Raw genomic sequence first — 144,179 nt, 5'->3', positions numbered from 1 at the left:
TTCCCTTTTTCCTTTTTGTATATGAAAAGAAAGGGAATGCCCTTGGGGTACTCACCCTAAAACACAGGGACCACCTTCGACCCAAAGGGTATTATAGCCGGCAACGGTCCCTGTGGCATTGGGATACCCCCCTTGCCTTAAAGACCTTACTGCTATTGCTCTTTTAGTTAAAGCCACCAAGAATCATTATGGGATTCCCTTTAACCATTTTTGTACCTCATGCAGTAGAAACTCTCCTGAATTCTCATCACACTCAACATTTTTCAGTCAACCACGTCACCTCCTATGAAACCTTTTGTTAACTGCTCCTCACATAACTCTTTTACATTGTAATCACCTACTCTACTGCTCTTCTCTTCTCCATTACTGACAAAGTCCCTCATGACTGCTTAACACTGACAAATCACCTCCTGACTTCTAGTGATGATCTGCAGGAAACTCCTTTGGGTAACGCCAACTTCTCATGGTTCATAGATGGTTATTATTTAAAGAGTGACAATGGCAAATACTGTGCTGGGTATGCTATTGCAACTCCTTTTGATATCATTGAGGCAGCACGTTTGCCTATGGCTACTTCAGCCCAACAGGCTGAGTTATATGCTCTTACACAGGCTTGTACTTTAGCCAAAGGTAAAACTGCCAATATTTGTACTGGTAGTAGGTCAATATAAATGAGTAGCTCATGACTTTGGAATGTTCTGGAAGCAATATGGCTTCCTTACTTCCAGAGGAAATAAAATTAAAAATGGCCCCTATGTTCTGGAATTATTATACGCTATACTTTTACCTGCCACTGTAGCTATTATTAAGACCTTGGGGCATTCTAAACTTGACTCTCTGGAAGCTGAAGATAATCACCTTGCTCATATTTCCAAAAGGAATGCAGCCCTTAAAGGAACCAACAACAACCAAACCTCTGTCATTGTCCAGAGGGATATTTCCCCAAATAATAACTTAGAAAAACTGGCTAGATAAGCCCAACAATTGGCCTCAGAAAAGGAAAAACAAAAGTGGAAATTCAACAATTGGTTTGAAACTGAGAACAAAGAAGTTAAAATCTTCCCTAGAGAAAAACTTTGAGATAAGCTTTGTTAACTGCAGCTGTGCATATTCAGCGTAATCAACTGTTGTTTAAAACTAACCAGGTCTTTCTGTTCATCTTTAGTACATGAGTGAGCTGTCTTTCCCAGAAATTCAAGGTCTAGATGTCCAGATTCAGGCTTACAAGGCCAAACACAGGCTGAAGATGAAAACTAACTGGAGAAGCCCAGACAGTCAAGGGAAAAGAAATTCAGTCTTCAAGGCCAAACACAGGCTTCTGGGAAGGTGCCAACCAGCAAGGCCACATACTCCCCCTCCCCTACCTAAAACCCTAGGAAAAAAAACCTTAACTTTTTCCCTTTGAGGAGGTGGATCTGAGTTTTAACTCCCATCTCCTCATCTGGCCGCCTTTCAATAATAAACCTCTTTCCTTGCTGCAAGCCTGGTGTTCCAGTTATTGGCCCCCCTGTGTGGTGGGTAAATGAACCTGTGTTTATGTTTGGTAAGAGGTTTGATAAAAAGAGAAAGCTCTTGTTTGGACCAAATAATAACCCAGTCCTACCAGAAACGCTAAAATTCCCATTTTTAACCATTGTACGTGCATTAAACCATTGGTCTACTGACAAAATGATAGCATTCATGATTCAATATTGGTGGGAAAATAATGAGGCCAGAAACAGTGCCTATCTCATTTGTCCCATTTGTTCAAAATACAATCTAAGGAAGCCTGCTCATACCGCTCCCAGACATTTTAAACTACCTAATGGGCCATTCAAGTTTTGGCAAATTAATTTCATACAACTTTCCCAATCTCATGGATATAAATATGTTTAATCATGGTTTGTATGTATTCTCACTAGACTGAAGCCTTCCCTTGCAGACGGGCTACTGCCTCTTCTGTGGCTAAAGTCCTTTTGGAAAAGATTATCCCTACCTGGGGACTCCTCTCAAACTTCATAGTGATCAAGGAACCCATTTTACTGGTCAGGTACTTTGACAAGTCTGCACTGTTTGGCTGGTTTTACACTTTCACTGTGCTTACCACCCTCAACCCTCTGGTTCAGTCAGATGCACTAACAGCATTATTTAGACTCAATTGGCAAAATTTGTAGACCCTCCAAATACCTTGACCAAAAGCATTGCTATTGGTCTTTCTAAATCTCAGGTCCACCCCCTTTAGAACTCATAAACTCTCACCATTTGAGATAGTCACAGGATGCCCAATGCACTTGGCTTCTGCCTCTTTTGACCCACAGCTGATAAAAAGAGATATACTCCATTATTGCAAAGGCCTAATTGCTTCTAGTAAAAATAATCATGTTTTGGTAGGGAAATCTTTCACAGTGTGCTCCAGAGAGACAAAGACCTTAAGCAACCTGGAGATTTTGTCTACTGGAAAAAACACCTCCAGAGGGACTCCCTTGGATCTCGCTGGAAAAGCCCCTATCAGGTACTATTAACTAACACTTGTACCACCAAACTCTAGGGAATAGACTCTTGGGTTCACGTGACACACCTGAAAAAACCACCAAACCCTGACTGGACCTGCACACCATCTAGTGACCTGAAAGTAAAGATTTCCCAGAATTGAAGCAGGTGACATCTGATGAGACAGCTTTCTCAAGATGTCCAGACCAGGCCTGTTGGAAGTTTGTCTGCCAAACCTTTGATGATGACATATCGCCTCAGATGATCTCCAATGCCTATGATCTTGATAACTTATAGAATTTAGAAAAGAAAAGTGCCTGAGAGTGCTCCCTCCTACCCCTCCTTATTACTTGAATGTGACCTCAATAGGTTTCCAATCTGTGCACTTTCCCTCCAACTTGGGACATGACACTCAGGAAAGGTCCTTCCTGGCATCAAGGGACAAAAGATTGATAAAACCAGAAAAAACCTGACTCTTGATCAGCAATGCTTTCAGAGAAAGATCACGATCAAAAGTGGAAAATGTGAAAATTAATAAGCAGAAACCTCATTAAATTGGAGTTGGGAGGCCAAATGGGGGAGCTCTCACACCCTATGTGAATAGCAGAGCCCAACAAGAAGAAATAAGACTTCCTCTTCTTAACCAGCCAGAAGCTCGGCCAACAAGAGACTGTCACAATTCAGTCAATAAAAAGCCCTACACCTCAAACTCTTTGTTTATAACAGCCCTCTCAACTTCCTCTCTCCTTCTATACGAGTTTCTCTTCCATTTGCTTCAAGGGGACTTGCACTGTGGCTCACCATGGTTGCAGACCGCGAATTGCAATTCTTTGCTGATCTCAAATAAATCCATTTTTGCTGGAGAAATAACTGGCTGTCTATTTGTTTAAGGTCAACAAAATACAGAAACAAGTAATGCCCACACATTGCACTTGATTGCTCTGTCTTTTAGGTGTATTTTATTCTGTGGGTCCTCCACTCCCGTCTTTTCTTTCCTTGCAATTTATTTGTTGAAGAAAGTAGGTTTATTGGCCCATATGAATTCACACAGTCTGCATTTTACTGAGTCCATCTCCATGGTGTAGATTTTCATGTTCATCAGTCCTCTGTATTTTCTGAAAAAAAATAGTCATTGGATATATATACAAGTTGACCAAACTCTGGCTTTTTTTTCTTTTTGGAAAACTGCTTTATTGTGGAGTTGTGTATTTCCATCAGGAAGCACATAATGCCTGCTTCTCACTCTTTTTGTGATAACAGGCTGTGATATTGTGATTTATAATAAGAAATATATATTTGGTCTTTGTCCCTGTTTGATACAGAACTTCCAAATCCCTTGGAATTTCCTAAGTGATGATAGCTATAAAAAGTGTCTTTTGTAATGTGGATGATGTGAATTTTGGGCTACATCTGAGGATGGGAGCTGGTTGCCAGTGAAGCCAACCATGTGATTAGAGGGTTGAAACTTTCAGTCCCACCCCTGACTTCTGGGGAGGGGAGAGGAGCTTGAGATTAAGTTCAATCACCAATGGTCAATGACTGAATCAATCATGCCTACATAATGAAGCCTCCATAAAAAACTCAAAAGGACAGGGTTTGGAGAACTTCTGGGTTAGTGAACCCGTGGAGATTTGGGGAGACTGGTGCTCCTGGAGAGGGCATGAAAGCTCCACGCCCCTTCCCACATACCTTGCCCTATGCATCTCTTCATCTGGCTGTTGGTTAGTATCCTTTAATGTCCTTTGTAATTTACCGGTTAGTGAGTGAATGTGTTTTCTGAGTTTGTGAGCCACTCTAACAAGTTAACTGATCCCAAGAAGGGGGTCATGGGAACCTCTAATTTATAGCCAGTTGGTCAGAAGTATGGGTAACAATCTGGACTTGCGATTGGCATCTTGAGTTGGAGGGGGTCATTGGAACATCCAATTTGTAGCTGGTTAGTTGGAAGCACAGGTAACAACCTGGGCTTGTTATTGGCATCTGAAATGGAGGGCGGTCTTGTGGGACTGAGCTCCTTATCTGTGGCCTCTGATGCTATCTCCTGGTAGATAATGTCGGAATTGAGTGGAAACCCAACTGGTGTCCAAGTATTTCTTGGTAGTGTGGGGGGAACCCCCCTCCACATGTTGGAATTGTGTCCAGAACATAAATATAGGCATTGACAGATCTCTTTTAAAAAGTATTTTATTATGAAATGTATAATATAAACACAAAGTTTAAAACATACGATTTAAAGAATGAATTAAACATCCATATACCTATCACCCAGGTTAAAAAAGAAAAATAATTATGCACAACTTCCATCTCTTATTATTCTCCTTTCATTCTGTCTTCCCAGAGATAAACAACAGAACTTCTATAATAATCATTTTTTGTTTTTATCTTTTATTGAAATGCATCTAATGCCTATGTATGTATTCCTAAACAATACATTACTACTTTTTTGACTACATAAGAAATACAAGTTTCTCTGTGTAAAGAAAGGACAGTATTACCACTGTGAGATGATGGCTTCTAGAGAAAATAAGCTGAAGAGTCTCTGGGATATGGTTTCTCATCAACCATCTCACTGGTTTACAAGAACCCCTTTTGAAGAAATCAGAGGGCGAGGTTTTGAGTGGAAGCCTGGCAGACTTAGAGCTCAGTACAGTCAGGGCATCTGGAATGACTTCAATGTGATGAGCACTGGAGGCCTTGCCAGAACATGATTAATGAGCATGGATCACTCTGCATTTTCTGTTTCTCGACTCACCATGCCGTACCTCAATCTTTCAGGTGTCGGTTCAAGCAGACCACTTCTGTAAGTTGAAATGAGTGCCCTCAGCCAATCCAGGCTGCAGAGCATGGACCAAAGAGCAGCAGCTTCTTCAGAACAGGGTCAATATGAACAAAGGGCATATAAGAATCTGGGCCGGGCCCAAGTAGATGGTCTGTCTTCACATTAAAAAAAATACATACAATGGTAGTGAATATCTTGATGATGTTGCTGTTACCAAGTTGAATCTTGAGTTATTCTGATCTATCTATACTAGTTGCTCTCTGTGTTTGGTGCTTAGCTCTTATCCTGGGATCTTATTTCTCCATCATTCTGGAGACTTCCTTCACCTCTCTTATGATGGGCTCCTTTGTTTTCAGTATCCCATGTCTTCCTCTTTCTTGGTTTACTTCCTAATTTTGATGGAGCACATCTTCCAGTAGCTTTTTGAGAAAGATCATATGGAAGATAAATTTCCTTTATTGAATGTGTCTTTATTCTACCTTTATAACTACTTGATAGTTTCACTGTCATAGAGTTCTAGGTTGGAAATCACTTTCCTTTAAGATTTCAAAAGCATTACTCTGTTGTCATTTTGTTTCTGATGTTTGCTTCTGAAGCCATTTTGATTCCCAATCATTTGTATGAAACTTTTTCTTAATTCTCTAGGAGCTTCTCTTTGTCCCTTGTGTTTCACTGTGATGAAATACCATTGGGCTTGTAATTGGTGAGAACATTCAACCTGGTAACTCCATCTTCTGTTCTGGGACTTTTTTCTTAAATTATTTCAACCACTTTTTTCATTCTGTTTCTAGAATTGCATTATTTGGATGTTGAATCTGAACTGGTCCTCTAATTCTCCTTTTCTATTTTCCATTTCTTTGCTCTAGTTTCTAGGCCATTTCCTCGACTTTATTTTCAAAACCTCCTATGAAGGAATTTATTTTTGCTATCATATTTTTAATGTTCAAAATTTTCCAAATATTCTTTTATTAAGAAAACTTATTAGAGAAAGAACATCATATAGAAAAATGCAGAAGTCATCTGTATAGTTCAATGAATTTTTAAAAACTAAATACACTTGCCTAACTACGACCCAAGTGAAAAAATATTATGTTATCAAAACCAGAAAATTTTCCTCATATCTCCCCCCATAGTTATCCCCCCACAAAAGTAATCACTATTGTGCCCTTAATCACTATAGAGTAGTTTTGCCTGGTTTTGAACTTAATATAAATGGAATCATACAGTATACATTCCTTATGTCTGGCTTCTTTTGTTCAACATTTGTTGGTGAGATGCATGTAGAAATAGTTTCATAGTTCCTCCATTTTTATTGCTGTATAGTATTCCTATTTATTCATTCTATTCTTGGTAGACTTTTGGGTTATTTCCAGTTTAGAATCTTTAAATAATGCTGAAACATTCTTATACAAGCCTCTTGAGCACATGGGCACACATTTCTGTTGGATATATAGGAATGGAACTCTTGGGTCATAGGGAGTATGTATATGCTCTGCTATAGTAGATATTAACCCAGGTTTCCAAAGTGGCTGTACCAATTTACACTCCCACAATCAGTATATGAGAGTTTCAGTTGTGTCACATCATCATCAATCCTCAGCATTGTCTTTTTTTTCTTTTACTGTAGGCATTCTGGTAAATATGTAGTGCTAACTCATTGAGGCTTTAATTTGCATTTGCCTGCTGCCTGATGAAGCTGAGCAGTTCTTCACATCTTTAAAAGCTTTTTACCCATTTTTCAAATTGTGTGATCTATCTTTTTCTAACTGATTTGTAGGAATATTTTACATATTCAATGTATCTATCTTTTGTCATATATATACATATTACAAATATCTTCTCCTACTCCATGGCTTGACATTTTATTCTTTTATGTTTAGTGACTATTGAGTCCACTTAAGAAATGTTAGCCTTCTAAGGTCATGAAGATATGCCCCTATGCTACTTCTATATTTGTTTTAGCTTTCATATTTAGACGTACAATCCACTTGAAATTGGTTTTTGTGTATGGTGTAGGTAAGAGTCAAAGATCCTTTTTCCTTGTGGCTAGTCAAATAAATTGGAATTATTTATTGGAGAGACCATCCTTTCCCTACTGTACCCTAGTGGCAATTTTGCAATAAAATCAAGAGACTAAATTTGTATGAGTCTGCTTCTGGACTATTGATTCCATTGGTCTATTTGTCTACGTTGCATTTGTTCCGTATCTTATTATAAAGCACTAGTAGTTAAATAAATCCATCAACTTTGTTCTTCTTCACGATTGCCTGAGCTATTCTTGACCCTTTTCATTTCCATATGAATTTTATAATCAACTTATAAATTTCCACCAAAAAATAAAATCTGCTGATTTTTGCTGAGATTGCATTGAATCTACAGATCAATTTAAAAACAATTAGCATCCTTATAATGTTGTTTTCCAATTCATTCATATCTCTCAGTAATTTTGTGTAGTTCTCTATGTAGATCTCTTGCACAAAAAAATTTATTCCTAAATACTTCATTTTTTATGCTATTGAGAGTATTGTTTTTTGAAGTTTCATGTTCTAATTGTTGCTAATATATTGAAACTAAACTGATTCAGGTATATTTTTATTGCATTCAGCAGCCTTGCTAAGCCCATGTATTACTCCTAATTATTTATCTGTAGATTGCTTTAATTTTTCTATGTACCAAAACATATCATTTTATTTCTTCCTTTTTTTTCTTTCTTCCTCTCTTCCTTTCCAACCTTCTTTCCTTTTCTTCTCAATTTGCACTGGCTAGAACCACCAGTATAATGTTGAATAAATGTCGTGATAGCAGGCATCCTTCTTTCCTTCCCAATCACAGAGGGAAGACTTTTAATTAATAATAATTAGCAATAATTTAATAATGTGATATTTTTGTAGGGCTTTACAGACTCATTTTGTCAGATTAGGAAAGTTCTCTTGTATTCCTAGTATGCTACGAGTTTTTAAATTATGAATTTAACTCAATGCTACATTTTTTTTGCTGTGAGATAATAATTTGATTTTTTTCTGTTAACAAGAGTGACATCAATTGATTTCCAAATATCAAATTAAGCTTGAATTCCTGGAATCAACTCAATTTAATCATGATTACCTTTTTGATATATATTGCTGAGTTAGATTTGCTAATAATTTGAGATTTTTCATCAATATCCATGAGAGATATTGTCCTGTTATTTTCCCTTCTTATACTGTCCTTGTGAAGTTTCTGTATAGGGGTTATTCTGGCTTCATGAAACAAGTTTGAGTGTTTTCTCCATTTATTTTCTCTGAAAGAGTCTACGTAAGTTCAGTATATATCACCCTTAAATGTTTGGAAGATTTCAACAGTAAAGCCATCTCTCTTGGAGTTTTATTTATTGGATGGCTTTTAAGTTATAAATTCAATTTCTTTAATAGATATAGGAGGACTATTCAGATTTTCTATTTTTTCATGTGTCCATTTGGGTAGGTTGTGTTTTCCAAGGAATATATACAATTCATCTAAATTTCAAGCTTATTGGCATAAGTTGTTCATATATCCTTTTATGATCTTTCTAATGTATAAAAGACTTGTAATTATGCCCTCTTTTTCATTGCTGATAAATGGAAATTTGTGACTTTTTTCTTCTTGAGAAGTCTTGCTGAAGGTTTAATAATTTTATTAAATTTTTTCATAGAGCTAACATTTTACTGTATTGGTTTTATCTATTATATGCCTATTTTCTACCTAACTAATTTCTGATATTATCTTTTTTATTTCCTTCCTTTAGCTTTAATTTAATATTTTTTCTGACTTCATAAGAGAGATATTTAGATCACAAATGATCTTCTTTTATAATATATACATCTAGAGCTAGAAATTTCCCTCTAAAAACAGCTTTAGCTACCTCCCACAAATTTTATATGTCATATATTCACTGTAAGTCAGTGCATAATATTTTCCAATGTTCATTGTGATTTCTTCTTTAATCCAGGGGTTATTTAGAAGAATATTGCTTAATTTACATTAGAGATTTTCCTAATTATCTTTTGTTATTGATTTCTACCTTAATTCCACTGAAGTCAGAGAACATGCTCCCTATGTTTTTAATATTTTGAAGTAAAACTTGATTTATGACCTAGAATTTGGTCATTTTTGGTGAATGTTCCATACGAATACGTCTAAAAAATTATTCAATTTCCAGTTGCTGTTTGATATATTCTATATGTTATTTAGGTCAAGTTGGTTAATCATGTTGTCCAAATCTATAATTTTACTGATTTTTCTGCCTGTTTGTTCTATCAGTTACTGAGAGAAGTTTTCTAAAATTTATAAAGATGAATATGATTTCATATATTTTTTCTTTTCATTCTGTTGCTTATATATTTTAAAGCTGTGTTATTAACTGCATACAAATTTAGTATTGTCATGTCTTCCTGTTGGATTGAACATTTTGTCGTTATGAAATGTTCCCCTTTATCTCATAATTTCTCATTCTTAAAGTCTATTTTGTCTGATATTAATGTAGCTATACCAGGTCTCTTTTTGTTAGTGTTTGCATGGTGTATTTTCCCAGAGTTTTATTTTCAACAATTCTGTGTCCTATTAGTAAAACTGTGTCACATTTAAGTAGCATATCATTGAATTTTTAATGCAATATGACAGTCTTGATTTTTAATTAAGACATTAGCCTGTTCGTATTTAACATATACACTAATATATATGGGTTTAAATCTACCGTCTTACTATTTGTTTTCTATTTGTCCTATCAATTCTTTGTGCTTTTTCTCTTCTTTCTTGCCCTTTTTGGGATTAATCAAATATCTTTATTATTCCGTTTTTGCTCTCTGTTAGTAAGTTATACATTTTTTTATCATTCTTTTAGTGTCTGCCCTAGAGATTACAACTTGAACCTTGATTTATTAGATCTACTATAAATTAGTGCTGTTACCATTTCTTAGGCAGTTCAAAGATTTTAGAACACTTTACGTCCATTTATTCTCTCTGATTTTTTGTGCTACTATTAACTTTTATTTTTAATTAAGTATTTTAACACTATAAGACAATATTTTAGTTGTTCAATACAATCAATATTCATTTAAATCAGAGTTTCTCAATCTTGGCACTCAAATTTGATATTTTGGGTTGGTAATTCTTTGTTGTGGGGGGCTCACCAATGCATTATAAGATGCTTAGCAACATCCTTGGTCTGTACCTACTAGATGCCAGTAGCACTCCTCTCTGTTGTGAAAACCAAAAATGTTTCCACACAGCGCTAAATGTCCCCCAGAAGACAAAATTGCCTTCAGCTAAGAAGCACCAATTTACATTTCACATATATTTACCATTTCCAGTGCTCTTAATTTCTGTGTTTCTGTGCTTTTCTTTGGGATAATTTTTCTCTGCCTTCATTTTTTTTTTTTAAATATGATTCGTCTGGCAACAAATTATCTCCGTTTTTGCTTCCCTGAAAACATTACCTTTTCACATTCACTGTTAAGGATATTCTCACTGGGTACAAATTTGAGATAGGCAATTGTTTTCTTTTAGTGCTTTACCTTCAAAGGAGCAACAATTAAACTTATAGTTAATTTTTCAACAGAAACTGTGGAATGGTATTGTTAATGTATCTTCTCCCACCCTACTCCCGATCTACTTTCAAGATTTTCTCTTGGTTTTTAGTTTTCTTCAATTTTAGCATGATATCTGTAGGTATGGTTTCTTTGTATTCATTGTGCCTGACGTTCATAGGGCTTCTTAAATCTGTGGCCTGCTATCACTTATCAGCTTTGGAATATTCTCAGCCACAATCTCTTCAAATATTGCCTCTGCCCATCTTTCCCCCACTCCTCTGGGACTCCAAATCCACATGTTTAGAACTTTTTACTGTGTCCTATTTTGCATATTGCTTTATATGGGGCTTTTTGATTTTCAGCCTTACTTCTGGGTGATCGGGTGGGCTCTTTGTTTAGGATTTCTGCATTTATGTTCAAAACTTCAATATCCATATCTTTGAATATTTCCTTTGGGCCTGTTCAGATTTCCAGGAATGTAGTCTTCTAGTCTTCTATCTGGATGGAGAAGATTTGACTTATAGCTTTCTGGAAAGCTCCAAAAGAGGAGTGAGAATTTCAACATGTAGAACTTATAGGAATTTGATCAACAAATTCCTCTTTTCATTATGGTAATATTGTATTAATTGTACCTGGCATCCTCCAGCCCAGTGATCCCATTTTACACTCTCAAACAATGGCTTTATACTGAAGAAAATGAATTTAAAGTCTCCATCAAGTATAATGATTGCTGCAACTTTTGGTGTAAAATTTTTATCAACTCAAAGAAGTTCCCTTATGTTCCCAACTTGTTAAATTTATTATAAATAGGTGTCGAAACTTATCAAATGCTTTTTCTTCATTAATTAAGAAAACCCTATGATTTTCCCCTTCATTTTATTATTATAGTGAATGTACCATCCTTACTTTCCTAGGATAAATCCTACTTGATCCTGAAATATTTTAATTAACTATTGGATTCAGTTAACTGCTATTTTATTTAGGATTTCTGCATTTATGTTCATAAATGAAATGGACCTATGATCTTTCTTTGTACTGTCCTCCTTAAGTCTTAGAACCAAAATGATGCCATAAAAGGGATCAGGCAGGCTTTATTCTTTCCACTATTTTTCTGGAACACTTGTTTATACGAGAACTAGCTTCTCCTTGAAATTTTTTTCTTTTTTTTTTTTTTTGTGAGGAAGATCAGCCCTGAGCTAATATCCATGCCAATCCTCCTCTTTTTGCTGAGGAAGACTGGCCCTGAGCTAACATCTGTGCCTATCTTCCTCCACTTTATGTGGGATGCTGCCACAGCTTGGCCTGACAAGAGGTGCTTCGGTGCGCGCCCGGGATCTGAACCCGGGCCACCAGCAGCAGAGTGCACGCGCTTAACCACTACGCCACAGGGCCGGCCCCTGAAATTTTTTTTAAGAATTTGCTTTAACCATCTAGGCATGTGAGGTTTAGAAAAAAAGAGGTCTTTAACCATGATTTCAATTTATTTAATATTTATTGGTTATTCAAATTATTTCTTTTTATTTCTTTTTAAATTATTTCTATTCAAACAATTTTCTCTTAAAATTATTCAATTTGGGGATATTATACTTTGTCTAGGAATTTAACCATTTCAACATAGAATTTTAGGCCATTAAAATGATGAATTATTCATTAATGATGAATAATTAAAAATATTCTTCTACTTTATGTAAATTTCTGGTGTTTCTATAGTTGTTTGCATTTCATCATCATTTATTTGCAGAGGTCAGAGGTTGGCCTATCTTATCAACCTTTTCAAATAACTAGTTTTTAGTTTAAAACTCTTATGCATTTTTTTCTGTATTTCATGAATGTCTGCTATTTATTCCTTTCTTCTTTTGGACTTGTCCTGTTATGTTTTTTCCCCAAATTTTTTAGTTAAATATTTATTTATTATTAAACTTGCTGATTTCCTACTTAATGTATTTAAAAGCTTGAAAAACTCCTTGTAAGTGCCATGTTTAGCTATGAACCACAAATTTTGATAAGTAAGGTTTAATTATCATTCAATTCTAAATATTTTTTCATTTCTTTACTAATTTTTAACTCAAGGTTAATTAGCGATATGTTTTTAACATATAGACCTATCAGATTTTTTAGCTATCATCTGTTCTTCATTTCTAATTGATTCTATTATAGCAGAGAAAACAGCCATATACAGAAAATAAAAATGTTGGTTATTTGGAATGTATTGAGGTTTCCTTTATGACCTAATACATGGTTTGTTTTCAAAAATGTTCCATGTGCAATCAAGAAAAATCAATCTCTCTCTCTCTCTCTCTCTCTCTCTCTCTCTCTCTCTCACTCTCACTATAGAGCTCTATATATGTCTATGAACTCAAGCCGTACTGTACTGTTCAGATTTTTATATCTCTGCTTACTTTTGAACTACTCAGTCTAATAGTTTCTGAAAGGGCTGTATTGCAGCCCCAAAAACTACTGATAGTTTATCTAATTCTCTCTGCAGTTCTAGCAGTTGTTACTTGGTATATAAGGGCCATATGTAGTTAAGATGGATTTATATTTTTGTCTTATTATTCCTCTATAATTATATAACATTTTGTTTTGTTGTTAATGATATTTTGCCTTAAATTTTATTTTGTTGAATATTAAGATTGCTACATCAACTTTCTTTTTTTATTGAAGTATAATAGACATATAACCTTATATTAGTTTCAGATGTATAACATAATGATTCAATATTTGTATATATTATGAAATGATCATAATAAGTCTAGTTAGCATGTGTCATATACATAGTTACAGAACTTGTTTTTCTTGTGCTGAGAACTTTTAAGATTTACTCTCTTAGCAACTTTCAAATATGTAGTATAGTAGTATTAAGTATAGTTGCCATGCTGTACATTACATCCCCATGACTTATTTATTTTCACCAACTTTCTTTTGATTCACATTTTCCTGGTACAGCTTTTTCATCCTATTATTTTCTTTACCTTTCCATTTTAAGAGTGTCTTTTGTATATATCATTGGATTTTTAAACCAGTCTGAGGGTCTGTTTTTAAGTCACATAAATTTATTACAATTACTAATATATTAGAAGTTAGTCTATCTTTTTATTTTATATCTTCTAATTAGTGCTTTTTCTTTTCTTCTTTTTTTTTTCCTTTCTATCCAACAGATTAAATTTACTTCTGCTGATTTAAAATGAAATCTCTTCATTCTTTTTTATGGCTGCATATTATTCCATTGTGTGAATATGCTGTAATTTATTTAATTCATCCATTATTGATAGACATTCAAGTTGTTTCCAACTGTATTCCAGTTCTATTCTATTCTAAATAATGAAAAATCTTGTTCGTACTTCCCAATTGCAGCTTGTTTTTCAGGTTTACCTCTCCGAGTGCCTTTGGCTCCAAGAATTCATAGACCCTTTCATAGGTTCTGTCTTAGGCTTGGTTCTCCAGAAGCAGTCCCTAAGATGAGCATTCCTGTGAACATGGCTTATTAAGAACACAGCCCAGGAAAAACTGGTGGGAGAGTGGGGAAGGAGGACAGGGAAGGATGCCAGCCCAGGTACATATCAAGCAAACTACCTGAGAAGGTGACTTGGTTCAGTCCAACGGGGAGCTCTGGGGACAGTATAGGTCCCTCCTCAGCGTGTCCTGACCAGTGCAAGCATGCTCCTCCCATCTGACATCGTTACGGGCTGCCCCTAAGGAGACATAAATTCTAGCACCTCCACTGGCATCAGAGTAGAAGAGCCCTGAGGGCAGCCTGTGGACAAAAAGATACAAGCAATGGCTTTGGGGAGCTAGTGTGCACAAGACTGCCTGGGCAGACATGATGTCTGCCAGGGTGTCCTGGCCCTTGACTCAGTGCAGGCCAATGAAGAATCTGGAGGAGACACAAGGGAAGCACCCTAATCTCTGATTTTCAGCCTCAAAATAAACAATGGCCTTTAAAGCAAGGTGTGTCTAGGTTGACTCTTGTTTCCACCACTTATAGGTCATGTGACCTCAGGCAAGCCACCACTCAACCTTTTTAAGTCACATTTCCTCATCTGTAACTGTAAGAACTGACAGTTCTTACAACATAAAGCTTAGCACAGTGCCTGGTACAGAGTAAGTGGTGATCTGAGTTCCTGTCATTATTATTATTCAGCAGAACTTCTCTCAAACAATACCTGAGAGACTTTGAGCTGGTTAAACAACCACTAGAAAGCACCTTACAAAGCAAAGACGCCAGTTAATTTATTATTTATATAAAATACATAAATGGGAGGAAATCACATAAATCCTAAGTTGCTATTTTCCTTGGGGTCTATTATGTTATGAAAAACTGGATCATATTAAATTATTCAGGCCTTGGAAATTTGTAAACCTGTAAATTCCACATTGGAAATAACCATTTATATGTACTGTCACTTAAAGCACAAATTATGGTTTGTATAAAAGATTTTAATTCACCATAAATAACCCAGTAAAAACTGCATACCAGGAGAGTACTACTCAGGGCTTGCCACACGTATAAAGAGGCTACTGGAAGTTATCACAGTTGGTTAGAGTGATGAAGTATTGGAAATGGATGGTAAAAAGGGAAGGTTTTTTTTGTTGAGTTCCTCCAAAAGCAGACCCTGAGGCAAGGGCTTGGGTGTGGGCAGTTTATTTGGGAGGTGTATTAGTCAAGATTCTCCAGAGAAACAGAACCAATAGGAGATTATATGTATATAATAAGGAATTGGATCACAGGATTACAGAGGCTGAGAAGTCCCACGACTTGCTGCCTGCAAGCTAGAGATCCAGGAAGTCCGGTGGCATAATTCAGTCTTGAGTCCAAGGGCAGGAGAAGATGTGATGTCCCAGCTTAACAGCAAGGCAGGAAAAAAGGGGGCAAATTCCGTCTTCCTCCACCTTTTGTTTTGTTCAGGCCCTCAATGAGTTGGATGATGCCCACCCACATTGGGGAGGGCAATCCACTTTACTGAGTCCACCAATTCAAATGCTAATCCCATCAAAAACACCCTCACAAACACATCCAGAAATAATGTTTAGTCTGGGCACCCACCAGCCAGTCAACTTGACACGTAAAATTAAGCATCATAGGAGGTGAGCCCAGGAAACACAAGTGAGGGAGTCAAGAAGGGAGACAGGGAAGGGAGAAAAACCAATAAAGATAGCATTAACAAGCAGGTTACACTACAAACAAATGGTACTCCGTAGTGCTGGGGACCCTCTGTGAAACTGTGTGGAACGTACCCTCAGAATTGTCTATCCAAAAGATGGGGAAGCTGGGGTATTTCTCCACCACCTCCGCCTTTGGTTGAGACTTACCCCAGAGTTGTTGAATCCTTGACTCTTACAGGTTGCCCTACGAGTGGCTTGACCAAGCTTATGGGGGTGCTAAAGAAAGCATTTGGGAAGAAAAGCAGAGAGGTAAAGATGCTTGGGGGTGGGAAGTTGACAGTATATACAGGAACTGTCCACTGCAGCTGCAGGTGAACTAAGTGACCCAGGGAACACAGGGTGGGACATCCATAGCATTTGCTATAAATGTCTTGAAAATCTATCGTGACTCAGGACACAGTGAAACATATTATCATGTGAATCCATTTTAGAACCAAACTTTTATTACAGGAAGCAAAATGTCACTAAAATGTTATTGCTTCTAAAACTTCGTTCCATAAAAATGAACTCCAAAACTGTGCTCTTAGAGGGCTCTGGGAAATTATAAATAGTCATCTTTTCTCTTATAAAGAACTATTTCTTAATCCAATTCTCCTTAGCTGCATGAGAAAATCACTATATATATTTCAGTATATAATATACCCTGAGTCAATAGTCAAATGTATCATAAATTAATGCCAGCACCAGAAGAACATTTTGGTCACCGTATCTGTTACAGAAAAATCTAAATGTTAATACCATCCAATAATTCTGCCCTCAAGTTTTCCAGGCCATTTAATTATTAAATTTCTTTTTTGAAAGGGATCCCTATTGTAAGCAATTCAGCTTTTGGTGGATGGCAGGGTTTTTTTCCTGAGGTCACCAGAGCTTTTAACCACTGCCTAAAGTACATCCTGTGCTGATTACCATACCCCGGATTAACTAGATGTAGCATGCGGCAATCACACTCCATTCAGTAGGGCCCATCTCTGGTGAATCGTAGACATTAATGACAGTTGCAAGAGCTCAAATATTATATAATCACTAATTACATTCTGTGCAATTAGTGAAGCCTCATCAGTGTGAATCACTAATGGCTGATCACCCTGTTCTCTCTGGGAAGGAGTAGACAGCCTGCATAATTTTCTGATTGTATTAGCATAGACACAAATGCCATTAACAAAGTTGGGCGATCATGAAGAAGCTCAACGTCTGTGGTGGACAAAGGCAAGTGGCTCGGGCTGATGGGCATGGACCCTTCATTTTAAACCTCAAAGCCACGTGTGTGTGGTTTGTTGATGTGACTCATTCACTCTCCACTCCAAACGGAAAACAACATCCTGTCCAACCAATCACTAAAGACCTTGCATGCAAGGCCAGTTTTAAAAACACCCTGTGGATATTTCTTTTTCTTAAAATGGTTTTTGGAGAGCCAAGCTCTAAGGATTTGTGGAACATTAAAATATGAAGCAGGTGACAAAATAGAAGGCACACATCTGAAATGATGAAGAGCTTATCTGAATTTTTTTTTAACCCTCTATGTGCTGGGCCAGTGTTTTAGTCAGCTGAGGCTGCCAAAACAAAATACCACAGACTGGGGGGCTTAAACAACAGAAATTTATTTCCTCACACTTCTGGAGGCCGGAAGTCCGAGATCTAAAGAAGTATAAGAATGGTTTTCTGTTAAAAACAATTTTATTGTTTTAGTAGGGATACATTTCACATATTGAAAATTTAGTATCTCAATTGAGATATGCTATAAGTATGAAATATATACTGAAATTTGATACTTAGGATAGAAATATGTAAAATATATCATTAATAATTTTATATTGATTAGAATATTTTGAATATATTGGGTTAAATGAAATACATTATTAAAATTAATTTCACCTGTTTCTTTTTACTTTTATAATTTGGCTATAAGAAAATGTAAAATTACATGTCTGGCTTGCACTATATTTCTATTGGACAGCATTGAATTAGAACTTTAGTCCTCCAACATCTCTTTGCTCACCAAAGTTGAGTCAGTGGGTAAACTGAAAGATAAATTCCTTTTGCCAGAATGATTCAAGTTCCAGGTCCTTTTGTGTCCTCTGTACTCAGATTAAGATAACTGAAACCAACCATTCCTTCTTGGATACTAATATATTATTAAATGTCCCATTACTTGTCTCAATAATATTGTAAGTTTTCTCAATAATATTTTCAACACTAAAATCTTGTTAACACATGCCTATATTTAGGATTCTGGAATAATTTTTTTTCGTAATGAAAAGATTCTTATAAATTAATCCTGCTGTCCTGGTACCTCTGGCTTTTCCCCACAACACCCTGACTTCATTTGTCCTCCCATCCCTCTCTCTTTTTGTTCTGTCCTCCTGCCTCGGTTGCTAGGAAATCCTTGGGTAAGGAATCTGATATCCTTTCCGTATTTCTATTTAACACTTGCTGAAAACCCACTCTAACTTCTTCATCTGCAGTTGGGAAGAGCCATATTGTATAGTATTAAAAGTTAAAGAATTAAAAGTTAAAAATTCAAACAAAGCAATTATTTGATATTAGGTCAGAATAACTGGTTGGTTGTCTCTAACCCTCTTTAAGCAGTTTAATCCCCAAGTGTCAGAAAGAACAACTAACAAACAGCACACAGAACTTCTGAAAACCTGACCCCATGGTACAGTTTTCCTTAACCCACTCACCAGCCTGTCTTAGCCCCCAACAGGAGATGTTTAAAATTCCCTAAATGACCACAGAATTTGTCCAATATCACATCCTCATTCTAAAATACTGGATGGGGGGGGCAATAAAAGAGATGGGTTTTGCCTTATCTCTTTGTTCTTTCTGGCATCAATCAGCCTTTGGAAATAATGAAATCAATGCAAACATTTGTTGGAAGGATGCCCACTTTGAAGATCATTTGCTACCTGTCTTGGTCCTTTACACGGATCCCAGGGAGGATTTCAAAGAGTCTCTCACCCTTGTTACCCAGATAAAAGGAAGAATCAGGTGTTGAGTTTGGTTTTGTGTGTGTGTATGTGTGTGTGTGTGTGGTTTAATATTTGATGAGGCTTCCATTTCATACACACAAGGATTCCAATGTGAGTTTTATTTTTCTGTCGTTTAATGGAAGTGATGCAGATTGAATTAAAGATGAAAAATAAATTCAGATCTAAAATGGAAAGAATTTTTACAGCCATAAAAGTGACATATAAGTGTCTCTCTCATATACATAAAGCAAATGTTGTTTTTTCTGTGTATGCAGTAGCAGCAATACATGGCAGAGGGGCTTAAATTAGAAATAGGGAAAGAAAGATTGGTAAAGGTAACCAGCAGACAAATACAAAAGAACAACTTACCAAAACTAAGGGAGGGAAGAGAAGGAAAGCTCATACATGAACCAAATCCTCATGTAGAAGTTCAGTAGAAAATGGGAAAAGATCAAAAAAATCAAGAACTAGTTGGAGGCCATGTTATTATAGTTATGTAGACAACTACAGGAAGACAGAAAGTCAAAAAAAAAATCTTTGACCTCTTGGTTGGTTGTTCTGGAGTGTCTTGTTTAATTTCCACATATTTGTGAATTTTCCAGTTTTCCTCCTATTATTGATTTCTAGTTTCAATACCATTGTGATCAGAAAAGATACTTGGTATAATTTCAGTCTTTTTAAATTTGCTGAGACTTGTGTTGTGACCTAACATGATCTATCCTGGAGAACGCTCCATGTGCACTTGAGAAGAATGTGTATCCTGCTGCTGTTGAATGAAATGTTCTGTATGTGTCTGTTAGGTTCATTTGGTGTAAAGTATAGTTCAAGTCCAATGTTGCCTTACTGATTTTCTGTCTGGATGATCTATCCATTGTTGAAAGTGGGATGTTGAAGTCCCCTGCTATTATTGTATTGTTGTCTCTTTCTCCCCTCAGATCTGTTAGTATTTGTTTAATATATTTAGGTGTCCCAATGTTGGATGCATATATATTTACAATTGTTATATCCTCTTGATAAGTCAACCCCTTTGTCATTATATAATGACCTTCTTTGTCTCTTCTTACAGTTTTTGACTTAAAGCCTATTTTGTCTACACATAGCTACCCCTGCTTTCTTTTGGTTTCTCTTTGCATGGAATGTCTTTCTCTATCCCTTCACTTTGAGCCTATGTGTGTCCTTAAAGCTGAAGTGAATCTCTTGTAAGCAGCATATAGTTCGTTCTTGTTTTGTTTTTTTTTAATCCATTCAGCCACTCTATGCCTTTTGATTGGAGCATTTAATCCCTTTACACTTAAAGTAATTATTGATAAGTAAGGACTTACTATTGCCATCTTGTTCATTGTTTTTTGACTATTTTATAGTTTCTTTGTTCCTTTATTCCTCTCTTGCTGTCTTCCTTTCTGATTTGATGATTTTCCCTACTAGAATACTTTGGCTCTTTTCTCTTAATCTTGTGTGTATCTACTATAGGTTTTGGTTTTGCAGTTAGCCTGAGGCTTACTTGAAACATCTTATAGATATATCAGTCTATTTTAACCTGATGACAAATTAACTTTGTTCATACACAAAAACTCTACACTTTTATTGCCCCAAGGCACACATTTTATGTTTTTGATGTCACACTTTACATCTTTTTACATTGTGTATCCATTAACAAATCATCGTAATGGTAGCTATTTTTAATACTTTTGTCCTTCAACCTTTATACTAGAGTTAAGTGGTTAATACACCACCATGTTACAGTATTAGAGTATTCTGAAGCTTACTATATACTTGCCTTTATCAGCGTGTTGTTTATTTTCATATGTTTTCATGTTACTAAAAAAAAGTGGTCTTTCATTTCCACTTAAAGAATGCTTTTTAGCATTTATTGTAAGGCAGGTCCAACGGTGATAAACTCCCTCAACTTTTGCTTGCTTAGGAAAGTCTTTATCGAGACTTCATTTATGAAGGATAACTGCTAGGTACAGTATTCTTGGTTAGCAGTTCTTTCTTTCAGCATTTTGAATATATCATCTCGAGAAATCTGTATTTTAAAAAAATGAACCTTGACCCCTACCTTACACCATCCACAAAAATTAAGTCAAGATGGATCATAGAACTAAATGTGAAAGCTAAAATTATAAAGGACCTAAAAGAAAACATAGGAGACTATCATCATGAACTTGGGATAGGCAAAGATTCTTAAACAGGACACAAAAACTATAGACCACAGAAGAACAAAAGTGATAAATTGGACCTCATCAAATGTAAACCTATACTCATCAGGAGATATCATTAAGAAAGTGAAAAGGCAAGCCATACACTGGGAGGAAATATTCTCAACCTATATAACTGTCTTAGTCCATTTGGGCTGCTATAACAGACTGAGTAGCTTATAAACAACAGAAATTTATTTCTCACAGTTCTAGAGTCTGGGAAGTCCAAGTTCAAGGTGCTGGCATATTCACTGTCTGGTGAGGGCCCACTTTCTGGCTCATAGATGATGCTTTCTCACTGTGCCCTCACAAGGTAAAAGGGGGAGCTCTGTGGGACCTCTTTCACAAGGTCACTAATCTCAATCATGAGGGCCCCACCCTTGTCACCTACTAACCTCCCAAAGGCCCCACCTCCTAATATCATCAACTTGAGGTTAGGATTTCAACATATGAATTTGGGGGAGTGCAAACATTCAGAACATACCAATATCTAACAAAGGACTCATATACAGAATTTATAAATAACTCCTATAAATCAAGAAAAGAAAGTCAAATAACCCAATTTCTTAATGGACAAAATACTTGAACAGGCATTTTCAAAAGAATATATTCAAACAGAAAACAAGCATATAAATAGGAGCTCAATATAACTACTCACCAGGGAAATGTAACTGAGAACCACAATGATATACCTTGAGCCAGACTGCTCTATTCAGCTAAAGACAATTCCTAGTGAGGGACTCAGCTAAGAACTCCCAGCAACTGAGGACGGAGTGCCTCCATCTTGAAAGAGGGATCTGGGCAGTACAACACAGCATCCATTCTTAATCTTAAAATCTCAAAAACATTCTGTTGAGTAAAACAGCCAGATACAAAAGAATGAATTACTGTATGATTACATTTAGATGAAGTTCAAAAGTAGGCAAAACTAATCTATGGTAATAGAAGTTTGTAGTGGTTACCTCAGAGAAGGGGTATTGACTGGAAAGAGAGAACTTTCTGGGGTGGCAAAATGTTCTGTATATTGATTGGCAGTTACATGTACACACATATAAAATTCTATCAAGCTGCATACTTATGATTTGTGCATTTTACACTATGTAAATTATTTCTCCATTGAAATAAAAAGCAAAGCCTGTGAGATTGGATTATAAAATCCAGCTAGGGCAATTAGGCAAGAAAAAGAAACAAAAGGCATCCAGATTGGAAAGGAAGCAGTAAAACTATCTCCATTTGCAAACAACATGATGTTATATATAGAAAATCCTAAGGAATCCACAAAAACACTATTAGAACTAATAAACAAGTTCAGCAAGGTTGCAGAATGCAAGATCAATATATAAATGTCAGTTGTATTCTCTACATTAGCAGTGAAAATCCAAAAATGAAATTAAGAAAACAATTCCATTTACAACAGCATCAACAAAAATAAAATATTTAGTAATAAACTTAACAAAAGAAATATGACTTATACACTGAAAACTATAAGACAGTGTTGAAAGACATTAAGGAAGACCTAAATAAATGAAAAGACGTCCCATGTTTATGGATTGGAAGGCTTAATATTATTAAGATGGCAATACTCTTCAAACTGGTTTACAGATTCAACACTTTCCCTATCAAAATCCCAGCTGGCTTTTTTATGGAAAGTGACAGGTTGATTTTAAAGTTCATATGAAAATTCAAAGGACCAAAAATAGCCAAAACCACCTTGAGAAAGAAAAATAAATTTGAAAGACTCACACTTCCCAATTTCAAAACTTACTACAAAGCTAGAGATTACTCTAGACTGTGTGCTGCCAGCATAAGGATAGACATACAGATCAGTAGAACAGAATTTAGAGTCCAAAAATAAATCCCTACTTTTATGGTCAATTGATTTTTGAGAAGGGTGTAAGACCATTCAATGAGAGAAAGAATCATCTTTTGAATAAATGGTGATGGGGCGACTGGATAGCCACATGCAAAACAATGAATTTAGAGTCCTACCTCACACCATATACAAAAACTATCTCAAAATGGATCATAGGTCTAAATATAAGAATTAAAACTATAAAACTCTTAGAAAAAAACATTTGTGTAACATTGGATTGGGCAATGGTTTCTTAGCAATGACACCAAAAGCATGAACAATCAAATTAAAAACACATACATTGAACTTTATCAAAATTAAAAACTTCTGTGCTTCAAAGTACACTATCAGAAAAATAAAAAGATAACCCACAGAATGGGAGAAAATACTTGCAAATCATGTATCAGCTATGAGTCTAGTACCCAAAATATATAAAGACCTCCTACAACTCAACAAAAAAAGACAAGTAACCCAGATTTAAAAAATCTATATATACATATAGATATCTATATCTGGATTATTAAATAACATTGAATATATATACATTTTTAAACTGAATTCAAAATCTGAATTGAATTCAAAAATTGAATATACATATATATTCCTATAATAAGACACAATGCAAAGCAAACAACACAGGAAGTTTGCAAATAATGGGAATGAAAATATATATTATCTAAATGTAGTAAGGAAGGGAGGAGGGTTGGGTTGGGAGGGAGGAAAGAAAAGGACAGTAGAAATATTATTAGACCAAATATGATTAGAAAACTATATAAATAAAAAAACAAATAAGAAAAAGGTGTGTCCCATACCAATAACAGACAAAATCCATTCAGAAGACAATAGTTATAAACGTGTATATAACTCATAACAACTTCACAATACTTATAGGAAAACTCATAGAAACATAAGGAGATGGACTTAGCAGTTATTTTGACCAACTACCCTGAATAACATTCTGCTGCAAAGTAAGAATTCAGATAAACTTTCTAAAAACTTTTTCAAAGATGATGTATTAGTTTGCTAGGGCTGCCATAACAAAATACCACAGAGTAGTTGGCTTAAACAAAAGAAATTTATTTTCTCACACTTCTGGAGGCTGGCAGTCCGAGATCAGCATGTCGGTAGGTCTGGTTTCTCCTGTGGCCTCTCTCCTGGGCTTGCAGACGGCCACCTTCTCACTGCATCCTCACGTGGTCATTCCTCTGTGCACGTGCATCCCTGGTGTCTCTCCACGTGTCTAAGTTTCCCTTATAAGGATACTGGCCAGGTTGGATTAGGGCTGGATTAGCCCTACAGGCTTTATTTTACCTTATACCTCTTTAAAGGTCTGGTTTCTAAGTACAGTCACATCCTGAGGTACTTGGGGTTAGGGCTTCAACATATTGATTTGGGAGGGAAACAGTTCAGCCCATAACACACGAGTAAGAAAGCAACCAAAATCCTCAGGGGCCAAAACAAAGTGAAATCAGGAATCCAGAGTGATAAGTGAGCTTTGAAACCATCAGCTCACCTGAAGCCAGATGCCACCACCTGGTAGCACAAAGCTTTCATTTTGATAACTTGCCCACACAGACAGACAGCAGGGCCCACACGAGGTGGGGAATTAGAAATACCTCACATAAAACAGCATCTCCCAGGGGCTGGCCTGCCAAGTTCACACGTTCAGCTTCGGTGGCCAGGGGTTCGCAGGTTCGGATTCTGGGAGTGGACCAACGCACTGCTTGTCAAGCCATGCTGTGGTGGCATCCCACATAAAGCGGAGGAAGATGGGCACAGATGTTAGCCCGGCGCCAACCTTCCTCAACAAAAAGAAGAGTATTGGCAACGGATGCTGGCTCGGGGCTAATCTTCCTCACACAATACAAAAACAAAACAAAACAAAAAACAGCATGTCCCAAAAAGCCACACTTAGTAAAAGTAAATCAGAAAAGAAAATCTGCCCCATGTAAGTGGAAAGCAAAAAAATTACCTGTCTCAATATGGACAAAGGGCAGGAAAAAAAAAAAAACCTCCCCTGAAAATCCTTCCACAACCCAGCCTTAACCTAAATTTACACTTCTTTGAGAAGGGTTAATGTGTCCACAGCTGATCCCCGGAAGGTTGGCTTTCCAGAAGAGAGATTGCCTCCCAAACATTTTTAGGGCCCTTGGACTAACGTGACTTTGATACCCAAGGAACCAAAGCATCATTATGGAATCCCTATTAGATTGGAGCAGGTATAAGTAGAGTCCCGGCCAGGCTCTCAGTGGGTCCACTGCATCCATGGACTTATCTAATGGCATACAATGGATATATTTGGTAGTTAGCATAATCCCCACATTAGTTCCTCTGTCTATGGTGTAAGAGCTATCATATTGGGGAAAGCCAAGTCAAATGGCCCCTTCTGAAATAGCTCGCTCTGCTCTTAGTCAAGAGGTTACGTCAAAAACAATATCATATTCTAGGAGAATGACAAAAATTGTCGTCACTCTTAAAGATCTGAAGGAAGGAGGAGTTTTCTCCACTACGTCTTCATCTAATTCACCACTGTGGCCCTACAAAACCAAGACAGACACTGGAGGATGATTGTGAACTAAGTGCAAATGGAAGCAAGTCATAGCTGCAGTCACAGCTGGGCTGCATGTGGCATCTGCACAGCAGATCAACGTGCTTCAGGTGAGTGTCGTGCAGCCATTGCCTCGGAGGGTGTTTTCTTTCCCATGCTTATCAGGAATGAGGACCAGAAGCAGTTTCTATCTACCCACGATGGACAACGGCAGCCATCTGCAGTCTTGCCCCAAGGCTGTGTAAACTCTCCCTCCCTTAGACCCATGGACTAAGTACTCTATGGTCCATGGAGACTTTTACTGGTTGGATATCTAGCAGAACATCACATTGGTCCATGTGTATCCATGACATTAAGTTAATAGGACTAACTGAGCAAGAAATGGTAAAACAGAGAATGGGAGATGAACCCTATGAAGATTCAGGAAACTACCCATCATTGAAGTTTTTAGTGGGCTGAGGCATGACAGAACATCTTCTCCAAAGGAAAAAACAAATTATTGAATCTCAAGCAATGCCTGGTAAACTTATTCAGGTTCTGGTGGGAAATACTCGGGAATTCTTCTCCAACCCATCTACCAAGTGATGCAAAAGACTGCCAGCTTTGATGGGGCTCAGAGTAGCAAAGGGTTCTACAACAGGTCAGGCCTGCCTCTTGGGCCATACAATCTGACAGACCTTGTGGTATTAGAGGCATATGTGGTGGGAAGAGATGCCCAGTGGAGTTTATGTATCTCCCAGGAAAAGAATCACGATGTTAGACTCTAGAGTTCTAGAATAAGTCCATGACATCAGCAGTACAGAATTTTATACCATTCAAAAAAACACTTCCCCTCAAAATGTGATATACATATATAATAGAATATCATTCAGCCTTAAAAAGGAAGGAAATTCTGACATATACTGTAACATGAATGAACCTTGAGGACATTATGCTAAGTGAAATAAGCCAGATACAAAAGGACAAATACTATATGATTACACTTATATGAGGTACTTAGAGTAGTCAAATTCATAGAGACAGAAAGTAGAATTGTGGTTGCCAGGGACAGTGGGGAAGGGAGAATGGGAAAATCATTTAATGAGTACAGAATTTCGATTTTGCAGAATGAAAAGAGTTCTGGAGATGGATGGTGGGGATGGCTGCACAGCAATATAAATGTAGTTAATACCACTGAACTCACCACTTAAAAATGGTTAAGATGGTTAATTTTATGGTTTGCGTTTTTTATCAAAAAAAAAAAAAAGTAGGGTGGAAAAATTGCTCCTAATGGGAGCAATTTTTGGGCCCAGGCAAAAATTGCATACCCGACAGTGAAGCAGCAAGTGACTCTGCAGCCAGAATAGCCCATCATAAGCTGGATTCTGTCAGACCTGTAGAGTTTTAAGGAAGGGTGGACCCAATGGTAATCCCTTGTAAGATGGATGTGGTAGATCCAGGATGGAGCATGAGCAGGTTCACAAGGGGCAAGTAATTACATAACCAAGTGGCCAGACTTCCATGCGACCCACTACCAGTTTCTTTCCCTAAGGTAATATCTGAACCACACGGGTGGGTCCCTTGTGACCAGCTGACAGGGAAGGAAAAACACCAGTCTTTGTTCACAGATGGAGTGACTCAGTAGATGGGTGGAAGCAGAAAATGCACTACGGCCCCACTGAGGGGTAGCCCTAATAGTCAGAAAGTCCTCCCAATGAGCAGAGTTTTGGGGCAGTGCAAATGATCATCCACTTTGTGTAGAAAGAGAAGTGGCCCAAGGGAAGACTATATAAAAACTCACAGACAGAGGCAAATGACTTAGGTGGTTGATCAAAGGCCTGGAAGGAGCAAGATAAGAAGATGAAGATAGAGATAGAGGCACATGGATAGACATAATGAAGTTAGTATGAAGTATAAAGATCTTCATATCTCATGTTAATGCCCACCACAGAAAAGACACTAAAAAATCAAGTAAAGAAAATGACTCAGCCCTCCTCTATCATCAGCTATCTCAATGCTGGCAAAATAGGTGTATGTACTGAATGGGCATAATGGTAGGTATGGGGGTCATGCATAGGCCCAACAGCATGAGCTGTCACTCACCAGGGCTAATGCTGCTACTGAATGTCTAATATGCCAACCACAGAAACGAATGGTCCTATTACGGCACCATCCCTCAAGGAGACCAACCACTCACTTGATAGCAGGTTAATTACACTGGACCCCTTCCGCCCTGGAAGGAGTGGCCATTCCTCTTGACTGGAGTCAATATATATTCCAAGTATGAGTCTGCCTGTCCTGCCCTCAGGGTCTCAGACAGCACCACGCTTAAAGGGCTGACGGAGTATTTGATCCACCAACACAAGATCCCACATTATGTGACATTGGACTGAAGGGCGTACTTTATAGCAAACGTGGTCCACCAGTGGTCTCATGTCCATGGGGTGTACTAGTTCTGCTGCACTCAACACCACAAAGAAACTGCCAGCCTGGGCCTGCCCCGTGGCTTAGTGGTTAAGCGCGCGCGCTCCGCTGCCAGTGGCCTGGGTTCGGATCCCAGGCGCGCACCGATGCACCGCTTCTCCAGCCATGCTGAGGCCGCGTCCCACATACAGCAACTAGAAGGATGTGCAAATATGACATACAACTATCTACTGGGGCTTTGGGGGAAAAATAAATAAATAAAATTATAAAAAAAAAAAAAAAGAAACTGCCAGCCTGATAGAGTAAACAACCCATTCAAGGCACAGCCAATGTGCCAGCTAAGATATAATATCATGCAAAGATGGGCCTTTATCCTCCAGAATGTGGCGCACATTGTAAATCGATGACCATTACATGGTACTGAGTTCACAGTAGGTGAAATAAATAGGTCTGGGAACCAAGGAGTGAACATAGATGTGGCCCCACACACTATCATTTCCAGTGATTTATTGAAGAATCTGCACTTTCTATCTCTGCAGTTCTAGTTTCTGTGGTTCTAGACATCCTGGTTCCCAAGAAGGGGAAGACTTTCTCCAGGGGATGCAAGTGTCCCATTAAACTCTAAATTATAAAGGCCGGCTTTGGGCTTCTCCTGTCAAGAGACCAGCAAGCCAGGAGAGGAGTCACCATCCTGGCAGGGTAATTGACCCTGATCACTAGGAAGAGGTTGGGCTGCTGTTACACAATGGAGGCAGGGAGGAAAGTGTGTGGCACACAGGTGACCCATTAGCTGCCTCTTGGTCTTCCCCCGACCAGTTTGGATGGCAAATAGACAAGTGCAGCAGCCACAGTCTGCAAAGGGCAAGGAGACCAGAGGCTCAGACTCCTCAAGGATGACTCCCCCTGGGTCATCCCAACAGGTAAGCCACTTAGGCCAGGAGAGGTGCTGGCTGAGACTTAGGGAAGTGAAGAACAGATAGCAGGGGAGGGAGAAGATGAGTATCAACTGCAGTCCCAAGACAGCTGCAGCATCAGGTTCATCCCACTAACTTCCTCTTCTAATTATAGTTTCCCCAGGCAAAAACAAGGAGAATCCCAAAGGGGCGAATTGACATGCAGCAAGTGCACCTGAGAGACACAGGGACATTCTATGGTGGACGCTGTGAGACCACCCAGAGTCCCCCTTCAGGACAGAGGCACTCACTGCAGGTTGCATGGCAGGTTGCCTACTTAGGACTCACTGTTGAGTCCCTCCCCAGAAACAGTCCTTAGCTAAAGGGAGCTTCCTGGCCCAAGGTTCCACCCCTCCCTGGGGGCAGTCTACTTCCATTGACTGGTAACTGCAGGGGTACAACTTAAAAGATAGTTGGTCTTGAATCTAAGCATATTCCTTTGAGATAGCATCAATAAATTTAGATTTACAGAAGCAAATATTTATTAAGCATATACCGTGTATCTGAACTATTCCGGGAACTTGGTATACATCAGTGAACTAAACACACAAGCATTCCTGTCCTCACAGAGTTTACCTTCTAGTGGGAGGACACAGATCATAAACAACACACATGTTAAGGGAGTAAATTATATGGTATGCTATGAAAAAACAAGAGAGAGTAAGGTAAGAGAGATGAGTACAGGTGATACCGGCTCAATACAGGGTTGACATAAGGGAAGCCATATTGTAGAGGGGAAATCATATTGTGACTTGGAATGACCTCTGACTAACTCTGGACTTTATGGCCCCTCCCAGCTGCTATAAGTTGATAACTTTGTTCTTTTGAGATCCTTAGGAATGTGATGTGATGACCCCTGGGCAGAGAATCTATGCTGATAGCCATCATCAATGACAACAGAAAGATCAGGGCATAGGGTGTTGCTCCAGTCTCTGATGCATATCAAGTAAAACAGAAGACTGCCAGGAACTAAGACCGGATGGATGCCCCCACCCTGAGACCAGATGCCTCCACCCAGTAATCAGATGGATGCCCCCACCCTAGGACCAGATGACTCCCCTACTTGGAGACCAGCCCTCTATGTAACTGGCCTGTAGTCTTTGTTCTGTAAGATGGTTCTTTGAGACGTTAGTCGGCCATCTTCCCCCTTGCTAGCAAGCTGTAATAAACTGCCCTTTCTTTTCCACCATCTTGCCTCTTGACAATTGGCTTTTGTCTCTCGGCCAGCAGATCATGCCCTTTGTGCAGTAACACAGGGATGTGGAGAATAGTTGCAATTTTAAATAGCACCATCCAGTTAGACCTCCTTGAGAAGGTGACTCTGAGCAAACTTGAAGGAGGTGAGGGAGGGATCTATGCAATTATCTGGAGAAACGTACCCCAGACAGAGGGATCAACAGGCTCAGCCCTGGTGTGCTCAGGAGACAGCAAGGAGACCAGTGCAGCTGGAGGGAGTGAGTGACAGGGTGTGTAGGAGGAGATGAGGTCAAGTTGTAAACATGTGGGAGGCAGGGAACCAAGCATGGACTTGTGGGCCATTGTGTAAGGATCTTGACTTTTACTCTGAGGAAAATGGGAGAGCCATTAAAAGGTTTTGCTCAGAGGATTAACATGGTAACTTCCATTTTAAAAGGACTTTTCTTGTTGCTTTGCTGTGAAGAGACTGATGGGGGGAAGGTAGAAGGGTAGACACCTGGAGACAAACCAGGAAGCTCTGGCAGTAATTCAAGTGACACATGATGGTGGCTCAGGGGGGTAGCAGTGAGATGATGAGAATATTCTAGGTACATTTTAAAGGTAGAGCCAACCTATTCTCTAATGTATTGACAGGAATGTGACACGGAAAAAGAGGAGTCATGGATGACTCCAGTGTGTTTTGTGTAAGTCACGGGAAGGATGTACTTTGAGGATGGGAGTCGGGGGGAAGAGTGTCAGAAGTTTTGGACATGTTAAGTTTAAGATATGTACTAGACTCAGTAGCAGACTCTGCTGGTGATCCACTGCCAAGCTGGAAGCGCCTGGGAGTTTGTGTCCCCCAGAGAGCCACTCTTGGACAATGACTGATGAGTGCAGAAATATAATAGCCCAGCTCCAATTTCTTGCACTGGGACAAATTTCAAGGCATAACTCACACTCCAGAGCACCTTTTGTGGGGTCCAGTTGAAGCCACCCTCTGTGGAACTTTGCCTGATATTGCACTTTGCTTGATTTCCTCACCTTCTCTGTCTATCCTGCTTCCCCCAACTCCTTACTAGCATCTCCTAAGAGTAGCTCGTTATAGATTCTCTGTACACAAACCCTCATCTAAGGTCTGCTTCTGAGAAACCAGACCTAAAATGACATCCATGCAGAGATGTCAAGGAGGCAGATGGATATATGAATCTGGAGTTCATCAGAGGGGTTTTGCTTAGAAAAATAAACTTGGATGTCAACCAGATATAGATGGTACTTAAAGGTATGCAGCCGAATAAGGTCACCATGAGACTGAGCTGATGTTATTCTTTCATCATAGAGATGCTTTCATCTTGAAAGTAATTCAAGGGGGCAAAACGTTGGCCTATTTCTTTGTAAATATTATTAAATTGTAATTTAATTATAATTGCAATTACAATTAATAGATTGTAACTATAATGTAATTAGATATAAAATATATAATTTTATAAATAATTTAATTATAATGAAACGTCAGAAGTTGATACTTGTTAAAACTGGGCCATGGGTATATAGGGGATCATTATATCATTCTTTTTACTTGCATGCATGTTTGAAAATTTCTATAATAAAAATCACACAAGTAATATACAAATATGCTCTCCTTTAAAAAAGGAAATAACTGGGAGAATTGGAGGAAGGTGGTCAAAAGGTACAAGCTTCCAGTTATAAGATAAGGAAGTACTAGGGATATAATGCACTGTACGATGACTGTCGTTAACATTGCTGTATGATATACAGGAAAGTTGTTAAGAGAGCAAATCCTGAGAGTTCTCTTCACAAGGAAAAAAAATTTTTTCTTTTTCTGCTTTTTCTTTTTAATGTATCTATATGAGATGATGGATGCTAACTAAATTTTCTATGTAATCGCTTCACAATATATGTAAGTCAAACCATTATGCTATACCCCTTAAACTTACACAGTGATGTATGCAATTATATCTCAATAAAACTAGGGAAAAGAAGAAATCATTACATAGTAAAATACCTGAAATAATGCAATGTCCATCAACAATAGAATAGATATATAAATTGTGGTTTATTGACGGAGCACTGATTATGATGAACTACAACAATCTGTGATAATATCGATGAATCTTATAAGCATAATGTTGCAAGAAAGAATCCAGACACAAAAGAGTACGGATTGCATGATTCAATTTATGTAAAGTTCAAAAATAGGCAAAACTAACCCATGCTGCTAGCACGAGTGTGTTATCCTTGGGAGGGTATTGACTGAGGGAGACATCAATGAGATTTCTGTGACTCTGGTAACACTCTTTTTCTGGATCTGGTGCTAGTTACATGTATGAGTCCACTTTGTGAAAATTCATCAAACTGTCCTCTTAACGATACGTGTTCTTTTCAATACCTATGTTACATTTATGAGAACTGTGAAGGGGCTGAGAACTTAGCCTGCCATGATCTCACTGATGCTGGCAGAAAACAAGAGACTCCTGGATCAGAGACAAAGGACTTCATTATTCACAGGAATCATGAGCTTCACATTTGCATCAGTTCCCTTTGACTCTCAAGGACCATGGGGGTGACACGAAGGCGGGCCCAGGTGGATGCTACGCACACACTGGGTTTGCATCAGACATGAGGAACTCTGAGCTGAGGAAATCTCAGTCTTTAAAGGGCTGCAAGCAAATACTGCTCAAACTTGGTCCTTTAGGTGGACATTATCTTTATTATACTGGACAGCAACCAAACCCGCCCTTGCCTCAGAGGGAGACCCTCTCTCTGCCTTTGAAAGCTGTTGGCTGTGCAAACATCCTTGAACAGATATTCTGGAAGAAAAGCTGTCAGTGCCTCTGCTCACAAGACATGCAGTATAAATATGAGACCCATGGAGAATTGCCTCCCAACAATATTGCAATAAAAATGTACATTTAAAAAATCATTTAGATAAATCGTTATAGAGAAGGCCAAAGATAAAATTCTTTTGACCATTCCCCTGCTCTGAGTCCAGAGGTGATCATTATTTATTGTGTGCATTTCTTTCTAGATCATTAGCTATACAATTACAAGTATCTATATCTATCTATCTGTCTACATTTTTTTTTCAACCAAAAGATGAATACTGGCAAAAATCCTGAGAATGAGGATTGGACCAACTTGAATTAGGAACCTCTCTCTGAACAAATCCCCATGGCTGTCAGAACCTGGTGGATTGGTGGGACAAGCCCTGCTCAACTTCATGAATAAAATTTAGGGAAGATGCCAGAAGTATATACATACTTAACAAAAAGATGATTTTTGTTTAATCTGGAATTCTCTTTGCATATACATATACACAGAGAGAGACAGACAGACAGAGACAGAGAGAGAAAGAGTGATTTAGAGTACAGTGTGGAGTATGAGTTAAATATATGATATCACAGCCTACATGTCATCCTGCAGCTTATCGTTTTCACATAACAAGGTCTTGATATCTCTTCCCTTTCTTCTTTCCTTATCTCTACGTACACACAGATCTTCCTCATTCTTCTAATCTTCTGCATAATAAGCCATGGCATGGATGTACTATGGTTTAATTAAACATTCCTCTTTTGGATATTTTCAGTTTTTGTTGCTTTTGGATTTTTTCCTATTACAAGCAGTGCTTCAATTACCATCGTCAGACAGATCTTTTTATACATTTATGCAAATATTTCCCTACAGTGGATTCCAAGGAGAAGGATTGCTGCCAAATTGCCCTCCAAAAACACTGTCCCAGTAATCTCACTAGTAGTTTATGAGCGTGCTCATTTCCCCATGAACTTGCCAACATCGTACACTATTATTTATTTTAATTTTTGTCAGTTGGAAGGGAGAGAAAAAGGATATCCGTTTCGGGGTTTTAATTTGCATTTCCCTAATCTCTAGTAAGGCTGAGTATATTTTCATACCTCATTTTAGGTACCTTACCACATCTTAACATTTTCGTGCCAGAGACTGTAATGGGCACTTTACGTGAAACGCTTCATTTTATTCTCACAACCCTGGTATGGTAGTGAGGAAGGGGCCACTATTTTTTCCCATGTGAGAGATGAGTAAAGTGAGACTTAAAGAAGTTAGATAACTAGCTTGGATTCACACATCTAGTCAGTGTTTGTGGCAGCAAATTCTTCCTCCAATTAATTACACAATATCTGTTCTCTTCTTCCTTAGTAAGAGAACTCAGATTGTGGAGGCAGCAACAACATGTCAGCTTCAAATCTGCACTTCCCAGCCTTCTTTGCAAGTAGAAATAGCCATAGGAAAGTTCTTACCAATGAGCTGTAGACACAAGTTGAGGGGTAGAGCTGCCTCCTGCAAAGCTGCTTGGAAGGACAATGACTCACCTGGCTCTTTGCCTTGCCCTCCTCTTTTCCGCCTCCTTAAGATGAGACGACTGAAACTGCACAGCCATCATATGCCCATGAAGTGACCTGGAGATGAAATCGGTGTTCTAAAAAAGGTGGAATAGAAAAACAAATGGAACCTGGGACACTAAAAGCATCATGGGGCCTGTTTTCTTCCACCCTAGACTTCCTGAATTCCCATTACATGAGCGAGAAATGACCCACTCTCCTTTTCTGTTATTGCTGACACAGTGATAGAGCCAAGATTTGAACCAAAGCCAAGCCCAGGTTCTTGACCCTTAAATTATACTGAATCACTGCTTCTTATCCAGGCAACACTCTCCACACAATAAGGATGCTATTACTATAGTAGTCACCACCAGTGGCCATTAAAGAGTGGAAAAAATCTTGCTCTTGGCTATTCTTCCTCAGGACAATTGGAGTTGCACTTCCTGCTTCCAAGTCAGAACAATTTCAACCTCGTAACAGCAACAGAAGAGGTAGTACTTGTGAAGGATAAAAGTAGAAATAGCCTAATACTGCATAACTTTATCAAAAGTATCTACACAGGAGAATGTGGATTTATAGAAAAGAACACGATGGCAAATGTTTAAAACAGAAAGTTCTGATTCTGGCTTTACCACTGTATTTACTGTGTGACATCAGAAAAATCACATCATTTCTATCCCCTCCCATTTCTTACATGTTAATAAAATAGACTTTTGTGCCATAGGCTTGTGATGAGAGTCCAGTGAGGAAATACACATGAAAGCTTTTCAAAAAACTCAATACTGCACTGGACACAGAAGGAATCACTATATAAATACTGAATTCCTAGTGTACGTGTACATCATGCACAGACAGCCTGAGATTACCATTATTGCATTTTAGTGACCCCAATTTTCTCCCTCTTTTTTAGCCATTATGTCATGGGAGACCCCACGAGACACAGGAATAAAGTCAGAATGGAGCAACATTGTCACAGCGAGGGGTAGGTGTGCCTCTGTGTGTGTGTGTGTGTTTAAGATTTAACCTGTTTCTCACTGAGTTTCATTTATGTCATGCAAAAGATTGCTGAATATTCATTGACCTACCCAGTATCCACAAGTATCCACGCTATTAGAAATGCATTGCTTATCTATATTTTTGAAATGTTGAAATAATTCAGTGTTGATCCTCTGCAAGATAGGTTTGCTACCTTTAAACTGAAGTGACAATAACACCCCAGCCGTCTTCGGTTTCTCTCAAGTTGTGCTGATATCCTTGATGTCGCTAACAAACCAAAGACTGGCTGTGAGAATCCCGTATGTCGCCATTAAATTGAAAAAGGCCCAAAATATCGAAATCTCACTTCTGGTAGGGAAGAGAAGAGAGAAAAGAGCAAACTGAGGGTTATTCAGGAATCACTCCGGCCTGCCACGATAAATGCCACTGGCCTTGTTCTCCTCTTCTCCAGGCTTGTAATTTTCTTCCTGAAGGTGTTTCACCTGCACAGAAAGAACTGGGCTGGAGGGATGTCTAGTAAAAATGATTTTTAAAGCCTCTTAAAACACAAAAGGCTGTGTATGGGTTACGAGCCCTTCTTTTTGCATACGCAACACAACGTCCAATTAATCTCAGCAGACTGAAGAGAAGGGACTAAACCATTTATCGTGTTTGGTCTGGGGTTTTTTGACAACCCAGTAATGTTAAGAGAAAATGAAATAAATGCATGACGAAGAACTCTTTTAAAAGATTACAAGTGAATGGGTTCAGATTTGGGCTTCTATAGCAACATTAAACAGATTCACCATCCAAATATAGATTCTGCATGTAATGTAGGGAATATTCATGCCATTTCCACAGAAAAGGCCAGGATGGCATATTATTTGGAATGAAATACAGCAGTGCAAAAAGAACCAGGGAAAGCGTGGCTCCGGGGTGTTTTATTGTGGACTTCCGAATGTCCTTTCATTGTTTCAACAGGGAGTTGTCGTTGTCGCTGGCGCTGATGGGCAACGCTATGTGATGTGTTGGCAAACAATTTTACTGTTTCCCTCTCTCTCCTTATGAATGATCTTTATAGACTAAGAATTGCATTTGGTTCCGCTTGCCGAAACAGTTATCTTTCTGGGCGTGGATTAAATGTAGATCTGGGTGTTGAAAGACATTTACATAAGTGCTGTTTGTGAACAGGGAGGCCAGTTCTTCTATTATCGCCAGAACATTTAAATCTTAATGACTGGCATTGTTGTCTAAAAGACGATGTTTTTCCTGCTGAGAAACTGCATTAGATTCAAGAAACGGAGCTCATTTCCATTCTCTCAGCAGTCTCTCTAGAAATGACATGCAGTGCTTGAAACTGTTTATTTCCAAATTCAGGCCTCCCTCGCATCAGTCATCAGCTTCAATTACCAGTTTTCCGGAGCCGAGCCAACAGGCGGTCTGACACTGGGGTCCGGCCTAATTCCCACCTTCTCCAGAGTCAAGAGCATAATGTGCGGATGAAAAGGTGCAAAGTAGCCTGGACTTCATTAGCATGCAGGGCCTGGCTGTTCTTTTGCTGGCTGCGAGTGGAAGTTCTGACACTCGGAGCTGGCTGCAAAATGAGAAAAGTCCTCTTCAGGGGAGATGGGGTCCTCCGTGGTAAGGAAGGTCATCAAAAAGACAGCCACTGCCCTTGCTCCCTGCTCTCCAGGACTGCTTATTGATTCCAGGGACACCTCATTACACGCCGGATCAACATATTATTGCCATGTTCTGGGACTGAATTGTTTACAAGTGTCTTTATCACCGGCAAAGGCCTGCCCGGCAATGCATGACTACACTCATTTGGCTGTGACCCGCCAATTATGTGTTATCCGATATGTTGCTGGGTATCTTGATCTTTGCCCGGGTCTTCTCCCAGCATCAACACAGTCCCATTTACTACTTCTTTCTAACCACTCTTTGGGAAAGTAGCCATTAGCCTGTCAGTGTGTAAGTGTGTGTGTGTGTGTGTGTGTGTGTGTGTGTGTGTGTCCTCTGCTACAGGAAATCTGAGCATCGTTTCTCCATTGCTTGCTATGTATAAGGTTCATAATCAGTTGGGAGAATGAAATTCTCTATTTCTCTCTCTCTCTCTCTCTCTCTCTCTCTCACACACACACACACACACACACACACACACACAAACACCTTGTTTTTATTATGGCATCGAGGAGAACCCACACAATTTGCAATCAGTATGCACAGCCGAAAGCATAATGCGGCTTGTTACCGAGCTCCCTCTGCTGACATACAGGCCCTAGGAGAGAGCTGTCATATTTTATTTGGGCACAGCCATTGCAAACCACTGCACAGAACCGTTTTAATCTTGCATTACAGACACTTCTACGGCTCCATAAAAGAAAGAGTGGAATAGCAACTTGGTTAAAAACTCAGTAAAGGGATTGTGCAGCCTCTCCTCGCTCCCCAAAGAGTGGAGGTGAAGCCATAGTTGTCAACAGAGAGCATTCTGCAATGCAGACCTGATTCCCATTCCCCTCCAACGGTGACTACTGACATCAATTTAATGATGTTGCATATTCACAACTTCGGTTTATTTTTATGAATACTGCTTGGAGAAAGTTTAATGACAGCCAAACATTTGGGCCATCTCAACCAAATACTAAAAGGGGGTGCATTTCATTTACATCTCCAGTTGCCATCAGGAATGGCTCTTTAATGAGTTTTCCAATGGGAGATATAGCAAAGCAAATGCCAAGAAATTTGCCTTTACTTTTCCTGGAAGAATACATCCTTGACAATGGGCACCGACTATAATGAGTGAAATAAAACTCAAGAATCTGACTGCCTTCAGAAAGGTGACATCAGTAAGTACATTCATTTCCAGCAATTTCTCAGATATATCTGGTATTTATCTTTAAATTAATTTGCTCCAGGCAATTTTTTTCTTCTTTCCAATTTTTGGAGAGGAGTTTTGTAAAGTTATCAAGTTCTTTTTGTTCTTTCTGAAATCCCTGGGTCCTGGCTTCCTGACAAATAGCTAAATAAAGACCCCTTGTCAGGGTGCTTCAGCTCAATTAAAGAGTTAATGCAAAGATGTTTGCTCCACCAAGCGTTTGAGGACACTGCAAATTCTTGGTGTCATCAACCAACAAATAGCCTTTGGAAGAGAAGATGATGATGGGAAGGATTGTTCTTAATTTTTTTTTTTTTTTTGAGACATGATTGCATGTGGAGAAGTTTGGTCAAGGGATAAAGATAGAACAAGTGGGACTGTTTACCAAGGCTCCCATCTGAGGAGCAAGTCTCAATGTGTTTGGGATTCAGAGAATGCAGAAAAGGATGACTCTCAAGATCTAGGGGTCATCCAAAAGGACAAGGGTTTCTTTACACATTTGTAAGAGATTTTAATAACGAAGCAGTGGGAAAGCCCAGTCAACAGGCAATTAGGGGTTGAATGTTCTAGGCAGAAGGAAGAGTTCCATCCAGGGGCTTCTGCCAATTTTTATAACCGGGTCATCTGTCATTTCAACCATAAAAAAGAATTTGTTTCTGTGATGGCTCTAAAATTTCATCTTCTTTATGAATCCCCCAAATTTGTGCCAAAAGGTTCTCTTCAATTAACAGGATGGCCAGTGATCCTAGATCCTCTGGATTTCTTCCCTGTCTTTAGGAATCACATATGCCTATGTATCTTTTCTGATGGTAAATGGAAAATGCATACATACTCTGCAAGCACAGTAGTATGGTGAAATGATCAGATGGTAAGTAACAAAAAAGAACCTTGTTTTAAAAGTCACTTATTATATATAACTTTGTGCCATGGAACTTTCTAGAAACTTAGCATATATTTACTTATTTATTACTCACAACAACCCTGTGACTTAGGTATTACTATTCCCACTTTCCAGATGAGGAAATCTTTTGACACATCTAATAGAATTTTCAAATGTTCTCAAGGTCACAAGGCTAGTGACAGAGGCAGAATTTAAACACAGATGTGACCCATGGCAGAGTCTATGCTCTGTTCTGCCTCTCCTAGAGCCAGCGTCCATTACAAATTTCCAAGAATCCAGTAAAGCACATTTTCTGCATGCCAGTCAACATCAGTGCACAAAAAGTTGCCAGTCCTGATAATGTGTTGAAACCGTCATCTTTTACACATCGATATCCTTAGCCATGAGGTGGGCTGAAACAAGCCTTTTTTGATTGATATAATAAAGACAGTTTTGATCCAAAAGGGCAATTCAGGACATTTAATAAAAAAGCGGGATGGGAGTTGCATGCTCAGGGAGCTTTAGAAGTGCCCCCACGAGTCACTAGGAGCAACAGAGGAAGTCTTGTCAATCTTTAGCACTTAGACTCATCCCAGTTGTCTGCTGATCTTCCTTTGCTGGTTCTACTAAAACACAACAACGATACTTATTCCACTTCCTGTGGACACCATGGGCCAGTTTTCCCACAGGCTTACTCTCCCTGTGGAAACCTAGTGACTAAAGACACAGTCACAACATAGATTAGATCCCAGAGTTTGGAGGGATGTCCATCCTCTGACTGCAAACCCACACAAACCTGCTCATAAGTTCTGGAATCCTCCTTTGGCTCATGTTTCCACTTTTCTCTGCTGTCCATGAGAATGCTACCCACTTTCTAATGCCCGGGACAATGCATTGTTCAGAATGTCCCCTCCTGGACAACTGGCCCTTCTGACATGAAGGGAGATGACTTGTCCACAGGTATCCTTCCTCTTCAGTTCTCCTTCCTTTAGCATCAGTAATCTCTAATCTTCCAGCACATTCATGCTGCCCCAGTTTCTTCTATGAGAGAAAAATAAACACTGCTCTTATCAGTTAATTTTGCACTATCAAAGATTCAAATTTCCACATCCCTCCTCCACTTCCCATTCCCTCTCCAACGGGTAGTACTTGCATTTTCAAAGATAGTACTTGCATTTTCAAAGAGGGCAATGCTTGACACAAGGGAACAGTACATCATGGAGAAGTGGTGTCTAAGAAGGGGAATTCTTCCAGGCACCTTTCGGGTGATCCATTCCAGTCACAAACACCGCTATTCCTGCATGTAGAGGTGTGTGTCACCTAAGCCTCCTGTAGGCTGGGAGGATTTCAGACTTACTTGATTTTCAGAATAAGCAGTTGATGACTCTAGCTAAATCTACTAGAAATGAGGTTGACTGATCTAGATCTCAGCCCAAAGGCATATGCATGCTGGTCACTCCCTCCACCCAGCCCTTACTTCTGTGTCCTCCCTTTGTCTTTGCACAGACACACATCGAGAGTCCGCTGTGTGCTCCCACTGTACAAATGTTCTGAAGTCTAACCTGCATTTTCTGCCCTCAAAGAGTCAGCAATAAGCAGCAGCAAAAAGTGTCACAAGACAGTAAATGACTAAGGACAAAACAACAAGTGTGTATAATAAGAGGTGCCCTAGGATTGCAGACAGGGCTAGACCCCAAAGGACTAGCATAATAGGAAAGGCCTCTTATATGAGGTAGGATAGGAGTATGTCTTAGAGATTTGAATAAGTGGAAAAGAACGGGTAGGCAAGATATAGTATCCAAATACGGCCATCTCAGTTCTTCCATTCCTTTACCACATGCAGCTCCTCTCTTCAGAGGAGGAGCCCATTTTCCATCCCCACCTTGTGACTGGCTTTAACCAACAGAATGAGATGGGAATGACATTTTGAGACTTCCAGTGGCACAGGCCTTAAAAGGACTAGTAGCTTCCACTTCTTCCCTCTTGGACCCCAGCTGCCATGTTGTGGGGAAGTCCAGGCTGGGCTACTGAATGATGAGAGTCCATGTGAAGAGAGGCCCTGGAAGATGAGAAGCCATCTTGGTCATTCTACATGAATAAGCCCAACTGACACTCCATGGAGAAGAAGTACCCAGCAAGTCTTGCCCAAATTCCTGACTCATGGAATTGTGAAAAATAATGAACCGTTGTTGTTTTAAGCCACTAAGTTTTAGGGTGGTTAGTTAAACAGCAATAGATAACTGATTCAATGGGGATAAAGGGGAGTACACGAGCATTGAGATGCTTTCCACGTGAAAGGATGGCGTAAATAAAATGAGAACGCATGCACATGGTATTTGGGGAGCCCTAAATTAAGCAAACCTATCTGGCTAGAGCGGACATTTCAGATTAGCAACTAGAAGAATACAGATTCATAAACTGGGCCCAGAGAACTTTAATGTGGGAAGGAGATCTTCAAGACTATTCATCAATGCCCTCTGTAGCAGATGCAGTCAGTGTCCTGTCCGGAGACCCTTGCCCTTATACTTCAGTGCGTACCAGCTCAATATCCAACCACCAGTACCTGCTTCTCATTGTCTGGGTGCTTTTTTTGGCCCCTGCAGCCCACTCTACCTATGCAACAGGCCAGAAGTGCTGGGGAAATAATGCCCATGAAGAGGAACCCTCAGCCAGTGACTAATGGGAACTGGGGTAGAAATACTCCAGCTCAGGTGGACTTACTCTAAGGCAGGTGTTCTACACAGTTCCCCAGAGTTTTCTCAGTAGAATCAAATCCCAGTTGCCCACAATGGTAACTTGCTTTATAATGCACTTTAATGGCCACCTCCCTTTCCCTGTCTCTCAACCCCACTCTTTTACTGGCGTTTCCTGAGATCACCTCCCAATAAACTGCTTGCTTTTGGGGAAACCCAAACTAAGATACTCTCATTTTACAGTTAAGAAAAATAAAACCAAGATGCAGATTTGGGGTGAGTGCTGTAACAAAGTGAACAAAAATACGCAGTTTTTCAAACACAATAGAAATTTATTTCTCCCCATTAAGAGAGGGTGAGAGGGTAGACTCTGCTCCAGGAAGTCATCTTGCAAACCCAGGTCATTGGAGGAGCTTTGTCATCCTCAATTTGTGGCCTCCATTAGCATCATTCCCAGACAGCAAGAAAGAACAGGAAGGTGCAAGGATGAGATGACAATTACACCCACCATTTCTGCTTGCAATCCATTGGTGAGAACTTAGTCACATGGGCTAAATGTAGCTGCAAGGGAGGCTGGGAAATGTAGTCCAGCTGGGCAGCCATGTGCCCAGCAAAAAGAGAATAAATTGGTGAGAAGTAGCATACAGGAGTCTCTGACACAGGAAGATTAGGTGATTGCCCAAGAGCTTGCAGCTAGTTAGTGGGCAACTAGAACTATAAGCCTTCTGCCTACCATTTTTTTTCTTTCTACCCCCACTGTGGCAAGTCTCAAATGTCACGCTTAAGAGTCTGATATTCTGGGGCCAGCCCGGTGGCAGAGTTGTTAAGTTCATGTGCTCCGCTTCAGCAGCCAGGGATTCACAGGCCCGGATCCCGGGTACAGACCTAGGCACCACTTATTGAGCCATGCTTTGGCAGGCGTCCCACATATAAAATGGAGGAAGATGGGCAGAGATGTTAGCTCAAGGCCAATCTTCCTCAGCAAAAAAAGGGGAGGATTGGCAACAGATGTTAGCTCAAGGCTAATCTTCCTCACCAAAAAAAAAAAAAAAAGCATCTGATAGTCTGCAGGATTCATCTCCCCTTATAAGAGAGCCAGCAAAGCAGAATAAGCCCTTGGAAACCCTCTCAAGTTCAGTCTACACGAGGGTGCTAGATTGGACTTTCTGGCCAAAGCAAATGGCATAGTCACTACTGCCCATGATCTTCCCCTTTAAGCAGAGCCAACCAGCCTCACTTGTAGCCCATGTTGCCCCTTGGTGAGTATTTTTTAAAACATAATAATGGCCCTCCTCCTCAAGGAACTTTACTGCCATACACCAGAACAGTGTCTTAAAAACCATACAAATCTACAATAACAGCAATGTGAAGGGTGCCCCTGGAGTCAGGTGAAGCTCGATCTGTCAGTACTAATCACAACTCCTGGCCAGGGGAGGGAGAGACAAGAACCATCAGACTGGCTGACATCCATGATGATCAGAGACATTTTACAGTCATCGTTGAAGAATCTGGACTTACTCTGTGGCTTGCAATTATCCACAGGCTAATAAGTGCTGAAGCTCTTTTTTTTTTTTTTTTTGAACCCCATATCAGGAATGGAGATGCTCACCTGGCATCAGCACCCAGCAAAGCTTATTTAAATATTGAAGTAGAGGAAAATGAGAGCAGACAGGTTTATCTAAGTGAATCCTGCTTATCTCTTATATGCTGACCCATATTTTTCAAATTCAGTTTTTGACTAGATTTGGGTTTAAGCTGGTCATATATGTAGAACTTGTCTTTTTTTTTTTGAAGAGCAATGGAAGCAAATGAATTGAAAGAATTTCTTCATTGGAAAAATTTGTTTAGTAGCTCTGCCCTGTTTTCCTCTCTCAAATTAAAAAAATAAAATCCTTTAACCTCGATAGAGATAGCACTGAGTTTTTAAATCATTATTCTGCCCCTTGGCCATTCTTCAACTTTTCCCAAGATAGAAGGTATATTTCTTTCATAATTAGGTTGGAAATAACCAGGGTATGTGTTGCTTAAGTTATTGAACATCACCTTTGTAGAGATTTGAACTCTACAAAGTAAGGTGGTACTCTAGATTTTTTCCCCAACAATTTTCTGTTATGCACAGCAAACCTCCCTCCAAACGCAGACCTCAGTCTCATTTAAGAGACCATGTTGAAAATATGTGTCTAATCACCAAGAGGCCCACCATTTATCAGGATAATCTTTCCAAACTCATCAACTTTAATGGTATCCAGACGGCTTTTCTGGAGAGGGCTCATCAGTAAAAAAAAAATCTCAAAATTTCAGTGTTCTGTGGCTTTACTTACATAGTCAAAAACATAATCAGAGTTCCCTGCCTTCTTGCTTAATAGTCATTTTCTGCCCATATACTACCTTGAAAAATAGTCAAACAAATGTAAAGAAGATAAATATCAAGCATAAAAGAACCACAGCCCAAGGAGATGGGTTGTGTGCATAAAAATGAGTAACATCAGAGCTGCAGATTAAGAAATGGAATATGTTGGTGTTTAAAATTAGAATGGTTCCCAAAAGAATTGATAATGTTCCATTTAAGAAAAGAAATGTTTCCAAATCAGCCCACTGAATAGAGAAGTCTGAATCAAAGTCAGAAATTAATAAAAAAGATGCAGACAGAGACCCCCCATCATAAAGAACAGAGACGATTTGTGTGCTTATAAAAGCCTGCAAGGCCCGGCGGTGTCCATAGTTCTAAGGGAAAAAAATATAATGAAATGCAAGAAGAAAATGTTAAAAACAGAAATGAATGTACCTGGTAGAAAAGCTATTGTCCTATTCTTGTGACACAATGACTTGTTTTCTGGAAAAGTAATTCTTCAATTGAGCCCAGGCAAGCACTGCATTCAGTGTAAAGTCGTATATTTAGACCTGAAGTCTGAAGGGTGTGCCTGTATTTAAAGCTCACTGCTACCCCAGGCTCATTAGAGTACAAGGACAAGGCTCTATCATATTACTGCTTCGACACTATTCAGAACTATGGGGTAGTTTACAGTGGCTTCAAGTACTTAGATTGTCAGCAGCGTAGGAAATAGAAAGTAGAATATTGAATAGGTGAGGTGTATACATCAGACATGAAGGAATGTATAGACAAAGATAAGAATCCTAGTGGAACAACCTACTATAGTGAAGTCCTGGCAGAACAATTCCAGGGTAAAAACAGACTTCTAGTAAATAGAGCTGCATTGCACAGGTTGCAAAAATTAGAGCAATCTGAGTCTCATTCAAGATCAAATGGTTCCTTTCTAGACTTTATATGAGGAACAGGGCTCTGCTATGGGTGGCGGAAAGATAAAGGAAGATAATCAGAGCCATGAAATCTTTAGTGCAGAGACAGGGACAGCAAAGGAAAAGTGTCTAAATTCAAGTCTGTTTTGACAACAGGATAGCATCCTTCTGCAAGTGCTTCCTTGCAAATTCGGGCCAACCCAAGGTTTAGGCTGACATACCTGTGCTTTGTGGGAAGCTGCCAGGAGGCTGGGGGGCACTGGCTGGTGGGGGAAGGTAGGAAGGAGGAAGTGTGGTCAGGAGAAGGAATGGGGAGAAGTCGCTTAAGGACTATATCCAGCCAAAATAATCCACCCCTGTTTTCTGGTGAGAATTTGTTTTTTATGTATTCATTTTTGGAATAAATAATATCTGCGTGTAGGGAGAACAGCGAAAGGGACAGAAGCAATACAGCAAAGAGCTGGTCTCCCTCTCACCTACCTACCCGGTTCCCCTTCCAGTAGCAATCACCAAGACCCTTCCTTACCTTGTAAATATTTCCATTACACAAGTCCAGTCACTCAATTTCAATCCGTGATATCAAAGAAAAAAAGCTCCCCACCCCATCCAGTCGCTCCCCAACACCCACGTCTTTCCCTCCCCTTCAGGTTGTTCTTCGCTCAGTCCCCCTCTCCAGCAAGTCTGTTCATCTCACGGTCTTTAATAGACGACCTGCCGACACTGTGATGACCCAGGCGTTTTTATTTTTTTTTTAAAGGGCAGGGTTATTACTTAATGATAATGACTTATTTTCACATTGTCGACTGCTGATGTTTAAAAGATAAGAAGACATTTGTCTGGGCGGACGCCTGAGGCCCTCGGACACCGGGAGACCCTGCCAAAACGTTTCCAAACTGAATAGTCACTGGGCTGCCAGATAATTCAGAAACTATTTGTATGAGGTGTTTATCAAATTATTAACCGCACAGATGTTGTTTGGCTGAAGAGCAGCTGAATCCCCTCTCTGGCAGCCACCGAGACAAAGGTCTCCGGGAATAATTGGAGATGTGCATGGAATATTAAATTAATTTACTGCTCTTAATTCTTATGCAAATTCTGACCTCCGGTGGCGCCTATCAATTACTCCGCTCGCAGAGAAAGCGAAGGCGACAGTTTCTTTTCTTCTCTTTGCTTTTTTTTTTTTAACGACTCAAAAAAGGAAATATTTGCAATAAGCAGGCGGTAGGAGCATCACGTAACTGGAATTATTTAATTGAATCGCCAAGTTTTCGGGGACGTCCGTAGAGGATAAAACCCCAGGACGCAGGGGAGAGGGCGGGAGGGGTGCGGAGGGCGGAGGAATTTGTTGGTTTGACTGCACACCTGTGGGCAGCGGGAAAACACAGCCAAGACCAGGGCCCCGTGCTGGCAAATGAAACGCTGGCCTGCAGGCGGCCGTGGGCCTTAGCGATGCTGCGAGGTCGGCGTTAGCGCCCGGCCGCGCCGCCGCCACCGACTCCCTGTAAGCGCTCCACGCTTCCGCACCCCCGGGTCAGGCTTGGACGCACCACTGCGCTGCTTGCCTCCCCCGCTGCCTGCAAGGTCTCCATCTGAGCTCTGGCTGCCTTTCATTTATCTTTTAAGGGTGTTAACCCGACTTTACAACGCCCGACCGGAAAAAAAATAAAGATTTTATTCTTTGTTTGAAAAACCAAAGCACAACGCTGCGCACCCATGTTCAAGTCCCACCGATAGCCCGGGTGGGCCGAAACGCGATGTGTCTCCCGCGTGGAGAAGTGACACCCACTCTTTTCTCTGAATTGAGCAAACGCCCGGCTTTGCGCTTGTGGCTTAAACTCCGTGCGGTTTCTGCGCCCCGGTGGTGGGTAAACTAGGGTCTCTGAGTCTTTCATCATCTTTTTAATAAGGAAAACCAAATCGGGCGCTTAATGTCATCAGCCCCGGCTCGACCTCGCCGGGACCTCGGCAGCCCGATGCTGTCGCCAGCGGCCCCCGGCGCAGTCACAACGTGCCGCCTTTCAGCTCCTCGCGGCCCCCACAAAAGCCAGACAACAATATCAATTAATCATGCAGCCGGCAAACAAGATTTATCCCGCGACAAACAGCCCCACCGAGAGCCGCTGAATTGGCGTGATTAGCATGTGAAAAGGCGAGCAAAACTCCGCGCTTCAACAGCTAAAGAGCGATTTGATGGGGCTGGGATGGGGAAATTACTTGATTAGCGTCCGTCGGAGGAGAGCACGGTTACAGCCCCTCGGCCCGGAATCCGACGGGGGAACAAAACTCGCTGGTAAATGCGGCGACATGGAGGGAGAGCGGGCCAGGGAGGGTAGCGCGGGGCCGCACTGCGGAGACGTGACCCCGGTGGAGGCGGGAATAGAGAGCCAAGGGGATGACCTGCTGGCCACGGCCAAAGCCCGAGGCCGCAGCCCACAGGCGCCGCGACAACTGGTTCTCACTGCTCTCACCTGGGGCTCCCAGGCCGGGACAGGGCGGACACAAGACTCCCCCACCCAGTGCTGGAGGTCGGACTTGAAGCGCTGCCCGGCTCTGGTCCGAAAGAGAGAGGGAGGCGTGTGTGGTGGAAGAGGCCCACCCGCGCCGGCCCTGGAGTCCCCTGCGGCCCAGCCTCTGCCAGCTCTGGGGCTCCGACCCCGTGTCAGTCGCGATGCCCGCGGTGCAGCCGTTCCACGTCTGCGCGTCTGCAGTTCCACTCGCGCGGACAGAGAAGATTGAAGCCGGGCAAGACGTGTGTTCCGGCTCCTCCGAATTTAATCACCCTGTTCTGACTCCTCGAAAACTTGTCGTGTTTGGGCTTGGCGTTTGACCAAAAAATGGTTCCGTGGCTGCACCCGTGGGGAGGACTTGGGGAATTGGGAGGGAGCGCCCTGAGCTGGGGGGGGCGGGGGCGGGCTGGAGGCTCGCAGAGGCACTCGGGGCAGGAGCAGTGTGCCGCTCGGGGTGCGGGCGCGAGAGCCTTAGGGTAGGGACCTGGATGGAGCAGGCCCTGGGGCTCTCCCTGGGCTTGGGTGGGCAACCCCGGCCTGCCTCGGATCAGGATACACAGGGCCAGAGCTGGCGGCTTGCGAGGCTGCTCTTCCCGGCCTCCTCCCAGACTCGGAGGGCCGCTCTGAAGGCCCGCCGCCCAACCCGGCCCAGGGTTTGGTTTGGGTATACTCGGGCCTCGTAGATGGCGCTGTTACTTGGGGGAGAGAAGAATGGGCAAAACGCTAAGGGACAGCGTGGCTCAGGGTCCGCAGGGCAAGGCCAAGTGGAGGGTGCAGGCACGCTCAGGCCTCCATCACCCCATCTTGGGCAGAGGCCCACGCCTTCCCCGCAAACCCCCCCCACCCCCGACACTGCTCCTGAGCTAAAGTCTGCGCCGACCCCAGAGAGAGAAATTCAGTTGCCCGCTCTCGGCCCGCCTGTAACCTCCCCTCTGGGCGCCTCCCCACACCCCCCTGCTCCCTGGCTCCTCCCAGTGCGGGGGAAGGGGAAAGGCTCCCACCCTGTCCCCAAAGGCTCAGATGAACTCCCTCCGGGTCTCAGGACCCACTAAAAGGGTCCTTCCAGTTCACGCTTCAAATCGAGTGCACAGGTGAGTCTCCGGTAGGCGGACCTCAATTTACCTGGGGGAGAGAATCTAATTCGGCCTTCGTGAAGTACGTTAACACAAATGTAATAAAGACTTCAACAGACAGGTTCGCCAAGGCCCCGCTCGTCTTCAGTTACCCTGCTCCTTGGCACAAATGAACCAAGCACCAAGGAGTCAAATCTTCTTTTATATCAAAGGGGGGGGGAGTGGATCGTCCCCATCGAGCTGAACAATTGCCACCCAGTTGAACAGGGTGTCAATTAACAAACCGCTGCTCGTGGCCGACTTCAAAAAGGTTAATACTTTCTGAAACCTCTCTGGTGGCGAGTGTGCAGCGAACAGGAGTTCGCCCCTCTCCTCCCTTTCTCCTTCGCCCTCTCCCTCTGGACTCCGCGCTGAAGCCGCAATGAGGCTCCCTCCTCTTCCTGTCCCCAGTCAGACTCCGCGAGCCACGGCCCGGGCTAGGCGCCCGTGCAGAGGTCAGAGAGGGGCGCCGCGGCCGCAGGCCTGCAGGGCGCACCGGTAAGCAGGGCGCGGCAGCAGCGGAACGCTCTAGCTGGGAACCCAAGACCCGCCAACTTGGAGAGCGCACACGCCGGCCGCAGAGCCCCAGACCCGCGGCAGTCTCCAAACGCGCAAGCCCCGCAGGCAGCGCGGCGGGACACACGGAAATCTGCGCCTTGCACACCCGCCCATCTTTCTCCGTGGGACACTAACGCGCCGTGTGGCCGGAAGCGCTTTCTCCCGGTGGCTGGGGCTGTGCATTTTAATTCCCAAGCCCAGTGGTTGAGTCATCTCTAAATTGGCGAGCGAAGGGGGCGGTGGCAGGAAACCGGGTAGCTGAATGCCTTTGCCTGCGGGGTGGCAGAGCCCTTCCCACCAATAGCGACGGCTCAGGGCTGGCTTTGTAGTTATTTTTACAGGTTCTGCCCGGTGCCCAACATATTGCCCTGAAAAGCAAGAGGCTGCTGCAATTTATTCCAATGGGCGGGTTTTAAGAAGCTGGCAATTTGAACCGGCTGGGTGTTATTTAGTGCAACATGAAATCAAATGATCCTATTTCTCAAATAACAGTGTCTGTGAGGAGACGTGAATCCTCTGAAAGGGTAATTGTCTGCTGATGGTGTTTTCTATTATACCCGATCTTGGCCTAAATGATGCGCGGCAGCAGGGCTGAGAGCGAGGGGTGAGATCAGTGCGCGAACTCGCGCTCTGGAGGCAGGAAAAGGCAGCCCCGCTCGCGTCTTGGCAAGTCGAATGAACAATGCCACCCAAAGCGCCACCAATTTGACGTCATTTTGCAAGTGTCTGACATCATTAGACATGAGTGATCTTGTGCATAAGAGAATAAAACTAACTCTCCTTTCGAAACGTTGGGAATCGTTAGAGATTGGAGACTGCCATCACCCTCACTGTATCCTGGCGTCGTTCAGTCAGACAACAGATCGACGATAATCTGGAAAATAAAACCTACCTGGGCTCCCCTCTTGCCCCCATGTTAATATTGAGAATGCCAAGTCCTTCTGTCCAAGGACACACTTCTGTCTAGGATCTTTCCAGTCCTGTTTCTGGAACCCAAATTCAATTTCTGGGAAAGATATTGTATCCACGAGGCGCCTATTAGTTACGCGGCATGTGGCACCTTTTGGAGGAAAAAGTTGGCCCTGAGCTTTTAAATTGTCCTCCGTGGGCCCAGCCACTGTTTTGGGTGGAAACCAGATATAGGAGTTCAGCTTGTGTCTGAGAGAAGCACCGACGAGGAGCAAATTTAAGAAATGAGCTTAAGAACAGGGACAAAAGTGGCAGGCCGCGACCTGCGCGTCTGGCCTCGGGGCGTGTCGGTACCCGCGGTTCGAGCGCCAGCGCGCACACTACTGATATCTGGGGCTACCTGTCTGCAGAATTATTCCCGGTTGCAGAGATGGTCGCAGGCAACAGCCTTGCCCATAAACCCTTTTTACTTATTACTCAGGCACCTTGAGGGGAGTGACCTCCTCTTCACACTAGCCTTCCGGCCTGGACAGAAGCGGGTTCGGCCATTCCGGAGAAAGTCACCTCCAGGACCACACCCAGACCAAGGACAAGACAAGGCTCTGAGCATTTCCTCCATCCCCACCACCCCTGCCCTTCAAACTTTTTTCCTAAGGGGGATTTTGTATGTTCCGAATATCCTGGAATTGTAGGCACAGCCTACACCTTCCGCTAACTTGCAGCATTTCAGGCTGATCCTCCAAGAACGAATTAGTAGCTTGTTTCTGCTCTGGCTTGGCAAGTTTATTTTTATATTCTCTTTGGATATTTTGAGATTATATATGTATTTTTTCCCATACTGTGATCTCTGTTTACAAGTCCATTTGGTTGTTCATGATCTTTCCCCCTTCCTTGGCGCTACTTCCCAATATCTAGAGAAGCCGAGGAAGAAATGGTAATTCCCGCATATCCGAGGAACCCGGCCTAGGATCTTCTATCCCTTTCTCAGAGGGAGGTTCAGCCACCGCACCTGGAGCCCAGGCACCGGACACCAGGCACGCCGTTCCTGGAGCTCTCTCGGACCTCTCTAGCTTAAGGAAAGCGGGTAGCCTGGGTTCAGTTCGCGGCGTCCCCCCCAGGATGTCATTGCTCGGCTGAGCAGCTGTTCTCCTGCCAGGCCCGGGGCACCGCTGGACACCGGGCCTCCGGAGCCCGGGTGTGGCCCTCTCATTGTCACCCTCCCGCTCTGCATCTGAACAGCCCGGGCTGCAGTTTCCTAGGGTCTTCCGGGGACATCCTCGCCTCTCCTTGCTGAAAGTTAAGCCCTTCGATGCGATCATGAAGTAAGAGGTGACCCTCCCTCTGGCCCGCAAGTGGCCTCTCAGGGACCCCTCCGAGGCTGCCGCCCCCCGCGCAGACCGGGAGCTCTGCTTTTCTGCGTTGCAGCAAAAGCATCCACCTGCCTCTTTGGGACAGAACTGCGCCAAGGCGGCGGGGTACAGTGTGAGGGCAGCCGGCCCCTTTACCCACGAGGACCAGTGCGGGGCGCCACCTCCAAACCCGCACTCACACCTCTCCCAGAGGAAGGGGTGGACACGCCGGAGCCTGTCCTCGGCCCCTTAAGGAAAAGAGAGTGACAGCAAGGAGTCCCCCTAGTAACCCCAAAGGGGCTTAGATCGGCTCCCCGCGCCTCCTCCCCCATCAATCAAGCTGGGCACCCCGGAGACTCTGCGCCTCGAGTGTCGTTAGCGTCTCTCCGCCGTCCCGAGGCTCCAGGCTCTTGCGAGGCTTCATACTCCCTCCCCCCGCCTGGCGTGCCTGCCCCTGGGTTGGCATGGACCCCCCCCCCCCCCCGGACACGGGACAGGGCTGGGGTCCGTGGGCTGGGGAAGAGAAGGGGCTTGGGGTGGCTCGACCCGGCCGCCACATCCCCGCCTGCAGGGAAACCCTCTCCAAGTGCAGGCGCGAGGGGTTGGGGGCTGGGAGGAGACCCAGCGGGGCCAGGGCTCCCCTCCTCCCAGGGGTCTCGGGTCCCTGGAACTCTCTAAGCCCCTGTGGCGCAGAGACAGAGGATTCAAGGGAGAGCTCTTCCTTCGCCCGGGGCTGTTTCCCGGGCCCTACACCCCTTTGCAGGGGGAGGAGCCGGCCTCGCCCAGCTCTTCGGCTCAGACCCAAGCTGCCCGGTGCCCATACCTCCCCGCTCTGCTCTCCAAGCCACGCTTTCCTCCAACCCCCACCCCCGCCGCCCTGCCCTTCCGGGACCCACTGACCCTGGGGGCGCGGAGCGGCCGCCCGCGGAGCCTGGCCGGGCGCCGCGCGGAGGAGGAGCCCGCAGCCCAGACCCGCAGCGCGGCGCAGTCGGCCCTCGGCGAGGGAGCGCAGAGCTCCCTCCCCCACGCCCTATAATTTAATCACACGAGACGTTAAATCATCAGGCCGCTCATTAATCATCACGCGAGTTATTGGGACTGAACGAGCCGCCGCGTGTTTTGACAGCCCAGACCCGTTGGCGGGGTCGGGGTGTGTCTGGTTTGGGGGTTGAAGAGGGTGTCGAACCACTCTTGGGAAACACTGCGAGCCCCGAGCGGGCTGAGGGGGTCTCTTGCCTGGGAAAAAGATTCGCCAAAGTGCAGGCTGGGCGTCTGAGTTTGGTCGAGGGTTTGTCAAAATCCCAAACGCATCCCTCCCGGGACCCTCTCCTTACTATTTGGATTTTGATCACGACGCTTAAGACAGCCTGCGGCGTATCCGTCAACAGCATCTTAATTTGCAGTTTTTCCGGAGGGCGAATTTGACCCGAACTTGTGCATCTTCATTACCTACTGCGGACGGTGTGAAATTAATGCGTTTGAAATACAGATGAAATCATATCACTGAAGTCATTTCAAAGGACAACTTTTCCCCCAACTCAAATGGGCTGTGTGGTCTTTTCCATACTATAGATACGAAGAAAGGAAAATAAAGGATTTTTTTTTCAATTAAATCCTTAATTTGAGGTTTTCTTTTTTAAAATAATACGTGTGTTTCACTTTAAAGTCGTTAGAAACTGGTTTTATTTTCTAGTTTTTTTCCTTTTCCTATTTCTATTAGATGGATTTTTCAAATGAATAAACAAATTAAATGAAAATTCATATGATTTGATTCCATACAATGGAAGAAGCAAGTGAAGTGCTGTAAAGAGTTGTCTTAGTGGCACAAGGAGGGTAATTAGTTCTCAGCATTTAGGATCTAACTCACCAGCAGAACAATGAACAAAAGAAAGAATATCTCCCCTCTGGTGGGGGTGGTGTAGATAGGAATCTGTTAACCAACTGTATTTTTTGTAAATATCCAGTATGAAATTAGTATCTGGAAGAAATGTAACTCCCAGATTAAGTCCTTTCCCTCTTTAGCATAAGCCAAGGCTAGTGTGTAGCAAGAGAAGGCCAGTTCCTGTTCTGGTAGGAAATGGCTGTGAATTTAGTTAAGCTGGCAAGTAGATTAAATCAAATTATTTCCCTTTTAAAAATATAACATAAAAACGAATGTCAACTCAAGACATGTTCAAATGCAGCTAAATTGCATTTTACCTTTTTGACTAGAAAGTGTGATCAATCTAGTAAGCAAATAAGTACATAAATCTTGACCCTGTGTTTATGTTTTATCACAGAATATGATCGATATTATTAAATGTGTCCAAGACCATTCTTGAGATATTTTCTCCCCTATTTATCTGTTGTCTGCATTTTTCTACCCTACTCACTAACACACAAAGAGATAGGTATCAAAAACTCAACATACACAAACACTGCTAGGTGAAATTCATAAATCCTACAGAAGCTAGTGAAGGGGGGAAAAAGCCATAATATGAGGTGAATTTTTTTTTTTAAATAAACCAATGGAAAAAAATATCTTGGCTAGCTTTATCTGTGCCTAAGTATGTTCTGCAGTTGCAGGGACATTTGTTGACCAGACTGAGAGATGACTTTCTATCCTAGCAGCTCTTTCTAGTTAAAGTGGCCATTGGTAACTGCCTGCTAAAAATCCTATGTGAAGACTCTGTTTTAAAACTGGATATTTTCAGGCAGGCCCGTGGCTTAGTGGTTAAGTGCACGCGCTCCGCTACTGGCGGCCCGGGGTTCGGATCCTGGGCGCGCACCAAGGCACCGCTTGTCCAGCCATGCTGAGGCGGCGCCCCACATACAGCAACTAGAAGGATGTGCAACTATGGCATACAACTATCTGCTGGGGCTTTGGGGGGAAAAAGGAGGAGGAGGATTGGCAATAGATGTTAGCTCAGAGCCAGTCTTCCTCAGCAAAATGAGGAGGATTAGCACGGATGTTAGCTCAGGGCTGATCATCCTCACACGCGCGCGCACGCACACACACACACACACACACAAAAACTGGATACTTTCGACATAACCTGCTCTATCCAGACAGCATGAATTGGTGAACTGGGCAGTTGTCTACTTCTCAAATGTAGAATGAGGATCAAGACCACATGAGATGCTTGTGAAAAAAATTAAACACACAATGTTTTGTTGAATGGAGCCACCAAAAATGAGAAAAATTAATTCCTTCCGTTCATTTGCTATTTTTCATCATGATACTGCTTTTGCAGACATCATGCATTTGACTCTCATGGGAACACCAGAGGTCTGATTCCAGGAGATTTTAACCTCTCTCGCTCTGCTTGGGGAAGTTACACAACTTGTTCACGACAGAGCAAAAGTGAGAACCCACATTTTCTGACTCCCAGTCCAGTGCTCTTTCCAAACATCTGTTTAAGATAGCTAACACACACACTTTGAATTTTTCTCTTTTGAAAGCCCTCCCTCCATCACTCAGTAAAGCTAAGTGCTAGAATATTCTGCTAGAATATTCTGAACCTCTTTCAGAGTGTAACAAATATGGAAAGTACTCTTGACTGGGGCTCAGCTCAGACCCTAGTTTTAGCTCTGACCACGGACCAGTTACTCTGTAACTTGAGTTGGGTTCCCCCAGAAGCTGACATTGAGACAAAGATTCAAGGGCAAGTAAATTTTTCAGCGGTTGCTCTCAAGAAGCAACATAGAGGGAGCAGGGAAGAGAAACAAGGAAGGGAAGAGCAATAAACTGAGTTATCAGGCAAGTTACCATTGTTTGCAGCTGCAGCTTAATCCTGCCAGAGGAGCTCTGAGAGGCAAGGGAATTGTAGTACCCAACTCTTGTCAGTCATTGCTTGGCTGTTAATTTCCCGTGGCTGGAGACCTGTCCCACAAGAGGCAGCAGAGGGCCGGCCCGTGGCTTAGTGGTTGAGTGCGCACACGCTGCTGCTGGCGGCCCGGGTTCAGATCCCGGGTGCGCACCCACGCACTGCTTGTCTGGCCACGCTGAGGCCACGTCCCACATACAGCAACTAGAAGGATGTGCAGCTATGACATACAACTATCTACTGGGGCTTTGGGGGAAAAAAATAAAATAAATAAATAAATAAAAATTAAAAAAAAAAAAAAAAGAGGCAGCAGACTCTGGCCATCAGTGAAAGCCCTGAGGCAGAGTTGCAGGTGCTGGCAGTTGGATGGTGAGCCAGTGAGCATGGAAGTAGCGAGAGCCATTATATTTTCAAAAAATGTCCACAACTAAATTTCCCAGCCCATACGTTCTACAGTGTGGCTTGCCACTCTCCAATCAAGAGGTGGACTCTATTTCTCCACTCTCTTGAATCTGAGTGAGCCAATGACTGCTTTGACTAATAGAACACAGTGGAAGTGACACTGTACTGGCTCCAGGCATAGGCTCTAACTGGCCTAGCAGCCTCCATTTCCTGTTCCTTGGCATGCTGGCTCCCTCTCAGAACCCAACCACCTGCTGAGAGAACTGCCAACCAGCAGAGAGGGATCAGGTGGGCATGCTGGCCAACAGCCCCAGCTGAACTCCAAAGCCGATGGCCAGCATCAACCACCAGCCACGGAAGTAAGCCATCTTGGACATCCAGCCTAATTGAGCCTTCCGAAGACATCTGACTGTAACAATATAAGAGACCCCGTCATGGTTAGTTTTATGTGTCAGCTTGGCTAGGCTATAGTACTCAGTTATTTAATCGAACACTAATCTAGATGTTGCTGGGAAAGTATTTTGTAGATGTAGGTAACATCTAAAGTCAGTTGACTTGAAGTAAGGAGATTATCCTCAATGAAGTGGGTGGGCCTCATCCAATCAATGAAGGCCTTTAAGAGCAAAAACTGAGGTTTCCTGGAGAAGAAGAAATTCTGCCTCAAGATTGCTGCATCAACTCCTGCTGAAGTTTCCAGCCAATTTTTTTAAAAAAAGAAAGATGGAAAGAAAAAAACCCATATATATATAATATATTTGTGTCTATATGTAGTTCTATTTCTCGGGAGAACCCTGACTGATACAGACCCAAAGCAAGAACCACCCAGCCGTGCCCAGTCAACCCATAGAACGACAAAAGGTAATAAAAATCATTTATTGTGCAACAACAGATAACCAGAACAGAATACAACATTGATATATCCTGCTTTTCAGGGCCTCAGGTTCATCATCTCTACAGTGAATATCTTTTCTAGATTTACCTTTTAGGTCTTTTTCAACTTTCTTGTACTCAGAATCCCAAGACTCATTAATGAAATGGAATATTTTGCTGTCATTAAATTGATAATACATGTTTTACTAATACTGAAACAAGCAAAATATGAAATAATTAATAAAAAATGAAATAAGATAATATGGACCAATTACTAAACTATAAAAATTGGAGGACTTGGAGAGGTTATAGAGTTAATTAAATAGTTGGTAGGTTAAGGTGAAAGAGGCTTTATATCTGCTTTCTCTATAAGGTTGCTTAAATAAACCTTAAAATATTTCTGTGGTTTTATTATGAGGGAGATTTTATCTGACGCTTTTATAAAACACAATGACGCTGACCTTGTCTACAGGCTTTCCACAGAACAAGAGGTAATCATTTTCTTCAATGACGTAGCCAAAATATTCTGGAGATGTAGTTGACTATCTTATTGGAAATGACATGATGTCCAATTATTCTCCTACTCTTGGAATGCCCAGGTACATTCTCTGAGATTTGAGAGGTCATGGGTAATCTTGTATTTCTGTTTCACGCCCATAGCAGATAATATTTTCTCTTTTTGTCTTTTTTTTTTTTTGAGGAAGATTGGCCCTGCACTAACATCTGTTGCCAATCTTCCTCTTTTTCTTTCTTTCTTTTTTTTTCTCCCTAAAGCCCCAGTACATAGTTGTATATCATAGTTGTAGAGTTGTAGCTCTTCTATGTGGGACCTGTCTCAGCACGGCTTGATGAGTGGTGAGTAGGCCCGTGCCCAGGATCTGAACCGGCAAACCCCAGGCTGCTGAAGCTGAATGCGTGAACTTAACTGCTACCACCCAGCAGGCCCCTCTTTTTGTCCTTTTATTACCCAAAGATAATGATGTCATAATTTCCAACATGTCCATTGGAAATATACTCATAAAGAGAAATTCAGCTTTGAAATAGTCAAGGAAGCTTAAGAAAGGTAAGCGATTTAGAGAATGTTGGAGAAGGAATCTCACGGGGTGTTGAAAATGGAGACATGATAGAGAACTTTGCCTTCACGCTCTAGGATATCTTAGTTTCTCTATACACCTTTCAATATCCAGTTGGGCTGAGGCTCTTTCTTCATTTCATATCGTCAGTTATAGACCACTGAATTATTTCATCTCCTCTACTTTTTACTTAAAATTCATTCCATTGATTTACAGTTCCTGCTCAGTGATGTAGGGAGCTGGAAAGACTGTTGTTCCCAATCTTGCAACAATAAAAGCCAGAAAATCAGCAAGTACTCTACAGTAGTTCCTCCTTATCCATGGTTTCAGTTACCCTCAGTCAACCTCAGTCTGAAAATATTAAATGGAAGATTCCAGAAATAAACAATTCATAAATTTTAAATTTCCCACCATACTGAGTAGCGTGATGAAGCCTCATGTTGTCCTGCTCTGTCCTGCTCTGGACGTGACTCATCCTCTTGTCCAGAGTATCCATACCATATATGCTACCCACCAGTTAGTCATTTGTTAGCTCTCAGGGTTATCAGATCGACTGTTGCAGTACTGCAGTGCTTGTGTTCACGCAACCCTTATTTTACTTACTAATGGCCCCAAAGCGCAAGACTAGTGATGCTGGCAATTTGAATATGCCAAAAAGAAGCTGTCAAGTGCTTCCTTTAAGTGAAAAGGTGAGAGTTCTCAACTTAGTAAGGAAAGAAAAAAAGTCATATGCTGAGGTTGCTAAGATCTACGGTAACTTTTATTACAATATATTGTTATAATTTTTCTATTTTATTATTAGTTATCATTAATCTCTTTCTGTGCCTAATTTATAAATTAAGCTTTATTATAGGTATGTATGTATAGGAAAAAACATAATATATATATAGGGTTTGGTACTATCCATGGTTTCAGGCATCCAATGGGGATCTTAGAACATGTCCCCCACAGATAAGGGGAGACAACTGTGTAATCAGCAAGTAAAAAAGTCATTTTCATGAACATATTGGAGTTGCTAATGTCACAAGGCAACAAACTGGCCCAAGACTTAGGCTCAGGGTTGCTCATGCCAATCTCATCCATCTTCCAGTTTCTGAGTGCGTCCACCTAGTTGTTCAACCCAAATCATGCAGGGGCAGTTGAACAGTTTCCTTTTGAGCAAGGTAGTAGATTACCATAGCACTGTAATAAATCTTAAAGTCAGTCTTCTCCAACTGTCTTGTTTTTTTAGAGTTGTTTTATCTATTCTAGGTCCTTTGCATTTCCATATGAATTTTAGAATTAGCTTGCCAATTTCTACAAAAAAGCCTGCTTGGATTCTGATTGGGATTCCATTGAATCTATAGATCCGTCTGGGAGAACCGACATCTTAACAATGTTGAGTTCCTGAGCCATATTTCTCTCCATTTATTTAGATCTTTAGTTTCCTTCAGCAATATTCACAGTTTTCAGTGTACAGAACTTTCACATCTTCTGTCAGATTTATCCCTAAGTATTTTATATTTTTTAATGCTATTATAAACAGAATTTTTAAAACTTTGATTTCCTATTGTTTGTTGCTGGTATAGAGAAATACAATCAATTTTTTATATTGATCTTTTATCCTACAACCTTAATAAGCTCACTTATTAGTTCTTAGCAAGGCGATAGAAACCAGAGGTCAGACACAGCCTGGTCTCCCTGCTCCCCTTTAGCCAGCTGAGAGGACATTTGTTATCTAGAGGACCATGAATTGGTTTCTATTTCTCCATCTGCTGTGGGACCTTGAACAAGAGAATCAAGCTCTCAGAGCCTCACGATCATAATGCTTACCTTGCCACACTATATCAGGACTGACGGGATCGGGTATTTTAAAGGCCTACCCAGGGCAAACACTCAGTACATGTCACTGCCCTTTGCCTTATATTCTAAGCTCCTTATGGAAACTTCTTTTGTGCCCCCAAATGCTAAACACCCTTTAGGCCCAGAGTAAGTGCTCAAAAAGGCCTTATTTGTTGAACTATCATGGAGTACTCAATTAAGGAGCCAAAGTCTATGTTCTTAGCTAACGTATATGCTGTTTCTAAAGATAGCAGATTCTGTCAGAGTCCATTTCTCCTTGGTCCAACCCTGGAAGTTACCTTCACGGTTTCTGTTCAGCCAAGGGCAGCCTGCTTCTCTCTGCCTGAGGATGTTCTGTGGTCCTAGGGTGCACTGGGAAGAGAGCATGGAAGATGAAAACCACTAGGGAGTTAAGACTCCAGGAGCAACTCTCCACTAATGAGTGATGGGACTACGTAGATAATAAAAACCCTACCTTCTCATCCCTCAATTCTGTTCTAGTCTACATCGGCCCTTCGAGGTCCCCGTTGAATTGAGCCACAGTTGCACACAGTGGTAACCTGCTGCTCAAGATGCCTTATATGTGCTTCCTCCCTTCCCTGTCTCTCATCCCCTCTTTCTCAACCACTTCCTGGGATCACCTCCTAAATAAACTAATTGTGCCCAGAAATCTTATCTTGAGGTCTGCCTTTGGGAATCAAACCAAGGCAGGTCAAAATGATCAAGCTAGTTAGTAGCAGATCTATAGGTAGAACCCAGGTCTTCTGACTCTAGACTATGTCCTTTAGTCTCACTGGATACGGGAGTAATACACGTGAAGCCATGATGACACGATGTTGAGTAGTATAAACCTGGACACTAACAGTGCAGTACTGAGTTGTCTCCTAAGAATGGTGTTATGAAGGACAGATCTGACTGTCTGGTTCTAAGCAGCAATATAAACAGCTAATGATTGAAGGAGGGGCTCAGGTGCAGGTCACTGAAGCCAAGAAGGGATAATTTCTCTAAAATAATGGAATAGTAGTAGTATGGGGTATTAAAAAAATCTAATGGAAATTGGGGAGAGGGGATTTAAAGCAGAGGAGCACATCTGTGGATAAGAGTTAATGATGCAAGTTTTAAAAAGCCCAGAGGTATGTGTCAGCAGCATTTCCTGTACCACATGTTTCCATAAGCATGACACATGCACGCATTTCATGAATGACCCACTAGTAGTACTACAGTGGGGTGGTGCTGTGATATACCAGAAAGATGCCTACCCCCATGACATTATTAAGTCAATTAAAGAAAAACAAATAGAAGTCACTGCATTAAATGCCACCACTGTCAGTATCATAGTATATGAAATAAAAACAAGTCTATCCTTGGGCCGGCCCCGTGGCTTAGCAGTTAAGTGCACATGCTCCACTGCTGGCGGCCCGGGTTCGGATCCCGGGCTCGGATCCCAGGCACGCACCGACGCACCGCTTCTCCAGCCATGCTGAAGCCACGTCCCACATACAGCAACTAGAAGGACATGCAACTATGACATACAACTATCTACTGGGGCTTTGGGGGGAAAAAAAAAGGAGGAGGATTGGCAATGGATGTTAGCTCAGAGCCGGTCTTCCACAGCAGAAAAAGAGGAGGATGAGCGTGAATGTTAGCTCAAGGCTGATCTTCCTCACAAAAACAAAAAACAAAAAAAAAACAAGTCTATCCAGAGAGGACTGATTAAATTGTTTCACATAACATCCATAAAAGGAAACATTATATAGCTGTTAAAAAAGAATGAGGTAGAGCTATAGCTCTCCATATACTGATATACAAAAATCTCCAGGATATGGTAAGCAAAAACACAAGAATCAGAAACGTGTAAAGAATACTACCATTTTTATTTAAAATGATATAATAGCTATAGATATAGAAATGTAGAGATATACATATGCATATAGACATAGACATAGATGTATGCTCAGAATAATCGGGAAGGCTAATTAAGAAAGTGGTAACTGGATACCTCTGGGAAAAAAAAATTGAGGGCTGGTGGCAGGGATAAGAGGGATATTTCTCACTGAATATCTTATTCACAGTTGAATTTTGCATGACGTATTGCTTTAAAAATAAGGAAATAGGGGCCGGCCCAGTAGCGTAGCAGTTAAGTTCGCGCATTCCACTTTGGCCGCCCGGGGTTCGCCGGTTCAGATCCTGGTTTCAGATCCTGGGCGCAGACCTATTCACCACTCATCAAGCCATGCTGAGGTGGTGTCCCACATAGAAGAGCTACAACTCTACAACTATGATACACAACTATGTACTGGGGCTTTGGGGAGAAAAAAGAGGAAGATTGGCAACAGATGTTAGCACAGGGCCAATCTTCCTAAAAAAAAAAAAACTTGAGCTTTAAAAGAAAAAATAATGAAATATATGAGATCTCTCTTAGAAGCCAGCCATCAGAGAAAGAAGCTAGACTATTGAATGATGCAGGACCGTGTGAAAAGAGAGGTTCAGCCAATAGCTATACCAAGGCCCAGCTCGAAGAGTGAAGACATCTTGGACATTCCAGCCTCGGCTGAACTCCTAGTTGAATGCAGCCCAGTATATAACCCAGGTCACCCAGCCGAGCCCAGCCACCTACAGATTTGTGAGACATAATAAATCATTTTTGTTGAAGACCCTGACACACACATACACACACACACAAGAAAAAAGAAAGGAAAGAAATGTATAAGAGAAAAAAAACAGAAGGAAATGTTGAATGCAAAAGGGTAACTTTTCCAAAGTAGATTCCAAGGTAAGTATGAGGTGCATTTGGGGTCACTCTTGTTGCTGCTAAGTGATAGCAAGTAATTGTGTTCACAACAGCAGTCCTGGTTGAGGGCATCCTACAGCAATGGTTCAGTGATACAGTAGAAAGCACGTAGATTTAAACCTTGGGCAAGTTCCTGAACCTCCCGAGCCTCAGTGAAACAGTGATAATAACACACATTTTACAGAGCTCTTGTGAGGCTTGAAGATAATTCCCACAGATGATTCTATGGCTAAAAGATAGTGGGTATATAATAATCATTGACTTCTTCAACCACTACCATCCCACTCAGCTGTGTCAGTTATCTAATGCTGCATAACAAATCACCCCAAAACTCAATGACTTAAAATAGCAAGGATCATTTATTATCTCATGGTTTCTGTGGATCAGAATTCAAGAGCAGCTCGGCAGGCCAGTTCTCTCTTGAGATCTCTCACGAGGTTGCAGTCAGATGTTGGCTAGAGCTGCAGTCATCAGGAGGTTAGACAGGGCTGGAGTATCCACTCACACTCCCTCACATGGCTGGTAAGTTGGTACTGGCTGTTAGCAGGAAGACTCAATTACTCTCCAAATGTCCCTTACCTCAAGACTGCTCAGGTGTCCTCACAACATGGTGGCTAGTTTACCTCCAAGTGAGCCATCCTTGAATGTCACTCACTGTCACATGAGTTAGCCCTGACTCAATGTGGGAGGGGACTACACAAGGGCATGAGTTCCTGGTGGAAAGGAATATTGGGGGAATGTTATGGGTTGAGTTTGTCCCCCAAAATTTATATGTTGAAGCCCTGACCCCCAGTACCACAGAATGTGGCTATATTTGAAGGTAGGACATTTAAAAAGGCAATTAAGTTAAAATGAGGTCACTAGGGTGGGGCTAATCCAATAATTGCTGTCCTTATATGAAGAGGAGATTAGGACACGACTAGAGGGAAGATCATGTGAGGACACAGGGAGAAGGTGGCCATTTGCAGGCCAAGGAGAGAGGCCTCAGAAAAAACCAACCCTGCTAACACCTTGATATTGGACTTCTGGCCTCCAGAACTATGAGAAAATAAATTTCTATTGTTTAAGCCGTCCAGTCTGTGGTTCTTTGTTATGGTAGCCCTAGCAAACTAATGCAGGGGCCATTGTGGAAGCTAGCTTCCACAGTGACTATCCTATTGCATTTAAAAAATAATGGCTTCCTCAGACACAAGGCTACCTATTGTATAACTATATTTATATGAAATTTCCAGGATAGGCAAATCCATAGAGACAGAAGGTAGATTAGTGGTATCCAGGGACTGGGGGCCCAGGAGAATGGATAGTGACTGCTAATGAGTATAGGGTTTCTTTTCAGGGTGATAAAAATGTTCTGGAATTAGGTACTGGTGATAGTTACACGACTTGGTGAATATACTAAAACAACTGAATTGTACACTTTCTAAGAGAGTGCATTTTATGATATGTCAACTATACCTCAATTTTTAAAAATGGCTTCTTATTGCTACATCTTCCCGTCAGCTAGTATTTTTGGGTGGTCTTCTGGGCTGGGTTCTGATCCTAGAGCTGGGCTGAAGAACACCAAAGAAACATATGCCAGTCTTCCTCCCTGCAGAAGACTTATGATTGAGTTATGGTAACGAAACATGGCTTCAAAATACTCTCAATGCATTATTTAAGTAGCTGAAAAGATTCTAGCTTGAGTCCAACCCAAAAAAGGTCTACCATTGCGAAGAAGCACTGTCTCTGTCTCACCTTCACAGGCCACACTCCAATGTCTGCTCCAACTGCAGTGGCCTGCCCTGGACAGGACACAGCCTCTCATGCCTCAGTTTCCCTGCTGTAACAAACACTTGCCATTGTGAAAAGCAGTAGAAGACAGTAGTTGAGAGTTCGGGCTCTGTGCTACATAATGTGGGTTATAATACCACTCCTCCTCTTATGAGATGTGCCGCCTTGGTTTGATGGCTTAACCTTGATGTGCCCTCAAATTCCTCTTGTAAAAAATGGGGATAATACATGTAAAGAGCTAGGAACAAAGTAAGGCTCTGCTAATATTAGCTATTTATTGGTGCACATGAGCGTGCACACACATAACAACCATTAACACAATGAATCAGTTGCCATTCCTCTTCGGTTACACGTAAAAGTCCTAGGAAATTAGGAATGCTCCTAATTCTCAGGGAGAAGTTGGAACCATTTGTTTATTGAATGTTTTCTATGGGCCAGGCCTGTGCTAAGAGCTTCTCAAATGTTACCTCATTCACAACTCACAATAATTTCATAAATAAAAATATCATTACCCTCATTTAGAAATGAGCAAAATGAAGCATTCAAGATGTTAAGAAATGTGCTCAGAGCCACACACCTGATATGAGGCAGAGTCAGGATTTGAACTCGGGTCTTCTGATTCCAAAGCATGTGATCTTTTGACAACATGGTGCTGTGTGCTCCCTTCCGTGTCCTGGTTTTCTGTTCCTGAGGGGTGGTGGGCTGGGATCCATACAACTGCCAGGGTTGACACAAAAGGACTGAAAATGAGTCTGGGATTGAGGTTCCCAACTGATGTCAGCTACTGAGTCAGCAGCAATGAGTTCAGGTGACCTGACCCCTTTGAGTGGGCATGTGAGTGCAGGGCCAGCAGCGTTGATAAAGAAGGACAGAGAGGACGCTTAGGAAATGACTCTGAGAGACAGACAAATAGTAAGAAGCAGAACAGGGGCCCTTACCTCTGATGACTCTCTTCGTCTCCCAAAGGGATATTCTTCTTGCTCTCTGAAGAAGTGATGCCAGCTTGTGTTTACCGAGGGCTAACTCTACCAGGCATGATTCTAAGTGCATCACACAGACGACCACATTTAATCTTCTCAACAAGCCTGAAAGGAAGACACTATTACTATCACCATTTTACAGGTGAGGAATTTGAGACACAGCAAGGTTAAGTAATCTGCCCAAGGTCATACAGCTTCTAAGAGGAAGTAGTAGTATACCACGCAGAGGGGCACTTGAGCCAAAATTCTCAACCTCTGTGTTCTACACTTCTCTAGGACACAATGGCAAATGTTTGTTGGAGCCGGGAGGGTGTTCTCTGTGGTGGACACCACCCAGGTGCCCCAGGAATGAATGAAGCCAACATTTCTACACAGACACAGGCCATGGATAATTGCAGACAATAAGAAGTGGAATGTTCTACACCTGGTGCCCTGTCACCTTGTAAGCATAAACACATAGCCATCAAATTAAATGGTATTTATTATGCAAGACCCTTGGTTTCAGTCTGCTTGTGAGTTGTAAGAGCAGGCCTAGAGCATCCCTTTGTTTCCAATCCTTGTAGTTAGGAGTACTTGTTGAACCCTGATGAGAAGTGCATCTAAGTGGCAAACAATTATGAAATCCACCAAATGATTTTTGAGGAGAATCTCAGCATTCAAAGATTGCTCATGCATGACATCAGCACCTACAGGGATGCAAGGATGTTGCCCACGCACCAGGAGTCCAAGGCTGTGGAGTAGTCCCTCCCAGGCAGAACCAAGACACCATCCAGGGAGACACCACGCACGGAGAAAAGAGTACAAGGACTTGAGTGTGTGGAATTTATCACTTCTGAGGATTCCGCTTTGTCAACAAATGAATAATCCTGGAGACCTCGTGGAAGCACAAATTCAAGGACTTCAGTGGAAATAGGCATGCAAGAGCTGTGAGACAGAGGGAGCCCATCTCACTGAATTAGTGAGGCTCTCGCTGGAGCCATTCAACTACTCTATTGTTCTATCGTTTGGCTGTTATTTAGCTTTCATAGAGCTGGTGTATTTTAGAGACCCACACATTAGTTGTTGGTTTACACGATATGAAATAAAATGAGGGAATCTATGATTTCATTTTATTTATTGGAATTTGCACCTGATTCTTATTGTTTTAAATTAGCTATTACGAATACATTTGAGCAAAATGTTCTTAGTAACCTCATGCCCTCCTGTATTAGTCAGGGTTCTCAAGAGAAACAGAACCAGTTAAGATAGATAGATAACTATATCTATATCTAGATCTAGATCTATATCCATATCTATATCTATATCTATATCTATATCTATATCTATATCTATATCTATATCTACATCTACATCTATATCTATATCTATATCTATATCTGGAGAGAGAAAGAGAGAGATTGATTAATTTTAAGGAATTGGCTTATGCAATTGTGGGGGTTTGGAAGTCCAAAGTCCACAGGGCAGTCCTGCAGGCTGGACATTTCAGCAGGAGTTGATTTTGCAGTCTTGAGTCTGAAAGCGGTCTGGAGGCAGAATTCCTTCCTCTTTTGGGAACCTCAGTCTTTTCTCTTAAGGCCTTCAACTGATTGGATGAGGCCCACCCACATTATGGAGGGAACTCTGCTTTACTCAAAGTCCACTGATTTAAATGTTAATCACATTTTAAAAATACCTTCACAGCAACATCTAAACTGGTGTTTGACCAAACAATTGGGCACCATGGCCTAGCCAAGTTGACACATAAAATTAACCATCGTACCTCTCCTCTTGACCATCATCACCTCCCACCAAGGATGACATCTTACCTTCCAGTTCCTGCCTTTCCACTTCCAAGTAATTTATGACCTCCCCTCTTTCCCCACCATGCTAATCCATCTTTCCACTTTATCTCTATATCTGCACTGTCCCATACATAGCCACTAGATACACATGTCCTCTAAAATTTAAATTTTAATTAAAATTAAATGAAATAAAAAATTCAATTCCTCAGTAGCACTAGCCACATTCACATGCTCAATAGCCACATGTGGCTTGCAGCTACCGTATTGGACAGCGCAGAATAGAATATTTCCATCATTGCTGAAAGTCTATTGGCCAGAGCTGCTCTAGATGGTTCTTCATTGTAACTTTGCCTTCACTATCTAGGCTTCTCTTCTCAGACATTGACTCCTTTTTTAAAAATTTATTTTTTTATTAAGGTAACAATGGTTTATAACATTATATAAATTTCAGGTGTAGATCATTCTATTTCGACTTCTTTATAGACTACATTGTGTTCACCACCAAAAGTCTAGTTTCCATTCATCACCATACAACTGTGCCCTTTTACTCCTTTCACTCTCCCCCCACCACCCTTCCCATCTGGTAACTACCAGTCTATTCTCTGTGTCTATGTGTTTGTTTGTTTTTGTTGTTTTTTTAAATCTTCCACATGTGAGTGAAATCATATGGTATTTGTCTTTCTCCATCTGACTTATTTCATTTAGCATAATATCCTCAAGGTCCATCCATGTTGCAAATGGCAAGATTTCATCTTTTTTTTGACTGAGTAGTATTCCATTGTCAGACATCAACTCTTAATCTCAGAGTTCCAGGTTTTCAGTCTCCTTCACCATCTGGATAGTCACATAAATCCATTGAGAACGTTGTAGAAAGTTGTTTTGGTGCATTTGCGTAATTGTTGCATGGAATGTTTGTGTATTAGTCAGGATAAGTGTGCCAGCTGCTGAAACAAACAACCTCAAAACATCAGTGGCTCAATATAGTGAAGGTTTAGTTCTGGCCCAAGACACAGTTCTGTGCTCGATGCTTTGCAATCATCCACTCTTCTTCCAGGGCCTCAGAGTTCTCCATTGGATCCTCTGCATCTAGCTGGCCAACTAAGGAAAAATAAGGAAGAGAGTGCAGGATGTTTGGAGGCCAGGCCTGGAAGTGGCTATATCACTTCTGCTCATACTTCATTGCCAGACTGGGTCATATAGACCCATCTAACCACTAGAAAGGATGAGAAACATAGTCTTACTGAGTGCTAAGGAGGAAAATTAACAGAATGGTGAACACATAGTGTTATATCACAGCATGTAAAAAATGCATTCTATGTCAATGAATACTATTCCTCAAATAATGAACCATGTATATGTGTAAACCCTTCTGGGTCACACAACTTCTGGGTCACACAACTCATACAAGGAAAATAAAAAATATCAGTAGCTGTCAAATGATGAGTTTCAAGGCCATATAGAATGGAGGATAAGAAAGGATAGACTTTGGATTTGGAAAAGATCTGTTTGAATTCTAGCTCTACCACTAGCTGGTCAAGAACATACTGGCAGCATGATCTTAGGCCAGGTGCCCTCAAAGGACTGTTATTGGGTTTAAATAAGGCAATAAATGCTTATACTGGTGTAAATGCTCAATGGGTGGAGGGGTTCCATATACATATTCATGTGGCATCACAGCCTTTCTCCCTACTTTCTACTTTTGAGTCATCTCTACTTAAAAGTGAATTTTCTAATAGCATAGGATGCAATGTCAAATATTTCTGAATAGTGATTGCAAAATGAAATACTTTCCATGTTCATGTCTGTTACAGGTTGAATTGTGTACCCCCTAAATTCGTATGTTGAAGTCCTAATTCCCAGCACTCCAGAATGTGACCTTATTTGGAAATAGGGTCATTGTGATATAATTAATTAAGATAAGGTCATACTGGAGGAAGGTGGGCCCCTAATCCAATATAACTGGTTTCCTTATAAAAGGGGAAATTTGGAGACACACATGCACACAGGGAGAATGCCATGTGAAAATGACATCAGAGATCGGGGTGATGCACCTCAAGCCAAGGAATGCCAAAGATTGCTGGCAAACTACCAGAAGCTAGGCGAGAGGTACGGAGCAGAGTCTTCCTCAGAAGGAACCAACCCTGTCCACACCTTGATCTCAGACTTCTGGCCTCCAGAACTGTGACACAATAAATTTTTGTTGTTTAAGGCACCCAGTTTGTGGTACTTTGTTATGGCAGCCCTAGCAAACTACATAATATAATATCCAAGCAGTTATTGACTCAAATATACAGGATTTAATTTTAAAATTGTGTGGTGTTTACATTTTAAAATGTAAAATTCTAATTTCAACATATTTCCAAAACCAATCTTCCATTCATTGATCCAACTGTTTCTGAGCTACAAAAATGGCAATTTCATATGGTTCACCCAAAGAGCCATATGTCTACTGAGATGAAACACTGGCTTTCTTTCCTCTTTGCCTAATGGGGCCATTAGGGACCCATCTTTGGAACTAGACTCATTAACATTACACAGATTATCAGCTGTGACCCGGGCCAAGTCCCTTACCTGCCCTGAACCTTTTTCTCCTCTAAAAAAACAAGGGGGTGAAGCTAGATTCCCTCTAACTCGCAGCTAAGACATTCTGTAGCTTATAGGAAGACTTGTCCATCTAGGCAGACTTCATGGCCTGTGGTCCAGGAAGTACAATCAGAGCTGTTTACAGAAATCAGCTCTCCTAATATAAACGGATTTAAGAACAATATTAAAAGGGAGTGCTCCAGCAAATTAAATATTCAAAGTGAAAAACTCTGCATTTAATAAAAGTCTGTCACCATTTAGAATGCATAATTTTAGCATAAATACTCTAGAAATATTCAGTTTGCTATGTGTTATTGTTAATAAAGAGGGTCCTGCATTTAGATTTGTCATATGTCATTAATAAATCAACCATAGAATGCAAATTTTAATTTTGAATTATCTATTTACTGTTTAATTATATTTAATTTTAGACTCTCCTAAAATGGCCTAATAAAAATTTGGGATGCTAAACGATGCCTCACCTGGTTACTCTATGTATTTACTGAAAATAATTAATTACATTCATTGTTTGGGGGATTTTTTTCCCTTAGAAAACTCATCTGGGTGAGGGGAGACCTAAATAAAACATGCTAAAAAGATGCATTTTTTTTTTTGCCAGGGTTGTAGTACAGTAGTTGTTTGCACTAAAATCAGTAAAGTAAACCTTTGTACACTATGTGGAAATTAATAAACATAAACTTGACTAAAATGGAGTCAGGAGGCCAAAAAGGGGAGCTCTGACACCCTATGAAGATAGCAGAGCCCAATAGGAAGAAGAAAGACTTCCTCTTCTTGCCAGCAACAGCTCGGCCAATGATAGACTACCACAGCTCAGCCAATGAAAAGCCACTGCACTTTCAACTCCCAGTCTCCTCCTCTTTGGAGGACTCTTTGTTTACATTAGCCCTCCCAACTTCCTCTTCCCCTCTATAAGAGTTTCTCCTCCCTTTTCTGCAGGAGGACTTGCAGGTGGCTTGACAAGTTTGTAGACCTTAGATTGCAATTCTTTGCTGATCCCAAATAAACCTATTTGTGCTGGAGAAATAACTGGCTGTTTAAGGTCCACAACTACCATGGAATCAATTTGGTATAATGATTTGATATAACAACTAAATAAAAGTAACATCAGGATTACCCTTAGACCTAGGCAAGAGGGCCCCTACCCTGGCTTTTATCTATTACAAAGCCTGTTCTGGCCCTTTTCTGGCCATGCCATTCTGTGCAAGGCAAGGAGGCCCAGGGCCAGGGGACATGCCTGCCTAGAGCGCACTCTCTCTCTCTCTCTTTCACACACACACACACACACACACACACACACACACACCATTCTGCAACACATTCCAGGTACCCATCACCCTGACAATCCCTGCTCAAAGGGCCCTAACCTCCTTTCTGAGGCCCTTAAAGACCTCTTTCCTGGACTCTTCCTGCAAGGGTGACTATCACTTCCTGCAAGGTGCTCACCCTTAGGCCTGAGGATTGGCCAAGAGGAGGCTGAGGTGGGGATGAGGACAGAGCTAGGACTTGTAGACTGGGGTGGCGGCGTTGGGGAGACACACACATCCCTGCCAGCGTGTGAGGCCCCTCACAGTGCAAGACTGGGCCCAGGGTGGGAAATAAAGTGGGCTGGGGAAGGAGTCAGAGAACTAAATTTCCCTCTGGCTTTCCAGGTTCTTATGAAGGCACATTGGCCAAGGTAGGAGGAGAGAACATATTTTATCTACAATTTGTCATCTTGATTTATAATTGTTTAATATTTTGACAGATGGTATGAGGGCGTCCATTCACACTCTTGCCCTGGCCCTGGCAAATGTGAAGGGAAGGCTAAGTAACATTATAATTTTATATTATTGACTTTTGAGTAGTCCATCTCTCTTGCTAATGATTGATTTACTAGTTTAAGTCACACCTTGCAAGTAAGTGAAATTAATGACTGAGAAAAGAAACCAAAAGAAATGAAGAATAAGAGACTAAAGAAACTATAATTTCTTTTTTTCTGCCCTGCAGGTTTTGGAGTATGGTTGTCTTTCTTCAGGAAGCTTTTCCCCCAAGTTGGTGATGATGTTGATAAAAACTGATGCTTCCTATGTGCTGGGCCCTCTTCTAAACACTTACAAACGTTAACAGATCTAATCTTTATAGCAATGGCATAGCTAGGCCCTGCAGTAATCATCTTCCCGGTTTTACAAATAAGGAACCCTGGGCTTCAGGAGGGTGACCTGCACTTGGTCACACAGTTGGGCAGTGGAAGAGGGGATTTGAGTCTAGGCAGCCTGGCTCAAGTCCCTGCTGCAGGATTCTATATCTGCACAAACAAATGTCTGCTTTGCAAGCAACTTGTTAGCAACTTTCCTCTCCTCACCAACTAGTAATGTGACCTACAGCATTAACCACATCCTTATGGTCAGCACGGATTTACAGGTAAGGGATTGTTCTGCTGTCAGGGCTGAACACAGTTGCTTAGAATTTTGTCTTTTTTGTGGTGTTTTCTTTTGCTTTTAAGTGCTGGTAGGAAACCAAGCTTAGCACAGTGCCTGGCACTCAGCATATCCTGGGAAGAAGAGAGGGAGAGGTGGCGGGAGGGAAAGAGAATGCGTCTTGCAAAATTAATGTAGTTTCATGCCAGGACAAAAACTGATCACGTGACTTGCTCCCAGCCATGCTCCATCCTTTACCCATGGTGGGGATCAGGAGTGGGCTTCTGACTGACCCTCAGAGAACGGCTCCGCCTGGAGGAGGACCAGGGTCTGTCCCGTGAGAGTTCTGAACGGTTAGGGAGAAGGAAGACGCCAGTCTCGGACAGAGAGCCCTGGGCACCCAACCCCCAAGGACCCCTGCCCATCCCGCAGCGTGCAGCCTGGGCCGGCTCCCCGCAAGGCGGCTGTCAACCTCTCCCACGACGCCCCGCCCCTCCACGACCGTCGGCCCCGCCCATTCACGGCGCCCCGTCCCGCCCCGCCCCTCCACGGGGCCCGCCCCTCCACGGCCGTCGGCCCCGCCCATTCACGGCGCCCCGTCCCGCCCCCTGCACAGCGTCGGGGCGCCGTGTTCACCCGCGGTGCATGGTGGGGCCGCCGTCCCCGACAACCCGCCCCTCCCCTCCGCGCGCTGGCCCGAGGCGGCGCGGGCGAGCGTGGCGGCGGCGGCATGCGCCAGGCCTCCGCACGGTCCGCGCCCCTGGCGAGCCCCGGCTACTAGGAGAGGCTGGGCCGCCTCCAGCGCGGGCTGCGGGACAGGAACGGCCTACCCGAGGCGGGGGCGGGAATCGGCCGGCGCCCAGGGTCGGCTGGTGCCCTGCCGTCTGTCCTTCCCACTCGCCCCGCCCGTGGTTCCCCTGGGCCTGGGTCCGCCCGCGACGGCCCCCAAGCTCCCACTGGGGCCTGGAGGACAGAGTTTACCGGAGAGACCCCCTTGTTGGAGATCTCCCGCTGAAGGACGCGGCCGCGTCGCTGAATTTGCCCGGAAGGGGGAGTAGGAGTTCTCCTGCCTGTCACTCTCAGTCAAGCCTCGTGAATTTCTCTCGTTCCCTTCTACACGCCCCCTCCGCAGTCTCTTCAAATTGTCATCCCACCCTGACAGCTGCACTGCATCAGTGGTGACAGGTCCAGGAACGCAGGCAGGTGAGTGTGTGTGTGTTTGTCAAACATATGCCCTATTTAAATGCGGGAGACTTTTTGAGGGCCATAGTTCCAGCGAAGGGATGAAATTTCCAGACAGAGAAGTCCAGCTTCTGGAGTATGTATGATACCTTGATTAAGACATGAAAGATGAGAACCGCTGAAGACAGCTAGATCTAAGAGCACATAAAGAAAGAAAATTAAAAAGCACTTTGCTATAAATAACCACATAAAAGATAAGTTGTTGGAACTATTATTTAGCTGCTATATTAATTGGTGTTGGAAATCTCATGAGTTGACAAGAAAGGAAATAGATGTTTGGATCTCTTGATAAACAAAAGGTTTAATGAGTGTTAAAGTTACAAAATCATTTTAGTGAAGAGAGCTGTGTGTGTGTAACAATGCTAAAATGACAACAATAGTTACGTGTAAGGTAAAGGCAGAAGCAAGTGGTTTTGAAAAGGAAGGAATTATATTGGTTTTATGCTAGATTTAATTTTTGTCAAATATTTTTAGAGCATCTACAACAGGCCTCCTTAATTGTCCTCACCATATTTTACTCTTTAATCTTTTTCTACATCCTATTTTCTTTCTGACATACCGCCACTCACCCACCCCAGGAACCTCCTCAACTCCAGCTTTTGAAAAATCACTTCCTTCAGTGGCTTCCCTGCACTAAGTATTGATCAGCCTGTTCCCTAACTCATGCAACGTCGGCATTCTTAAAGGACTCTAGATAGTGGCTTGAGTGACTTGCTCCCTGCCTAGATGGAGAATTCCAGGAGCTCAGAAACCATATCTAGCTGAAGCTTTAGCTGATAATAGAGTACCTTAGGTGGAGGAGGGGCTTGATATATGTTTGTTAAAGGAATGGAAGAAATCCCAAGTCAACCAGCTAATGTCCAGGAGGTATAAATGTCTTGTATAGAACATTAGCCACACATTGCCACCAAATAATGACCATGTTCCAGTCAACCAGGAAGAGTGGACAGTGTGATATTTCAAAGATGATATTGTGTCTGCGTATACTTGATAATTAAAAGACAAGACATTGCTCTGTGCATCAGTACACTTAAACTGCTTTTTCTTAAAGAAAAAAAACCCAGTTTCTTTAATGTTGTTTGTTAGGTTGTGTTTAAAATGAAACCATTGGGGCCAGCCCCATGGCTTAGCGGTTAAGTGCGTGCCCTCCGCTACTGGCGGCCGGGGTTCGGATTCCGGGCGTGCACCGACACACCACTTCTCTGGCCATGCTGAGGCCACGTCCCACATACAGCAACTAGAAGGATGTGCGGCTATGACATACAACTATCTACTGGGGCTTTGGGGAGAAAAAAAAAAGGAGGAGGATTGGCAATAGATGTTAGCTCAGAGCCAGTCTTCCTCAGCAAAAAGAAGAGTATTAGCATGGATGTTAGCTCAGGGCTGATCTTCCTCACACACACACACACAAAAAAAAACCCATTATATATAAGATTAAATACATTAAAAGAAATCACCAGGGGGAAGAACAATAAGAATAATAAAATAATTTTTTGTGTGTGTGTGTGAAGATCAGCCCTGAGCTAACATCTGCCAATCCTCCTCTTTTTGCTGAGGAAGACTGGCCCTGGGCTAACATCCGTGCCCATCTTCCTCCACTTAGATGGGATGCCGCCACAGCATGGCTTGACAAGCAATGCGTCAGTGCGCGTCCGGGATCCGAACCCACGAACCCCGGGCCGGCGCAGCGGAGCGTGCGCATTTAACAGCTTGCGCCACCAGGCCGGCCCCTAAAATAAATTTTAACATTTCAATTCTGCTCCAAGGTTCCTTAACCATTTTGAAAAACTAAAGTTTGGTTTATAGATTCAAACCAATTTAAGCTATTGTCCCATCCCCAAAGTGAAATCTTATACTGAAGTCCAGCTCCAAGTTAAAAAGCAAACAAACAAATAATAAAACAAATTCACCTCTGGGTGTGGGTGTAATTTTTTTCTTTACATTTTACTAATTTATTTTTATTGAGGTCACGTTGGTTCGTAACATTATATAAATTTCAGGTGTATATCATTATATTTCGACTTCTGTATAGAGTCCATCGTGTTCGCCACCCAAAGTCTAGTTTCCATCCGTCACTGTACACATGTCCTGCTTTACCCCTTTCACCCTCCCCACACTCCTCTTCCGCTCTGGTAACCACCAATCTGTTCTCTGTACTGTGTGTGTGTTCGTTTTTTGAGTTGTTTTTTTTTTTAACTGCTTTTTGACTCTGTTCTCTTAGAATAATAGCTTAGTTACCCCAGGCCTTTAGTTATTTGTATCTCTTAGCCCAAGTTCTAAATTTTAAAATGTCACTGGTTCAAATGGCATTCTTTTTGAACTAAGTTCATTGTGAGTTATCATTTTTGCTTCCTGTGCTAGGAACACCTGGCTGTTTATAGTCCTTATGGTATAATAACTGTGTAATGATTATTACTTAATGTTTAACACTTAATGCTTTAACTATTAAGCAAGGTGAGGCTGTTGAAATTGTATAAGGAATTTGAGTCAAATTTTATAGCCTATTCATGGTTCTGCCTTTGGAGGTTGGTTTTATTTTTAAGTCAGTACAGATATGTTGCTGTGTATACTCATTTTTCATTTTAAAAGTCCATGACTAACTCTAATGCATAGTTAATAAGTACAGAGGCTAATAATTTTGGATACACAGAAAAGTGCGGTAGAAACATGGAAACCTGGGTTCCAGTCTGTGAACTGTTGTGTGACCTTGAGCAGGTCGTTCAGCCTCTCTGAACCTTGGTTCTTCACAGAAATGAGAGGCCTTGACTAATATGTAAAGTATGGCCACAGATTTTTTTTTTCTCTAGTAAATAAAGAGCCTCAAAGTAAAAAAGTTGAAAGCTGTAGTTTTGTGAAGCAACAGATAATGAATATCATTGTCTGTACCCTATTGGAGTGTTTGAATGTACCTGTTTTTCGTAACCAATCCCGCTGACCACAAGGACCATTGTCTCCTAAAGCTCCAGAAATTTACAGGCTACGACCTTGGGTAGTCACAGCTGCTTTATCAGTCCACAGATTTCTTGGGAGTGAGAGAGAAAAACAACCTGCCCTTTCTCAGCCCTCTTAGAGGTGGGTCATTGCAATGTTAGCTGGTCTAATAACTGGGCTTTTCCCTTGTACTTGGTGTGTTTCTAGCCCAGATTGTCTTAGCTGTAGTCACACATAGATGTAATTTTATATTCTGAATTTTTTCCTTTTTGTATCAGTGTTTTCTTTGCATTGTGGGAATGTCGTTGAATCTACAAGAGCCTGATGGAATGACTCTGTACAGTGCATATAGTGCCACAAGTGTAGTAGAAACATGTAAGTGGAGTTGACACTTACAATTATATAAAAACATCTGTTTAAAAGGCCCATTAACCAGCCCCAGTGTTTTCAATACCAATATTGATTCAGGGTGAGATATCGTAAAGGTCCAGAAATTGACGCTGAGGTATTAGTTGAGTAAAGCTGAAGATGATATTGATACAAAAACTGAATAACAGGTGGCTTAAAAGGAGGAAACTAGACCACATACTACACTTTAAGGACCACCCAGCTGTGTAAAACTTCGAAAGGTCCAAGTGAGGGGTGCAGGTGCCTGAAACCGTTGACAGCGGGTACATATCCCGGGGCTGGATGTTCCAAAGATTCTGAAACAGAGATTTAATCTGTAGGAATTGCAAAATGATCCTCCCAATAATCCTTTCTCTGGCTTTTTATTGGGGTAGATATCTTGTTTTAAGTTTTAAATTTAAAACATATGAAAGACAGCACTCAGAGGCACTGCTGCATGGATGTTGAGGTTAGAAAATGGGCCTGTGATGAAGAGTGAATTAGAGTAGCATCATTTTGCCTGGAATAGAAGGCCAAGAGGTGTTTGTGGTTTTTCAGTGTAGGAAGTGTCATGCTAGAGAAGAAGTTTGACCAGTCTGTCCCTACTGGAGATAGAGCAAGAACAAAGAAGTTTTATGTTCTTTATTAAAAAGAACTTGCTGCTCGTGAGGTGGTGGATTCCCAAAGAGACTGTGGTCCTTCTTCACTAGAAGTCAGAGGTAAATTGTTACAATTATTTTGAAATGAGTTCAAGCTTACAGAAAAGTTGCAAGTAGAGGACAAAGACCTCTAATATTTCCCTCACCCAGATTCCTCAACTCTTAACATTTTGTTATATTTTCTCTTTCTCTTTCTATCTAAAATTATTAATCTTTTCTGAACCATTTGAGAACTGGTGCCCCATCACTCCTAAGCACTCCAGTGCATAGTTCCAAAAAGCAAGGGTGCTCTCTCTGTGATCACCATATAACCCTCCCAGTCACGAAATCAATGCTGATATACCAATCCACAGACCCCAGTCAAATTTCACCAACTGTCCTAGCACTGTCTTTTTTATCGTCTGGTCCAGGAGTCCATCTGTGAACCCATTTGCCATGTCTCTTCAGTCTCTCCCCATCTGTGCCTATTCCTCAGTCTTTCCCTGCCTTTCCTGTTCCTGACAGTTTCATAGAGAACAGCTTTCATTCTGGAGAGTGAGCCTCAAGCTGGGTCCATCTGATGTTTCTTCATGACCAGATTCCAGTCATGCTTTCTTGGCAGAAATTCCACAGAAGTAAAGCATGACATCAGAGGCACAAGGTCATAGATGCCTTTAAGGGTCTGTCTCATAATTTAGTGACGAATTGCTCACTCTGTCCGGACATTCATTTTTCATGAACTAAATATCCTATTGATCACTGAACCTTAGAAGGGAGGAAAGTGACAAATAAAAATTTCTAACGTGGAAGCAATTATACCATATTTCTTTCACTTCTCTTCTGAGTTCAGTCTTCTTAATGAGAAAATAAAGATCTGTGTGAAGCTATTAGATTAAAAATTTGTTTCTGTAATTTTTTTTTTTTTAATTATTTTTCCTTTTTTTTTAACGTAGGCATACCCCAACTGAGGAAGAGATTATTCCCCAAGCAAAGATTCAGTGTTTGGATTTTGGACCCCATTTTCCCATTAAAAGAATTTTGGTTAAATGATGGTTTCCATTCTAGATTATGCTAAGCAAAGAAATTTACTTAACCTATAATTTAGCTAACAGAGTAACTTTTGGGCTTTTTTTTTTTCTCTGAAGGAAAACAGAAACTAATAATTAAGAGCTCACAAATGGAATGTGGGCTCAGCCCCTGTCCCTCAGGGGGCCAAGCTAGGCTCACCTTCTGTTGGACTCCTTGTCATTGATTCAGTCTTTTCTTTAGCATTTTTCTCTCAGACATTATGTGATTTCTCTTTTGGCCTTTAGTTCTTGTTAACTTAGATTCGCAGTTTGGCTTCAGTTAGATGGGGTTGAAGCTGGTACTTTGGTGGTGGTTGAGCGGGGCCCTCTGTGGTTAAACTTCCCAAGGACTCTTTTTGGGACTGAGATGGCTTCTCATTTAGCAGTTTTACCCCTAGCCCCTTGGTTTTGGCTGCTACCACCCCTGCTGCCCAGTTTCCCCTACCTCTTGCCCAGGCTGGGTGTGCAGGGTAAGCTCTGTCCTCTAGCTGACTGCCAGCACTCACCTGATCATCACAGGATAGCAGTCAGTGACAAATCACGGCGATGTTACAAAGTTGTAAAAAGAAATCCCCCCAAATTTGAAGTAATAGTGTTAGGGGGCCTAGTCTTCATTAAATGTGAGTGAGGGCAGGTCTACTTTTCAGAGACCTCTTCCTAACTCAGCTACTTGGCTCTGCCCAGGCGTGTCTAGTTGGGAACAGAGCAAGCCACCAGTCTTCAATCTAGGGTGGATTTGTGGAGGCATTGTGTCCAGACCTGGTGGGATCCCCATCACTCAACTGTCACCGTCTCAGAGAAGTCTGGCCATATCATATTTTACATATTTATCTTGTTTATTGTCTCTCCTTCCCCCTAGAATGTCAGCTGCCTGAGGGCAGGGGCCTTGGTTGGTGTACACCGGATTAGTCTCCAGACCTAGAACTGTGCCTGGCTCATCATGGCACTCAAGAAATACTTGCTGAGTGATTGAACCTGCTTCCCAGCCTTTTCTTACTGCATTTCCCCATTTACTTTGAGAATCTTGTTTTTGCTTCATTTCAGTGTCCTTTTTGCTTTTTAGACTTCCGTGATGACTGCTAAGTATTTTTGTCTTGAGTTTCAAACGCAGCTGGCATTTTCTGCTTCTGAGAGAGGCCAGAGAAGCATTCTTAGAAAAGTGTGATTTCAAAGGAGATCATGTTCTAAATCCAACTGCCTATTACTTATCAGTGTAATTATTCATAAAACATTTTCTTTCTGTATTATAGTGAAAAGAAGAGATTGGACCTGGAAAAGAAACTTTATGAACATAATCAATCTGATATATGCAGGTAAGAAAGGACAGCGGTAACAGTTTTTAAACCAATTTGCATATGTTAGTCAATAAAAATTTAACCCTAATATATGTTAGAAATACCATAGTTACAGTACTTTTACCATTCTCTTATTTCTGCTGTGTAGTAGTTTCACCTAAACATTGCAATTTAATATAATCACTGTCAAATGTAAGAATAAACTTGGTTAAAATTAGTATAAGATAAAAATTATCTTCTTTTCATCATTCAGTATTTGTGTTATCTCAGGAATCTATTTTGCTTAAATGTCTTAAGAATAAGATGGATTATAGGCCGGCCCAGTGGCGTAGTGGTTGAGTTTCCGTGCTCCGCTGCGGCAGCCCGGGGTTTGCTGGTTCAGATCCTGGGTGCAGACCTACCTACGCATGGCTCGTTAAGCCGTGCTGAGGCAGCATCCCACACAGAAGAACTAGAAGGACCTACAACTAGGATATACAGCTATGTACTGGGGCTTTGGGGATGAAATTATTTAATTAATTAAATAAATAAATTTAAAGAAGAAATTTTGAAAAAAAAAAGAAAGATGCCTTGTGGTCTTTCTTTCTTTTTGGCCACAATTTAAACACCTTGAGCCTGTGTATTGATTAAGGCGTAATTGCTGTAGCTGGCCCTTCAACAAACTGTTGTAGGCAGGGTTACATGGTGTCTCACTTATTCCTGGATATATGATAATGACAGTTAAAATTACTATGAGCAGTGGATAATATACATGTTATCCTTTTTATGTTACTTAATCTAATATTAAGAGCAAAATGTTAATATTTTTAATTCTATTTTATAGAAACTGAACTTCATCCTTAAGCCAGATGTATGGTGTTACCTCCAATATTGTTCATATGAAAAATTTCTGGCTATTATAGCATTTAATCTGTGATTTATTTACATCATAATATGAGTGAGAAATGAAAACATCTCATCCAGAAGAGAGAGAAGCCAAGAATATTTTAAAACCAAATCATCTATCTATTCCATTTATTTCCTCATCTTCAAGCTTATTCTTTGGTTTTAAGATTTAGTGTCCCTCCAAAGGTACCAGTCAGGTAGCCATATGTCTCTAGTAGGTCTAGAGGAGACGAGAAGAGCCAGTGAGATGGTGGAAGAAGTAGCAGTGTTGTAGATGCCGTGGCCTCAGAAGTGGGCCCCAGGCTGAAGGAGTCCAGGGCAGCTGCCATTTTTCTAGCCTCTGGCTAACGGAGCAGAAGACAGGGTATAGACTTTTCCTGCACCCTATTCTTGGGTGGCTTCCTGGTGTAATGGTGGTGGGAGAGGTGAGGTGAGAGAAGAATGGGAACCTTTACCAAGCCATCATTTTGCTGAGTTTGTTCCCCTCGCTCAGCCTCTTGTTGCTTCCTGGAAGAGAGAAGGTATGATTTGCCAAAAATATGCTGTCTTTGACTGCCCGAAGGATAAAATCTAAACTGTCTAACATGGCTGTTTCAATCTGGTTCCCCACAGAAGGCAGAGTGTGAGAGGAGGGTTTGCGTGTAGGTGGTAATTTGTAGGAAGTAGTCACATAAAACTGAAGAGGAGGGCTGGGCAGAATGAAGTAGGAGCTGATCACTGCTGTGGGAACCTAGGGTTCCATCCCTCCAGGTTTTCAGAGGAGCCATGTAGTCTGCCCCTCTTCTCCCCACAAGTGTCCACTGAAGGCAAGGAAGAAGGGGCTGTTTACCTACTGGTTCCTGACCCCTGTTGGTCAGGGCTGTCCCAGGAGGTGTTGACTCCTCACATCCAGGCTTTCCGTGCTGCAGCCCTGGTAGCACCTGATGCACCTGACGCAGGTGCTGCCAGGTTCACTGCATACAGCAGGTTGCTGCAGCTGTGGCTGGTAGAAGAAAAGGTGGGCCAGGAGGATGTGAGGAGGACATGAGAGGTGTCTGGTACAGGGGCTTCCCAGACCCTCCATTATCTGCCCTGGTTTAATTCTCATCATCACCACCCTTGCCAGCCTCCCCCTAAAATTCTTCATGGACCAAAATTCCAGTTTCTGAAGCATGACCAGATCTTTTGTAGCACAGTGTAAGCAGGTAGGCTCTGTCTTCAGGCGCCTCAGTTCAGTCCAAGTCCCACCACCTCTTCGCCCTATGACCTTGGGATGATTACTTCAACTTTCTGTGCGTCCATTTCTTCATCTGTCAAATGGGGATAAGGATATTTATGAGAACTTAATGAGTTAATACATATAGAACCTTAAAGCAGTGTCTGATCCAGAGAGTCAATAATTTATTATTCATCATTATTTTTGTCAATATCATCATTATTCTTATTTATTACTTTTGAGCCTTCTAACATGCTAGTTCCCCTGCCTGAATGTTCTCCCCTCGTCTTTTTACTCTTGCTTTCCCCAATTTTGGGTTAACTCTTACCCATCCTTCAGGTCTTAGCTGAAAAGTAATTTCCACTGTGAAATCCTCCTTGAGTCCTTCTGCTAGGTTAGGGTGTCCAGTCTGTCAGGGTCCCTGACAGGTATTGTACTTACCTGATTGTTTTCCCTGTTGATCCTAGCTGAGTGGCTTTCATATTCATCTTCAGAGCCCTGAATATATGAATGATTGCACGGATGCGTGGATGAGTTGCTTATGTGGTCAGCTTTGAAGGTTATTGTGGAGGCAAGAATGAAACTAGAATTTGGATGGAGAAGGCATGGTTACTATTGTACCTGTTCCAGGTGGACACTGGCCACCCCTGGCAGCTTTACCAAGTGCCTGCATGTGAAAGATAGTACATTTGGGTCTTCCTCCATTACTGTTGCTTGTGTCGAAAATGGCAGATATGGGCAGCAGTAAAACCAGTCTCAGGTTTTTTGTTCAGAAGGAAAAATGGGAACAGCCAACCAAGATTAAAGCACAGTATTAGCATGGTAAGGAAGTTTTTAAAAATTATTGGCCCAGGGGTAGCCTGTTGGTTAATTTTGGACGTCTCCAGTATCTTTGCAAATCTGTGTTTTGAGGGTGAACGTTTTTGTGGTATTTAACTTATTTTTGCTTGCTAAAAGAATGTTGAATAATTTATTGAGCCAAGAATAGAAATGCTACATACCGGGTACTCTTTTATGATTTAAATACTTGTAAAGGAGAAAGAGCTAGAATTAGCAGTGTTGGTTCTTTGAGAAGAATGGGCTGCACAACTTGAGCTATGCAGCATTACACTTTTGATGACAGTCTCTAAAGGTTTTTTCACAATTTGAGTAAAGTTACAGTCCATATATTATTATAAAATATTTGGGAGATAATGTCAGCATCATGATGGAGCAAGCTCTCCCCTTAGACTCTCCCCACTAAGATACAACAAAAAGGACATTCATATACCAAAAGAGGACACTCACACAACACAAAAGACATCTGAGAGACCCACCCAGCTATACATCTGAACGTGGAGGTGCTGGACACCCCCCCAGAGGAAGTGGAAGGAGGTAGGGAGAGCTCCTCTTGCTCCCCAATGGCAGTGACCTCGGGACCGCATGGCTTGCAGAGAGAGGGGGAGAGGCGACCCTCTGTGGGAAAACTGTGACTCTCCAAGTTCGCTCACAGCCCATGGGAAACCCCCACACAGAGGTGACTGAACTGTTGAGGGGTATCTTCATCAAGCTAGCACCCCAGGAGAGCAGATAGCAAAGGAAGAGCGAGAAGCCCCTGGGATTGGGCAGGCAAAAGAAAGCATCCCTCCCCCTGTCCCGTGCTCCAGCACAGCCAGTCGGCCAAAGTATCCATGGATCACTGTGGGCTCAGAATATACAGCTCTTGACCCCCACCCAATGGTGGCAGGTGGAAGCTGCAACCAGATACTATCATGCGGAGACACAAATCCACACCGTCAAACAGTGTGAAAAAATATATTAAATATCCAGACCAGAAGGAAAGTGACAAGCACCCAGAAGTCAATCCTGAAGGCACAGAAACCTATAATCTAAATGACAGAGCATTCAAAATAGCTATCATGGGGGCTGGCCCAGTGGAGTAGCGGTTAAGTTCACACGTTCTGTTTTGGCGGCCCAGGGTTCGCCAGTAGGTATCCTGGGCGCGGACCTACTCACCGCTCCTCAGGACGTGATGAGGCTGCATGCCACATAGAAGAACTAGAAGGACCGACAACTAGGATATATGACTGTGTACTGGGGCTTTGGCGATAAAAAAGAAAAAGAGGAAGATGGCAACGGATGTTAGCTCAGGGCCAATCTTCCTCAAAAGAAAAACAAAACACAAAATAGCTATCATAAAAAGGCTCTATGAGTTACAAGAAAATACAGATAGACAGTTCAATGAAATGAGGAACTTCTTCACAAAAGAGATTGAAACTATAAAGAAAGCCGGTCAGAAATGTTGGAGATGAAAAACACAATGGAGGAGATAAAGAAAAGTCTGGAATCTTTAAAGAACAGAGCTGAGAGTATGGAGGATAGAATTAGAAATCTAGAGGATAGGAATGCAGAAATGCTCCAGATGGAGGAGAAGACAGAACTAAGCCTAAAAAAAAAGAGAGGAAATTCTGCAAGAAATATCTGACTCATTTAGGAAATGCAACATAAGGATTATAGCTATTCGAGAAGGAAAAGAGAGGGGAAAAAGGAGCAGAGAGCTTGTTCAAAGAAATAATAACTGAGAACAGTCCAAACCTGGGGAAGTTTGAAGTTTTTCCAAACCTCTCCAAGGCATGTAATAGTAAAGCTGGCAAAAGTCAATGACAAAGAAAAAATATTAAGGGCAGCAAGGCAGAAGAGAGTAAGGTACAAAGGAACTCCTATCAGGCTCTCAGCGGATTTCACAGCAGAAACTCTACAGGCTAGGAGAGAGTGGAATGATATATTCAAAATTCTGAAAGACAAAAACTTTCAGCCAAGAATATCCAGCAAAAATATCCTTCAGATATGATGGAGAAATAAAAACTTTCCCAGATAAACAAAAGCTAAGAGAGTTCATTGCCACAAGACCCCCACTACAAGAAATGCTCAAGAAGGCCCTCATACCTGGAAAAAAAAAGGGGGGGGGATACAAATCCGTGAGCAAGGAGAAAAATAGGTAAACAAAATCAGAAAAATTGAAGCTCTCTATCAGAACAGGTTAGCAAATACTTAATTATAACAGCAAAGATAAAGGGAAGGAAAACACCAAAAATAAATATAATCTTGTCATTTTAACCACAAACCATAACACAAGATGGAATAAGTTGGGACAATAATAACTTAGAAGGGGAAGAGGAAACGGATGGAATTGACTTAGTCTAAGGAAATAAGAGACTATCAGAAAACGGACTATCTCATCTATGTGATTTTTTATACAAACCTCATGGTAACTACTAAGCAAATAATCAGAACACAGACATGTATGATAAATAAAGAGAAAACTAAGAAAACCATCATAGAGAACTACCAAACTGAATTGGTAGTCCAAAACACACAGGACAAGAAACAAAGGAAGTGCAGAAGAACCAGAAAATAGGTGATAAACTAGTAGCATTAAGCCCTGATATATCAATAATAACTCTAAATGTAAATAGATTGAATTCTCCAATCAAAAGACACAGAGTGGCGGGATGGATTAAAAAACAAGACCCCACAATATGCTGCCTCCAGGAAACACATCTCAGCTCTAAAGACAAACACAGGCTCCGAGTGAAGGGATGGAAGGTGATACTCGAAGCTAATGGCAAATAAAAGAAAGCAGCTGTTGCCATACTTCAGACAAAGTAGACTTCAAGATAAAACAGGTAATGAGAGACAAAGAGGGGCAATATATAATGATAAAAGAGTCACTCCACCAAGAAGGCATGTCACTTATAAATATATATTCACCCAACAGAGGAACACCAAAGTACATACAGCAACTATTAACAAACCTCAAAGGGATATTAACAACAACACAATAATAGTAGGGGACTTTAACACCCCACTTACATCGATGGATAGGTCATCCAGACAGAAAGTCAATAGGAAATAGTGGACTTAAATGAAAAACTAGACCAGATGGACTTAATAGATATATAGAGAGCACTCCATCCAAACACAGCAGAATACACAGTCTTCTCAAGTGCTCATGGAACATTCTCGAGAATAGACCATATGTTGGGAAACAAGGCAAGCCTCCATAAATTTCAGAAGATTGAAATCATAATAAGCCAAATTTTATTCTTTTTGTTGCGATTGTAAATGAGATTGTATTCCTGAGTTCTTTCTGTCAGTTCGTTATTAGAGTATAGAAATGCAACTGATTTTTGTAAGCTGATTTTGTACCTTGCAACTTTGCTGTCGTTGTTGATTATTTCTAATAGTTTTCTGATGGATTCTTTAGTAGGGTTTTCTATATATAAAATCATGTCATCTGCAAACAGCGAGAGTTTCACTTCTTCATTGCCTATTTGGATTCCTTTTATTCCTTTTTCTTGCCTAATTGCTCTGGCCAGAACCTCCAGTACTGTGTTGAATAAGAGTGGTGAGAGTGGGCACCCTTGTCTTGTCCCTGTTCTCAGAAGGGTGGCTTTCAGTTTTTCCCCATTGAGTATGATGTTGGCTGTGGGTTTGTCATATATGGCCTTTATTATGTTGAGATACTTTCCTTCTATACCCATTTTGCTGAGACTTTTTATCATAAAGGGATGTTGGATATTGTCAAAAGCCTTCTCTGCATCTATTGAGATGATCATATGGTTTTTATTCCTCGTTTTGTTAATGTGGTGTATCACGTTGATTGATTTGCGGATGTTGAATCATCCCTGTGTCCCTGGTATAAATCTCACTCGATCATGGTGTGTGTTTTTTTTTTTTTTTAAAGATTTTATTTATTTATTTTTCCCCCAACGCCCCAGTAGATAGTTGTCTGTCATAGCTGCACATCCTTCTAGTTGCTGTATGTGGGACGTGGCCTCAGCATGGCCGGAGAAGCGGCGCGTCGGTGCGATCCCGGGATCGGAACCCGGGCCGCCAGCAGCGGAGCGCATGCACTTAACCGCTAAGCCACGGGGCCGGCCCTGTGTGATCTTTTTAATGTATTGCTGGATTCGGTTTGCCAATGTTTTGTTGAGGATTTTTGCATCTATGTTCCTCAATGATATTGGCCTGTAATTTTCCTTCTTTGTATTGTCCTTGCCTGGCTTTGGTATCAGAGTGATGTTGGCCTCATAGAATGAGTTAGGAAGTGTTCCATCTTCCTCTATTTTGGAATAGTTTGAGAAGGATAGGTTTTAAATCTTATTTGAATGTTTGGTAAAATTCTCCAGAGAAGCCATCTGGTCCTGGACTTTTATTTTTTGGGAGGTTTTTGATTACTGTTTCAATCTCTTTACATGTGATTTGTCTGTTCAGATTCTCTATTTCTTCTTGATTCAGTTTTGGAAGGTTGTATGAGTCTAAGAATTTATCCATTTCTTCTAGATGTCCAATTTGTTGGCATATGGTTTTTCATAGTGTTCTCTTATAATCCTTTGTATTTCTGTGGTGTCCATTGTAATTTCTCCTCTTTCATTTCTAATTTTATTTATTTGAGCCTTGTCTCCTTTTTCCTTAGTAAGTCTGGCTAAAGGTTTGTCAATTTTGTTTATCTTCTCAAAGAACCAGCTCTTTGTTTCATTGATCTTTTCTACTGTTTTTTAATGGTGACAAAGGGGCCATACTAATGTAAGGTGCTAATCACAGGGAAAATTTGGTGTGAAGTATATGGGAACTCTGTATTATCATCACAATTTTCTGTAAATCTAAAACTATTCTAACATTAAAATTTTATTTAACAATTTTTTAAAAATAAAGGCAGGGCTCCCTGATATCAATAAGCCTCGTGAAAATGCATTCATTAATAATCAGAGGAAGCACCCCCCACATGCTTGTACATGCACGCACACACGCACACACACACACACACACACACACACAAACTCGGGCACAGGGAGGGAGCCCCGGATCTGACTCTGACATCTCAATGAACAGATTCCAAAAAGCAATTACACTGCCAAGTATTATGCTAAAACAATTATTGAAATTGCTATTCAAAAACAGTTAATGGATTAATTAAGACAGATTGACCTAAAAGCTGATTTAAAATTAACCTGACGCGTGCATGCTATCTAGATAATGACTCTCTCCTATGAGCTAGCCTCTCATTAAAATCAAATTCCACTGGGAGAAATTACACACTTGCACCATGATTGGGAAGAACAGGCCGCGTTCACTCAACCACTGATGGAACTGGAGGGTCATCAGACGAGGTAAATGGAAATGAGTGTCCTGTCCTTCTAGGTGTGCTGCGATCTGTCTCAGTAACAAGCCACCTCCCTCCCATTTTTCCCTTTGAAAATGATGGAAACTCATTAAAATTGCGTCAGCTCAGGACCCCAAACCACTAGGTGCCTGAGTGGGCACATCTGAAGCTTCCAAAGGGAAAGATCGGAAGGGAGGGGTCGTGGGCTGGGGTCCCGTGGACGCACTGCGGGCAGGGAAGGGAGCTGAGCAGCTCTGAAAATGAGGCCCCTCAAGCACTTGAGGAAACTCGATGGCTTCTACCCCTCGTTTCTCTAAAGGTGAGAAAACCCATGCTTGTTGGAGACCAAACTCCAGGCGGGTGGCAGAGGCAGGAGCTCTTTTCAGCGTAATGCTTTTCCCCACCCAGCACCTTCTCCTTTCCACTGCCGTATCCAGATGGAAAGAACTCATGGTGAGGTTTTTGGGTCTACAGGCCTGGATCACACCTTGCTCCTGAGTTTAGCCCAGGGGTGTCCCAGTCTGAGTGAGCAGTTTTCACTTGTCCCCATATCCCTAGCCGGCTGCCTGCCACTGGCTAACCTAGGATCCTGTGGTGTGTGCGCCCATGTTGGGGGACGCACCTGAGAAGGCCCGCCCTGCTGGAGGAGGGTCATGGGCACCCCTCCCTCCAAGGGCCCTGGCTCCTGGCAAGAATGTCTCAGCTGATGTCTGGAACACAGGGGTGTAGGCTCCTTGTTCCTTGTAAACCCCTGGAGTTACTTTGATAACATTTTTTTAAATGGATCCCCTGCTCAGCATTTTTATGAGATAAAGAATTTCCCCCATTAAAATTATTCAAGTTTAGTAATAATATATTATTGGGACAAGCAGGAAAACACAGGATGCTCCAAAACGATCCATTACTTGGAGGATTTTAAAATTCTAATGAGAGAAACCACTCTCTCTCATTGTTCATCCTCTTGGCCATCAGCAGGATTAGTCTGGGAGAAGGACAAGGCAGGAATTGGGTACATTCCTTATTTATCCCTCTGATTTCTCCAGAGTTTTTCTTTTCTTCAAAGAGAAATCTCTGGGCTCTGCAGGGCTTGTCAGTGGTGATGTCAGGCAACTCTGAGACTGTGCAGAGCAGGAGGATGAGAACAGGGGAGGGAGAAGAGGAAGAGCTGGGACCATCACTTCCCATCACAGGCTGAGGCTGAGTTAATCTCCACCTAGGTCAGGATCCCAGGAATCGGATGTCATCGGCCTTGTCACACCGTGGGGGTTGGGAACAGAGAACAGCCAAGTCGCCACGGCCACTTTCAGAGAAATAAACAAAGTGGGAGGGCACCACTGGGAGCCAGTTTGAAAATGGTCACTAATGTGAAATAATAAGACACACTTTTCAGAAAAGTGAAGACAATTCTTTTGGTTCTCAGACTCGCAAACACCGTGTGTTCTTTAGGAGCAGACTGAAGCCGTTGACCTCTAGGGTGATTGTGAAAGGAATTTGGGCTCCGTCACTGTTTCTGAATAAGTCAGAACAGTCCAGCACTCACTCCTTGGCAGTGCGGAAGATGACCGGTGTCCAGGTGCTGGGGGGTTGAGACCTCTATCACTCAGGGCATCCTGCCAGGCAGAGGGGGCTGGCCTGGTGGCCACTAGACTTTTATCAGATGTGGGATTTGCAAATATTTTCTGCCATTTTGGATTGTGGATTATCTTTTTTCCTTCTTAATATTCTCCTTTTATGCACAAAAGTTTTTCATTTTGAAGTCCGATTTGTCTAATTTTTCTTTTGTTACTTGTGCTTTTGGTGTTATATCTAAGAAATCATTGCCAAATTCAAGTCACAAAGATTTACTCCTATGTTTTCTTCTATGAGTTTTCTAATTTTGGCTCTTATATGTAGGCCTTGGATCCATTTTGAACTCATTTTGTGGATGGTGTGAGGTGAGGGTCCAGCTTCACGCTTTTGCATGTGGGTGTCCAGTTGTTCCAGCACCTGTACTAACTGTTTGTGGGTTTCTTCGGATTTTTCCTCATGTATGATTCTATCTGCATAAAGAGGCATAAAGAGGCAACTCTACTGCATTTCCAATTGTTGTGATTTTTATTTTTATTTTATTTCAAACTGTCTGTGCCTTTATATTTAAAGTGCAATTTTTGTAGATAGTATACATTTGGGTCTTATTTTTATATCCCTCCCGAGAATCTCGGCCTTTAACTGAACTCTTCGGTCCACTAATGTGTAAAATGATGAGCAAACAAGATGGTGGGATAGGAGTTTCAAGCACAGGTTGTTCAGCAACAGCCTTGAACAAAAAGAACAAAGTTGGAGGCATCACACTTCCTGACTTCAAAATATACTACAAAGCTATGGGGGCCAGCCTGGTAGCATAGTGGTTAAGTTCGCCTGCTCCACTTCGGAGGCCCAGGGTTCACAGGTTCAGATTCTGAGCGCGGACCTACACACTGCTCATCAAGCCATGCTGTGGTGGTGCCCCACATACCAAAAATAGAGGAATATGGGAACAGATGTTAGCTCAGGGCTAATCTTCCTCACCAAAATATATATATGTATACTACAAAGCCATAGTAATCAAAACAGCATGGCACCGGCATTAAAACAGACACACAGACCGATGGAACAGAAGAGAGAGCCCAGAAATAACTCCATGCATTTATGGTAAATTGATCTTTGACAAAGTTGTCAAGAATACACAATGGGGAAAGGATAGTCTCTTCAACAAATAGTGTTGGGAAAACTGGTTTTGCACACATGGAAGAACTGAACCCTTACCTCACTCCGTATGTAAAAATTAACTCAAAATGGATTAAAGACTTAAATTTAAGACCTGAGACCATAAAACTATTAGAAGAAAATATAGGAGAAAAACTTGAGTTTGGTCTGGGCAATGCTTTTTTTGGACATGACCCCAAAAGCAGAGGCAACAAAAGTAAAAGTAGATTAATGGGATTCATTCAAACTAAAAAGCTTCTGCACAGCAAAGGAAATCATCAACAGAGTGAAAAGACAACTTACAGAATGGGAGAAAATATTTGCAAACTGTAATCTGATGAGGGGTTAATATCTAAAATATATAAAGAACTCATACAACTCAATAGCAAGAAACAAGTAACTCATCTGAAAAATGAGCAAAGGATATGAATAAACATTTCTCAAAAGAAGACATATGAATGGCCAACAGATACATGAAAAGGTGCTCAACATCACTAGTCATCAGGGAAATGCAAATCCAAACCACAATCAGATATCACCTCACACCTGTTAGAATGGCCATCATCAAAAAAACAAAAAATAACATGTCTTGTTGAGGATGTGGAGAAAAGGGAACCCTTGTGCACCATTGGTGGAAATGTAAATTGGTGTGGCCACTGTGGAAACCAGTATGCAGGTTCCTCAAAAAATTAGCAATAGTATCAATAGAACACCTTGGTATGATTGATAGAACCAATCATTGTACATAAAACAGATCTGCACATATATGATAAATAAAAGAACGTAAGGGAAAAAATTAACAGTAGAACTACCACGTGATCCAACAGTCCCACTCCTGGGATATATCCAAAGGAAATGCAATCAGTATTTCAAAGAGATATCTGTACCCCCATGTTCACTGCAGCATTAATCACAGTAGTCGAGATATGGAAACAACCCAAGTGTCCGTTGACAGATGAATCGATAAAGAAGATGTGGTACATATACACAACAGAATATTATTCAATCATGAGAAAGAAGGAAATCCTGCCATTTGTGACAACACGGATGAGCCTGGAGGACATTAAGCTAAACGAAACAAGCCAGACAGAGAAAGACAAATATGGTATAATCTCACTTATACGTGGAATCTAAAAAAACAGAAAAACACATGGAACTCATAGAAGCAGAGATTAGAACGGTTACCAGGGGCTGGGGTTGAGGGGGGGAGATGGTGGTCAGGGGTACAAAGCTGCAGTGATGCGGGTTGAATAAGTCCAGAGATCTAACGTACAGCATGATGACCACAGTTAATACTACTGTGCTGAATACTTGAGATCCGCTAAAAGAGTAGCTGGGTGCTCTCATCACAAAAAAATGGTAACTGTGTGAGGAGATGAGGTGTCCATTAACTTGACTGAAGTAGTTATTTCACTACGTATATGTACATCAAATCAGCATTGGATACTTTAAAATATATAATTTTTATTAAAAATATATAAAATTAAAAATAAATAGCTATTGACATAGTTTTGGGTCTGTAACTTTATTTCCTTTCTCTATTCGTTTCCTCCAGTTTTTTCCCCTTTATTTGTCTTTTTAAAACTTTCCTACTGGTTTTTCCAAAGGAAGTAATGGAGACATGATTCACATGCCATAAAAGTCAAGTTTTTTTATTTTACAGTACTATTTGTTATGAACACATGCATTCATAAACCACCACAGAAATCAAGACAGAAAACAGCTCTGCTGCTCCCAAAATTCCCTGTCTGCCCCTTGTGGCAGCCCCTCCTCCCCACTAGCCAACACTGATCTGCTCCCTATCAGTAGTTCTGCTTCTTCCTGAATCTCACAGGGATGGGATCACACACTATGTAACAACTTTTTGAGCTTTACCTTCTTTACTTAGCAGATTGTATTTGATAGTCATCCATTTCGTCTCACATATAAAATGCTTATTCCTTTTCATTACTGAATAATATTCCATTGGATGGATGTGCCACTTATTTACTAGCTGAAGAACATTTATATCTACAGTTTGTCTGTTTGGGTTGTTTCCAGTTTTTGGAAATTGTGAATAAGTCTGCTATAAACATCAACATACAGATTTTTGTGTGAACGTAACATTTTGATTCTCTTTGACATATATCCAAGAATAAGATTACTGGATCAGAAAGATTACATGGTCAACATTTCTTTAACTTTACAAGCAACTCTCAAAATGTTTTCCAATATGGCTGAAACATTCTGCTTTCCCAGCAGGAGTGTAGGAGCATTCTGGTTGCTCTGCTTCCTTGCCAGTACTTGATATTGTTGCTAATTTTTTAAGCCATTCTGAAAGGTGCACACATGTATCTCATTGTGGTTTTAATTTGAATTTCTCTGATGACTGATGATGTTGAGCATTTTTTCCTGTACTTTCATTCCATTTGTGTATCATTTTTGCTGAAGTGCCTCTTCAAATCTTTTGCCAATTTTTTACGAGGTTGTTTGTTTTGTTATTCAGATTTAAGAGTTCTTCATATACACCGAATAAAAAGCCTTCACAGATATGTGTTGCAGAAATGGTTTCTCCCAGTTTTTGACTTGTTTTCCTTCTCTCAACAGTGTCTTTTGAAGAGAAGAAGTTCTTAGTTTTGATAAAGTTTAACTAAACAAAATTTGTTATGGGTGTGCTTTTGGTTTCACACCTGAGAAATCTTTGCCTAATCCAAGGTCATGAATATTTTCTCCCAGAAGATTTATAGTTTTAGATTTTACACTTACTGCTATGATTCACTTTGAGTTAATTTTTGTATGTGGTGTGAGACATGGGTCCAAGGATTTTGGGGTTTTGTTTTGTTTTGAGTTATATATTATGGTGGATATTTTTGCATATGAATATTCCATTTTTCCAGTGCCTCTTTTTGAAAATACCATTCTTTCTCCATTAAGTTATTTTAGCAACTTTGTCAAATATCAATTGCTCATACATGTGTGGTTCTGTTTCTGGATTCTCTCTTCTGTTCCACTGATCTGTGTGTTTATTCGTTCACCAGCACACTATTGATTATCGTAATGTTATAATATGCCTGGAAAGCAGGTAGTTTAAGGCCTCCAACTTTGTTCTTCTTTTTCAAAGTTGTTTTGGCTATTCTAATTACTTTGCCTACTCAAATAAATTGTAGAATCAACTTCATAATTTCTACCAAAAATATGCTGGAATTGTAATTGGTATAGATCAACTTAAGGAAAATTAATATTTAAAATACTGAGTCTTCCAATCCACGAACACTGTATATTTCTGCTGGGGTCTGAATGCTTATGTCCTCCCAAAATTCACATGTTGAAATCCTAACCCCCAAGGTTGAGAGTGTTAGAAGGTGGGGCCTCTGGGAGGTGCTTGTGTCATGTGGGTCGAGCCCTCATGAACAAGATTAGTGCCTTTATAACAAAAGAGGCTCCAGAGAGAGCCCTTGTCCCCTCCACCGTGTGAGGACACAGCAAGAAGGCACCAGCTATGAACCAGGAAGCGGGCTGTCACCAGAATGTGACCGTGCTGGCACCTTGATCTTGGACTCTCAGCCTCGAGAACTGTGGGAAATAAATGTCTGTTGTTTATAAGCTATCCAGTCTGTGGGTTTTTTTATAGCAGCCCGAATAGACTAAGACCATTTCCCTGCTTATTGAAGTTTTCTTTTACTTCTTCCATCAGTGTTTTGTAGTTTTCAGCATAGAGATTCTACAGGCATATTATAGGATTTATTCCTAAATATGTTATGATTTTTGTTGCTATTGTAAGTTGCACTTTAAAAATGTCAATTTCTGGGGGCCGGCCTGGTGGCGCAGTTGTTAAGTTCTCATACTTCACTTCCACGGCCCTGGGTTCTCGGGTTCAGATCCTGGGCATGGATCTACACACTGCTCATCAAGCCATGCTGTGGCAGCATCCCATACAAAGTAGAAGAAGATTGGCACAGGTGTGAGCTCAGGGACCATCTTCCTCAAGCAAAAGAAAAAACATGTCAATTTCCAATCATTTATTGCCACTGTATAGAAATACAAATGATTTTCGTATGTTGACTTTGTATCCTATGACCTTGTTACACTCATTTATGAATTCCAGTAGCCTTTTTTTTTGCTATATTCTTAAGGATTTTTTATGTAGACAGTCATGTCATCTGTGAAAAAAGACAGTTTTACTCCTTCCTTTCTAATCTGTATGCCTTTTATTTGATTTTCTTGCTATTTCACACCAACTAAGAATCCAGTGGTGTTAACTGGGGACAATGAGAGCGGATGTCTCTGCCTTGATCCTGACTTACAGGGGAAGCCTTTAGTCTCACTGTTTGTGATGACTGCAGGTCCTCAGGGACGCCTTGTATCAAGTTAGAGAAGTTCCCTCTACTTCTACTTTCCTGGACTTTTATAAATGGATGTAGAATTTCTTCAAATGCATTTTCTGCATGTCACATGATTTTCTTCTTTACTCTGGTGATGTGGTGGATTACATTGTTTTATTTTTTGTCCTATTGGCTATTTTTTTTTTTCAGTCATTTCTCCAGGGTTCACAATCTCCATCTCTAACTTTTCCTATTCCACTTACAATGAACATTTTAGTACTTCAGGTAAAATATGGAAATAGTGCAGCCATATTGGGCCACCCCGCCCATCCTTTATGCTGTAGTAACTGTACGTACTGCATCTACATATCTTATGAACCTCAGAAGAAAATATTATCATTTTTTAAAGACTTTATTTTTTTAGAGCAGTTTTTGTTTCACAACAAAATTGAGTGTTTGGTACATATATGCCCTGCTCCCATATGCACAGCCCCCCTATATCAGCTTTGCCCATCGGATGGTGTATTTGTTACAGATGACGAACCTGCACTGACATGTCATCATCACCCAAAGTCCACAGTTTACACCAGGTTCATTCTCGCTGTTGTGCATTCTGTGGGTTTGGACAGATGTCTGATGACATGTATCCACCATTACTGTGTCATACAGAATAGTTTCACTGCCCTAAAATCCCTCTATGCTCACCTATTCATCCTTCTGCCCTCCCCATAATATTACAGTTTTTACTGTAAGTTGTGTGTATTATACAAAAGTTAGAAGGAGAAAGCAGAAAAAATGAGTAGCCTTTGACATTTACCTAGATATTTACCATTTCTGAAGCTACTTATTCCATTCTGAGGATCTGAGATTCCTTTTCTGGTATAATTTCCCTTCTCCTAAAGAATTTCCTTTAGCATCTTCTGTTGTAGAGATTTGCTGGTAATAATTTCTCTTAGTTTCTCTAAATCTGAAAATGCTGTCTTTCAACAGTGATTTTCGAAGGATATTTTTGCTGGATATACGATTCTGCATTGACAGGTCTTTTTTTCTCTCTCTCTCAACACTTTAAATCTCTTTTCTCATTCTCTTCTGGTCCCCATAGTTTCTGATGAGAAGTCAGCTATTAATCAAATCATTATTCCCCTCTGTGTGAAGTGTCATTTTTCTCTGTTGCTTCCAACATTTGCTTTTCGGCCTTGGTATCCAGCTGCTTGATCTGATGTGTCTCTATGTGGGACTGTCTTCATTCTGCTTGGTGTTAGTTGAGCATCATATTTGCAAATGTCTATCTTCCATCACTTGGATAATTCCAGCCACTATTTCTTCAAGTATTTTTGTCTGCACATTCTCTCTCTCCATTCCTTCTTTGAAGCAGACCACATGTATATTAAAGTTTGATCTTACTTAAGAGTGACTGAGGCTCTGTTATTTTTCCACCCTTTTTTCTTTCTATTTTCCATGTTAATTTCTATTGCTCTACTTAAATTCCATGTGAAGAATTTATTTCTAATATTGTATTTTTCAATTCTAAAATTTTCTTTTTTAAATTTTTCTGCTGAGATTTCCTACTCTTTCATTTTCTACAAGCATGTTTGTTTACCTTCACGGAGGATAGTTATGACAATCACTTTAAAATCTTTGTTTAATACTTATGCTTTCAGCCAAGATGAAATAACAGGGAACTAATTTACCCTTCTTCCCACAACAACTGAAAATTTTGGGGAACATATATGAAACAGTAGTTTTCATGCAGTGGGTCTCAGGCAGCAGAGTTCAGTGACCCCTGAGAGACCTGGAACTGATGAGGTGGGCCCTGTGATGGCCCTGCTGCCTGGAGAGAGAATTCCAGGCTCCAGCACAGGGAAGGAGAACCCAGGTGGACCCCTGAGCTCTCCCTGAGTTGAAGAGATGGCACTGGGTGTCCTGGGAGGCTGAGGTGACTAGAGCACATATGGAAGACCACCCAAGAAGTGAGAACTGCAGCAAGAGAGAACTTCACAGATTCTCCGTGGGCCCACTGCATCTTCCACTGAGTAATGACCAGTGCACCCATGTGAGGAAACTACCCAACACTACAGAATCAAACACCAAAATATTAGAGGAAATAATTCTTGGAGCTCACACAGACAGGAATGGTTTGGGTTCAACCAGTCCACACATGGCTTAGGAAAGCCCCATAACTCGCAGGAGATTGTGTCCAGTATTCAGAGTGGCCTCAGTGGTGGAACACAGTCAGCCCTGGACTAAAGGTTACTCAGATCCCACCTAACAAAGCTTAGAATCAGCTTGAATGTTTCCAATTGTTTCAAAGTAACACAACTCTGCCCCAGGAAACAGCTCAAGAATATTTTTAGGAGTACAAACTATCCAGGTTCCAACAACGAAAAATACACAATGTCTACCAGCCAACCAGAAATTACCTGGTATGCAAAAAAGCAGAAAAACACATCATGTAATGAGGAGACAAATCACTCAATTGATACTGACCACAAATAGCACAGATGACGTAATTCATAGACAAAGATGGGATGTTATTACTGTCATCATATTCCACATGTTCAAGAAGTTAGAGACAAGACTGACAATGTAGGGGGTCGGGGGTGGGTGAAATAGGTGAGGGGATAAGAGGTACAAACTTCCAGTCATAAAATGAATAAGTCATGGGGATGGGATTACATCATGGGGAACAAAGTCAACAATATTGTCATAACTTTGTATGGTGACAGATGGAACTAGATTTATCATGGTGATCACTTTATAATGTATATAAATGTCAAATCACTATGCGGTGCGCCTGAAACTATCATATTATTGTATGTCAATACTTCAGTAAAAAAAAGAAAAGGCTGATGATGTTAAGTAGAAATATGGAAGATAGGAAAAAGACCCAAAAACTTTTAGAGATGAAATGTCTGTAATTAAACATCTGTAATGAAAACTTACTAGATGAGATTAAGAGCAAATCCGTCAAAAGGTTAATGAACTTGAAGACATACCATAGAAACCATTCAAAATAAAATAGAGAGAGAAAATAGACCAAAGAAAATGAACAGAAAGTTAACTGCAGGACAACTTCAAATGGCCTAAAATATATGTAATCAGAGTCCCAGAAAGAGAAAGAGAAGAAAACAGAAAAAACAATTTGAGGAAATAATGACTGAAAATTTTCCATATTTTATTAAAAAAAAAAAAAACTATAAACCCACATATCCAAGATACTTAATGAACCCCAAGTCTAAGAAGTATGAAGAAGGCACATTATAATTAAATTGCTTAAATAGGGTGATAACAAGATAATCATGAAATCAGACAGGAGATAGAAAGACCTGCTGAGTGCAGAGGAACAAAGGTTAGAATGAAGGCAGATCTCTTACTGGAACTGAGGCCAGAGCAGAGTGAAGCAAGGTCTTCAGAGTATTGAGAAAAAAAGCTGCTAATTTATGATTCTATGCCTGGCAGCAAAGGGTACAAATAAGATAGAATATCAACTTTCTCAGACACACAAGAGCTGAGATAATTCACGGTCACCAGCGGATCAGCGCTGAGAGATGCTGAAGGAAAATGACACAATATGGAAACCTTATGTGAAGAAAGGGATAGAGAGCACTTTCTGTGGGGTATGTAACATGTTGAATAAAACGTGTGACAACATGGACACGGAGGCTGCAGTGGGGGTGGGAGAGTACTGTTGTGAGGTTGTTCAGGCGTCATGAAGTGGTCTGATATTATTTGAAGATAAACTGTGAAAAGTTAACGATGTTTACTGTAAACCCTAAGGCATGCACACACACGCATGCACACAGCAAAGACTTATCCAGAATAAGCCAAAAAAGATTAAATGGAATCATAAAAAATACTTAAATTATCCAAAAAAAAGCAGTCTAAGAGGAAAAAGCAAACAAAAAACAGATTGGTCAAATAAGAAACAAATCGCAGGATAGATTCAAATCTAACTATTATCAGCAGTAACATTAGATGACAGTGGTCTAAAAACCCCATTTAAAAGGCATAATTTGTCAGATTGAATAGGAAAGCAAACTCAACTACATGCTGCCTACCCCAAACCCACTTTAAATATAAAAACACAAATAAATTAAAAATAGAGATTGGAAAAACATGCCATGCTAACACTAGTTGAAAGAAAGCTGGAGAAGCTATACTAATACTAGATAAAGCAGATTTCAGGCACAGTGAATATGACCGGGAATAAAGGAGGTCGTTGTGAAATACAAAAGGGTCCATTATCAAGAAGACATAATACAGACTGTTTATGCACCTAATAACCGAGCTTTATGGCACATGAAGAAAAATCCTTATCTGCCAGTTCCAACACCTGGGTCATCTTGGGATCTATCTCAGTTGATCCTCTTTTCTCTTAATAATGTGTCCCATTTACTTGATTTTTGGATGTTGGGTGATTTTGCACTGTGTCCTGGACATTATGAATGTGGTGTGGTGGAAATTCTGGATTCTGTTATTTTCCACCAATGACTGTGTCTCTTGGTTCAGCAGGTAGTGATCTCAGCTGGTCTTGAACCGCAAACTGGCTCCTGGCTGCAGCGCCAGCCTCAGTTCAGATCTTCTGTTGTTAGCGAGTGGCTTGCGCATGCGTGGTTCAGTCCGTCAGAAAGGTGAGGGCAGAGTCTGAAGTTTCCCCTGCACATTTCTTCCCCTCCTGCAATCCCCCTCCCTCTTCAGTGACCATGTCTGGGACTAGGTGCCTGGAGAAACTCAAAGGTGGGTTTGGAAGCAATTAACTGTTATTCCAAGCTGTTTCTTTTCCTTTTGTAGGTTAAGGAGATGTAACCACCAGCCATCCTGAAACTGACCAAATGAGGCACTCAAGGGAGATGTAACCACCAGCCATCCTGAAACTGACCAAATGAGGCACTCAAGGGAGATGTAACCACCAGCCATCCTGAAACTGACCAAGCCTCACCACAAGAGCTATGCCCATGACCTTTGCTTTATTTTTAATGCAAAGATCTCTCCAGGAGGAGCTTAGGCCTCATTATGTGGAAGCATGTTCTCCAACTGAGCCTGTGCTAGTGAATACCCCCACCTCTCCCTTTTGAATATTATTCCCCAACTGAAATAAAAGTTCCTGCTTCCCTTAGTTCTGGGACGCCATGACTTTGGAAATGATTCCTCACGGCCTCCTATTTGCTGCAAATACAGTTTACTTTGTGAGACAACTTCCACTGGTATAGTCTTATTTAACTCACCAGGAGGCGAGCCCACTTGGTTCGGTAACAAGCCCACTTGGTTTGGTAACAACCACAGCCCCCCAGTTTCATTTTTCTTGTTCTTGGGCTGTGAAGACTGTGGTTTTCCCAGAGCCACTGCCTCCCATGCCCTGCTCTGACTGCACATGGCCCCAGACTGGAAGCCACAGGAATTCACTTCAAACTACTCCCCTGGAATCTGTCTGCTGCTGTTCACTCCCCAGTGCCGTCAAGTGGCTCCTGGTTGCATTATGTACAGATTTTCTAGTTGTTCTCTGTGGGGGAGGCAGTGTGGCGTGATTTCACAAAATCATTACAGGAAGCAGAACCAGTAATTACCCGTCCACTTTTAGAACTGCCTTGTGCACGAACCTCACATCCTTTGAGTCACATTTGGAAAAAGTGTACTTTTCATCTGTTTCAAAGGTCGAGATAGCTTCACTGCAGGGGACTTGAATAGATTACCATCTTCCAGAGGACATGAGTGCAGCGTAGTGAACGGAACCCCTGAATAGCCACGGGTGCACTAGACGAGGGTTGGGGCCGGCTACCACAGGAGGGAGGAAGAGAGGACAGCTGGAGCCTATTCTGTTTTCAGAGTCCCTGTCTCAGCACAGCTGTCTGCTCCTGCCCAGAAGCCACCCCCCCTCCTTCTTTCTATGTCCTTAGGGAAAAATAAAGCCAACCTCCTTTTCTCCCCCCTCATCCCCACCAACCCGCCAGTCGTTCAGTGTCAGCCTGACACCATGCCCACTAGTCATTCAGTGTCAGCCTGACACATGCCCACTGGTCAGAGTGGGCCCAGGATCCAAGGACACACCACTGAGCAGTCTGGTCTCTGCCTCACAGCTCAGCAGAGATAGTCATGCTAACAGACGCCAGGTGAGAGGCAGATGGGTGAGGGTCAGGACAGAGGAGGTTACACCTGAGGGAAGTTGGGGGGCCCCCTTGTGCCACGGAAGGAGGGTGGTCCTCACTCTGCAGGCAGCAGGAGCTGGGGCACCCAGGAGTGTTGTGCTAGGAGCGTTGTGATCCGACTGCGTTTCACTCAGCATTAACAAGCTCCCATCCAGCCTCCGCCCCTGGCACGCCCAGTGCGTCTCCAGAGAGGGGCAGACGCGAGCCAGAAGGATCCCGGCGGCAGTATTTCCCCACCAAGTGCAGGGGGGAGGGCTGTGGTCCCGGGTTTGGAGCTGAGAGGAGGTGGAGAGCTCCAGCACGGGAGGGCGGGGTGAGCAGGGAACTGACGGGGAGCCCAGCCAGGGGCATTGCCAGGACAGGAATGCGGGTGCAGGTCGGTCCTGGAGGCTCAGTGTTCAGGTGATGGTCTAAGGGCTGGAGCTCTCCCCTGCACACTCATTTCCTGTGGATGGGGCGGCAGGGCCCCAGAACCCGGACACACTGTTGTTAAGACAGTAAATCTTGTAACAGCAGCCACCGTGCATCGAGCACACGCTCCTGCTGTGCTTCACCTGCACCACCTCCCCTTCTGACCACCTCCCAGAAGTGACCTGTAGACCCCATGGGGGTGTCTGATGGTCCTGGTGAGCTGACAGGGTGACGCGGTGGGAGGAAATGAGGGGGATGCTGCTGGCTCTGCCGGCCACGCCACAGCCGGGACTCAGGGCCAGGACACGAGCTTCGTGGGGGTGCTTGCCCCCCATACAGACGCGACGCTGTGACTGGAGCCGCTCAAGAACTTGGTCCGGCCGTGTGGCTCCTGAGTGGGGAGCAGCCAGGCTGGCCACACGCGGGCGCTCCTGGAACATGCGTGCGGAGCCTCTGCTCCAACTGTCTGCATCCTGGTCCCCTCAGGAGCAGCTATGGGACCCAAGCGCTCTCTTCTTCTTGACGGTTGACTGCACTTGTCTGAAGCTGGCGGACACAGTCAAGGCGGTGGGAAACGCTGGGCATCGTGAGGGGGACTGGGCCCACCCTCAGAATGAGCACGTGTGTGTGTTGTGTGCCACTGCTGGCTTAGGCATGCTTATAAGTGACATACGTGTGCGCACATGCACACACACACGCACGCACACTCACAGCTCCCTTTCACCAGAAGTGTTCCCGAGGGAACGCCAGCCCAGCCCTGGCCTGTGTCCAGGTCTCTGTCACACCCCTGCAGCTGGAAGGCGTGAGCTGAGACAAGGAGAGAGAAGAGGACACCAGGAGAGGAGAAACTGCCTGTTCCAGGAGGTGTCAAGGAGAACAGCGCCCCGTCTCTGAGGCAGAAGCTGGGGCCTTCTCGGGTCCCCTGAGGGCTTGGCCAAGTCACTTTCTACAGAGGACTTGGGGTCCCCACAGCCTGTCCAGGGCCCCTTCCCTGGCTCTACTGAGAAAATACAGACCACTCTGGACAGCACCCACGAGGGCCACGGTGAGACCTGTCTGCGGGGCAGCGGCCTGGAGCAGGCCCTGTTCAGAGGGGCCGGGAGATGTCACCAGGCTGTTAGGGGGGTGGTCTGGGAGGCTCAGAGCAGGATGTCAGAGGCGGTCCATGCCGTGCTGACTGTGTGACTCACGGGGTGCTGGAAAAAAACGGAACTAACCAGAATGCTGAAGCAGCTCTCTCCTGGCCTGAACAGACTCCTCTGTGCTTCTCCCACCCAGAGGAAGAGGCCAGGAGTGTCCCCATAGCTTCATTCACCTGCCCACACCTGCTGGCCAGGACTCAGGGAAGAAGCCAGGCCTGCTGGTGCCCTGGGCACTGGGTTCCGTACAGGACACGGACTCACACCTGACAGACAGATGCAGCCCCACCCCCTGCCCCTCTGCCCCCTCACCCCTGACCCCTCTGCACCCCTGACCCCTCTGCACCCCTGACCCCCGACCCCTGCTCCCCTTGGGCCGGGCTCCAGCAGCACCACAGCAGCTGATGCCTGGCTAGAGTTTCAAGCTGTGGCTTTGACTCATCGCATCTCTGCTCCTTGACTCATCGCCCTGTGACCCGCTCAGAAACCACCCTCTGGTCCTGGGTTGGCTCTCATCCCCGCCTTCTCCCTGGAGTCTCACCCTAAGAGCCCAGATGTCTCTGCCCATCTTTCCTTTAAACATTTTTTGAGCAGAGCAGAGCTGATCTTAAAAACATAAATCATGTCTGTTTTGGCCAAATGCAGTGATTTCTCCCAGATTGAGAAATAAATCTGTTTATTAAAAATAATTCTGTTGCAACGAAGCAGGACTGGGGCAGATCTGAGCCGTGATCAGCGTGAGCCGCAGAGAGCAGAACGTACAGCCTTCGCCCCTAAATGTCACGCCCAGATTATGGGGCTGAGAAAAAACAAAAGATAAGAATGGACGAGGAGAATGGGATTTGGACAAGGATGTTCCTGCAGATGCCTGTGGAGACAGGAGGGAGGAGGGAGGACCAGGGCCTGGGACAGATGCCCTTCCAGGTCCCGTTGGAGAACCGCCAATCCTGCAAGGCCGGCCTGCGTCAGGGCCACACCGGACACCAGGGGCCCCAGGGATGCTCTCGCTGCAGTGACTTGACAGCAGGAACATCAGAGGGAGGTACAAACTTCATGAGCACTGTCCAGGGATCCTCACTCCAGGCCAGAACCCAGGCTCTGCCTGTAGGTACCACCCGGGGCCACGTCCACAGGGGCTGCCACAGTCCTGTCACCAGAACGACAGTGCGGAGGGTGATGATAGCATCTGTCGTTCATTAAACATGACGCCACCTTTCTGCAAAGCCGTCAGCCCTCCTGGGGCCCAGCTAAGAAATGGCCTATAAAACCCTGACTCATGACCTCAAAGCACATTTGCCAACCTAAAGAGCCTTCTCGGCAACTGTGTCCAGGGTTTATCCGTGTGCAGTAATTTCACACCCCTGACCTTTAACACGTCCACGGTCTGACACCTCCCCCCAGAAGCTCTCCCCATCAGCAGCACTGAAGCGTCCAGAACATGCTCGACAGTCGTGGGAGCCCAGGGCCCTGTCCCTCTGGGTGACAAGTGGCAGCCCTCTGCCCTTTGCCAGTGGACATGTCGGCACACACAGGCCACTGCCTTCGTGGTGGTCTCCAAGCTGCCAGGGAGGAGGAGCTCAGCCCTGTCCCCTTTCTGTTTGTTTCCATGGTAACCTTGAGACTCGGGGGCAGGCCTCCTCCCTGGCCAGAGTTGGCAGGCCCTCCTCTGCCCACGTCACCCTGGGCAGAGCGTGGGGTGTGCAGAGGACAGACAGTTGCAGGTGGGGACCCTGTGCAGGGCTCACCTGGAGCTCACCTGGGGCTTCACCTGAAGGTCAAGGGGCCACAGGGATGGTGATGACTGAGCTTGAACTCCACCCCAGATGGTCTCATTCCCAGGCCAGTTGTCTTCCCAGAGAACCCAAGGCTTCCTGAGTAACTGTCATACCAGGAAGGGTGGTCCTACACCTCAGGCACCACTGTGAAGCAGAAGGTGGTGGAGCCTGGTGGCCTGGTGCCTCATAAAGACCCAGGGAAGTGCTTTCTTCCCTCTCCCTCCTCCCACGTCCCTCCTCCCTCCTTTCCTGCCTCCCAGAGGCACTAGGCCTAGACTGGGAACAAGCCCCCACCTCACTGAGCCCCCAGTTTGGATGAGGGACGCCCTCGGAGACGTCCCTTGAGTGAAGCTCTGTGACCTGGCTGCCATTGGAACGCCCACCCGTTCTGGGGGTTGGCTCTACCTCCGCCCTGGGGCCTGGAGGACTTTTCCAGAGCTTGACTAGAAGCTCCCAGGCCCCTGAGCACACTTTGCTCTCCAGCTCGCAAGAATCTCCCCCAGATTCCTGGGCCCTGTCCCAGCCAGGCCCCTCGCGCCTGCCAGGCCTGGGAGCCAGGCCATCGGCTCCTCTCAGGTGACAGTCAGCAATCCTGGGACGCTCCGGGTTCCAACGCAGAGAAACAGGTGCGTGCGTTTGGGGAGAAGAGACTCCGGTTCCTGCCAGGTGAAGTGACCGACGACGGAGGGAGGCTCCTCCCGGTCACAGAATCGGCCATCACAGGTCCCTCCACTCTTTACATTGCTGGAGGCCACCTGGGAAGTGACGGGTCACCAGGGACTGGTAACATGATGGACAGCAAGTAATTAGGGGTGGATTCTCCCTGTTTGCAGCGTCTGGGGCCGCTGTGTGCACAGCAGATCAGGTGAGGAGGGAAAGGGGTGCTCAGGGCTGTGGGGAATGGGTGGGCATGGAGATTGGACCTCTGCCCACCCTGCCCCATGGGCCCCCACCCGCCCGAGCCCAGCAGTCTCTCTGCACCTTCACTCCCTCCCAGCCAGGGCCCCTGGATGAAGGAGAGGAGATGGCTCTGCAGCCATAAGTCCCGCACCCCGAAATCCAGACCAAATCTCTTCTCAAGAGTCGCACAGATAGAAACACAGAATATTAGAACTGGGAAATACCTCAGAATAGTGGTTCTTAGCTTGTTTGGGAACACATAGGCTAGGGGTCAGGGTATAATTGGCTTCATAAGCTGTTGAGTTGCTCTTTTAGCCATCCCTCCATCCCCAGGTCGACTTTGCCATTTTTTTTCACTATTGCAAGGAAGTCCTCAGTTGATAACAGTGCATATCAGTCTCCCCTCTATTTTCAGTTATTTTATTAGGATATAGTTCTGGGAATGAGAAATCCACGGACATTCTCTTCAGAGAAACGCAGTCATGTACCAAGACTTCTGCACGCAATAGCAAGAGAGCACAGTCTCTGACTTCCGTCTCTGGATCCTAGACTAAGCATAGGTGGTTTAGAAGAGGTGGGGATTAAAGTAGATCACCTCCTCTGTGTCAAGTACTGGAGTTTAGGCACGTTCTATCCATTACCTTACTTACTTCTTATCTCAATGCCTGGCTAATTTTCGTCAAAACTCTATCAGGTAGATAATCTTATCTCCATTGCACAGATGAAGAAACAGACTGAGGTTCAGTGATTCACACAGTGGGACTCACACTTAGGCTTGCTTTACTCCAAAGCCCATCTTCTTTTCATTATACCCTTCTGACCTTTAAATCAGAAATATCAAGCACCTACTGTGTGCCAAGGCATTTTCTCCCTTACAACAGTTTTTCAATTAGGGATTATTACAGATAAGGATCTTAGTCTAGAGAAGTGAAGACATGATCAAGGAAACACAGCTGAGTTGTGGGAACCTGATCTAGAACTCGTACTTCTACCTCCTGGTCCACAGTTTTGGCAGAGTAGGGATACAAATCCGGATTTGTCAGATTCCGAGACATGTTCTCAACCACTGTGATGGTTAAGACTAGGAAATTCTTTTACTTGCATTTGTTTTGTTTATACAGTTAGGAATCCCCTTTTTATTTCTAGACTTCTGTCCTAGTCTAGTTGGGTATCTGGTTTTCTTTGACTGGCATTGTTTCAGTCTTGATTTTCGTTTCTGCTGCAGTTAGGAATCTAAGTAAACAAGAAAGCATGACTCTTCAATATGGTCTGAATGTACAGTTGGTGGGGTGAAGATGAACTTTCCTTGTAAAGCTTGTCCATCATAGCTTGCTATAATGAATTCTGCAAGGATTTTTCAGCAGTTAAGTCTTTATTAAGATAAAGATGCTGATAATTCATAACATATACTGAATCTGTGACTACATTCATTTTCTCAGATAGTAAATGGATTGAAAATATTTGCTGGGTTTATGGAAGAACATGTAAGCTTTCGAAAAATGATCCTGATCGCTATAAACTGTATATGGTTAGGAGGCAAAGGAGAATATTCTGAAAACTATTCTCAGCTCATTTGGAACTTCTATTTACTTTACGGAATTACTACTTTCTACAAAGTATTTACTGTCTTTTACACAGAATACTATATTTCTCACCATATTTTTTGAGATGTTTCAATCATATAGAAAATTAATAGACAAATGAGTAAGCCAAATTTCCAGAGTTGTTCCATCTTAATATTTTGCCATATTTACTTTATAACTTGTTTGCAAGTAACATTACTAGTATGCTGAATTTATTCTTTTTCTTTCCTAGACGTGTTGTTATACTTTTGTTACATATGTATGTATCTGTAAACAATATAGAGCATTACTCTACCTGTTTTTAAACTTTGTACAATGATATGATACTGTACCTATATTTGTTCAGATGTTTTTTTAGTTGCTTAACATTATTTTTAAGAAGTAGCCTTATTGATTGTTAATCTATTTTAATTGCTGTATAGTATTCCATTGTATGAATGTACCAGAATTTTTTTATCCAGTTTCCTTCTGACAGACATTTAAGTTGTTTACATTCTTTTGCAATTCTAAACAATGCTGCTATGAACTTTCTTATGCATGTTTCCTTATATTCCTGTGGGAAAGGTTTTGGATATATACATAGGACTGGACTTCCTGGTGTTGGGTATCTTCAACTTTGCTAGAAATTGTTAATTTCTGTCCAAAGTGGTTGTAGTGATTTACACTCTCTAGCAGTATCCTCCATTAAGTTGTCTTCAAAGGTATTAGTGTACTCTAGTTTTACAGAAATGATGGTGCTTGCATCCTTAAGGCACAAATTGCTTTGTTCATTTCTTTATGCCTATATGCTTTTAAGTCCAACATAATTTTAGGGAGAAAGATAAAGGAATAAGGTCTAGATTGAACGAAATACTAATTCTCCCTTCTGCTATGGCTATGTTCCCTCAAGTACAACTTTACTGCTTGTTGTGTTTGTACTTGTGATGCAGACAGACCCTAATGAAGTAAATTGTTTACTGATTTTTTTTTATTGTTTTTGTGTCAATAGATTGTCTGAGGATTAAAAAGTAAGCCCCATTGTTTGTTGGAGAGCCCTACAGGAAGTGGGAAAAGCTTAGTCTTACTTTGTGCTGCTTTAGCGTGGCAACAGTCTCTTCTTCGTGGTAAGTATTTGGTTGATATATTCAGCTTGATTATTGGGACTTGAAAAAAATATAATAAAGTACTTTTTATCCAGAATGATTCATTTAAGGAAATAGCATTAACTAAGAATATACTTTTGGTCTTTCTTTTACTCCTCTCTGCTTGATATTTTAATGAATCTCAATATAAACGAATACTCAAGTGGTTGTGCCTTTATTACATTATTAATCTTTGACTATTATCTTTTTGTAAGTTATGTAAATTGATGATAATTTCTCTATAAATGTCTCTGACAGCATAAGTGTTTCTCTCCTGTCCTAATTTGATGCTACAGATAGGGTGACCAACTTGTCCAGATTTGCCAGGTACTTTCCCAGGTTTAGCCCTGAAAATCTTACAGCCTGGGGGACCTCCCAATCCTGGGAAAATTCGAGTGGTTGCTCACTCTAGCTGCAGAGGATGATTAATGTTTGTTTAATTAGAAATATTATGAATAGAGGTTCTTTCACTTTGAGGGAAGCCAGTGGATGAAAGCTTAAGCGAAAAAGCTGAAGTGCCATTGTCACGTCGTTGTACGTGCCACTCAAAGAGTGTTACAAACGATGGCGAGGACCGAGGAGCTTCACGTCATTTCAACAGTCCAAGTACACCACCTTCTGAAAGAAATGGCAGTTCACCAACTTGTCAAGGTAGGTTATATTTTTGCCTGGGTCTGTTGGTATGTGTAATAGGAACCTTCATTACTGTTGTTATGAGACCTAATTTGATAAATTTGATGAGCATAATTCATTAGGTACCTCCATCTAATTTCTCTGGAATTATTTTTAGATAACACAAGAGTGGTCAGAAATCCTTGGACTACTTTATTCTTGGCTTGGCTTTTAATTGATTTGGACATTTTGCTAGCTTAAATCATTTTTTGAAGCAGGCAAGGCAAAATAAATGATATTCAGAAATTGATGTTATTTGTAGGCAGGATTGTTAATTATAAGTTAGGATTTTAGAAAACATTGATTTGTATTGTAAGACAAAATCTAGTTAGCCTCATTCATTCTTGATAAGTTTGCATGAACTTCTGAAGCCAGTATCCTGCTTGAGGATGAGATATGTTTTAGGTATGATCCTTGAATAGTTCTAATTAGATTTATTTAAGTGAAATATATTAAGAATAACATAAGACTCTTAATTTTTAAAAAATATTTCTCTGGCTTTGACTATATGGAAAAGATTGGTCGTTATTTGCCTAAGCCAGAAACCTAGGAGACATCCTGTACACGTTGCTCTACCTTATTTCTCCGTGCAAATCTCTATCTCCATTGACAACTCCCTGGTCCAAACTACCATCTCTTGTTTAGAGCATGCAATAACTTCTTTTCCTGCTTTCACTCATGCCATTCTTTAACTGATCACTGGCAGGGAGAAAAGAGGTGGCCATGACTGACTTAAGTCTCAACGTATCCACTTCCTAAAATCAAGAATGGAGTCGTCTTCCTCTAAAGCACATGACTATGTGTGGAGGAGGGTGGCTGCTGGAACCCAAGTGTGATTCTGTTAGGAGTGAGGAAGAGAAGATGGAATAGTTACTGGAGAGGTGACCAATAGTGTTGTCTACACTGTTTTGACCCTTAGCCCTTTTGACTTTCTTTCCATTCCTTCAAAGGGTCATGCTTTCTTCTGCCTCAGAGCCTTTGCTTGTGTTAGTGTCTCTTCTGAGGAAAGTTACATCTTCAACTTGTGATCCTCCTCTTCCATTAGGTATCGCTTAAATTTCACTTCCTTGAGGGAGCCATGCTGACATTTCCGTTAGATCAGATTTGGTTTCCCTGTTATTTTGTGTCATCTCACTGTGTTTGTCTCCTTCACAGCACTTGTCTGTGAAGTTTTTATTATCCATGTGTCTGTGTGCATCTTTTATTGATCTCTGCTTCCCCTAGCAGACTGTGTTCTCCATGAGGTCAGGAGCCATGTCAGTTTGCTTACCATTGTAACCCTGGAACCTGGCAGAGTGCTTGGCGTATAGTAGGTGCTAGATAACTATTTGTTGTGTGAATGAATGGAGTTGATTTTGAGCTAATTATAGAAACTCTGGTTTATAATATTTATATACAACCTGTATTTTTTTTAGAAAAGCTTTATTGAAACATACTTGACAAAACAAACTGCATTTATTTAAATGGTACGCTTTGGGGTCCTCGCGTAAGGGCCTGCGCAGGGCCCTCCTGGCGAATCGCGGCGCCCGCTGCCTCGCCGCCCCCTCGCGCGGGGAGGGGCGGGGGCGGGGGGGGGGCGAGCGCGCCTGCGCGCAGGGTGCCTTGTCCCAAGTTCACGTGTCTCGAGGGTGGGACTGCGGGTCTCTGCTTGCAACGGCGGCGCTAGAGCGGAGCGTGGGCTGCGGCGGCCGGAGTCATGGCAGGACAGGCATTTAGAAAGTCTCTTCCCCTCTTTGACCGAGTTTTGGTTGAAAGGAGTGCAGCCAAAACTGTAACCAAAGGAGGCATTATGCTTCCAGAAAAATCTCAAGGAAAAGTATTGCAAGCAACAGTAGTAGCTGTTGGATCGGGCTCTAAAGGAAAGAGTGGAGAGATTCAACCAGTTAGTGTGAAAGTGGGAGATAAAGTTCTTCTCCTAGAGTTGGGAGGCACCAAAGTAGCTCTAGACGACAAGGATTATTTCTTATTTAGAGATGGTGACATTCTTGGAAAATATGTAGACTGAAATGAATTACTATTGAAATGGCATGACGTGAAGCTGCCCATTCCACTGAAGTACTGAAATTTTTCATCATGTAAATAATTTCCATGTCTCTCTTTTATAATAAACTAATGATATCCAAACTAATGACATCCCGTGTCTCTAAAATTTAGTTTCACTGTACTGATATAAACATTTCCAAATAAAAATATATAAATGAAAAAATATAAAATAAAATAAATGGTACGCTTTGATAAGTTATGGCCTCCACCATAAGGTGTACCTCCATGAAACTTTCAGTCAGCGTCAAGATAGTGAACATACCCATTACCTTCAAAAGTTTTCTCATGCACCTTTGTTATCCCTACTTCCCACCCCTCTGTGACTTTCTCTCCCCAAACAACCACTGATTTGCTTTCTATCACTATAGATTAGTTTGCATTTTCTAGAGTTTATATAAATGGAATCAGACAATTTGTACACCAATTTTGTCTAGCTTCTGTCACTTAACATAATTCTTTTGAAATTCATCCATGTTGTGTGTGTCAACAGTTTGTTCCTTTGTGTTGCTGAGTAAGGTTCTGTTCTATGGATATAGTACAAATTGTTGATCCAGTCACATGTTGATGTATATGTGAGTTGTTTCTAGTTTTGGGCTATTACAAATAAAGCTGCTATGAACATTTGTATGTCAGTCTTTGTTATGGACATGTGCTTTCCTTTTTATGGGCAAATACATAAGAGTAGAATGAGTGGATCACTTATGTTTAACTCTTTAAGAAACTTCCAAACTGTTTCCCAAAGTGTTTATACATTATACCATTTTACATTCCCACCAGCAGTGTCCGAGAGTTCCCATTTCTCTACATCTTTGCTTACACTTGGTATGGTCAGTCTTGTCTGCCATTCTAATAGGCATGTAGTGTGGTATCTCATTGTGGTTTTAATTTGCATTTCCCTGATGACTTATGATGTTGAGCGTCTTTTCATGTGCTTATGAGCCATCTGTATATCTTCTCTGATAAAATGTCTTTTTGAAACTTTTGCCTGTTTTTTTTTCTTATTGTTAAGTTTTGAGAGTTCTTTATATATTTTGAATACAAGTGTTTTTCTATCAAATATAGTTTTAGGTTTTACTGTTAGGTCTAAAATCCATTTCGAGTTATTTTTGGTATATGGTGTGAGGTATGGATCCAAGTTCATTTATTTTGCCTATGGATATCTCATTGTTCAGCACCATTTATTGAAAAGGCTATCCTTTATCCACTGCATTGCCTTTGTTCCTTGGTAAAAAATCCGTTGTCAATATATACACAACTTGCATTTTAGCATCCTTGTGAGTTTGGGCTGTTTAGAATAGTCTCTTGAAGCATCAGATGCGATAAATCAGGGTTGGATTCTTTCTATTTTTAAGCAAATTCTTTAGTAAGATATAAGCTAAATACAGAAAAGCATACAAATCCTAAGTGTATAGCTTGATGAATTTTCACAAAGTAAACACACTCGTGTATCTACCACCTAGATAAAAATAGGACATTACCAACACCCTACAGCCCCTTCTTATGCTCTTTTCTAGTCACTATCCTTTCTCTCCACAGGTATTGGCTATCCTCCCTTCTGTCACCATTGATGAGTTTTGCCTCTTTATAGAAATGGAGTGATATCTGTACTCTTGAGTCTGCGTACTTTTGCTTAACATTGTATTTTGGGGATTCATTTGTGTTGTTGCATATAGTAGTAGTTCTTGTTGTGGTATATTATTTACTTCTATGAACATATCACAGTTTATTAATCCATTCTGCAGTTATTAGACATTTGGATGGTTTCTACATTAGGCTTTTAATGCTTTTATGAAGGTTCTTGTTCATTCTTTTGCAAATAAGTAAGTATTTTCTGTTGGATATATACCTGGGAATGGCATTGCTGGTCATAGTGTATGGATATGTTCAGCTATAGTAGAGACTGCCAACATTTTCCAAAGTGGTTGAACCAGTTTATGCAACCCCTTCCCTACATCCAGTAGTATATGGGAATTACGTTGTTCAGCATTCTTGTTAACACTTGCTATGTCCAGTCTTCTAAAATTTTAGCCATTCTGGTGCATGGATGGTGTTCTCGTGAGTTTGAATTGGTATTTCTCTGGTGACTAATGAGGTTGAGTGTCTTTTTATATGTTTATCGGTCATTTGAATATTCCTTTTAGTGAATTGCCTATTTAGATTGCCCACATTTCTATTGGGTTGTTTCTTACTGATTTCTATGAGTTTCTTTTTTTTTTTAAATATCTTCTGGATATGTCTTGTTTCTTTATAACTTTGTATTTTAAAGACTTAACCCCTCCAATAAGCTTCCTGCAAATGTCCCTGCTATAGAGAACAGGAAGATAAGCCTTTTGGTCTATGCAAATAATATGATTTTTTTTTTTTAATGAATTGGGGTAAATCTCATTTGGCACATGGCAGTTCAGTTTTTCTAAAACTAAATTATTGTTTTTGGTAGACGTTCCCTGGTCTTTAATGGGCCCATGCAAATTTGCCCCTTGATTTATTTGGGACAGGGTTTCTCAAAAGTGGCACTATTAAAATTTGAATGGGATAATTCTTTGTTGTGGCAGCTGTCCTGTGCACTGTGGGATGCTTAGCAGCATCTCCCAGGCCTCAACCCACTAGAGGCCAGTAGTACCTACCCCCCACTTTGTGACAACCAAAAATGTTTCCAGACGTTGCTGAATGTCCCTGGGGTGGGAGGTGGGGGTGTTAAAATTGCCCTGGTCGAGAAACACTGATCTAGATTTGTTTTGTGGGTATTTTACCAGTTTGCCAGGAAATTACAGAGCTCAAAATTACGTGTCATTTCTGAAATCCATATGGAAATACAAAGCACTAAGAATAGCCAAGATATTTTTTAAGCAGCAGGTCAAGGTGAGAAGACTTGATCTATGAGATATCCTGATTTATTATATATAAAGCTATAGTAACTAAAGCACTTTGGTATTAGCACAGTGTTAGACCAGTGGAAAACAGTAGAGAACACAAATCCAGTTCCACGTGTATCCAGAAACTTGATTTCTTTTAATAGAAGTGCTCTTACAGAGCAGAGGGCAAAGGAGGGGCGTTTCTTTAAGTGGTCCTGGGACTATTAGATATCAGTATGGAAAAAATTCAAATTGGAACCCTACTTTACTCCGTACACAAAAATCCATTCCAGGTAGATTAAAGACCTAGGCATGAAAGGCAAAACTATTAAGATGTTAGAATATAGTGGTTTTCAAACGATGTTATTAAGAGTCTTAGAAAAAACATGGCTTGTAGTGGGAAGGGGACAGTGGATCAGGGAAGTTCTAGGTCTTGCGTGCTCTTTTGGAAATTTTAAACGCTATTTCTTAAAAAACTGTAGTCCTCCTCAGAAAAGGCTTGAAAACCCGTGCTATGTGGCATAGATAGCCTTCTGTGTTTGTGCAGACTCAAACTTGTGTTTTTGTTTTGAAAATAGTATTGGACTTGCTTATAGGGCTTTCTCCCCTAGTAGTCTGTAAATCCTTCAAGGCCAGGGACTGGTTTTTTTTCATTGTTTTTCCATGGGGTCTGGAATTGTATGGACTCAATAAAATAAATGCTTGTTAAATGAATTCAAGAACTGGGAGTGGAGGGAATGTATAGAGAAGAGCAGGGAGGAAGGAAGGTACTTTGAAGAACACTCTCATTTACAGAAAGGGAGAAACCAATGTATTGGAATAGTTAAGAACCGTGTTACAGATATTAAAGAAAAAGCAAATGCATTTATTCTGTTGCAAGAATACAGAGTGTTATGTTTGGCTGTATACCTAGAGGTTATGCTTATGGATTTTAGAATCAGACAGCAGGAGTCAGTCATATCTAGGCTCTGCCTCTTACTAGCTAAACAATATTGGGCATGAACTTGACTTCTTTAAAACCTAGTATTCGCACTTATAAAATGGGAATAATATTATTCAGTGATTTAAGAGGTCGTTGATGACCTTGAGATAGAGCTTTCCGGATTGTGGGATTAAAAGCTAGATTATAGGAGCTTGATTCTACTATATTGTTAAGCCTAAAGAACATTGAGAAGCTTAGTAGGAAACAAACATTGAGACACTGTAAAGAACGATTTTTATAGAAATGAAATACATTTTCTTGAGAGAATCTTACAGTTATATTTTTTAAGCCACATTATTGGGAGTGGTCTACAAAAGCATAAAGCTACAATTGGACTTTCCTGTTGAAAGTATATTTCTCAAAATGTTTGCTATATCTTTGTTAAGGTAAACTGAGTGGTAAAGTGCTTTTAAACATGTTGAGCATTTCATGTTTTAAAGTATGCTATGAAATTTTTAGAAATAAATCATACATCTTGATTCCAATATTTTTCTAGAAAAATTTCCTGGAGCAACCCCTGATGGCCTAGCGGTTAAAGTTTGGCACGCTCCGCTTCGGAGTCCCAGGTTCAGTTCCCAGGCACGAACCACACCACTCGTCTCTCATTGACTATGCTGTGGCAGTGGCTCATGTAGAAGAACTAGAAGGATTTACACGTAGAATATAGAACTATGTACTGGGGCTTTGGGAAGGGAGAAAGAAGAGAGGCAGATTGGCAACAGATGTTAGCTCAGGGCAAATCTTTCCAAGCAGGGAAAAAAAAAGAAAAAGAAAAATTGCCTAAGTGTAAGTTATTTATACTCATATTTCATGACTTCTTATATAAGACTCTCCTGAAAAAAACTATACTGGCTGCAAAGCTATCTGCCAATAAACAGGTATCCATATGGAGAGATGAAAATGGTGATTTTCAAGTAGAGAAGAATTCAACCCTTATAAACTACACAGTAGGTAAACAGAATTTGTTGGCAGTGAAATATTCCCGTTAGTTCTAGTAGAACAAGGTAGCCAAGCATCAATCAAGATTTCAGTGGTGCTTGTAGAGAGTAGTTGGGTCATGTCACAGACGTAAATTGTAAATTATTGTAACTTCATTTTATATAGTTACTCATTACAAAGGAGTTTATTATTATACTAGATTATTGAGGCTAACATCATTAAAATGAAACTGCATGGTGCTTTCTTATATAAGAGGAATTTGACAGTAAACTATTTACTTAAGGCATATACTGATAGTATAGCTACTTTGTACTTTTAATTCTTCTGTTGTTTTGATCTAATAATGGCATTTTGGGGGGTCAAAATACCTTTTTTTAGAAACCTTGATACAAACATATGCTGTCTTCAAAATCTTACTTCAAATAAAGCAATAGAGGCAAGTTGGAAGTAAAAGCATGGAATACATAAACAAAATAATAAGGGAGTTATGGTGCCAGTTATCAATGGATTGCCCCTGTGTAACAACATCAGAGTGTTGCCCTCTGTTGTCTGTTCTGCAATAATGGAGCTGCACCCAGTAGACATTTCTCTTTTGCACCTGGCAGGGGTTAAGCTTTTGTCAGAGAAGGTTTAAGACAAAGGGCCTTCCATCCTAATTCCAGGGTGCTTCCATTCTTTTCTTTTTCTTTCTCCTGCAGTACAACCAGCAGTGGCACAATTCAGGGGTGTCTACATGGACTCACCCACAGTGGGTGATCCACAGTGGATTCAGTGGATCCCCTTGGATGGCTTAATAAGGAGAATGAGTGGCACCGCTGCAAGTGGAATCCCAGTGAATCCAGTAGGCATCCCAGCCTCAGCCTACCTGCCCCTGGGAGGGGACAGGGCTTTCCTGTTTGCCGGTCTCAGCCTGCTGTTCCCTACCTGCTGAGCTCTGCCCTGACCAGGGACTGGTACTGGCCTTGGGAAACATGACAATCTTCTCCACCATCCCTGTGCTGCAATCATTCCTTCTCCAACAAGGCCTGAAGGCAGCCTTGGCGAGGGGGTCCTCTCCCAAATTTGTTTCTTTCTTAACTACTCTACTGTAATTCTGGGCTATTCTCTATAGTTCCCTTTAAAGGTTTATGGTTAATTGTTCATTATATAAACTGTCCCTGCTCAATCTATTGGTTGGTTTCCGTGTCCTGATTGAACACTGATTCTTATCATTATATATTATTTTATAGGGTGTTAGTGCTAAGGGGAAAAATGAAAGGGGAACAAGTTGGATAGGGAGTGTCAGGACAAGAGGATAGTTTATATTTTAAATGACATGGTCAATACAGCCTCACCAAGATGACATTTGAACACAGAATTAAAGATAGTGAAGAAGATGAGGCATGAAATCATCATATGGAAGAGGATTCCAAGTGGAAGGAACATAGAGTACAAGTCTACAGGTGGGAGAGTGCCTGGCATGTACCAGGAGCATAATGGAGGCAGAGGGACTGGAGCAAATGGTACAGGGGATGACTGGCCAAAGGTGATGTCAGAGAGAGTGTGGGACCAACTGTATTGGGCTTGAGGTCCATCATAAGGACTTGAACTTTCCCCCTGAGAGAAATGGAGAGCCCCTTGAGAGATTTCACAATGTCAGGGTGTGACATCTGGTTTTAAAGGGTCACTCCAATTGGTGCATTGAGGATAGATGGCGGGTCAAATATAGAGGCAGAGAAACCAGTTAGAAGGATAGAGCGATAATCCAGGCCAGAACAATGGTGCAATGTGGTCCACCCAGCCATCAGGGAGTAACAGGGTGTGGACTTACATACCCACCGCAAGCAAAGAAAAAACTAGTCCAAATACCTGATATGATTATTTCGCTAATGATCAGTCTACATATGCAGTGGGTGAAAGTCCACAAGGCCAGAGAAAAGCAACCTTCATGTAAAGAAAAATTCTAAGGAACTGTAAGTCAAACCACCTGCAACAACCACAGATTCTAGAATTATTTGAGATGCCAAGACAATGAGGAGGGAATAATCTTTTCAACAAGTAGTGCTGGGACAGGTGGATATCCACATGTGAAAGAATAAAGGTGAACCCCTACCTCACACCATATACAAAAATGTTACATCTTCTTACCATCAAAGATGTAAATGTAAGACCTAAAACTATAAAACTCTTGGAAGAAAACATGGCCCTGGATTAGGCAATGTTTTTGTAATTGTGGCACCCAACACATAAGCAACCAAAGGGAAAACAGATCAATTAAACTTCATGAAAAGTAAAACTTGAGTGCGTTGAAAGACACGATCAAGAAAGCGAAAAGACGACTCACAGAAGGGGAGAATGTGTTTACAGATCTTTACATATCTGATAAAGGTCTACTATTGAGAATATATAATACATTCTGCCCTCTCAACAATAAAATACAAATAGCACAATGAAAAATGGGCAATGCGTTTGGATAGGCATTTCTCCACAAGAGATACATGCCTGCCTGGTGCTGTGCTGTCCCTGCCTGAGGCTGCAGTTCCTGTGTTGGCCATCAGGTGGCAGCCTCCTGTGTCAGTGGTGCCCACTGAGCTTTGCTGGAGCAATTTGGGGAGAGGAGGATTCATGCAGAAGTCATGCTGACCCTCCGCCTGCCTCAGGACCCACTTGCACTTCCTATTACTAGTGTTCCTCTTCACCGACTGAGTGGAGCAAAAGCAGGAAGGAGGGATCCAAGATGCCCCTATTTGTTCATTCGGCAGCTATGTGCCAAGCCATCACCCTGGGCTGGGAGCCCTGGTGGGCCCAAGGGTGGTGCTGAAATCTACCCAGTGGTCCCTGCCCACCAGGAGCTCAGTCTGGAGGCAGATGGACAAAAGCACAAAATCAGAGACACGTGAAAGAGAAGAGCATGAACTGGAATGAAAATAAAGAGTGTCCTGCAGGGAGGGCTGGGGTCTCACTGGGTAGGAGGGTCTGAAAGGCCTGACTGAGGTGACATTTGCTGTGACCAGAATGAGATGAGGACCCAGCGCTGCACTCACCTGTGATCAGCGTGCCAGGGAGAAGGCACTGCTGGTGTGGAGACACCCAGGCAGAAGTGAGTTTGGCCAGAGGAGGTTAGAGAGGTGGGCACTGTGGCTGCAGAGAACCTGGAGGGGAGAGGAGGGAGAAGGGCAGGCCAGACCTGGGAACTGGGAGATGGTGTGAGGTGTCTCCTCCTCTCTGACAACACTGCTCCCCACCCTGCATCTGTAAACCGCAAATATTCACTTTCTCTCCATCTCTGTGGACCAGGACTCCTGCACAACTGAGCTGGAGCCTCTGCTCATGACGACTTCCAAGTTGGGGCTGTGGCCTCCACCGAGGCTGGACCAGGGTGAGATGTGCTGTCAAGCTTACTCCTGTGGGCTTGGTCAGGATCAGCTTCACTGAGAGCCTGGCTCCTTTCTGTCTGTTGGCCGGGGCACTCCCTTGGTTTTCTTCTGCGTGGGCCTCTGCATAGGGGAGCTCAGGACGTCCATGTATGTCCCCAGGTCCAGGGGTTAGACAGACTGAGAGAGGGGAGCAAGGGGAGAGGGAAGAGGGAACACAAGAGAGCGAGTGAGAGAGAATGACAGCCTCGGTGATGGAATCTGGGAAGGGTCGTCCTGTCACTTGTGCTGGGTCTGCTGGTCAGAAGCCAGTCCCTAAGCAGTCAGTGGTCCACAGGGACGTATAGAACAGGCAGGGAGATCATCCCTGCAGGGGCACGCTGACCTTGACTCGAGTGTCCTGGTGGCGAAAGGCTCCCTTCCTACCTGGGCTGATCCTGTGTTGAGCTCAGATCCTCCTCCTTGGGAGTGTTGCTCATCGCGGCCCGGGTGTGCTCTCCCGGGTTCCCTGGGCTCCTGTCCCCTCCAGGAGGGAGATGTACACTGAGGGGGCTGAGGCCAGAGCAAGCAGGGACCACTCCCCCCTCCCAGCTCATTTGCTTCCTTCCCCAGGAGGGCCGACTCCTCAGGAGCCTCTCCTCACTGCTCACCATCTTCTCTGCTCTGAGAGCACCTCGTTTCAGCCTCTGAAGAAGACCTGGGGAGAAGTTTCCAGGTGGGAAGGCCTCTCTCCATGGGAGCCCCAGAGTGGACAGGGACCTTCGACAGGGCTGGGCATTGTCCCCTCAGTCAACTTGGACTTCCTGGGAGGCAGCAACCCCTGGGGGCAGGGCCTAGGCTGGTGGCAGGTCTCTAAGCATCCCCACAATGCCCATCTTCCTGGTCTCACCTGATTGAGCACAGGCCTGCACAAGCACACCACCTTCCAGACCCCCTGGGGTTACGTGCAGCCCATCAAGGCCGCTGTGTCTGTCGCATTGTGTGGTTGTCTGTCTCACCTTCCTGGCTGATTCGCTGCTCTGTTCTAGATCCAACCTCAGGCGGCTGCAAAGTTGACCTTCCACGTCCGCTTGCCACTGAGATGGCTACTGTTTCCAGGAATGCTTAGGGGCCGGGCTTTGCCCACGCATGGCGACATCAAGTGGGCAACCTCTGACAGTGAAGCCACCCCCATTCAGGTTTGCGCCGCTCACAGGGCCGTCACACTGAGGGGGTGGGGACGGGACCTGCCCTGGGCAAAAACACCACGACTCTCACTGTTCTTCCCTCAGCTTCACATGCTCCTCAGTTGGTTGTATGTCTTTGGTCTCTTCCCAGAGGTTGTTTTCTGACAGCACGTCCGGTGTGATCATGGCTTTCCGGGAAGAGGATTGGCTGAATTCCTCACTCAACCATTCGGTGCGTCCTGCCGACCCACGCCGATCACTTTCTGAAGGCGCATCCTTTCAGCAATCTGAGGACCCAAGATTGTGAGTCTGTGTCCTGGAGGGATTTTGAGAAGAGCTGGTGGGATGGCAGTATTGCAAAACATAAAGCCTTGCTTCCAGAAAGCTCTCTGGGATCCTCAGCATCTTGCTGTTTTGGAGTCAAAGCCCTGAGATCTTTAAAAAGCCAGCAATGTTAGAACATGGGCAGGACAAACAAAAGTCTCTGGGCTCCAACACCAACTAAAATATTCTGAATTTCTAGTAACCTGAGACGAGTGGAAAGGAATTGGGAGTGTGGAGTGGAGGGGCGGTTTGGGGCAACTACGCGTCTGGGGGGAGAAATGCCATGCAGAGCAGCCTTTCTGGGGGCATACGTGTGGGACATGTGTGCAGACCCCCGCTGCAGACATTGCTGCTGCTGCCCTTCAGTTCCCTCAGCCCACTTGAGTCCCTGCAGTCCCCGGGAGCCAGTCCCCGGCAGGCCCACAGTGTCCCCCTGGAGCACCTGCATCCACTCTCTGCCTGAGGGCTCTCTCCTGCAGCGGGAGCTTCCTCTGCTGCGAGCCTGTGCCAGCCTGTAGCACAGAAGCCTTCATGACCCGGGGTAAACCCTCCACCCACGGGCACACAGCCAGTCCGGGTGGGATCTCGTCTCCCAGCAGGACTAGGCTGGATGCTCACCTCAGTGCTCCCTCGTCAGGCCCCGCCCTGGCGCTCCTCCTCCAGGCTCCCTTCCCCATGGCCTCCCTCGGGCCTCCTCCCTCACCTGCAGACAAACCACTCGCCCTATGTCCTTGTCTGCTCTGGGGCCCAGACTCTGCGGAGGCTGCACGCTGGCTGTGACGTGGAGCAGGTCGTCCAGCCTCCTGGACTTGAGCTTCCTCACCTGTGAGATGGGGCCACAGGCCTGCCTCCCGGAGTCGTCAGAGGAGACGCAGCGTGGGGAGACGCACACCGCTGCAAAGAAGGACGCCCGCTGACCACCCAGGGAAAACCCCAACCTTGCCAAAGCAACAGGAGCTCGCGAGGCTGCGGGAGGAACGCGGGCAGCCTGTCCACACAACGTGGAGAGTTGCTGACGCGTGTGGCCGTGCAGGGTAGGCCCCCGGACAGTGGAAGAGCCATTCGACAAGGAGGGTGACAGGACAGAGGCTTCCAAGGAGAAAGATTTAAGTGTTGGAGGATCACAGAGGCCTTAGGAAAATCATGAGGCCCTGGAACATGTTTACTGAAATGCTATTATTGGCCGGAAGAATGTGTTACAATACCCAGTCCACTCTGGATTACTTCTCATTGGTTGTAGGAATGAGTGCACACTTGTGATTAGAACCCACATTTTGTTAAATGTAGGATATCTTTATTTTTCTTAACTTTTAATTATTTTTTTTTGTCGATGAAGTGCCAAGCATGGGTTTTCTCCGTTCTTTTCTTTGCATGGGTGGCCTCTACTTTCAGAAGCGGATTCCTGGTGCTCATCACCCCTGCTAACCCGAGGGACAGCCCTCTTTCAGGTCACACAGTGGATGTGAGCTCCAGGTGGGCAGGGACCACGTGGGGTCATACTCACTGGTGAAGTTACAGTGCTCAGCCCATGGCAGGGACCAGAACGTATTGGCTGAATGAGTGAGTGAAACAATGAACGAATGCATGAATGAGTACATGAGTGCGGGAGTGAGTGAGTGAAGGAATGAGTGAAGGAATGACTGGGTGAATGAAGCAATAAGTGAGTAAACCACAGAAGCTGTATCCACACAGGAGGAGCCTTTATCTGTGGGGGGCTCACAGCGGGTCACAGCACAAGCCCTGGACGGTGGCATGGAGCATGTCCAGCTGTCCTCCCAGCGCTGAGCCTCCGTCACCTGCAGCACAGTGTGGTCCTGGATCTTCTTCAGCTCCTCCTCAAACAATGCTGAATGTTCCCGGGAGCAGGGCAGCAGGAAGGGAACCTGAGGAGGGACTTCCCAGACCCTGCGCCCTGGAGGACCACTGTGACAGCCTGGCAGGGGGCTCTTAACACGCTCCGGGCACCAGGCTAGAGATGCTCAAGCAATTCCTCAGGGAAGTCTCCCAACAGCCCATCAGGAGGCCAAGTTATTTCCTCATTGTACAGATGGGGAAACCGAGGCTGAGAGCCTCACCTGCATCACCAGCTAGAAAGAGGCTGAGCAGGGACTAGGACCCCTGTTTCTCTGACTTTGGATCATTCCAAAGCACTGTCCTGCACTGTGGCCTCCTCGGGCTCAGGGGTCCTGGCCTCCCTGGGGCCTGCACCCTTCTGGCCTCCAGCCATCACTGAACTAAAGGGACAGGGCCACTCCGTCTGCCTGGGGCTGGGTATGGTGGCCGGGGAATGGCCAGCTGTGGGCGCTGTGGGCTCTCCCAGTACCAAGGACCAGCCTATCCCCCCCGCAGAGTGAGGTCTCTCTGGGCATCAGGACCAAAAGTTCTCAGAACTTTAGGGAAAAGAGGTCCCTCTTTTAGCATGGGGGAGCCCTTCTCAGGCAGGCCCAAGGGGTCTAAGAGGCACTGGGTTCAAATCCCGGCTCTGCCACTCTGCAGGGCACAGAGGGGACAAGTCTCTTTGAGCCTCAGTTTCCTCATCAGTGAAATGAAGACAATAATTGCTCCTCCCCCAAGGAGTTGGGGGGAGGATTCAAGGAGATAGCTCAAGAGGAGAACAGAGGCCCCGGTAAGTGCTCATCACCGTGAGCTGTTCCTGCTGATGTCACCCCACTCAGAGCCCCCTGGGGCCCTTCGCCTCTGCCCACTCTGATCTCCCACCAGGCATGCCCTACTCGCTCCGACTCCGCTGTTCCTCTGGAATGCCTTTCTCCAGCCCATCTCGTCCCACGGCAGTCAGCCAGCCAGGTGGGGATCCAGGACCCAGCCCCATCTCTCCTCTCTTGATTCCTCTTCATTAGAGCTAGCAGCTGTTGAGCTCTGAGAAGGTGCAGGGCACTCCAGGTGCAGCCTCAGCGAACTTGTCTGACACCACCCTGAAAGGTCGGCTGCCACCCCACTTCACAGGGGAGGAAACCGAGGCTCCAATGGCCGTGCCTCTCCGAGGTCACCAGGGCTCTCTCCCTCATCCCCACTGAGCAGGGCCCCTCCATCGCAGAGGCTGAATGTGCTGGATATGTGGGCTGGGGCTGGCACAGTGCCTGAGGCAGCCATCACTCCTGGAAAACACTGAGGTGTGCTTTGGGCACGATGACCTTCTCCAAAGCCTCTAGCCCCGTGCTCTGACCTTCTGGCACCTTCTATGACACCTCCACTCTGTTTTGTAAGAGTCACTTCTGCTCACACAAGCTCAAGTGGGTCCTGCTGTTGCAACTGAGAACTCCCCCTGGAGGGAGCATGTTCAAGGAGGTCCCTGTGACTCACTGCACTGACCTAGATGTACTTTCCTGACTGAGGATGGGGCTCTCTGCTTAGAGGGAGAGGGAGCAGGCAGGAGTGTCCAGACCCTCATCATCATCTGTCCTGGATGGCAGGCCAGGCTGCTCAGCTCAGGTGAGTTAGGGAGCAGGAGGGGCATGGGCAAGGCCAAAGCGGGGTCAGGTGTGTTAGGGGCGGGGCCAGGGGTGAGGGGAGTGGGAAGGACAGAAGCAACAGGAGCGAGGCCTTCCAGCTGGGCAGGTAACCCCAGGTACCTTCATCCCCTGCATCCTAGATGCTCCTCCTTCTCCCTCCCTCCCTCAGGTCTCTGCTTCAGGGTCTCTGGACTCCCTGTTCCCAAACAAGATCACAGGGTAGAAGGAGACCTTGAGTGTCAGAGACTGTGACCAACACCTTAACATCACGTTTACATTATGAGCCAGAATCTCCGCCTCTAGGGATCGGTCCTAAAGAAGTAGAGATTTATGGATGCAGGTGTTCCTTTCAGCACGATGAAATCAGAAATGATCCGTGTTGCCCAGCAGAGGCGCTTAGGCAATTCTGAGGCCGACGCAGAGGAGGAAGAGGATTGACTGGCCAGGGTCCAGCCCTGGGGAAATCAGGTTCCAGAAGAGCACACTCCCTGCAGTCCTTCCCACACGATAGCCGCAAGTGCACACCCACACACACTTGCACATAGACATACCCATGTGCATACAGATGCACACAGCTGAATGGGCACATGCACACACGTGCACACACACGTGCATACAAAGGCAAAGGACTGAAACGGTGAACACTGCCTGTTAAGGGCACTCCTCAGTTTCCACTTAATTCTTAATACCCTTAGAATTCATTCTTTTACAGTAATTAACGTACATTGTCTTTGTAATAAAAACCTTTAAAAGAAAAACTAAATAATGTACTTCAGTCCAAAGATGAGTGATAAATGGATAACATTAACATGTGATTTTAATCTTGTTAGAATTATAAGAGGAATAGAGGCACATTCTATCAAGTTGAAACATCGCGCAGGCCTCTAAAGGAGAAGAGAAGCGAGTGGCAATTCCCATCCCCAGAGGTGAACCCCATGGATGATTTGGTACGTATCTCTCTGGCTCTGTCTCTCTCTTTCTCTGTCTGTCTCTGTCTCTCTCTCACACACAGATTCATGTTCCTAGATGCATGTCTCCCGGCTGATATCACATATTAGTGGTCTTACAGATGGGACGGATGGATCCCATCGCCTCGCCATGGACAGTAGTGTTCCTTCCGATTGCTTGCTATTGCAACCAGTGCTGTGATGAATAGTCTGGAAAATACATCTTTGAAAAGTTGGGCAGGAATTTCTGTGGGATGAAGTCCTGGGATCAGTACCGCCAGCACAGGCGTGCCCCTGGGGACTGCGATGGGTCCTTCAGGTTGGTCTCCAGAGAGGAGTGTCCTTTCACACTTGTCTCTAGGGGTCTACTGGGGCCTCTGCTTCCTCACATTGTCACCAGGGCTGGTCGTCACCACACTGGAACCCAGCCCGTCTGATGGGGCCCAGTGCCCTCTCCACAGTGTCTCCATGTGCGCGTCTCCTCCTCGGGGAGCTCGCGCATCTCTGACACATGCTGCCCCTGTGTATCACCTCTCGTTGGCGTTGAATGTGTTTGCTCTTTATCTGTTTTTAAAACTCTGACTTTCGAGTGTTTTTTTGGACCACAAGGATGCGTAACCTTTCCCTGGCCTTGTGTCATGAGGAATACATTCCGGTTTGTGGTTTGTCTTTCCAGCTTTCTACCCTTTCTTGTTTTTGTTTTGGCCGCAGGAAGAGCAATGCGTTTCGTGTGTGGCTTCTGGCTCTGTTGTCCCAAGTAGAATAGCAGTCTGTACCCCAAGATTATGCACATATTTACCGGAAGGGCTTTCTTTGATACATCAAATCTAGACTCCATCTGGGATTTTCCTATCAAATTAGAGAAATTCTATTTCAAATAAAAACAGAAAAGGAAAACCTATCAGGCCGTTTGAAAAGAAATGGGCAGACACACATGGCCACCTACGGCATGATTTCACTTATAAGAAACATGCAGAACAGATTAAAAAAAAACAAAACAGTGACAGAAAAGAGATTAGGGGTTGCCAGGGCCTGAGGGAGAAAGTGGGAATGAGTGCTTTTAGAACAGGGTGTTCTTTTGGAGAATGAAATATTCTAAACGCATACAGCGGTGATGGCTGCACAGCATTGTGAATGTACTTAATGCTCAGGAAGTGTACAATTTAAAATGAAAAACAGTAAAGTGTTAAAAGACGAAAGTGAAATTTATTTTAAATAATCAAGATATAAACAATAAAAAAAAGCAATGAAAGGAAGCATGAAATAGAGAAACACAATTAGGAGGATGGAGAAGGAAATTTGTGGTAAGGGAGCAGGTGGAACAGGTGGGACTGGAGGTGCTAGTGAGGGAGGTTCCCGAGCCAGCTCTCACAGGCCTCAGAATTTGGCCTCAGCTGCCTCTCTGTCTCATGCAGGCGCCTGTGCAGGGCTTGACTCTCCCTGCACAGAGGCTGGGCCCTCAGCTGCCTCCTGATCTCCTGCAGGAGCCTGTGCAGGGGATGGCTCTCCCTGCACAGAGGCTGTAGCCTCAGCTGCCTCCCTGTCTCCTGCAGGAGCCTGTGCAAGGGATGGCTCTGCCTGCACAGAGGCTGGGCTCTCTGCTGACTCTCGTTCTCCTGCAGGAGCCTGTGCAGGGCATGGCTCTCCCTGCACAGAGGCTGGGGCCTCAGCTGCCTCCTAGTCTCCTGCAGGAGCCTATGCAGGAGATGGCTCTCCCTGCACGGAGGTTGGGGCCTCAGCTGCCTCCTGTTCTCCTGCAGGAGCCAGTGCAGGGGATGGCTCTCCTTGCTTGGAGGCTGAGGCCTCAGCTGCCTCTTGGTTTGTCTTTCCAGCTTTCTACCCTTTCTTGTTTCTGTTTAGGCCGCAGGAAGAGCAACGCGTTTCGTGTGTGGCTTCTGGCTCTGGTGTCCCACGTAGAACAGCAGTCTGTACCCCAAGATTATGCACATATTTACCAAAAGGGCTTTCTTTGATACATCAAATCTAGACTCCATCTGGGATTTTCCTATCAAATTAGAGAAATTCTATTTCAAATAAAAACAGAAAAGGAAAACCTATCAGGCCGTGTGAAAATAAATGGGCAGAAAACACATGGCCACCTATGGCATGATTTCACTTATAGGAAACATCCTGAACAGATTTTAAAAAAAAAAGGAAACAGTGACAGAAAACAGATTAGGGGTTGCCAGGGCCTGAGGGAGAAAGTGGGAGTGAGTGCTTTTAGAACAGGGTGTTCTTTTGGAGAATGAAATATTCTAAACCCATACAGTGGTGATGGCTGCACAGCATTGTGAATGTACTTAATGCTCATGAAGTGTACAATTTAAAATGAAAAACATTAAACTGTTAAAAGATGAAAGTGAAATTTATTTTAAATAATCAAGATATAAACAATAAAAAAAAAATCAATGAAAGAAACCAAGAAATAGAGAAACACAATTAGGAGGATGGGGAAGGATATTTGTGGTAAGGGAGTAGGTGGAACAGGTGGGACTGGAGGTGCTAATGAGGGAGGTTCCTGAGCCAGCTCTCCCAGGCGGCAGAGATTGGCCTCAGCTGCCTCCCTGTCTCCTGCAGGCGCCTGTGCAAGGGATGGCTCTCCCTGCACAGAGGCTGGGGCCTCAGCTGCCTCTCGTTCTCCTCCCTGAGCCTGTGCAGGGCTTGGCTCTCCCTGCACAGAGGCTGGGCCCTCAGCTGCCTCCTGTTCTCCTGCTGGAGGCTGTGCAGGGGATGGCTCTCCCTGCACAGAGGCTGGGCCCTCAGCTGCCTCCTGGTCTCCTGCAGGAGACTGTGCAGGGGATGGCTCTCCCTGCACGGAGGCTGGGCTCTCAGCTGCCTCCTGGTCTCCTGCAGGAGACTGTGCAGGGGATGGCTCTCCCTGCACGGAGGCTGGGCTCTCAGCTGCCTCCTGTTCTCCTGCAGGAGCCTGTGCAGGGGATGGCTCTCCCTGCACAGAGGCTGGGCCCTCAGCTGCCTCCTGTTCTCCTGCCGGAGAGAGTGCAGGGGATGGCTCTCCCTGCACGGAGGCTGGGCCCTCAGCTGCCTCCTGTTCTCCTGCAGGAGCCTGTGCAAGGGATGGCTCTCCCTGCACAGAGGCTGGGGCCTCAGCTGCCTCTCGTTCTCCTCCCTGAGCCTGTGCAGGGCTTGGCTCTCCCTGCACAGAGGCTGGGCCCTCAGCTGCCTCCTGTTCTCCTGCTGGAGGCTGTGCAGGGGATGGCTCTCCCTGCACAGAGGCTGGGCCCTCAGCTGCCTCCTGGTCTCCTGCAGGAGACTGTGCAGGGGATGGCTCTCCCTGCACGGAGGCTGGGCTCTCAGCTGCCTCCTGGTCTCCTGCAGGAGACTGTGCAGGGGATGGCTCTCCCTGCACGGAGGCTGGGCTCTCAGCTGCCTCCTGTTCTCCTGCAGGAGCCTGTGCAGGGGATGGCTCTCCCTGCACAGAGGCTGGGCCCTCAGCTGCCTCCTGTTCTCCTGCCGGAGAGAGTGCAGGGGATGGCTCTCCCTGCACGGAGGCTGGGCCCTCAGCTGCCTCCTGTTCTCCTGCAGGAGCCTGTGCAGGGGATGGCTCTCCCTGCACAGAGGCTGGGCCCTCAGCTGCCTCCTGTTCTCCTACAGGAGCCTGTGCAGGGGATGGCTCTCCCTGCACAGAGGCTGGGGCCTCAGCTGCCTCCTGGTCTCCTGCCGGAGACAGTGCAGGGGATGGCTCTCCCTGCACAGAGGCTGGGGCCTCAGCTTCCTCCTGTTCTCCTGCAGGAGCCTGTGCAGGGGATGGCTCTCCCTGCACAGAGGCTGGGGCCTCAGCTGCCTCCTGTTCTCCTGTAGGAGCCTGTGCAGGGGATGGCTCTCCCTGCACGGAGGCTGAGGCCTCAGCTGCCTCTTGGAGTCCTGCAGGAGTCTGTGCAGGAGATGTCTGTCCCAGCACGGAGGCAGGGATCTCAGCTGCCTCCTCGTCTCCTGCAGGAGGCTGTGCAGGGGATGGCCCTCCCTGCACAGAGGTTTGGGCCTCTTCTGCCTCCTGGTCTGCTACAGGAGACTGTGCAGGGGATGGCGCTCCCTGCACGGATGCTGGGGCCTCAGCTGCCTCCTGCGCTGCTGCAGGACATGGTGGGTGTGATGGTTCTCCCGGGATTGAAGCTGGGTCTTCTGGTGGCTCTGAGGGTTTTATCACTGTCACTGCAGACCGTCTCCCGGTAGCTGCTGGTCCAGGCCTGTGGGATACCGGCGCCTCCATCGGGGAGATGGATGGAATATCCCCTTCCGCCCGCTCCACGCTGATCTTCTTCGTGGAGCTCTGCAAAGACAGTGACTGGCTCCGTCCCAGAGGCATCAGAGCCCTGCCCAGCTGTCCTTGCTGCTGCTTCTGCCCTCTGGACCTAATTCTCCCAGATCAGGCACACACCTGTGTCTGCACATTATTCCACCCCTGAGGAAAGACCTACACCTCAGGGGCTTGGGATAAACCTCAGGCAGAAGGGCACCACCCCGCACTCCACATCCCACCCAGCCGGCCTTGACCTGGGCTTTGAACCTGACCGACCCCCCAAGGCTTCTAACACCTCACCGACTGCTCCTGCTCACGGTGGTCTACCCACATGAACCCGCCCTTCCAGGCACACATGGGGAGGGGATGTAGGGCTGCCCAGATGGGACCACAGTGGTAGCCTGGTTTGGAATGGCCTTCCCTGGGCCTCCCGGTGTTACCTTTCCGTCCCTCCGGGTAAACGACCAGAGCCGTCGGCCGCGAGAGGGGCACCAGCATCTGCATCGGTCTTTGGGGGCTTTCCTGGGGCTCCGGCCCCTGGTCATTGGGAAGCAGCAACTAAACATGTTGCTCCTTCTAGACAAGTGCTAGAGAAGTGAGCTCGCTTGGGGGCTGTGTTTAGGATGTGGGTGCCTAGTTACCAGGGTTCCAAGTTCTATTGGGCTCTGTGAGGTCACTTCCTGGGATCCCCTTACCTAAGCTTCCTCCTCACACAAGACCTTCTTAAGGGCCCCCCGGGCTGCTGACTACTCACTCTCCATCTCCATACCCTGTCCAGACACAGTCACACCGACACAGTCCACCCCACAGCCTCTGGGGAGGTCTGGACGCAACCAGGGCCCCAGCTTTGAGGACACAGAGTTGAATTCAGTCCCGCTCCTGCTTCTTGCCAGTGATGTCACCCTGGACAACCCTGCGCCTCTCAGGGCCTCCCCTCTCAGGGTCTCTCCTGTGTTCATGTCCCTCTCTGTGTAGTGGGGGTCATTCTAGCATCTACTTCCTAGGGATGTCATCAGGTGTATAGACCTAGAGATCCCTTCAGAGGCTGTGAATCCCGTGGGCTGCTCCCACACGTAGCTCCTGCACAGACTTGGCAGTGCAAGGATTACAGAAAGGGCTGGCTGTGGCAGAGAATACAACGCAAAGAGGCTTGGGTCTGCTGGGCGTCTGGGAGAGGCACTTCCCCTCTTGCCTGTTTCCCAGTGTTCCTAGGGAGGGTTGAAATGAAATGACGTTCAGACATCATCTCCTTCTGGCTCGCAACCCTCCAGGGCCTCCTGTTATGTTTAGACTCAGGTCCAAGTGCCTGAGTGGTGGTCATCTCAGCCTATGTGGTGGGCAGCCCCCACAACGGCTCCCAGCGTTCCCACTTCCTAGGCACACATCCTATGTAATCCCCGCTCCTCTATGAGAATGGACTTTGCGGCTGGCTTCTAACCAATAGAATAGGGCCGAGTGATGAGATGTCACTTCCACGGTCAGCTTAATGAAAAGTCTGTGACTTCTGTGTGGTTCTGTCTCTCCTGTGTTCATTCTCTCTCTCTGTCTCTGTCTCTCTCTCTCTGTCTTTGTCTCTCTCTGTCTCTGTGTCTCTGGCTGTCTGTATCTCTCTTGGTCTCTCCCTGTCTCTCTGTCTCTCTCTCTGTCTCCCTGTCTCTGTCTGTGTCTACTCTCTTTGTCTCTCCTCCCCATCTTTCTATCTCTGTGTGTCACTGTCTCTCTTTCTCTCCCTCTTTCTGTCTCTCTGATCCACTATTCAGGAGAAGCCATATCAGATATTATGAGCTTCCTTCCCTATGACACCCACTAATGCAAAGAACTGGCAGAGGGTCCCGGCCCACAGACAGAAAAGTCCTGAAACCCCCCCATCCAAACTGAATCCTACCACTGCCCCGATACTTGTGAATGATCTCCGAGATGGCTCCTGCCTCTATCGAGCTTCAGTTGAGAACACAGCCCCAGCCTCCTGCTAGACCTTGACGGGGAGCCTCCCAGCTGACCTGAGCCTGGACCCTGGTAGAGACACTGTCAGATGCTCAATGATAGGTCTCGTAAGTGCTAAGTGAGGCTAATGCTGTCACCCAGCATAGACAGCTAGTACCTCCTTCCAGGCCTGGGTCTGGCCCTGCCATCCTCTCTCCCTCACTTCTCTCCTCCCCAGCTCACTCTAGCCACACTGGCTCTTTTCTCACCTCCTCTCTCGTCAAATCCTCTTCTGCCTCCAAGTCTCTGTGCCTTTGAGCTTCCCCCCAGCACGCTGTTTGCAGACAGATGCAGGGCTGGCTCCTCTTGTCCTTCTGCTCAGGGCACAAATGTCCCCAGGGAGGCCATTTACACCCACCTAGGGGCTCCAGGCCCTCCCTCCTCCAGCACCCTGCTTCATTGCTCTGTAGCACCTTCTCTTCTTTTTCACATGGATTTGTTCATGATTTTGTCCTTTCCACCTCCAGGCTGTGAGCTCCTGGAGGACAGAGACCATGTGGGTGCTTTCAGCACTGCCCTCAGGACTAACATGGGCCCTGCTCAGGGTGAGTGCTGGGGCCACAGTAGCTGAAAGAATCATGAAAGGATCTCAGGGTCCCCTCCCACCTCTGAGCAGCTCCCATTGTGGACATGGATGCCAGTAATCAAAGGTGCCTGTTGCTTTGGACAGGGGAACACCCAGAACGAGCCCTGGGCGTCCCTTCCCTGCTCCACTTGCTGCATTGAGCATGAGTGGACACAGGACACCCCTGGTGGTCAGCCCCAGCCTTGCAGCCCCAGGCAGGAAAGCAGAAAGCAAAACACACACATTTCTTTGTTTGGGGTCCTCAAGGCAGTGGTTCCACCAGGGCCGAGGACGCAAAGGAGCAGGACCTGTGGGCTCCAGGAGGGACGTGAGGGACCTCAGAAGCCTCTCTTGCTCCCCGCTTTCCCTCCACTGGCCCTGGCGTGTCCCGTTGACTCACAAGGCCTCCTCGCCCCAGCCAGGGCAATGACTCCACCTCACATCCAAAGGAGGACCCCGAGGCTCCGACAAGGATGGCCTTGTCCCTGGTCCCCAGACAAGTCGACCAGTGCTCTGCCATGTTCTGCACTGCCCGGGCCCCCAGTCCCCAAGCTCTCAGGCTGCCTTCTGCTCAGCAAGACCTCGAGGGAATGGAATGCATTTTACAAGGACTCAGAGAACAGTGGGTCATGGATGGAGAACGAAGGTCAATAGACTCTTCTACAAGCCTGTGGGACCCTTAGAGTCACCCCATCTATGAACCCCAATTTACAGAGGCGTAAGATCTAGCCTTCTCTGCTGTATCCCCTCCCCCCTAGGGGGTCACATCCTAGTTCCCGGTGCCCAGAGTGGTGGCCACAGGACGCCAGACCTGGTTCTCTACAGGCTGCTCTAGGGATGGCCCCAACCCCTGCATCCCCCTGTGTACCTTGGGGACCCCCTGCCCACCAGTCTGGCATCTCTCCCCTTCATGCTATGGGCCTGGGCATGTTGTTAGGGGACCGGATGCCCATGCCCCATGGCAGAGCTGCCTCCAACCTCTTTCTTCCTTCCTCCTGTCACCTCCCCAGTGAGCACTTCCCTTCTGAGACCGGGCTGGGCATTCAGAGTGTGTGTGTATGCTTGTGTGTGTGAGTGTGTCCACGTGGGGATGCGTATAGCAAAGGGCCCTACATGGGAGGGCGTTGGCAGGGGTCCCCCAGGGTATTAGGGGCTCTCATTCCCAAAGCAAACCCCTTGGAAGTGCTGAGGCTGGCCTAAGAGCTTGGAATGCTCTCTTCCCCTCTGGACTCTGCCCACCTTGTGACCCCAGGGCCTGTCCCTGCTTCTCCTGGCCTCAGTTTCCCAACTGTCCTGTGAGGGTTGGACACGGAGCAACATCAGCCCCGATGAGCATGGACATGGCCCGAGATCTCTGCCCACATGAGTGTGGCAGGGATACCCTCACGGTCTCACAGGCCTCTCTCTGTGCGGCAACCAGGCCTCCTGTCCATGCTCAGGCACACAGAGGGGCCCTGCAGACAGCACTTCTGGGTGACACAGCTCGCAGCACACACGTGTAACACAACGGTCCCTTGACATGGCTGCTTTCGTCTGTCCCCTCCCCAGCCAACTGCTCGGTGACCCTCACATCCCCTACGTCGCAGGAACACGCCACAGAAGCCAGGTGGGCCACACGGTGCACAGTTGGGTAGGTTGGACATCTGGGGACGTGAGGGTCACTGAATATACACCAACCTCACTGTCCTGGTCCACAGACTCCATCCCAGGGTCCAGCTCCATGCATGGCTGGTCCTGCGGACACGAAGACAGTGGTGGACACAGACCCTGGGCAGGGAGAAGGCCAGGCTGCCCTTTTCCCTCCTCCTCTACACCCCCTCCCTACCACATGAGGTCCAGCCAGTCCCTGCCTGCAGCCCTGGCGGGTGTAGGAGGAGCTGAAGGGAGCCCAGCTGGGCAACTATTGGAGGGAGTTACTGTTATTAGGGAGCCCACTGGGTGCTGAGTGATTGCACCCCATTTTACAGATGACCAGTGGTCCCAGCATTCAAGGTCACTCTGCTCTAAGTGACCAAGTCCAGACGTGAACAGGGGACTAGAAATCCCTGATTTTCACCAGCATTGAGCCCAGCATTGACCATCGAGGCCTTGCCCTGCGTTGGGGCTCCCCCAGCCAGGCGACCTCCTGAGTCCAAGCACTTTGGGCAGCTTCGTCTCCCTGCTTGAATCCCAACACACCCTCCTGAGGTCAGAGTCACTGACCCCATTTTTCATGGAGGAAACTGAGGCTCCGAGAAGACACCACATGACCTTGCCTGTCACAGGGCTGTGAGGTGACCCAGCTGTGGGTTTGACCCCAGGTCAATCTGACCCTAAAGGCTCTGCTAGCACAGGAGCCTGAGGAGGTGGCCTGTGAGCCCAGCACAGAGGTGAGTCCATCCTGGATGGGGGCTCGGGGGAGGGGCACTGCAGGCTAGGATCTCTGAAGGGGGCAGGGGCTTGGCAGGGTCCTTGGGGAGGAAGGCTTTAGGGAGGGTGGGGTGCGCTGAGGGGTGCACTCTGGGGACGGTGTCTGGACCAGATCACACAGGGCCGTGACTCAGGCAAGGAGTCGGGCTTCACTACAGGTTGGTTGGACTTGAACGAGCAGTCTCATCAGAGCCTCAGGCGGTTAGATCCTAGATTTGGAGGGAGCTCGGTGGGCACCTTATCCACCTCCACTCAAGCCCAGATCCCCAAGAACCAACAGGATGAGAAGGCTGCCTCCATTTCCTCCCGTGTACAGTGGGCACTGTGGCGGTCGCCTACCTCCTGCCTGGGCTGGGCCTGCTGCCTGGAGGGCCCAGAGAGGGCTTCTTGTCAAAGTAGCCATTCACGACAGGTCTGTGCTCAGAGAGCTCTGAGTGACGGGACCAAGGGCACGTCCCACCAGTGGGCTAAACAAGACGCTCCTGTCCACGTTGCTGTTGTTTACTCCAGGTGGACAGGGATGATGCAGCATCGCCCACCGTGTGGATGGAGAGGGCCAGCGAGGAGCTATGGTTGAAGAGCCTGAGACACGACGCTTGTGTGTGACCAAAGCTGCCATGGGTGTGGTGGAGGCTGAGGAGGAGGAAGTGCTGCTGGAGGCCAAGATGAAACCAGAGACCATCGGGGACCAGGGGGCGGTTGATTTCCATAACTGTGGGGGGGTGGCATGATCAGCAGAGTCTCTGGACCCGGCAGGACACCCCAGGCCGGCATCCAGCTCCTGGGCTTCTTGGCCCCTTTGTAGGTGTCGCTGGGGAACACTGGTCCCGGGCAAGAAGGGACTGGGAGTGGGCTGTCAGGGAGAATGGGGAGGGCAGCCACATTCTTTTCCTTGCCGTCAGGGGACTCTGGGTCAAAACTCATGTTGCTCTCCTCTACCTTGGAGCTGGAGGAACCAGCCAAGTGCTCGCTGAGCATTGGACAATGTCCCTGCCACTGAGGTCCTGGCCCCACCTGAGGTGTCCCAGCACTTGGAGTGGGAGCTGTGCCTGGTCCTGAAGCCTGTGTTGGGGCCTGTTGGCTTGGAGGCTGGACGGAAGGGCTGCATTTGCAGAGGTCACGCCCCCTGGGTGAGTGGGGACTCTGGGACACCTGAAGTCACAGATGCAAGTGACCCGCACCTGGGAAGGTGTGAGGGAGGTGCACAGAGGGCAGTGCCTCAGTGGCAGGCAGGGCTTCATGCCCATGGGCAGCACTCCTTGGCAAAGATCAGCTAGTCCTTTGGACCCTAGAGGGCAGAAGGCACCTAAGGCTCCCAGTGGTCCACGGGAGGCCAGGACAGCCTGCTGACTGGCAGGCATCAGGCCTGCAGCACGAGAGGTTCAGGGTGAAACTGCTCCTGGGTAGCCTGGGCCAGCTGGTTGGACAGAAAAGATGGCCACCTGGTTTTTGTCACTCTAGTCTGTACGTGCTCATCTCCCCAGCTAGCCAGACCCTGGGGAGGGTGGCCCTGTGGCTAAACAGCACTAGGGACTGAGGAGAAGGTGGCCTTGGCAATATCAAGTCCCTCTTCTTCATGTGAAGCAGGGTTGAGCTGGCTCCATGCCTGACCTCACCCCCTTGGTGACGGTGGGCTTCCTCAGGTCAAAGTCATACTAGGCATCGGGTTCATGGCACTGAACACATTGGCATCCTCAGGGGTCTTCAGCATGGGGGGGAGGGGCCAAAGGAGGGTTGGCTGTGCTCAGGACAGCCACACCAGGGACAGGGAAATGCACAGAGACAGGAAGCAGATCAGTGCTTGTCAGGGGGTGGGGGAGTGGATATGGGGGCATGGCTGCTTCATGGGTACAGGGGTTCTGGTGGGGTGAAGCAATGATCTGGAACTAGATAACGGTGACGGTACACAGCATAGAGGATGTAGTTAATGGCCGGCCCTGAATTGTACAACTTGAAGTGATGAAGACATTAAACTTTATTGAATCTAAATTGGAACACATAAAACATAAGAAATCATAAAACATAGAAAAGGGAAAGACATCTCTGGGTGGGGGCTGGAGCCGGCCGGGCCTTAGTTGCTGGCGATGTGGGTGGTGCTGCAGCTGCCCTAGTGCCGGAGCCACTGCTGTGGCTGATGCTGGAGATCCCACCAGCTCTGGCTGTGCAATGGCTCAGGAGCTGGACCTGAGCTGGGGCTAGAGCTGGGTCTGTCTCAGGCGATGGTGCCTGACCTGCTTCTAGAATTGGCTCCGGTCCTGAGACTGACTCTAGCTCTGCCTTATTGACAGATTTGGTGCGGGAGCTAGTGATGGGAATGGCTGCGGCTCTGGAGCTGGTCAAGTGTGGGAGCTGGAGGAGCTCTCGTTCTGGAGCTGGCTGCAACTGAGCTCTGGAGCTGCTGCCAGAGCTCTCACTAGTCCACAGCTGGAGCAGCATCTGCTTCTATGTGGCTCTAACTTTGTAGGTTGAGGTAACTCTGGCTCTGCTGCTGGTGACCGAGCCTTCTCTAGCTCCACAGCTGGTAAACAACGTGTCCTGACCTTTAGATGATGTCAGTGACATCACCAACCCGTCATGAGCTGTCCATCAGATGGTGGGAGCACTCCAGCAAATAGCATCTATTACATTAGTGTTATTTCATCTCAGTTCCAGTTACATATTTATTTTAAATATACTTAGAAGGAGAATAGGATAACAGAAACCATTTACTCTTTGCTGAGATTTAACAGAGCACACCTTATTGATGTCGTTTTTTAAGAAATATTACACAGTGGAAGACACCATTCTCCTTCCTCTCTCTTTCCTCCCCAAAGGTAACTACTGTCTTGAAGTTAATATATGTATTCTATACACATTTTGTCTTGCAAAAAACAGTTGTCTCCAATTTGCTGAGATTTTTTTATGTGTCTATCAAAGATATGCTTCTGAGCAGATGCTGTTAAAAACTCTGTCCTTTCAAAGTAAAGATGACAAGTCAACCATTAGTTGAGAAACTACCTGCTTTTTAGACATCATTTTTAAAAGAGAGGTTTGAAAATATCTCCATCATGTTACCATTGATCCTCCCTATTTGGAAGAGTTACATTCTATTAATTTTTAGCAAACACTGCATGAGCCAGACTGAACCAGGGCTCCTAGGGGAAGGACAAGGTTAGGTTTCTGCAGTCTTTGGTCGTGACATGTTTGGGAACCTGTCAACGCATAGCCTTGTTTTATGTTTGTCTCTTTTGAAAAGACCTTATTTAGTATAGACTGTAGACGCATTATTTGAACTCCCAGCCAATATCACTATCCATAACCCATGCCTGAAGGAAGCTCATCTAACACAAGTGTTTTCTACATATGGCCCATCACAGGCTTCCTGTTCTTAGGAACACTACACAGCACTTCAGCACTATGTTTGCGGATCATTACAAAGAGGAAAAACAGCAGCAAGAAGCAAAAAAGGTGAAAAACGTACCATTTAATAGACCAGGAAAAGGACACTTGTTGACCTGAGAGCTGAAACAAGAGTGTCACCTTGTTCTACCTCAGCTGGGAATGTGCGCCTCAGGCAACTCCCACTTTCTGCCACTCTGCACCCGTCCAGGAATTACCAGGGAAAACACAGTGTGTGTTGGGTTTGGATTCACCTGTAAATGTTAATGACTAGGTGAATTCACGAATATCAAATTACTGAATAAGGAGAATTGACTCTGTTCTGTTGCCAAAAACAATGAGTGTGTGAAACTCATACTTCAGAACTTCAACATGGAAGGCTTTCTCATCTGCTTTAAAATCTACATGAAGAGTTTCATGGTTTTGAGCCATTTGTTAAAAATGTCAAAAACATCTTCTGATTGGTTTAAAAGAACAACTGATTGACCTCAGGAATGGCTGTGTGTACTCACCATCTCTGATTTCTCTCATTCTCTCTTGAACCCATTCCAATGAACCCCCAACACCCCACTACAACTCTTTTTTCCACGGTCACAAGTGACCACCACATTGCTAAATCCTACAGTCATTTGTCAGTCTGTGATTTACTTGATCTACCAGCACTTGACATAACTATTCACTATGTATGTTAATACAGTCTGGTAATAGCCAATAAATTATTTTGGGACAATCAGATATTCATTTGACAAAATATTAATAAATATTCTATTTGGTCTCACACCACTCCTTAAAAATCAACTCCAAATCTAAATATAATAAACAATAAAAGTTGAATGAATATTAAAAGTATTAGATTGTTTTAAAAAGATTATAGAACATCTTTATATCTTGGATAATAGACAGTCTTGCTAAACGAGACTCAGAAAGCAGAACTCTAGTCGACAAGATTCATAAAACTAACTACAGCAAAATACAACTTTGTAAGACCAAAGGCACCGTAAATTAAGTAAAAAAACAGAAGAAAACACTCCAACATGTAATCAAGGGTTTCTCTGCAGACTATATGAAGAACTCCTGTAAACTAATGAGAGACAAACCATCCAGTGGAAGTGTGGCAAAGGACACGAACAGCCAAACAATTCTCAGTGGAGGAAATATGAAATGCCAGTAACCAAGAAGTGTTCAACCTTCCCAGAGATGACAGAAATACAAAATAAATCAACAAAGAGACATGCCTTAGATATCAGATTGACAAACATTTACAAAGTTTGTTTCAGGTGTTGGTTACATGGAAAAATGAATCCACTCATACGGTACTGAAGCACAACTTTTGGAGAACAAATTGAAAATACCTGTTGAATTTCTCAAATGAGCATTTTCTATGACTCAGCAGTTCTGTTTATTAGTATCTGCCCAGGAGATACCTTCACACAGATGCAAAAAGAAACATGTATAAGAATATTCTTCATAATATTGTAATAGCAAAAAATGGCGACAACCCAAACGTGCACCAAAAGAAGAATGGTTCAACAAGACGTAGTTTATTCATAGTAACATGTCAGAGTGACAAAGAATGGAGTAGATCCAAGCAAATTGTTACAGAAGTATCTCCCATATAGTTTTGGGTGAAAAGAGGAGGCTGCAGAATGAGGTGCGTATTATACCATTTTCTTTAAACACACAAAACAAAAAGAAAAGAATATTTTTTCTACAGCGACAGATATATGTGGGGCTGTGGTTAAAGGAGCCTTTAGCTTGATCCATATATAACTTTTAATTAATTAATGTTTTACAAAGGTACTGCTTCATATATTATTTGTATAATGAAAAATTAAAATACATAAGACTAATTAAGTTCATTCTTTCCTACTAGAGAATTTCAGCTACCCCAAAGTAACTAAGAAATCAGAACGTCCACAGGAAAATGTCAGCATAGGTGGGGGACAATTGAGCTTGGCTAACATGAGCAGACATTTTTCATACATTAGGGGAGCTGATATTTTGCTGTAGGACCATCTTTGCCATGCAAACCTTGGGACAAAATTGCAAGTATTTGCCAGGATACAGCCAAGATATAAAACCAACCAGGTCTTGAAAATAAAACGGAAAAGCCCAGTTGTCACTCTAAATCTACCTCTTCATTGGCCAAAACCAGCTTTGAAGCTGTTTTAGCCTGGTTCTCCACGAACAAGAGCCACAAAATTGACGGGCCAGCATCACCACCTCATGGCTCTGCTTCTCATCACAGGGTCCATCACCATACCCTTTGGCCCCCAAATCTCAAACCAAGAGTTCTGTCTTTTGGATATCCCTTCAAAGTTAAATGTTTTAGAAATACAAGAGACCCAAGTAGGGTTATGGATTTTTTAATTTTGACAAGTCAAGATTTTTTAAGAGACTACTATCTATCATCATTGCCAGTTTGTAAAAGAACAGCTATTTAAAACCAAGAAATCAGAAAGGCCATAAACTCATATCAGAAGACAGTCCTGCTTATCAAAGAACAGTTGAAAGTGGTATACACATTTCATAAATACGTAAATATCCCATAACTATATTAATAATTGTGATCATTAGTTAGGCTGTTAAATAGGTCAACTTGACCAGGTCATGAGGTGCCCAGATCGCTGGCTAAACGTTATTTCTGAGGGTGTCTGTAAAAGTGTTTCTGGAAGAGATGAGCAGTTGAACTAGTGGGCTGAGTAAAGCAGATTGCCCTCCCTGTTGTGTGTGGGCCTCATCCAACCCACTGAGGGCCTGAATAGAACAAAAATGCCGAGGAAAGTTGAATTCTCTGTCTCTCTCTCTCTCTCTCTCTCTCTCTGCCTGAAGGTTTGAGCTGGGACATCAGTCTTCTCCCGCCCTTGAACTGGAACTTATACCATTGTTGTTCCTGATTCTCAGGCCTGTGGACTCAGACTGGAACTACACCGCCAGCCTTCCTGAGTCTCCAGCTTGCAGACGGAAGATCATGGCACTCCTATGTCTCCTAGTGGTTCTGTTTCTCTGGAGAACGCTGATTAACACAATCATATTTACATACTTCTCCTTTATCAATCTGTGTCTCAGCTTTATCAGTAAAGGCAGAGCTGGAGACAAGGTCTTGTACGTAGATACTTAATTTGGGAGGTACCAGGAGTGAGAGAGCAGGGAGAGGTCATGAGTAATACTGTCCTTCTCATGGAGAGGCAGCCTTCCTTTGATCCTCATTGATCAGACTGGCCAGACGGCTCTGTCAGGTTCCAGGCACCCCCAGGAAACCACTGCTTGTCTGTCCTCACTCCTCCTTGTACATGGCCTGAAAATTGGCTCAGAGAACTTATGCAATTCACCAGAGATAGACTCAAGAGTTGGCCTGGCAGAAGAGGCATTGAAAAACAGGCTGACACATGTTGTGGTTCCTTTCACATCAGATTTTATTCTTCCCTTTACTCACTTATTCTTTCAATAAAAAATGTATCAGTATCTACCATGTCTTAATAATGATAGCAACATTTATTGAGCGCTTACTATATGCCTGGTACTGTTACTGCTTTATAGGTATTATTTCATTTAATCCTCACAACAGTGTTATGAGGTAAGTGCTTTTAGTATCCCCCATTTTACAGATGAAGAACAAAACACAGAAGTTAAATAATGTGCTTGAGGCCACACAGTCAAGAAATGGTGGCGCTCAAATATGACTCGGGAGTTTGGGCTCCTTCCTAACTGCCAGATGTCAACTGTGTTTCAGCTGCTCTGCTTCCAGGTTTCAGGCTCGTGATGGGGCATAGAGAGAAAGAGAATGCACACCGGGAGACAGGTGGGTGCCATCCCAACCCAACACAGTAAGTCAGATGGAAGTGGGCACCCAGGTGCCATCGGAGCATGGAGGGGTACTCTCACCCCAGAAGTTGGGGCCACTGAGCTGACTCTTGAATGACAGAAAGTGGAGATGGGGCGATGTAAGTTGGGGAGGAGTCCAGGCAGCAGAAATAACAGAAGAATACCACTGGGAACACCACAGAAGTGTAATGGTTTCAAATTTCAGTGCACACGCTCAGGTGGCAAACCATGCCATTGCCTTTTTCCTTTGGGACCTTAAAGTCTATTAGGATCCCCCATTCTCTAGGTGTCAGAAATAATCTCCTTCAATTCAGAGGCTGAGTCCACCCTGGCCCTGGGACCGTGTCCTCAACTGGGGGCTTCTGTGGAGCCATGGTATGTATCTGCATGGAGGACAAAGGTGGAGAAACCATCGTTACTCATCATCAGTCCACATGTTTCTGCTGACACTGCCCACAAGGGGTCCTTGACACAGAATACCGACTTGCTTAGTAAGCCTGTCTTATCTCCTGCTTCCTTGACCTTCTGGCTTCCTTCAGTGATGGCTCTCTCTCTGCTCTCCTTCACTGACAAGCTTCTCCAAAGACTCTCATCACCATGTCTACACTTCTTCCCCTCCCAGTCTTCATTCACTATTCAACACACAGTGATGTGAATTCTGTTCCTACAACACACCCAAAATCTTCTGCTAAGATCGCCACTGGGCTCCACGTTGCTAAATCCAATAGATGCTCTTCTCTTCATCTTAGCTGATTTCCTGGCTATATTCAACTTTCATGACCCGACACTTTCCTACTTTTCTTTCTACAACGTTGACCACCTCCAAAAGTCATCCCTGATTTTTCTCTCATCTCCTTGATTTTACCTCTCCCCAAACATTTAATCTATCAACAAGTTCTATCACTTGTATTGTCAAAAATTACACATCAAGTCTATCAACTTCTCTGCAGTTCCGCTGCTAACACAGTGGCATATGCTACAATTCTCTCTCCCCTGGATGAGTGAAACAGCCTCTTCACTCATCTCTCTGCTTCCACACTTGCCTCCAACAATCCAGTCTCTGCACAGTAGACGTGGCATCCTCAGTTCTGTGCAACATCTCATCATGTCTGGCTCCAGGAAAATTCAGTTCTGTTTTTCTTATGAAAATCTTTGGTTTTGTAAGATATCCTTGATGTTTTCTGGCATATAGTTTTATTTATCTTCATTTTTACTGTCAAAAGACACATATAATCACACACACACACACAGAAACTCTCATTAAGGGCCTATTACTTGTAAATCATTAGCTTGATATAGTGAGACATAAAAAGTAACCTCATTCTTTTAAAAAGTAACTTGATAACAGGGACTCTGGCTTAAGGAGCTCATGAATTGGTTGGAGAAAAAAATAAAACAATGAAAATGTAAGCAAAGAGAAAAAGGTGTAAACAACAGTCCACCATAAAATATCATCACAAGATGGCACAAGATTAGTTGCCAAATTAAATATGAACAAATTATTTGCTACAGAAATTCACAGGAAGGAAAATACTGGAAGCTGGACTGGAAAGAAAAAACTTCAGGGAAGACAGAAAATAAATTTGAATTGGCCCCTGAAGAATGAGGAGGATTTATAAAAGCACAAAGAATTAAAAAGTCATAAAAGCTCAAGTAAACTAGTTTTGCTAAAGAAGAAAGTATGGTTTACTGAGTCATCAGAAAGAAGGCTCACAAGAGAATGAGGTCAGCTCAGCGAGGACCACGAATGCCAGGGTGAGAAGTCTGACTGATTTTATAGGCAATGAGAGCCACTTAAGCATTCGATGTAGGGCTTCCCATGATCAATGTGGTACTTTAGGAAGATTATTCTGGCATGGTGTGAGACTGAAGGATGAGAGGAAGCTGTCACTAATCCCCTCAGCCTCCCTATAGGGAGCTCTCATTTTTTTTTACATAAGCTTTGTGAACAGTTATCCTCCAACAACAGTTTCTGGATGAGCATCTCCAGGATGGTCATGGCTGCACATATCTTGTTTAATTGGAAGAGACCACAGATAACTAAATCACAGGCTGACACATTTATGATGAGACTGAAGAAGACAAGTCTTTACTCAGCCTGTGTCCACTGGGAAAGCAGGAGGTGCCCTCCACTCTGCTCCCTCCTCCCTTACATCCAGACAAAACACCAGCATCTCCAGGCCACCTCCCTTTGTTCCAGTCAGGTTCATCTGATGCTGTTCCTTACCTTCTCCTTATATCTGACGTCACTGCTCATGCTATTAGGTCCTAAGACTTTGGGACTTCAGCTCCTTTGGCCTTGCCTTTCTTTGGCTGTGACAGCAATGGTCACCTCTTTACAGCTGAGACAAAGACCGATTATTTGCATCTTGGTCTCTCCTCTTTACCTTTTAGGTCTTCATCCTCTGGGGCAGATGCTACAGAAAGAAGAACGCCAAAATGCTTTTGCTATGTGATGACAATAAGTTATTTCTACTCTTCAAAACCCTGTAGATCTATGGGCAGGTCTGTGCATTCCGTAGAACAATATCTTGAGAATGAAGCTCAAAATGCACTCACTCCCATTCTGTGCCAGGCATAAAATATACCCGCCAGCAGAAAACTAGGGGATTGCAACTCCAACACTTCAGTCTCAGACTTACCTTTAGTTTATTAAACACTTTAAAGGATAGAACAGTTAATGATGTATCTTCCTGCTCAAATATTATCAATATCTCCTAATATTTCCAAATAAAATCCTTTGGAAGGAAAGAAACTAATACTTTGGGGGATGTCTTAAGTACCAAGCCCTCTTCTAAGCAGTTTTCATACATTATTTATTTCATCTTCTAAACAACACTTTTAGGTGGGTACTATCCCCGTTTTACTGAGGAGGAAACTAATGTTGAAGAAGGTTAAGTAATTTGGCCAAGGTAACACAGAATGTAAGGATTGGATTCAACCTAGCCCCATCTTCACTGTACCACCCGGCCCACTCTGCCTTCACATGGCATTCAGGCTCCGAAGAGTGTGGCCCCAAACTGCCTCTCCAATCTAGTACACATTTTCCCATCTTTTATTTTGTTATATATAAATCACAGTTGTTTGTCCAATCTAATTTCATGATTTCAAAAACATAACATCATAGAAAACCAACCAGCAGCAGTTGCTAAGCTGAAATACACATACTTGACAACCTAGCAATTCTACTCCTAGGTAAATACCAAGAGAAACATGCACATATGTTCATCAAAGACAGGTACAGTACTCAGAGCAGCACTACTCACACGAGTCAAAAACAAAAACAGGA

General features: G+C 43.7%; 2 long non-coding RNA genes across 3 annotated transcripts; one reads left to right on the top strand and one right to left on the bottom strand.

The window, feature by feature from the left end:
• Nucleotides 1–40,437: 40,437 nt before the first annotated feature.
• LOC131402518 (uncharacterized) lies at nucleotides 40,438–59,866 on the bottom strand. The gene is made up of 4 exons (XR_009218738.1): nucleotides 59,820–59,866; nucleotides 52,883–53,000; nucleotides 41,045–41,221; nucleotides 40,438–40,498 (listed from the first exon to the last, which is right to left on the bottom strand). It is a non-coding gene; the product is annotated as an uncharacterized LOC131402518 (long non-coding RNA).
• Nucleotides 59,867–72,707: 12,841 nt separating this feature from the next.
• On the top strand, nucleotides 72,708–99,848 carry LOC131402510 (uncharacterized). Of its 2 annotated transcripts, none has more exons than XR_009218728.1 (4): nucleotides 72,708–73,045; nucleotides 79,358–79,420; nucleotides 99,162–99,283; nucleotides 99,444–99,848. It is a non-coding gene; the product is annotated as an uncharacterized LOC131402510 (long non-coding RNA). The 2 variants fall into 2 exon arrangements; XR_009218727.1 differs by having other exon boundaries at nucleotides 72,709–73,045; nucleotides 99,165–99,283.
• Nucleotides 99,849–144,179: the final 44,331 nt, after the last annotated feature.

This window comes from Diceros bicornis, unplaced genomic scaffold (genome assembly GCF_020826845.1).
Source record: "Diceros bicornis minor isolate mBicDic1 unplaced genomic scaffold, mDicBic1.mat.cur scaffold_122_ctg1, whole genome shotgun sequence".
In the NCBI taxonomy this organism is placed as follows: Eukaryota; Metazoa; Chordata; class Mammalia; order Perissodactyla; family Rhinocerotidae; genus Diceros; species Diceros bicornis.
The sequence above is the reverse complement of the archived record's forward strand: the minus strand, read 5'-3'. Positions and strand labels throughout refer to the sequence as shown.